General features: G+C 43.3%; 1 protein-coding gene across 3 annotated transcripts; it reads left to right on the top strand.

Moving 5' to 3' along the window:
* Positions 1–23,137: 23,137 nt before the first annotated feature.
* On the top strand, positions 23,138–132,443 carry LOC144683859 (stAR-related lipid transfer protein 13-like). 3 transcript variants are annotated; one of them, XM_078547369.1, is made up of 14 exons: positions 23,138–23,533; positions 80,694–80,765; positions 84,013–84,094; positions 89,066–89,129; positions 91,923–93,250; positions 103,460–103,633; positions 106,082–106,241; positions 108,050–108,248; positions 111,539–111,749; positions 113,589–113,703; positions 114,867–115,088; positions 117,058–117,275; positions 125,978–126,154; positions 127,852–132,443. In XM_078547369.1, the coding sequence occupies exons 1-14, from the start codon at positions 23,431–23,433 to the stop codon at positions 127,967–127,969; spliced, it is 3,243 nt and encodes a 1,080-aa protein (XP_078403495.1). In that variant the 5' UTR covers positions 23,138–23,430; the 3' UTR covers positions 127,970–132,443. The 3 variants fall into 3 exon arrangements, with proteins under 3 accessions (XP_078403495.1, XP_078403494.1, XP_078403496.1); XM_078547368.1 differs by having other exon boundaries at positions 108,047–108,248; XM_078547370.1 differs by lacking the exon at positions 23,138–23,533 and adding an exon at positions 62,723–62,825 and having other exon boundaries at positions 108,047–108,248.
* The last annotated feature ends 11,736 nt before the right edge of the window (positions 132,444–144,179 follow it).

Here is a 144,179-nt window from a genome sequence, read left to right as displayed (position 1 = left end):
TCAGCAGGCCAGGCTGCATCTGTGGAGAGAGAAACGGAGTCAACGTTTCAGATCCACAATCTGCACTTGTTCTGATGAAGTGTCATCGACCTCTGTTTCTCTCTGCACAGACGCTACCAGACTTACTGAGCATTTCTAACACTTCCCGTTTCTATTGGAGCTAAAATAACCCCTTTTGTCAGCCCCCCAAAAAAGCAATCTGACTCCTTGTGAGCCTCTCATTCCTCTTCAGCAAGAAACCCCGCAGCAGCTGCCTGAGATCTGGTTTGGCACAACATTAAACATGAATCTCAAAAAAAAAATTAAGGCATGAGGATAACATAACAATATAAAAGCAATAAATTGATCATTTAAAAAAATGAATAATTAATATAAATGACCTCCAAAAGTGCCGAACAGAAAAGCTAACGAATAAAACATTTTTTGCCTTTTCATTAAGAAGCAGAGCTAGGGACAGTTAAGCCCCAAGTCCTGGTCACCAGGGAAGGGGGAGGGGACTGGGTCTGATTTGGGTTTCACTAACATCGACCTTGCATTCACCACTGGTGGCACATACTCCGAGCTGGCCTCGGTGGAATTCTTATGAAAGTGGGGCCGGAAGCAGGTTGTCCTAGAGCCTGGGTTTTCCTCCTCGCCTGGCCCAATGGGCAGATAGGTTTTTGGGGACAGAGGAAGAGGAGGTGGGGGAATGGGGTGGGGGAGGGTGTGTATGCTTCCCCGCACCAAGCAGTGTGTGTGTGTTGGTATGTGTATCTGGATCACTCTCTCACACACACTCCCTCTCATTCACACTCTCTCATGCACGCACACTCAGTCACTCACTGCTACTCTCTCTCTCTCTCTCTATCTCTCTCGCTCACACATAGGGCAGAATTTTTCCCCCGTTGGAGGGGGGGAGGGTGGTTCAGGAGCGGGCATGTGCAGGCGCACCTCCAATTGGCGCCCCCAATTGGGGCCGCGCCGCCATTTTACGTGGGCAGGCCAATTAAGGCTAAGCGCTGCCTCAGCGAGATCGACGCCAAATTCAAAAATGTTACAAATAGAAAAATAAAATTTCCCTGACATGTCCCCTCATATGACACTTTTATTAAATTTTTAAAAACCTACATGAAACCTCATCCCACCCGTGGATGAGGTTTCATTCTTTTTCTGAAGCCCACCACGGCTCCGGGCCTGCCCGCCAACCTTAAGGTTGGATGGGCAGGTCCTTTAACTAGTGCAATTATTTTTTAAATGGCCTCAATTGGCCATTGACAGGTCGGCGGGTGCACAGCTGATCCAGCTGTACCCCCGCCGACCTAAAAATTGAAATGAGGCGGGGTGACGTCAGAAGTTTCGCTCGACATCATCCTGCGTCATTTTACGCATTGGCGAGCGGGTCCCGCCCCCGCACACCAACCGGGAAATCCTGCCCATAATCTCTCTCGCCCACACTCATTCTCTCTCTCTTCCACACTCATTCTCTCTCTCTTCCACACTCATTCTCTCTCTCGCACACACTCATTCTCTCTCTCGCACACACTCATTCTCTCTCTCGCACACACTCATTCTCTCTCTCGCACACACTCATTCTCTCTCTCTCGCACACACTCATTCTCTCTCTCGCACACAGTCTCTCTTGCTCACACCCACACTCATTCTCTCTCGCCCACACTCATTCTCTCTCACACACACACTCACTCACTCACTCACTTGCTCACTCTCACACACATACTCACTCTCACTCTTACTCATTCTTCGAAGTTTTAGTGAAAAAAATCCAAACTTCCCAAGGTTCTCTTCCTCGCTTTGCTTTCTCATCCTTCATAATATCTTGGTGAATCTACAATACCCCTTTCCAATTATTTTTACATCCTTTCTATTTAAGGATGTTCAAAACTACCCAGGCTATGTCCTGCTACGGTCTTTCACAACTGGCACTTACTCATCCCCGCGTCCGGGAGGTTTGGAAATTTTCTCGTTGAGGTGGTGTTCAGGATGGATGTGAGGATGGCAAGATGCACTTCCTCTCGGCCCTGACTAACACTCCAGCTGCTCTGGGTCTCAGTGTCGCTGGAACTGCCGCTCCTTCTGGCCTCCCCGGCCCGCTCGGGCCATCTTTACGCTTGCAGTCCTTTAGTGGGCTGGCGCCTGCGTGGGAGGGTAAGAACACGGCCAAGGTTAGACTACATCACCCAGAGTGCAACCTGGCTGTGAAAAAATGGCTGCATTACCTCAGGCTTTCGCACCAATAACCACTTCTTCTACAAAGCTTTGTCCTAGAGCGGAATGCCACCATGTACTTGTCTACACAGGCAGGTGGCCACTTGAGAGATGGGATGATGCTGCCTGAGCCTGGGTCCTCTGATGGCTCAAGCCCCAGTGATTAGCACTGTGTGCACCCTCCTCTCCTGGGCCCTGATGCTTGGGACCTCAGGAGAAGGCCGAGATGGACCATCCATTTGATACTTTTGGCTGAAGATGGTTGTAAATGCTTCAGCAATCAAGAATAAAATACTTCACATGCTAGAAATTGTATATGAAAATTGAAAATGCTGTAAATGGCGGCATCTGTGGAGAGAAACAGGGGGTGGAATTTAATGCCCTCCCCCAGTTTAATGTCCACCACCGGGTTTGGTGGTGAGGGAAATTTAATTGGGTGGGAGGGTGCTGGGTGGGGACCCACCTTCCCACTTCTACTGCAATTAAATCTGGGGCAGGAAGGCCCGTGGACAGCCTTCCTGCCCTGCTGCCAATTGAGGCCCTTAAATGGGCAGTTAATACCCTCTTAAGGTTCTTATCCCGGTGAGAGAGAATGAGTGTGGGTGTGAGCAAGAGAGACTGTGTGCGAGAGAGAGAGAATGAGTGTGTGCGAGAGAGAGAGAATGAGTGTGTGCGAGAGAGAATTCATCCAGTGCTCATCGGGGATCTCACTATGTAGAAAGCCTGAAAAGCAAACCCTGTCAGGGTTGCTTGCTGCTTTCCGGGGGGGGGGGGATGGGAGGGGTCCCTCGTTAAAAGGTGCTCAGTGTCTGATGGAGGGACCAGCATCTGAAATGGGTGGGCCCACTTAGAGCACACCCTGTGCCCTTGCTGCTGACCCACCTTCCCTGCGACCCCCACCTCATGGCCCCCATCCTACCATCACTCACCTGTGGCCTGGGTCCCTTGGCGACTCTAGGCCTCTGGTGGGTGTATTGCTGGCAGTAGTCACAGCTCCTCCAGTGGTGTTGCCTGTTTTGATAGCTGCCAGCCGCTGATGGCATCTCTTGGGGGCGGTGGGGAGGGGGGCAGGATGTTCACCCCAGGGTCCTTGATCTCGGGGAAGGCCTGCTGAAGCCCAGTTAAGTGCCTGACAGGCACTTAATTCAGTGGGCTTTCCCTAAAGTAGGCCACACCAGGCTCTCACCGGCTCTCCACCTTCATTAAATACTGTCAGAGTTAACATTTCAGGTCCTGCTTCTCATTCCACAGATGCTGCAGGACCTTATGTATTTCCAGCATTATCTATTTTTATTGCAAATGATTCATTTGCATTGATGTGCTAGGTTCCCCCATCATTTAGGATGGCGATATTTGTGAATTCTCCCCTTCTGGTTAGTTGTTTAATTGTCCACCATCATTCATGACTTGACATGGCAGGGTTTTGATCTGATCCATTGGATGTGGGTTTGCTTAGCTCTGTCTATTGCATGCTGCTTTTGCTGTTTGGCACGCATGTAGTCCTGTCACCAGGTTTGCACCTCATTTTTAGGTGTGCTTGGTTGTGCTCCTGGCAAGTTTTCCTGAACTTCTCGATGAAGCAGGGTTGATCCCTGGCTTAATGGTAATGGTACAATGGGGATACACAGGGTCTTGACGTTACAGGTTGTGGTTGAATATAATTTTACTGCTGCTGATGGCCCACAGTGCCTCATGGAAATCCAGTTTTGAATTGCTAGACCTGCTCATAAGATCCCAAGAAATAGGAGCAGGAGTAGGCCATTCAATAAGATCATGGCTGATCTGATTGTGACCTTAACTCGAATTTCCCACCTGTCCCCCATAACCTTTGACTCCCTGGTTGATCAAAAATCTGTCTAACTCAGCCTTGAATATGTTCAATAACCCAACCTCCACTGCTCTATGGAAGAGAATTCCAAAGATGAATGACCCTCTGAGAGAAGAAAATCCTCCTTATCTTTGTCTTAAAAGGGAAACCCCTTATTTTTAAACTGTGCCCTCTAGTTCTAGAGTCCCCCACGAGGAGAAACATCTTCTCAGTTGTTCTGAATCCATCCCATTTAGCACTGTGGTAGGGCCACACAACATGATGGATGGTACAGAAACAAAAATAGTTGGAAAAACTCAGCAGGTCAAACAGCATCTGTGGAGAGGAAGACAGAGTTAACGTTTCGAGTCCGTATGACTCTTTATCAGAACTGAAGAGAAATAGAAATGAAGTGAAATACAAGCTGTTTAAGGGGGATGGGACAGGTGGAGCTGGATAGAGGGCCAGTGATAGTTGGAGGCAAAGGAGAGATTGCCAAAAATGTCAGACAAAAGGGCAAAGGGGTGTTGACAGTGGTGATATTAGCTAAAGGATATGTTAATGGTGACATTATGGGTAGAAAACAGGATGAGCAAGTGACAGATGGCCCTAGTGGAGGTGGGGTGGGGGGAAGGGATTGAAATAGGCTAAAAGGTGGAGATAAAACGATGGATGGAAATAAATTTAAAAATAATAATAGAAATAGGTGGGAAAAGAAAAATATATTTAAAAAAATATATAATAATTATTAGAAAAAAGGGGATCGGAAAGGGGGTGGGGATGGAGGAGAGAGTTCGTGATCGGAAGTTGTTGAACTCAATGTTAAGTCCGGAAGGTTGTACAGTGCCTAATCGGAAGATGGGGTGCTGTTCCTCCAGTTTGCGTTGAGCTTCACTGAAACATTGCAGCAAGCCAAGGATGGACATGTGGGCATGAGAGCAGGGTGGAGTGTTGAAATGCCAAATGACAGGGAGGTCTGGGCCGTGCTTGCGGACAGACCGAAGGTGTTCCGCAGAATGGACACCCAGTCTGCGTTTGGTCTCTCCAATGTAGAGGAGATCGCAATGGGAGCAGCGAATGCAGTAGACTAAATTGAGGGAAGTGCAAATGAAGTGCTGCTTCACTTGAAAGGAGTGTTTGGGCCCTTGGACAGTGAGGAGGGGGGAAGTAAAGGGGCAGGTGTTGCACCTTCTATGGTTGCATGGGAAGGTGCCGTGGGAGGGGGTTGAGCTGTAGGGGGTGATGGGGGAGTGGACCAGGGTGTCCCAGAGGGAACGGTCCCTATGGAATGCCAAAAGGGGGTGAAGGGAAGATATGATTGGTGGTGGCATCATGCTGGAGTTGGAGGAAATGGCGGAGGATGATCCTTTGAATGCGGAGGCTGGTGGGGTGATAAGTGAGGACAAGGGGGACCCTATCATGGTTCTGGGGGGGAGAGGAAGGTGTGAGGGTGGATGTGCAGGAGATGGGCTGGACACAGGGGTTGAGGGCCCTGTCAACCACCGTGGGTGGAAAACCTCGGTTAAGGAAGAAGGAAGACATGTCAGAAGAACTGCTTTGGAAAGTGGCATCATCAGAACAGATGCAACGGAGGCGAAGGAACTGAGAGAATGGGATGGAGTCCTTACAGGAAGCAGGGTGTGAGGTGTAGGGGGATTGGACGTCCATGGTGAAGAGGAGGCGGTTGGGGCCAGGGAACTGGAAATTGTTGATATGATGTAGGGCGTCAGAGGAATCACGGATGTAGGTGGCAAGAGACTGGACAAGGGGAGAGAGAATGGAGTCGAGATAGCAAGAAATTAGTTCTGTGGGGCAGGAACAGGCTGACACGATCGGTCTGCTGGGACAGTCCTATTTGTGGATTTTGGGTAGGAGGTAGAAGCGGGCCATCCGAGGTTGGGAGACTATGAGGTTGGAAGCTATGGAGGGAAGATCTCCAGAGGAGATGAGGTCAGTGACAGTCCTAGAAACAAAGGCTTGATGTTCAGTGGTGGGGTCATGGTCCAGGGAGAGGTAGGAGGAAGTGACTGCGAGCTGGTGCTCAGCCTCTGTGAGGTAGAGGTCAGTGCACCAGACAACAACAGCACCACCCTTGTCAGCAGGTTTGATGACAAAGTCAGGGTTGGACCTGAGAGAACAGAGTGTGGCAAGTTCAGAAAGAGACAGGCTAGAGTGGGTGAGAGGAGCAGAGAAATTGAGACGACTGATGTCACGCCGACAGTTCTGAATGAAAAGATCAAGAGCAGTTAAGAATCCAGAGGGAGGGGTCCAGGTGGGGTGAAAATATTGGAGGTGGGTAAAAGGATTCATTGAACGGGGGGAGGACTCCTGCCCAAAGAAGGTGCACGGAGACGAAGATAGCGGAAGAAGAGTTCAGCATCGTGCCGAGCCCGGATGGATGGTATCCTCAGCGTGAAGATTAGGTCTCCACAAGGACTGTGTCACTTCTACCAATACTGTCATGGACAGATACATCTGTGACAGGTAAATTGCTGAGCGAAAGGTCAACTACATGTTTCCCTCTTGTTGGGCCCCTCACCACCGGCAGCAGGCCCAGTTTGGCAGATACTTCCTTCAGGACTCAGTCAGATCGGTCAGTAATGCTGCTACCAAACCACTCTTAGTGATGAACATTGAAGTCACCAACCCAAAGTACATTCTGTGCTCCTGCTACCCTCAGTACTTCTTCCAAATGGTGTTCAACATGGAGGCGGTGGGAGTGTTGTAGATGGTAATTAGCAGGGGGTTTCCTTGCCAATGTTTGACCTGATGCCATGGGATTCATGGGGTCCGGAGTCAATGTTGTGGACATCTAGGGCAACTCCCTCCTCACTGTACACCACTGTGCTGCCACCTCTGCTAGGTCTGACCTGCCATACCCAGGGATGGAGATGACACGTCTGAGTCATTGGCTGTAAGGTAAGATTCGGTGACTACCACTATATCAGGCTGGCTGCGGGGCAGCTCTCCCAATTTTGGCACAAGCCCCCAGATGTTAGTAATGAGGACTTTGCAGAGTCAACAGAGCTGTGTATGCCATTGTCGTTTCCGGTGCCAGGTCGGTGCCAGGTGGTCCATCAGTTTTTATTCCGAAAAATGTGAAAATGAAGCGTAGACATCGGCATAGAACTGTTGGATTGAATGGCCTGTTTCTGTGCTGTAAAACTTCATGAACTTTACATAATCCTCTCCCTTCTTAGGGAATTTAACCTGTACATGGCAAACATTTGCATTGCATAAGGACAGCTATAGTTGGATTTTCATCAGCTATATTGACCAGCCATAGCAAAATGAAACAGAGAAGCCCGCTGCTCAACTTCCGCCCAGTAAGCACGACCAGAAAGCTTTCTCCCCCCCACTGGTGCTAGCAGAGAACTCAGCTTCTTGGTCAATGATCACCCTTTCACACCTAAATGACAGCTGGGAAGACTATGGGTTTAGGAAAACTGGCTGATTTCCCCACTTCCTGCTTGAATTACTGACAACCACACTTTCAGATGATGGGAGTACATTGGTGGGACAGTAACAGTATGCCTCTTAATTTCCCATTGGAGGGAGAGGGTCTATTAATGGACTCCTCTCCCTCACTGCCACACCCTTTTGGATGTTGCTGTTCTTTCTGACACTGTGGTGAATGTTCCACTGCAGTGTTTTGCTCACTCAGCATGGTGGTGAGGCTCTTGGTATCTCTCCCTATATAGTAAATAAGCTACAACCCAGGAAGCTGGGTCAGGGTCATAGTGGGGTTGGAGTAGTGAGTAGAACACACCGTGGAAGAAAATCCAGCCATTAGCATTATATATCTACTGTCTGCATCTTTGAAGTGCCAGAAGAATTGGCCTGAGTTCCCATGCTCCTTCCGAAATGGTTCCACTGAAGTTATTCAAATAGTTAAAAGGAATGAAAAAGAAAGGAACAGCAGGAAATTAAATCAAAGCCTATTTCTCTCTTACTGCAGTGTGTTGGAATAGGATGGAAAAGATATGTTGAGAAATGGCAAGACAAGACAGGAAATGACAGACAGAGTTTGGGAAACTACAGGAACCTAACATAATATGAGAATACTATAGCAAGAATCTAAAGTTGACTGGTATAATGGGCATTCCCACAGATACAAACCAACAAAAGGCATAGTGCATTACATCTTAATTTACATAAACTAAATGCATACTCATTGACAAATAATAAAATATCAACATGACTGTGAGCCCACAATATATCTTTGCCTAAAAGTGCAACAAGCTTGCTCTGTTGGATTATTCTTAGGAGAGTAACCATATTATTTCATAAAACATATGTTACTTCAGCTGGGAATCCCATCAATAACAGAAATTCACCTAGCATCAAACACATCGGGAGACTTCATCAGGAACAGAGGTGAAGTCGAGGTGTTGGAGGGAGTGCCCAAATCCCCAAACAACTCATCTACCCAACACTTCAAGCACCACCTGCATGTGGCAGAGTTTGTAGATCATGCATTGGACTTATCATCAGTTATTTCAGAACCCATTGAATCAGAGTGGAAACAGGTCATCCTTGATCCCGAGGAACTGCCTAAGAAGAAGGACCGTATTATTTCACAAAACATATATTACTTCAGCTGCGAATCCCATCAATAACAGGAATTCAACTGACAGAGACAGTATAATCCTATAGAATTTAACTGAATCGGAGTGGAAACAGGTCATCCTTGATCCCGAGGAACTGCCTAAGAAGAAGGACCGTATTATTTCACAAAACATATATTACTTCAGCTGCGAATCCCATCAATAACAGGAATTCAACTGACTGATCAACATAGTCCTGTAGAATTTAACTGAAGCAAAATGCAACTTTAAAGTACAACAAAATAATGAGCCATTGTCTTGCGACCACACCTGAGATTTCAGCAACTTGCTGTAATTTGTTTTTTTAAACTTTTCGATAATCTTCTCGCATGCTAAAGAAATAAATGATGATTATCCATGTAATCCTCCTTCAGAATGCTACATAAGTACTAGGTTGGAGTCTGCTTTTGTTCAGTATTGACTTTTATTGTGCTGATTGATGTCCCTGGTGTCAAGTAGGATTTCTCTGTCTTACATTTCCTGTTTGCAACTCTCCCTCTCTACCAATGACTTAACCAGACAAGACAACCAAGAACACTTGGCTGGTGATGTAATAAATTGTAAAATTGAACCCAAATCTCACAAAATGACGTCAGCTCTACAACACAAGGGCGGCAATTTTCTGGCCCCGTTGGCGTCAGGCGTCATGGCAGGTGGGAGGGGACAATATGGCGAGAAGGCCAAAAATTGGTTTCACACCATCTTGAAACCTGTTTGCAATCATCCACTCCACCCATCAATGGCAGGCTGCCTTTCCTGCCGCCGCACGTTGGGAACCTAATTTCAATAGTTTAGCATCTCATTATAAGCTCTGCTCGCTGGAATCATCCCCCCCCAATGCTGGATCATCCAGGCAAACGCCGACTTTGCTCGGGACTTCGAGGTTTGTTTGCCTATCTTGCTTTGGGAGCACTCATGGTCATCAGCGCCAGGCTTTGTAGGCAGCACCACATCACTTGTAGGGGGGGTTCACGGGCAGGTCACTACCTACCAAACCAACTGTAAGGTGGGGGTGGCTTTTCAATGGTTGTAGGGCTAGGGTTTTCTGGGGGAAGGGGGAGAAGTGGCCTCAGGCAAGGGAAGAGGCTGCAGGGCGAGGCTGTACTGGGAAATGACGGTATCCCAGGGTGTGTGTGGGGCCACATGTTGATCTGTGCAATTGGCATCAAGGTGACGAGGGGTAAGGAGGCAGTCTCCAGAGGAGATGAGGTCTGATGGAGATGTGAGGGTGTGTGTGAAAGAGTGAGTGGTTATGTCTCTTGAGCTGGTAATGAGTGAGATACCAGTGTATGTGTGATGGCCTTTTGAGTGTGAGAGTTTAGAGTGATGAGGTAGTTGCCTAACCCTGGCGACACGGATGAGATCATTCATCCTCTTTTTGCACTGGATGACCAATCTCTTCTGTGCAGCATTGGCACTGATCACCACTGCCACTGCCTCTCAAGCCGGAGTGGTAAGATTGCTGGAGCTCCTATGGCCAGAGTAGGAGGGGGGGAGTGATCTGTGCTAACAGCAGGTAATGGGTTTTAAACTTGGGTTTTCTTGTGGTGGTGCACTTACCAGTGAGCCAATTTGGGTGTGTCATCCATGGTCTGTCATTTAAAGAGTAATATTCCCTTCTACCAATGCATAACATCAGTTATTGTCTCTCAAGAAATTAAACATATGTTTTAGCAGAAGGCAAGTGCTCTTCTCCATGGACTTCACACAGATTTGTCTACATAACAACAGTCACTGCATTTCAAAGTAATTCAATTAGTATGAAGTGGTGCTTTGAGATTTTTCTGAAGGACCTGCTAAGGTGCTAAATGAAAGTAAATCTTCTGATGATGTGATAACATCGATATGCTAATGATTTTAGAATACCAATGTATTCGCAAACAGAAGTTACACGTAAATCACAATGAATAGAAAACCAGAATTGGGGCACTACTCCAACTTAGTTCTTCCTGCTATCTCAAACCCATGGAACTCTTTCCATGTGGAGTAAATATCTGGCTGGGGAGATGAATTAAGTTTAAAAAGTGTTCACCGTGATGCTATTATTTAAACTATAGGGTTTTCTTTTTAGGGCTATGAATGAATATAGGAGAAGTGCCCTTCATTTCCTGGGTTTATCTTGTGGCTTCTATTACGCTGCTCTTCCTGCTACAATTTATAGCTTTTCAAAATCCAGCCATTAATAAACACTGCTTCTTTAATCACCTTATTTTCGCTTTCATCCTTTTAACTTTGATCATGACTTACTCTTTACAATGAAAAACACATCCACCAAACCAATGATTCCCTCCCTGGCTTGACATGGTTAAATCCAGAGTTACCCCCCAGCAAAAAATGTGAAAAACACAGCATTCTAATAATGTGTGGTCTGTCTGGAGGCTGGAAGGAAGGAGACAGGAATGATAAGTATTGCAGGAAGTGTGTGCAGTTTCATGTAACAATCCTTTCATTTGTGGCCCCTGGAAATCTCAATGATGGCTTATGGATGCTACCTGACTTCAGACTGCTGGGAAATAACTTGCAATTTTGTGACATGAACCCCGCAGTTAACCAATGAATAAGGTCACTGAGTGGATGGAGTTCAGTAGCCATGAGTGAAATGCTATCTTCTTGCCAGAGCTATCAAGAATCCCTCGTGCTCTGTTTACTTAGTTGATGCTTACTAGGGAGTTAAATTGAACAAAATCAACGCCCAGATTTGAGAAAAAAGTCAATTTGTGCAGGCTTCCACTGAACAGCCCAATGCAGTGAAGTCCCAGTTATCTTATACCCTAAAATATGATCTTAGTGTATAACACAAAGACCCCAATTTTAATTCCTTCACCCTGCATGGCAGAAATCGGGCAGAGAGACAGTTATGGACAGCGGCTTACTCCTGTGATCCTACTGCCTTTCTTATGGGCCCAAAATTAATCTGTTCTTTTGAGCAGGCGAGCAGTACACCTGCAAGAAGGTAAAGTGGTCCTGCTTTAAATATGACAATTGGGGACTGATGTTGCCATTGTGGCCCTAATGGCAACTTTAGTCCATGGCTTGAACAGAGGGTTAAGGGAAGGTTTTTCCATCAGGCAAAACCTCTCAGGAGATGACTCCTGGGCAAAAAGAGGTCTAGAAAAGTGAGTTTAAAACTTTAAAAAAAATCTTCTTTGTGAGCCATGAGGGGTCCTCCAGGCCTAACAAGGAAACCTTGAGTCTCCCTTGCGTTGGGTTTCTCCGCCTCTCCCGATTGCCGTCTATCACCTACCTGACTGACAGGGAACTTCCCCGTGCAGCCCTGGCAGTGGCCTCCTGCCAGCCAAATTCCCACTCCCGCCTGCCTGTCAGGTTTGAATGGAAGCCCAGCTAAAGTCATGGAAATGAGCTCCAGCCATCTCCATGGTTTCTTGGTGCCTGCCTACTTGAAGGCTCATGTGCACCATTCATATCTCTCCTCCCCCATTAAAATTGGGGCGATATTGTCTCTGATTAGTATTTAGGAACATAGAAATTTCCAGATGAGAAAAAGACTGAGATCTTGGTAGTTACTTGATACAACAATAATAGAGTTGCTGACTAATCATAGCAATGGATTTCTATCAATTAATCTACAACACACCTCGAAATGAGGCAATGAAAACTTCAGTGGTGGAAAGCTGTAGGAACCAGAGATCCAAAGTCACCTGTTCCTCTAAGTCTTGCTACATTTACCATTGTCATTCTTCACACTACTCATACACTGTATCCCAAAATACTATTTTCTGAAGGAAATTTATCTAATTAGCATTCGAATGAATCAATACTGTCTGATTCTGCCATCTTCTATCACTATCAAGGGTTTCTCTTCCTGCCCAGTTGCCTCTGGTGTCCCCCAAGGATCTATCGTTGTCCCTTCTCCTATTTTTCAACTATTTCCTGCCATTCGGCGACATCATCTGAAAAGATAACATCAGTTTCTGCATGTACATTGGCAACACCAGCTCTGTCTTACTACAGCTCTCTTGACTCTTTCACTATCTCTCAATTATCAGATTTTCTGACATCCAGTACTGGATGGATAGAAATTTTCCCCAATTCAACATTGGAAAGACTGAAACTATTGTTTTCAGTCCCCACCACAAACTCCATTCCCTCACCACTAATTCCATCTGTCTGAGGCTGAACCAGACAGTGTGCAACCTCGGTGTCATATTTGACCCTGAGATGAGCTTTCAACCAGATATCTGTGCCATCACTAAGACCACCTATTTCCACCTCTGCAATATCACTTGTCTCCACCCCTGCCTCAACTCTTCTGTTGCTGCTGAAACCTTAACCCTTGCCTATGTTACCTCCAGACTTGGCTGTTCTAATGCACTCCTGACTGGCCCTCTGTAAACTTCAGGCCATCCAAAACTCTGCTGCCTGTGTCCTAACTTGCACCAAGTGCAGGTCACCCATGACCCTTGAGCTCACTGACCTGCACTGGTTCCCAGTTAAACAAGTCCTCAATTTTTAAAATTCTCATCCTTGTTTTCAAATCCATTCATATACTGGCCCTTCTCTATCTGTGTAATCTCTTCCAGCCCTACAACCTTCCAGGGTATTGGCACATTTCTAATTCTGACTCCTTGAGCATCTCTGGGCCTGAATTTTACACTTGTTGGGCACGTGCAATCGGCAGGCCTGGGAGCGGATGGGAAATGGGCCCCCGACCGCAATCGGCTCCCAACCACGATTTCACGTTGGCTGGCCAATTAACAGCCAGCCGGCATGACGCATGCACTGAGAAAGGCTCAGCACTGCTGATGGGGGTGGGAAGAGGGCAGACGCCGATGTCATCACAGGTGCTGGTGAGCGCTTCCAGTGAGCTCCCTGAAGGCAGACAACTGCCCCAGGGAGCTGCAGACCTCCACAGAATAAATGAAACAGCAAAAATGCTGCAAAATATGTCCATGCAGCGCAATCAAGCACCTGAAAGCATACCTCATTAAAAAAGACCCTCCCCAGATATCTCTTTTTATTTTATTTCCCCATGGAGATGTCACCTGCCCTGGATCGAGGTTCCAGTAAAAATGTAAAGGCCGCCTGGCTGATTGGCACATGTGCCAACTGTAAAAGTGGATGGGTCATGAAAAATCGCTTTCAAATGCCTGCAATGTGAGAGCCACATTGACTATTAAATTATCATTGCTTATTACTCCTTCATGATGCAATATTACAGACCAAACAAAATCACATATTATACTGAAAAATAAAAACACGTGTACAATTAAAAAAATACAGCATTTAAAAAATAATAACCGGATAAAAATATAAGGAATTAAAAATGCACCTATGCAAAATACTTTTTAAAAGCTGCATAATGCAAAGCTTACTTAAGTTGCAATATTCTACATTGCTAAATTCCTGCATTTGGTTAATTAAATAACTTTCATATTTTCAAACTTACTTTATTTTAAAAGAAAAATGTAACTTTCTACTTAAGTTACCTCCTGCCTGCCACCAATTCTGCACCCTGATCCTCCTGCTTCTGAACCTCCTGCTCCCCGAACCTCCTGCTTCTGAACCTCCTGCACCCTGATCCTCCTGCTTCTGAACCTCCTGCTCCCTGATCCTTCTGCTCCCTGATCCTCCTGCTTCCTGAAACTCCTGCTCCCTGATCCTCCTTGTCACTGCAGACCCTCCTCCTCCGCAACCCTCAGCATTGTGGTCTCTCCCCCTCCCCGGCCTTCGAGGTGTTGCCTCTTCCCCCTATCTGACCCATCCTCTCGCAGAACCTCCCACTACCTGACTCACCCTTTTGCCACTTCCCTCTCCTGGACCTGGGTTCCCATTCAAGATCCCACTGCAACTGGGAGGTCGGGGAGCAGCGAGAGACTGTTGCAAAGTGGCACCAAGCCAGTCACATGGGAAAAGATGTTAAAACAAATATCACGATGCTCAATGAGGTTACAGGAAAAGGAGGGTTGGGGAGCTGCACTTATTGAGGATGGGAGCCGCCACTGGCTCGGGGCCTTGCAACAAAGAACACTGATCCAGTTCCTTTAGAATCCTAAAAACAGCAATTATCTCACCACTCAATCACTTCCTTTCCAGTGAGCAAATTACACAATTGTAATTATAATCTAATCGCTCAATTCCCTCAACCATTCTGCTTGCAGTCTTCTGTTTTCTTTCAATAGCGGCAATATTCTTTTTGTAATATTGTAATCAGAAATGTGCAGAATATTTGAAATGTACTTGCTCCAGCTGACATCTGTGTTTCTGAATAGGGAGGGGAAAACAATCCCAGCTTCAAAGTGCATAAAAATGGACACACTGGGCTGAATTTTACACTCCCCACCCACGGGTTTGATAGTGGTGGGGAGCAGGGATGTGGACATGTAAAATCCAGTCGGTGGACTTCCCATTGCCTACCAGCCCGACCCAAGCTGCTTGCCTGCTCCTCTTTGGGTCTATTGAGACTCTTAAGTGGTCAATTAATCGCCATTTAAGGGCCTCAATCTGCTGCGGGGGTCCCATGCCATGTGGAAGCCCAGCAGTGTTAGCTTCACTGGCTGGTTGGTGTTGGGCAAAGGAGGAGGAACTATTTTGCAGGGCCCCTGGACTTATTGGAGGCACCCCCCCGCCCCCACCAAGGTAAAACCCCCTTTAACTCACCTCATTGGCCTCTAGAAACTGGTTCCCAGCCCTCTCGCCCGGATCCCCAACCGTGGACTTAACTGCGCTCCTTGATGTGGTAGGACTGCCTGTAGCCCCAGCCATGGCCACCTGATTATCTGGACGGTCTCTAAGGCAGAACTTCCTCCTGAGAATGGGAGCCGAGATCACACCTTAAAGCAATTAACACTGCTCCTGGAGTTAAATTTCTGTGGCGCAGCCATTGGGATCATGGGCAGGCTCCCCGTCGACTTTTTAGCCTGGAGCAGGGGGGTGGGGACCACAGCGCCCCATAAAATCCAGCCCCACATGAAGACAGGTGAAGACTAGAGGCTTGTTCTGAGTGTTCTTCATGGTTGAATAGCCTCCTGGCATTCACTGCAAGGCTCATGCAGGAAGACCGGACACTTGAATCAGGGACCATTAGGCTGCCAGCTTCAATAAAACAAAACTGCATCAACAGTCAACACCTTCAGGGTGAAAACAGCTAAGAAATTAACCAAAAACACCACACTAATGAGAAAATATTGCAGTCTTGGACACTCATATTGTTATTGTTCATGAGTTGCTGGCTCCATATATATAGTGTGCTGGAACCTAAACAGTACACAATTGGCAAAAGAACCAAAGGCAACATAAGGAATAACCTTTACAAGTGGCAAGTGTTTATAATCTGGAAAGGGCGGTGGAGGCAGATTCAATCATGGCTTTCTAAAGGGAATTAGTAAATGAAGAAAAAACATTTGCTGGGTTGAAAGACAGGATGAGTGTGACTAGCTGGATTGTTTTTTTGCAGAGAACTGGCATGGGCTTGATGGGCTGAATGGTCTCTTTTTGTGCTGTAAGCATTCCAAGTGATCCAGAAGCAGCGCAGGCTTGTGGAACATCTGCACCAGTTGTGTGCTATGCTCGTTAAAGTCTCAATTTTGAGGTAAATGGTGCAAGTCGAGAGCCCAACACTTCAGTGGCTCAGTGTTGATAAAAATTGCTCACTGTAAGGAAGGCCTCTTCCCTTCAGAGGCCCTTGGTTTGAAAGCTATATGATCCATTTTGGTGTACCGGTTTGCAAGTCACTGTTTCTCAGTTTTATGGTGCTGTTGGGGAAAGAAAGGCAGTAAAACTCCTTGTAGTGTTCTGGATAGCTTCTTAAAGATGCACTGCAGCTGCAAAAAATGCCTGTTTATCCAATGAATTAATATGCTTACTTGTGAGGATCTATGGGTACCAAGATGAACATTCTCTTATTTTGTAGGAGCAAGTGGAGACAATCAGAGGAGCCATGATAAATATCTAAAGAAGCACCGATAGGACTCATTAACACCCCATCAGCTGTGTGTACAATGCCAGCCTTTCATATCTTGAAATGTGCTAAAATGCTTGCATTTTCTTTTATTCTTTCATGGGATTTGAGCATCGCTGGCTAGGCTAGCATTTATCGCCCATCCCTAATTGCTCTTGAGAAGATGGTGGTGAGCTGCCTTCTTGAACTGCTGCAGTCCATGTGGTGTAGGTACACCCACAGTGTTGTTAGGGTGGGAGTTCCAGGATTTTGACCCAGTGATAGTGAAGGAACAGTGATACTGTTCCAAGTCAGGATGGTACGTGGCTTGAAGGGAAACTTGCAGGCGGTGGTGTTCCCATGCACCTGCTACCCTTGTGGTTCTAGGTGGTAGAGATTGTGGGTTTGGAAGGTGCTGCCTAAGGAGCCTTGGTGAGTTGCTGCAGTGCATCTTGTAGATGGTACACACTGCTGCTACTGTGCTTTGGTGGTAGAGGGAGTGGGTGCAGATGGTAGTGGATGGGGTGCCAATCAAGGGGGCTGGTTTATCTTGGATGGTGTTGAGCTTCCTGAGTGTTGTTGGAGCTGCACTCATCCAGACAAGTGGAGAGTATTCCATCACACTCCCCAGCTTGTGCCTTGTAGATGGTGAACAGGCTTTGGGGGGTCAGGAGGTGAGTTACTTGCTGCAGAATTCCCAGCCTCTGTGCCTTTGTAGCCACAATATTTATATGCTTCTCCAGTTCAATTTCTGGCCAATGGTAACCCCCAGGATGCTGATAGTGGGGGATTCAGTGATGGTAATGCCATTGAATGTCAAGCGAGATGTTTAAATTCTCTGTTACATACGAACAAACATACAAGCATATGAATTAGGAGCAGGAGTAGGCCACTCGGCCCTTTGAGCCTGCTCCGCCATTGAATAAGATCATGGCCGATCTGACTGTAACCTCCCACCTACCCACAAAAACCTTTCCCCCCTTGCTTATCAAGAACCTATCTATCTTTGCCTTGAAAACATTCAAAGACTCTGCCTTTTGAGGGAGGGAGTTCCAAAGACTCACTGCCCTCTTAGAGAAAAAAAATTCTTCTCATCTCTGTCTTAAATGGGCGACCTCTCATATTTAAACTGTGACCCCTAGTTCTAGATTCACCCACAAGAGGAAACATCCTCTCCACATCTACCCTGTCAAGACCCTTCAGGATCTTTTTTGTTTCAATCAAGTCACCCCTTACTCTTCTAAACTCCAGCGAATACAAGTCTAACCTATCCAATTTTTCCTCACAAGTCAACCTGCCCATTCCTGGTATTAGTTTAGTAAACCACCTCTGAACTGCTTATAATGCATTCACATCCTTTCTTAAGTAAGGAGAGCAATTCTGTACACAGTACTGCAGGTGTGGTCTCACCAATGCCCTGTATAACTGAAGGATAACTCCCTACTTTTATATTCAATTCCCCTCGCAATAAACAATAACATTCTATTAGTTTTCCTAATTACTTGCTATACCTGCATATTAGCCTTTTGTGATTTATGCACTAGGATACCCACATCCCTCTGAATCTCAGAGCTCTACAATCTCTCACTATTTAGATAATATGCTTCTTTTTTTATTCTTCCTGCCAAAATGGACAATTATCACACTTTCATCTCTGAATGTTGCTTGCTACTTATCAGCCCAAGCCTGTGTGTTGCATATGGGTACAGACTGCTTCAGTATCTGAGGAGTCGTGAATGGTGCTGAACATTATGCAAACATCCCCACTTCTGACCTTATGATGGAGAGAAGGTCATTGAAGATGTTTGGGCCTAGGACACTATCCTGAGGAACTCCTGCAGCGATGACCTGGGATTGAGATGATTGACCTTGAACAACTGTAACCATCTTTCTTCATGCTAGGAATGACAAACTGGAGATTAAGAGATTTGGAGATTAAGATTCCTGAAGAAGGCCAGAAGATGAATTATTCATATTCCTGCAACTTCCTCACTTTAGTTGTGGCTATTTCTTTAACTAGTAGCTACAAGCAGTCTGTGGAAGTATTGTATTGTTGGAGGTGCTATCCTGTGCATCATATAATACAGTGAGGCCCCATCTGGTGGTTAAAGGTTCTACAGTGCAAGTTAAGAGTATTAGGAAACTCTGGTGTCCTGGCGAGGATTTTTTTAAGGGTGAACTAATGTACTATATGTTTCCTATTTAAAGCTTCCAGGCCCATTTAAGATCTGTGGCTTCTCCCCGGAATCTTGGTGCCCTCCTCAGTCAGGTTCCTTACAATTGGCAAGACTATTTATGACTTGAGTCACAGGGTCATGACTGTCCATTCAGCATCTGTGGTTTTAATATCTCATTGGCTGATTGGCTGTCCTTTAATCCTGATAAAGATCTTTCAACTAAAAGAAAACTTGTTTAATTAAATTATTAACTGAAAAGAAGAGGAATAATGTAACAGCTTCAGGAACTCTAAATTCCTTAGTTTTGACAGAAACAGGAGGAACGATTTGAAGGGAACAGCTCAAAAACACCTTGTTAATCTTAAGTGTTCACTGAGAAAAGGAGAACAAACATGTTTACCTCAAGTACAGGAAGTGTCTGGTTCTAACCTTGTACAAAACACTCCAGAGAGCAATTGAGCTGGTCTGACATGGAAGTTTGAGTTCCTTCAATTTAATTATAGTACCTATCACATGCTGACTTAATCCTTTACATGATATTGCTGAACCACTTACTAATTATTGTGAACAATTTGAAGAGAGAGTAAATGCATCAGGTGCTGTAGGATTGATTAATACAAAATAGTTTTATCCTTGGTCTGAGCTAATTTAGTTGATCTCACTTGGGGCATAACAATTGTCCAAAGCACCTGTGGACGAAAGAGAGGAAAAGCAGCCAGTATTCCCACATTAATGCTAGAAAGGGGCATGTATCTCAACGTTGGGTGAGGGCAGAATTGGGCTCAATTATAATGGCCTCCATTGGCAACTAGGCTGCCAACAGTCACTGCCAAAATTGCCACAAGAAGAAAAGTCTTCTAAGTGAGATTGGAGGGCTGGCAGAGTTCTTATTGAATCAGTTCCCTAAGGAATGGAGAGGCTAAATAAACTGCTTTCAATACAGAAATTCAAAAGGGCCCAGTTGACCAATATGACTGTTAAATATTGGGAAGGAGGTAAATGCAGATTGCAAGTGTAAGATTTCTCTTCAAGTATTGCTGGAATTCATACCATTTTCTCACACCTCAGTTGAGACTAGTTTGACTGCTTTGCTTCCTGTTAGCCGTCAACACACTGGAAATGATACAGTTTTTAGGAAGAAATGCTGCATTTTTTAATTAGTTAGTGAAATCAAACCTGGGCCATTAACTTTGGCAAATGGAGTGAAGACTAAACAAAACACTAAATGTAAAGAACAATGGGGACTTCACCTACTGAGTGAGAGTGAACTAGTTCATCCAGTGCACTGTTTAGCTTTTCAGAGGACTTTTCCTTTGTGCTTTTATTGACCTTTGCAAGGATTGGCTTGTGTTTCTGTCAAAACTAAGGACTTTAGAATTTCTGAAGCTGTTACATTATTCCTCTTCTTTTCAGTTAATAATTTAATTAAACAAGTTTTCTTTTAGTTGAAAGATCTTTATCAGGATTAAAGGACAGCCAATCAGCCAATGAGATATTAAAATTGCAGATGCTGAGTGGACAGTCATGACCCTGTGACTCGAGTCATAAAGAGCTTGTTGAAGCATGTTCCGAATTGAAACTTGAAAATTTACAAAACATTTTTGAAATTTTCCTCTCTGGCAAGCTGCACTTATAACCATGCCTTGTGTTTGTGCACTTGCCATCAATATCACTGTGAATCTGGCCAACAGGCAGTATAATTCAGGTAAGATGGAAGTCCATTTCTTGTTGAAGTAATGACTTAATGTGTTGCTGCCTGAGCGAGCAGGAGTCTGCTTAGAAAGAAAGGAAGAAGGCCTCCTTTTGATGAAAGCCACTGAAAGCCAATGGCTTCATTAGCACTGTTAAAGGGCTGGTCGGAACTCAGTGGCTTCACATCTTGTGCTTTATTTGGAGACCTGATTGGCAATTGATGAGAATATGCCAATGCATAAACAATCAGTTGAGCCAGTGCTGGGATTTAAACTTGTGAACCTCTGTTGTGGATTGTCAAAGGGCCCCAAAAGAGAATGTTGTAACACTGATTTCTGCTTCCAGGAGCCTCTCTTATGACAATGAAAGAAGCTTGGAAGAGATTGCTAAAAGAACCTTTCAATTGCAGAAAGTTTGAAGGCCCATATGCTGGGCAAAATATAACAGAAATAATGTAGAAGGCAGGAGGATGGCATTAAATGAATTGCTCATTCAGAGAGTTGGTGCCGATACAATTGGCTGAATGGTCTTCTGCACTATAAAAATTTTCCGATTCTATGATTCTAGTGGTGTAAACTCAATGCATTCACCTTTTGTCACGGAAGCTACCCAGCTGCAGTGCCATTAGTAACTGATGTAACTTATCTAGCTTTCCCATATGCATTTAAGGGGAAGTTAGATAAGTGCATGAGGGAGAAAGCAGTAGAAGGATATGCTGATAGAATTAGATAAAAAGGGGTGGGAGGAGGTTTGGGCAGTGCAAAAATGTTGGCATAGGCCATTTGGGCCAAGTGATCTGTTTCTGTCCTGTTGACTCATTACTTAGAATTAGTTATATTTGTTCCTTTGAAATGGTGAAATACCCTGATGCAGATTTATGAGCCATGTTAGTGCCAATGGATCAGTAGGCTATGCATCATTGGTGTGATATTGAAGACAGAAAGTCTAATAGGTCTCATTCCTGATTTGTCTGGAGCTACAGCATCTCTGTTGGAACAGTAAGGAAGTGTCAGCTGGAGTACTTGATTGCAATCTATTCCAGTGAGTTCTATTGGAGGGAGTTGAGGTAATGGTGGTGAGGGAGGCAAATCGAGCAAATTAACTTTCAAACACAAGCTTTTGTTTATGAAAAAAATACTGGACAGTTTTGTAGAGAGAGGAATCATATGTCACCTTCATGACAATGGCATTCTGTGCAAGTGACATGATGAAGAGTTTGGTGCATCATTGAAATAATGTTTGAAAACACATGAATCAATTATTTATCAAATATTTTTTCTTGGTGAATATATGCATTAATAATTCCATAAATGAATGCATCACATAGTGCAATACTGAAGCATATGGATAAGGTTCAATCTCTATTGTCTGCTAAATTAGCCAATCAAATCCAGGGGTTCAGTAAATATGTTACAGATTGGTTAGTGGGCTGAAGAGGAGTAAAAATCAGTCCGTGTTTGGATTGCTATCAACTGGAGGGTTTAGTGAACACAGAATGGGTTCATGTGTGATTTTTTTTCATATGATTGAATAACCTGCCATTATTTACTATTTAGATGCAATTATGAAGATTGGGTCAGCTTTTTGGTGACTAAGGAAGTACTCCTTAGAAATTCAATAGGGGAAGGAAGAAAACTGTATTCAAAAAAATATTATTTGATGGCATGTGGGCATTGCTGGCTAGGCCAGCATTTGTTGCCCATCCCTAATTGCCCTTGAGAAGGTGATGGTAATCCACCTTCTTGAACCATTGCAGTCTATGTGGTGCAGGTATACTCACAGTGCTGTTAGGGAGGGATACAAAATTAAAAAACCTAATATAGTATGTTCACTCCAGATTACTGTCAGACACTGGGTTCTTTGAATTTGAGATAAAAGCCCAGAGTACAAACATTAGTGATATATAAAATGTAGTAAAATGTCAATCTTAACACAGGCAATATGGCAAACACATGATTTGAAAGTTGCCACATATCTGATTTGATGTAGGCTTTGGATGTTACTTGAGATTAGGGCACAGTCCAATAATGGTTAATGAAATTGAATTAAAATTGACTCTGTGGCCCTGGGTTAGAGGGGGAACAATGAATTAAGACTTTCATTTTTAATTGCTACTCAATAATTATTGCTAGACTTTGTGGATGTCAGAATTGAACTCGCTGTGATGTTCCCCCCATGGTGGAATATCCTAATGACGACCACTATCTAGGCCCCCACGTGAAGAATGGTCACTTGGTTGAGACATTGCAGCGCTGGTGACACTTGGGGAACCCATAAAACAGAATTGTTTGGAGGAAAGTGAGGGATAATACCACAATTTAATTTAAAATTTAATTTAATTTTGGCTCATGCCAAAATAAGCAGTGAGCATGGGGTGAGTAACCCCTCATTCTGCCCAGTGATTGGTCCTATGCAGAGTATTAAGCATCGATGGATTTCTATCCCAAAGGAATCGGCATCTTCAGGAAAGTAGGAGGAAAATATTTTAAAAGACTCACTGTGGAAAGAAATTTAAATAGTGAAATAGGGCAAGAGTGGGTGTGAGAATAATGGGAGAGCAGTTTCAAAGAGCCGGCATAGACGCCATAGGTCGAACGGCTTCCTTTCTGTGCTATACGATTCTATTGGATGGATGATAACGTTGGGACAGATGGGTACAGTAATTCGTTTTGGTAATCCCCCCCCCCTCCCCCTCTCCCTCTCCCCGGCCCGCTCAGGGGTGTGTAGGAGGCTAAGGCTGATAAATAATCCATGATCTCATTTGTGACTGACTTCAAACCTGTGGCTTTGCTGCAAACTTCCCGCAGCTGTAGGGGGAAAAAAACCCGTTTGTGCCAATAAGAGTGAAGTGAGCAGGACGGAGTGAGTAGACCACAGTGACTCAGCCCCTCCCCGCCAACCCACCTCGTGATTGAGAGAAATCCTCGCTCTGTGCCCAGGGCTCCTGGGCTCGGAGGATGCCAAGCGCTGCCCTTGGCAGGGGATTCGCACGTACACCAGGCACACGTCCCACTCGCAGCCGACTCGGAGGCTGTGATCTCGGCGACGATGGATGGTTGCGAGCCGCCGACTGTCCCCAAGAGGTCACGGAGCTTCCACTTTAAGAGCTTCAGGACATTCCTCAATAAAATGAGCGACCGACGGGCAATAGGTGAGAACAGATATATTTCTTCCTAAAACTTGTTTTTGTTATAAAACGAACCGATTGGGTATATGTAACACAGGCAATTATATATAATATACACAATAGCAAGTCTCAGGGAATTATGTATTGGATAGGAGTCTATGTGTGAATTTTTAGGTGTTTCTGAGTGCCTTTTTCTGGGTGGAACATTATGTTGTATGTGGAGAGTTATATATAAATAAGGCACATCCGATGCTTTAGTCCCACGTCCTCAGGCAAACCCCACGAATTTCTACATTTACTATATACAATGCTGCTCGAATATTGTAATCTTGCACAAATAGTTCTGTCGGCAGTGAACAGCCAGCTTCTGTACGTACCTGACAACATCACTGTATAAAACATTATACTGTGATATTAGCAACAAATCTCTTTATGTGATGGTAAATCAGTGCCAAGTTTGCCATATGGTGGTGGCACATGATTATTTCCCAACACATACCCCATCTTTCCGTTCATGCTTTTTAAAGTATTTTTAAAAAAAAATCAAATTTGTAAACTAGAATGATCTTAAGTGAAACTGAGTGGCTTTGTAAAAATGAGCGTGATTTGAAATGTACCCTCTGAGTGCCAGTACAAGCAGAGATTTCTCACAATGAAAGTTCAATCAGTTATATCTTCATTTTCACTGATCACTTATTATTGTCCAGCATTGACAAAATGGAGAGTGCCACTGAACTGAAAACTGCTTGCATGATGTTCACTGCGGATATTATAAAAATAATAAAATATTTGAAACATTTTGAATGTTCTCAAACGAATTTTCTGTTGGGCTGACTGGCCTCACATAGGGCAGCACCTTGACTGTCGCATTTGGATTAGGCAGTCCTATAGGGAGGGGAAAATCAAACACAGTGGATCATCATCTGGTGACCCCTCAGAGATTTGTAATGATGTTGCGTACCTCATGGACATCCGATGACGTGGACATTCTATGTTGAATAGTCTACCTACACTATATCTATACTTACATGTGAATAATTGCAAGCATTGGGTATCTGAACCACATCTTTTATTTCTGTATTAATGCCACATATTACGTTAGAGAATCATTGAATCATTACGGCACAGGAGGCCATTCAACTCATCAAGTCCATGCCAGCAGTAAATTTGATCATTTAAGAATTAATGTGGTGTCAGTTTTCACATTAGATGACATTAGGACACATTCCAAATGTCTGGTGAGTTAATGTACATGTGGAACAAGATATAGTTTTTTTTCAATGGGTCAGACAGGACATTAACATTATCTGATTTTCTGAGAATAACACAATGAATATTGCTGAAAAGAGAGACATGTTGCTGAAGCTTTTCATCTTTCATGCATCAGGATAAATGCAAGAATGCCAAATTTCAAATGATCAAAGCAATTTATACTCCAGGAGAAAAATGTGCTGATTTGTTGGGAAGTTGATTCTGATTGGTCAAGGCATTGCCATGGAGAAAGCAGCAAGGAACTGTAGGCTCCCCATGCTGCCGGGTAATTCAAAATAGGCCTCTGGGTCACAAAGTTGTGTGTTCAAGCTCCACATCAGAGACCTGAGCACAAAATCAAGGCTGACACTAGTGCAGAGCTGAAGGATTGCTGCATTGTAGGAAGTGCTGTCTTACAGATGATACGTTAAACTGAGATCTCTCTGCTTTCTAAAGTGAATGTAAAAAATTCCCATGACACTATTTCAAAGAAGAGTAGTGGAGTATCCCTAGTGTCCTGGCCAATATTTATCCCTCAATCAATATAATGAAAACAGATTACTTTACTGTTGGAGAAGTTTGCGGTGTCAAATTGGCTGCTGCATTTCCTACATTACAGCAGTGACTATACTTCAATGGCTCTAAAGTGCTTTGGGATGTTCCAAGGTTGTGAAAGGTGCTGCATAAATGCAAGTCTTTGATGATCAGGTTCACTTTGAAACATAAATACTGAAGGGGGGAAGGGGTGGTGAGGTGCAAGAGGTACTGTTTCGAGAGATACAGGCCTGGATATTCTCCCCTTCCCATCTACAAATGAATGGTCAAGTGTTGAGTGTGGGCAGAGAGTGGATTAGTCTACACTGAGTCTCTGGCCAAACATTGATTTGTTGAATTTTACTGGCTTCTGGGAAGAGCGCTACTATTTCCCAAGATTTACCAGAAATAAAGCAGAGAAGATGCAAATGAATGGTAGGATATTGTTGTGACTTCATTTCATGCTATTTCTCACTATCCCACTCCATACTTCTTTACAGAACATCCTAATGTGGAAAAACCAGACCAAATCTCAGAATTTAGATTTCAATGGAAGATGTTAGTGACAAACTTAAATGTTTATATTAGTGAGGTTATTGACCTATCTCAAGAAGAGGATTTACCTGGGGAGATATTTTATTGCTCCTGATATTTAAGCACTTTATCTTATGCTTCATTAATACTAAACTAAGACCGAAAACTGTGCATTCAGGGTGGAAAGTTTTTAAATTAGTTTCCACTGCCTCATTAAGAGAATGCTTCTTTGAATTGTCAGAAAGCATGATATTATCTTTGGGCATTTCTCTTTATATGGCATCTGTCATCATAATGAGGAGGAGCAATAGGGCCAGAGAAGATTCTGACAATATCAGAGGGGATTGAGGAGGGTAAAGTGTTATCTAGCCTGTATAGAGCACAGAACTCTTGGCCTCCAGCTGTATGAGAACAATGCTGAGGAGATTCAAATGCTCAAAGCTGTGCTTCAAGAATTATGCAGATCTGAAGCTATCGTCCAGGAATTCTATTGTTTTTTCCATGACAATGAAATTTTACATAACAGGATCCTTCCTGTCCAATGCAGGATATCTCTGCAACATTGCAGTCTGTGGTCCACCATTGCAATTGGCAGGTGACTGATACACAGTTCATCTCAATCTCCATGGATGCTGTTATCACTGTACGGTAAAATACTTTTTCAAAGAAGTAGGATTTCAAAAATGGAAGACAGTGTGGACAGCACACATGGCTATCAAATCACAAATAAAAGATACATTGACTTACATCAATAGGAAGGAATACCAGTCTCTAAATATACAGCTAGTTTGTAACCACAGGTAAATGATCCTGTGTGTCAACATGAGGCACTCTGGCAGTTACAGTGATGTATTTATGTTGAGTCAGCCCTCTGTGCTGGTTCTTTTTCCCAATCAAAAGAAGATCAACAGATGGCTTCAGAGTGATAAGGAGCATCCTCTGCAAACCTGGTTCGGAATTTTTTGCAGTAACACTGAAGGCACAATTCCCATCTGGATTAAGTCTGATGGTGCTGCACAGTATACTCCAGCATTAGTATCAATGATAGGTATTGCCTTCTGTATCTGGTATCCAGCTGGATGAGGTGCATAATCTATTGCAGGAAAGGGAGGAAAATGGGGCAGTAGATTTTTTTTTGAACATAATGAGAACAATCCAAAGGATTTTCCAGTGCTTGTCCCAAGAAATGTTAGAAGTACTCTTTTAAAAGTGCAATTTCATGAAAATAAGTATTGAATATTCATGGATATATTCACACCCCAATATCAGTACTTGACTCCATGTCTCTATAACATTGAAAGGTCAACTTTTTTGTGGAATTTCCTGGCAAAACATCATCATCCTTTCTCAGAATACTCAATGTTGTTAAGAAGTTGAAGTGGAAAAATTATTTCCTGAATTCCCCAGTCTGCACTATGCTACTTCCCCTTTCTGCCTCCAGATGGCTCAAAAACATTCACTGTCAACTTCTTGTAGTTGTCACTTGAGTGACTGAAATGGACAGGATGACCAGCTGTTCTTTGTGCATCTGAGCCTTATGGGACTGAAGTGGATGATTGATGTATTTGGGAGCCTCTGTCTTGAGAAGGACAAATTGCTGGTTCCAACTCCAAATCAGACAAGGGGTGCAACTGGATCATGCTGTTGCCACATAGCATCAGGAAACTTTACAGTGACTTGATGGAATTTGAATTTTTGGCAGGCTACTAATGGTTAAATTCTCCAGTGGGGGTGTGATTGCCAGAAGGCAGACTGAGTAGCCTGAATTGAGAAACCTTCACCAATATTCTTTGTAATGTGAGCACCCAAGGCCTCCATGATATCAGTGTGAGCTGCATTGCTGGAAGCAGACATTGTCCCAGGGGCCTTCTTCATGGGGCAACCTCTGCAGATCTTTGAGCTGTCACCCTTGCCAGGGATTAAGGACATAGCATATCAGTCAGATTCTCTGTGATTGCATATGGATTCAATGCTCTCGAAGTATTCTTAGAACATCCCCATTTCCCCATACTGGAAGAAAGCCCTTGGATGTAGCAGCTGAAGATAGTTTGACTTAGGACACTGTTTTGAGGAACTCCAGCAGCAATGCACCTGGGCTGAGATGATGATTGGTGCGCAACAACCACAACCACTGTTCCTTATGCCAGCTATGCCACCAGCCAATGGAGAGTTTTCCCTCTGATTTCCATTGACTTCAATTTTACTAGGGCTCCTCGTTGTCACACCTGGTCAAATGCTACCTTGATGTTAAGGGCAGTCACTCTCACTTCTGCCCATTCAGCTCTTTTCTCCATGTTTCAACAAAGATTGTAATGAGGTCTAGAGCCGAATAGTCCTAGCGGAACCCTAATTGAGCAGATTATTGCTGGATACCTCTTGATAACACTGTCAAAGACACCTTCCATCACTCTGCTGATGATTGGGAGTAGGCTGATGGGGTGGTAATTGGCCGGATTGGAATTGTCCTGCATTTTGTGGACCAACCTTTTCAACCTCTTTGTCTCCAACTCTGTTCAATGGATTTCTTATGATGATAAGTCCCTTCACCTCTTTGGGTCAACTTCTCAAAATTCCTATGGACTAATTTTGCATTATTTGGTGACTTCTCCTGCAACACAAATATAGCCTAAGTTATAAGGTACTCTCATTCATCTCATCGGAATTTGAAAGATACCCATTGACTATATATAAACTTCAAGCCTGTGATCGTGACACTCATAGGGCCCAGAATGGTAGTTTAAAGTGTGAAAGTGTGTTGGATGCTGGTGGCTATGCATTATCCAGCTAGGATGAATCTTGGTGTTTTATTACTGGCAGCACATGTAACACTGACACTGTGCCAAGAAGCCAATGTACAAGAGCTGTTTGGACTACCTTTTTAATGAGATGGGTCATGCATCTACTTTGCCCATTCTAGGTAAGCGATTACTTTTTGGTACTGAATTGTTGATTTCGGTTGTGGAGGTGACACACTGCTTCTCCTTCCAACATGTCCTCACTGTGTCTCTTGCCCTATGTGCCAAAAAACTGTACCTGCCTTTTCCTCATTGCTTGTTTGTTAAGTTAGTGAGGTTCATTGCTCTATTCTCTGCAGGTTTTACCATCACTTTTCACCTGCTGTCCCTTCTGTAAGCTATCAAAGGCCTATAAAACTTGTAGCAACATCTGAGTCCCCACTGCCACTGAGGGAGCCTTCTAGTATTTATATCGTAGCACCGAACCTGGGAGATGTGCCAAAGCCAGTGATGTGATCAATTACATGCACAAACGTTGTACTTCCACTGGTGGAATAGGGAATTGAGAAATTGAAGTCATAGTGCTTATGTGACTGCAAAACCGAACAAAATTGAATTCATTGCTACAAATATGCTTTTCTCAAGTTTTATATCATGGGTGCATTTTGACTCCGAAGTGGGTTTCTGGTGAGTTGATTTTCCATCTAGTAGAGGCAACAGGAGTTCGGTGATTTTAATTGCCAGCCATTCCTAATTCTCCTGGTCCCACAAAGGAAAGGTTTATAGTTATCAATAAGGCCTCTTCTGTCTTTGCACCAGCTGCAAATCTGCATTCCCTAGCGGGAAAGCCACTTTCTCTTTGAAACCTTGGTTAAAGTTGCATTGTGGTATTGATATAATAGGACCCCAGTTTTCATAAATTTATGAGGTCTCATCTGCTTCAGGCATGTGGCTCATCTGCCTGCAAAAAATCTGCATGTTAAAATGGTCCAGATCTGAATGGGTAAGCAGCCTTTTTTTTAGCTCCCAACTGTCAAGTAGGTTGAAAATTGACTTCTAATGCAGTCCATTATAACACTTCGTTATACCCGCCACCTTATTGCAGAATCCAGTTAAAGCACCTTTGTTACACCCATCCTCATTGTAAATCTGTCACTTATAACACTCTCTCCATTATGTACTCCACCCTTATTATTTGCCTGTCAGTTGTAATATTTTGTTAAATCTACACTCATAGGCTTATGACTTATGACTCATTCTATTGTTGTCATTATAAGACTCTCGGTTTTTGCATTTGTACCTCACTCTTTCTATCAGGCTGTTGGTTCTGCCAATTTTTGTCATATAATACCCTCAATATAATACTCTTCAGTTACATGGTACCCACCATATAAGGCTGCCTGTTGTGACGCTCTCCATGATACTCTCCAAAACCTCCTACAAGTCCCCCTTTATAACAGTTTCACCATTATAAAGTTATTAGGCATTGGCTGTTTTTTCGGGTTCTGCTAATGTTCACTTACCAGATCTGATCAAATAGATGAGTGATTTTTTTTTGTGATTGTTAAAAGTGTTGATCCTAAACCCAGATCCTAAAGGTGAAAGGTCAGCATTGTAAGGTCACTGACTGGACCATCTAGTCCCATAGTAAAATGTTATAGAAACAGCTTGCTTTCTATCCATTCTTCTCTGTTTACGGCTTTCTGTTCCATTTTTGATTAGGTATGGAAAAATTTGGGAATTTTCTTTTTTGCACAGAATATATTTTAATGGCTCCTTCTGATGACCTCATCTGTGGTGACAGCAGTAACTGAGATGTGGGGCAGAATTTTAGCTCACTCAAAACCATAAATTTACGCATAGTTAAATTCAGGTCCCTAGAGTCACACTAAAATGCACAAATCTGAAGCAATTGCAGGCCTAAAACAGACTAGTGACTGTTTCATAATTCACTGTGGACTGTGCTATATCCCGTGTGAAAGTATGTTTCCTATTATGATGCATGACGAGCACCACACCTGTTTTTCAGCATCCAGTCTTTTATATATTCACACACGAAAGACTTAACTAAAATCGTAGACTTCAAAGGCTGGATATTCGCTACTGAGATGAGTACCTTGAGTCAGGGAAATTTCCCACCTTGGTGGACCTCTCTCGGGAAAAAGTGCCCCCAATGTGTGATGTTTGCTCGGGGAAGCAGGTGCCGAGTGCCGAGATGGGCTGTTTAAAAGCCCACCTCCATTCTCTGGGACTTCACTCCAATTGTTTTGTTAAATATTAGGCCCCCTAGCCCTCACCCCTCCACTCCCCCACTAACTTCCCATACCATTCCCATGCCCTCCATGCCAACTCATGCTCCACACCCATCCCCCATGGCCCTTGTAGCCTCCATGCCAACTCATAACAGTGACCCATCCCCATGCCCTCTTATAGCTCCATGCCAACTTAACGCCAACCCATGCCCCCCACACACCATCCTTTGTCCTTGGACCCACCATGACAACTCATCCAGTATCCACCATGGGCTGACGTCAGCAGCCAAGTTGAGATGAAATAAAATTAAGATCTCAATATCTATTACAGCTTTTACTACAATAAAAAAACTCCTATTCATGAAAGTGCATTAAAAACTTTAAAAGTCCCTCAAGTGTTTAATCTCGTATTAAAACAAACAGGCTTGTATTCATGTTCCTAAACCAAAGACAGCTAATCATTTAAAAACCTCTTTTGAGTTTTCAATCAAGCTGTGAATTTACAACTCTTCTGGGATAAATGTAAGTTGTGGAAAGCAGTCAACCATTAATAAGATACAATTATAGTCCTTGGGATAATGTCAACAAACAACTATTGTAACCGCTAGACCAGGTTTTTCAATTCTCATTAACACAGGCAGGCTGTTTTTTATTTTTAAAGGAGTGGGGATTTAAATAACTTGACAACTGGACAGTTCTACATATTTTATCTGCCCTTCATGAGCATTTATGTCTCTTCCATGAATTCCTGACTTCCACCTTGTGCAATGAAGCCCTTGCTACAGTGAAAATGGGATCATCTTGAACTCAGCGCTAAGTTCAAATTACCCTGCTGAGTTTAGTTTTCCCTCATGTGTAAATCATGTCTGCCCCCAATCCCCTCCTGGCAAAAATGGGACTTGTCAGAGATGGGGATGGGACTTCCAGCTCTGGGTTCTGTGTTCCATTTTTAAAGGGCCACGGAGTTTCCACGAATTCACAAAAATCCAGCCCCAAGTTTCTGTGATGGTTCAGCTAGTAAATATACCTAGGGCAAAACTTTACAGTCCCCCAAAGGCAGATTTGCAGGCTGCGGGGGTCTGTAAAATTCCCTGGGTGGCCTTCCTGCCTGTGAGAGGGGGAAGGGGGAGGGAGGCAAAGCCAGGCAGGTTAACTTGCTTAGCCCTCAGGTTGGAAGGTGGCGAACCTCCCTCGAGGGCCCACTTTCCACATCAAGCGCCCCCTCAAGATCTGCCCTCCCTGGTGTGCCCTCCTCCCCAGCCTCTCCATTAAGATCCCCACCCCTTCTGAGCCTCACCTCCCCTTCCCACTGTGAGACCCCTTGCACTTACCTGGTCCTGAACTCTGGGATTTAGACTCTGTAGTCCCAGATGTGGCCACTGCTCCAGGTGGCACTGTTGTGATTACAGAATGGCTGGCCATTCAAATTGACTGCAGCTCTCTGAGACGAGACATCCGCCCAAATGAGGGGCTGAAGTCTCGCATCAGCCAGTTAATGCTTCATGGAGTGCTGAGACTGGAAACCCCACCACCTGTTAAATTCTGCCCCTAGTGTGACACTGATTAATTATGAACAGGGAAGGTTCCAAATTTGAGATCCTAATTTGTGCTGAGTTGCATGGTTGCAGAATGATACAGTTGGCCTCAGTGCCCTTTGGTGAGGGATAGAAAGAAAAAGTAGCTGTGCTCCCTGCTCTTAATCAGTCTCCAGTACTTCCGTTTAAAAGCACATGTATGCAGGAGTCATGTTTTCCACTATAGGGCTTGCTGTAATTCTACCCAGATATAATTCCTGCTGATGCTCACTGGTAAGAATGACCATTTCGCTGAACTAGCATAGAGCTGTTACGCCCAGTTGAAATATATCCCAGCAAGAGCCAGGATCTTTAAGAGAAAATTGAGAAAAAGTGCAGAGCCAGTTCTTTATTTTCTCTCTCCCTCACCACGAGTTGTTCTTCCCCTTTTAAGTAGAAAACAATGTGAGCGATTTAGTCCCTGGTCAGTTCCCTTTTAACGTTTAGTTTCAGTTCTTTTAGCTACGTTTGGTGTTTTGGTTTCAGTAATCTGATATAACTGCCAGGCCACACTCTGTCCAATGGTTTCAGTCAAAGCCTTACTCAAATCAAACATTAACCTTTCACACTGTGGATGTTTTTTATCTCTCACTTGATCTGGAAGGGTAAGTAGTAAATAGAGATTAGAAAACACACACAGCTATCTTGAAAGAAAGTGGATAGATGTTGATCTGCATTTCTTAGACTCTTTAAATAATGCACTGCTATGGTGGGGAAATTTTTGGACATGCTCAGTTCTCCTGAAGTAGCCTGCTGCCAAAACTCTCCTGCAACACTGACGTGTTAGTCTTTTGGGGTTAGTGTCAGGACAGCAAGGATACTTCTTTCAAAAACTTTTCATCATGATATGTCACACAATTAAAAAGACTCCAACCCTTCCTTCCCTCCTTGTCTCTTTATCCTTTATCTTATTACATCTGTAATTTCAGCCTTTTGATCCCATTGACCATCTCATTCAGCACCTTCCCTCCATTTTCAAGCTCAGTGAGACTATCCTCACTTGGTTTTGTTTTTATCTACTGTATTCAATTGTAACCATAGGATCTCCAGGAATGGCTTCTCTTCCTGTCCTATAACATAAACTCTGGAGTTTCCCAAAGATATATCTTTGGCTCCCTCCTGTTCCTCAACTACATGCACCCCTTGGCAACACCATCCGTAGATATGGGGTCAGCTTTCACATGTATGCCAACAACATCCTGCTTTACCTTTCTCAAACCCTTCACTTCCTGCCAGCTGTCTGACTACTTGCCTGTCCTGGATGACACGAAGATAGGTAGGAAAGTAGGTTGTGAAGAGGATGTAAGGTGCCTACAAAGTGACATTGATAGGTGCTGAGTGGGCAAAGATTTGGCAAATAGAGCATAAAAATTGTCCATTTTCGCCGGAAGAATAAAACAGAAGCATATTATTATCTAAATGGTGAGAGGTTGCAGAGCTCTGAGAAACGGAGGGATCTGGGTGCCTTAGTGCATGCATCACAAAAAGGCTAGTATAAAGGTACAGCTAGTAACTAGGAAAGCTAATAGAATGTGACAGTTGATTGTGAGGGGAATTGATCCCAAAAGTTGGGAGAATATGCTTCAGTCATACAAAGCATTGGTGAGACTGCATCTGGAGTACTGTATATAGTACTGGTCTCTATTTAAGGAAGGATGTAAATTCATTAGAAGCAGCTCAGAGAATGTTTACTAGACTATTAGCTGGAGTGGGCGGGTTGTCTTATGAGGACAGGCTGGACAGGTTAGGCTTGTATCCACTGGAGTTTAGAAGAGTAAGAGGTGACTTGATTGAAACCTTTTAGATCCTGAGGGGCCTTGACGGGGTGGATGTACAGAGGATGTTTCCTCTTGTGGGGGAATCTAAAACTAGGGGTCACTGTTTAAAAATAAGGAGTCGTTCATTTAAGACAGAGATGAGGGGAAATTTTTTTTCTCAGATGGTCTTGAGTCTTTGGAACTCTCTTTCTCAAAAGGCAGAGAAGCAGAGTTTTTGAACATTTTTAAGGCAGAGCTAGATAGGTTCTTGATAAACAAGGGGGTAGGTGGGAATGTGGAGTTGAGGTTACAATCAGATGAGCCATGATCTTATTGAATAGCGGAGCAGGCTCGAGGGGCTGAGTGGTCTACTCCTGCTCCTAATTTGTATGTTTGTATGAGCCACAGTTTATTCTTGGGATGACTGAAGTTATCATCTTTGGTTTTGAAGAAGAGTCTTATTGGACTTGAAACTTTAACTCTGTTTCTCTCTCCACAGATGCTGCCAGACTGGCCGAGTTTTTCCAGCACTTTCTGTTTTTGTTTTTGATCTCCAGCAATCGTAGTATTTTGCTTTTAATATCATCTTTGGACACAACTTCTGTGCCTTTACCATTGAATCTATTCCCCTAACTAGCCACAGTTTTAGGTTAGGGCAGACTGTTTCACACTAAGATTAGCTCCCAACTCTATATTCCCTCCATTACAAACATAATGTATACTTCTACTGATGCAACACAGCTTGCATCAGCTCCTGCCTTAGCCCATCTGCTGTTGAATCCTTTTCCAAGCCTTTGCCTCTTCCATACTAAGCTATTCCAACGTTCTCCTGATCAGCATCCCATCCTTCAGGTCTGTTATCTTCGACTCAACCTCTTTCAACTAAGTTGATGCTGATGGAATGGGAGGGCCAATGTGCAATTGGTTAAAAAATTGGCTTAAGGACAGAAAGTAGCAAGTCATGGTAGAGGGTTGTTTTTCAGACTGGAGGTGGTAGACAGTAGTGTTACCCAAGGGACAGTGCTGGGATCACTATTTTTTGGCTATAAAAATAAATGACTTGGATCTTGGATATGGAGTAAAATTTCAAAATTTGCTGATGATACCAAATTTGGAGGAGTGACAGTGAGGATGATAAGAATTGTCAGCAACAGGCCATAGATAGGCTAGCAGAATGGGCAAACAATTGGCAGATGAAATCTAATACAGAGAAGCTTGAGAGGATGCATTTTGGCAGAAGGGATAGAGAGAGGTAATATAGACTTAATGACATAATTCTAAAAAGTGCACAAGAACAGAGGGACCTGGGGATGCATATGCATCAATCTTTGAAGGTGGCAGGACATATTGAGAGTGGTTAGCACAGCATATGGGATCTTGGGCTTCATAAATAGAAGCATTCAGTACAAAAGCAGGGAAGTTATGCTGAACCTTTATAATGCTCTGGTTAGGCTCCAGCTAGAGTATTGCATTCAGTTCTGGTCACTGCACTTCAGAACCATATGCAGATCCTTAAGAGGGTGAAGAAGAGATTTACCAGAATGGTTCCAGGAATGGGTGATTTTTAGTTACAAAGTTAGGTTGAAATAACTGACTCATTCCTGGGATGAGGGGCTTATCTTATGAAGAAAGGTTGAACAGGTTGAGCGTATACCCATTGGAGTTTAGAAGAATGAACGGTTATCTTACTGAAACATCTAAGATCCCGAGGGGACTTGATAGGGTGGATACCAGGAGGATGTTTCCTCTTGTGAGGGACACTAGAACTAGGAGACACAATTTAAGAATAAGAGGTCTCCTTTTTAAGACAAAGATTAGGACAAATGTTTTCTCTCAGACGGTGGTTATTCTGTGGAATTATTTTCCCCAGAAAGCAGTGGAGGCTGGTCATTACATCTATTCAAGGCTGTGTTGGATAGATTTTTGACAAACGAGGGAGTCAAGGGTTATGAGGATAAGACAGGAGAGTGAAGTTGAGACTGCAATCAGGTTAGCCATAATTTTCTTGAATGGTGGAGCAGACTCGAAGGGCCAAATGGCCTAATCCTGCTCCTATGCCCTATGTTGTTCTGCTTGGAGCCAAGGAGATTGAGGGGAGATTTGATAGAAGTGTACAAGATTACGATAGACTTAGATAAGGTAGACAAGGAAAAACTCTTCCTATTAGCTGATAGTACAAGGACTAGGGGGACACGCATTTAAGATTCTGGGCAAGAGAAGCAGGGGGAATGTGAGGAAGAGCTTTTTTACACAGTGAGTGGTCATGACCTGGAACTCATTGCCCATGAGGGTGGTGGATGCAAAAACAATCAATGATTTCAAAAGGAAATTGAATGGGCATTTGAAGGGAATATGCTTGCTTGGCTATAGGGACTGAGTGAAGGAGTGGGACTGACTGGATTGCTCCATGGGGAGCCGGGATGGACTCAATGGGAAGAAGGGTCTCTTTCTGTGCCATAAGTGACTCTATGACTCATTCTGTCTCCTGCCAAATCCTACTCATCCATAATTCCTTTCTTTTTGACCAGCATTTAGCTCCTTATCTTACAATGTATCCAGTTTAAAATTCTCATCCTCATGCTTAAATCCCTTCATGGTCTCATCCTACCCCAGCTCTATAATTTCCTCTAACCCTAGTTCTTCTATTTCCTCCACCCTTTGCACCATCATTGGTGGCTGTTCCTTTAATTGCCTAGGCTTCAATCTCTGCAATTTCCTCCCTAAACCCATCTGCATTGCCACCTCCCTCTCTGCTTTGAGGCCTTCCTTTAAAATCCACTCCTTTGACCAAGCATCTGGTCACTGACCAAGCATTTGGCCGAAGGACAATTACATTTTTGGGCTATTACCCTCTCCCCAACACCTTTTTAAAAATTATTGTTCTTTCACAGGATATGGGCATCGTTGGCAAGGCCAGCATTTATAGCCAGCCTTAATTGCCCTTGAGGTGGTTGTGGTGAGCTGCCTTCTTGAATCGCTGCAGCCCATGTGGTGTAGGTACACCCACAGTGCTGATAGGGGTGGGGTGAGGGAGTTTTTTGACTCAATGTGCATTTTCATCAGATTATGCCTTTGTGAAGTGCTTTGCGACTTTATGTTAGCGATGATATATAAATGCATGTTGTTTCTGATCTTTTCTATCAATTTTCTGTGATCATTTCTTCACCGTACTTTCCTTGCTTGTTACTCCTAAATTGAAAATCCTGCATTGCATAGTTACTTTATGACAATCAAGACTCTTCCTACTTAAATTTATTCCTTTCCAGGACCCCAACATTTTGAACTTTGCTTCCTTTCCCCCACAGCGTATGGGATTTTAAAACCCAAGCCTGATATGACTTAAATTCTCATTCCTGATTTACCTCATTGTCTCTGCTACTCTTTTTGATGAGGTCTGCACTGTGGGCTGGCCTTCACTTTGGTCTCTCGACAAAAAAAAATAACTTCCACAAGTCTAATCACTTGTCTTTCTATGTACAGTACTAGCAGGGTAAAGAAACTTGCATTGTTACCAGATTGATGCAACTTTCCTCCATTTTAAAGGCACTGCCTTGGTTTTCTGATCGTAATCAAATAGTAATCTAGTCATTTTTGATGTCTGTATTACAATTGGAAAAATTAGACCTTTTATTGTTTCGGAATGTAATTTTTGGGAGCAATGGAGATAAAGTGCACACACCATCTTTATTAAAAAAAAATGTATTCAAAGTCTTCAGTTTTGCCCTGTTTTGGGAACTTCAAAAGGACAATTACATTTTTGGGCTATTAACTATTGGGGGAAAAAGGACATGGGAAAGAATGTCTGAGCCAAATTTTTTTAAAGAGCTTAATAAGAAACTGAAGAAGTAGCCCCTCACCCTACTACCAATTAGATGTTAACTAGGGCATCACTGTGATGCCCTAGATTCTTACTCTTTGGAAGTTTTGCACTACAGGGTAAGGGATGTACCAGGGAATGGAACACTTTCCCTTTCGGACAGTGGGATGCACTGTTAACTAACTCACCTGTCAGGAAACAATTGGAATTTGGTTTTGCATTCTACATAATTTCACTCTCCAGTGAACTCAATGGAGAGAACTATTGGGTGGGATTTGAATCTGGCATTCCATCCAATCCTGTAGTTTCTTGCCTGGTTAGTTAAACTAAAATTGCTCCCCTAGAGTCAGCAAGAAACACAGAACATGTTTAGCATGGAGTGTATGCAGAGTAAAGCTCCTTCTATACTCTGCCATCAAGCACTTTGTCAGACTAGGTGCCATTTAGAGGCTCCACTGTGCCAGTTGTTCCTTAGAAAAGCATCCCATTCTGCAAGGTAGCTGTATACTTCGGGACTATGGCAACTTGGAATGCATTGAGACTGCCCAACATCCATTTTCCATTATATTCTTTGATCTAGCAGAGAGGGAAAACTTCCTGTCTGGTCTGGATTCAAGGTCCCAGAAAGGATAAGAAATAGCCCAACTCATCCTCCAGTTTTCACTGAATAAGTTGTAAATTTATAGGTGATTGGATCCAATGGGCCTTTTTAAAAATTCCATTCTTTATTCTGTTTAGTATGTACTAATTCCAGCCTTAATAAATAACCACTGCTGCCCAATTGCACCCTCAAGTGGCTGGAGGTGACTTTTGGTAGGTGCTGAGAGTTTGATTCCTAAACATCCAGTTCTTTAGAATAACTTGATAAATAGAGATGCTTCCTTATGGGTTGCTTAATTGCAAGAAGTAGCTTAATTTTGTGAACCTTTGACCAACGTTTCATGAAAAATGTTAAAATATCAAAAATAGGTTAACCTAAGAAGGTTGTCGTGCACAATAGTCGGTAGATGAGCATGTCACAGACAAGTATGTTCCTGCTCTGGGTGTATTTCATTACTTGCAATGAAACACTTGACTTGAGGTTATTCTGTTGGAAAATGTACTGCAATGTAAGCTATAAAATACATTGCACTTGAGGTGGGCCTAGGGAAGGTAGAGGTGAAGTTGGTCTCCTCTGAAGAAGTCATACGGACTTGAAATGTTAACTCTGTTACTCTCTCCACAGATGCTGCTAGACCTGCTGAGTTTTTCCAGCATTTTCTGTTTTTATTTCAGATTTCCAGCATCTGCAGTATTTTGCTTTTATTTTGGTCTCCTCTTTGTTTTTCTTAAGACTATATGGATGCTTCTGTCACCCTGACCTGCTTATACACACAAGCGCGTGCGCGCGCACACACACACACACAATAAGCACAACTGACAACCTTAAGAAAATAGACATTTTAATGTAAATTTTGTGTTCACCAATGTGATATTTGGGTGTGTGAACAGGATCTGTTCTGTTTGAGCATCCATTGTCAACATCACGCACATTGAGGTACAACATGGGCTAGGGTTGCTTCTTTTCGAAGAATATGCCTCAGCCTCTATTTCTGAACAGCACCTACTATTCCATCATGTCGATTTCCAGCACCAGTCATTCTGGTGCCTGCTTGAGTGAGGTATCAAATTAAGAATAGGTTTGCACTGTGAGCCCGTGCCTGCTGTTGGAAATTTGTTGAGAATGTCCAAACTCATTTCACATGGAATTTTTAAGGCCAAAAGAAAATTGAATGGCTGTGATGAGGAGGGGAGGGATTCCCATAAGATACTTACAAAAAAATTTCCTTCCCTATCTGAGAATGAGGGAGGCTTTAAACCTAGAGTGCTACAGCTGTCTGCTTTAGTTGAGGACCATAGCCGTGCTAAATTTAACCTGACTCATAGTCAAATTTGATTTGAATTGTGATTTTTTTTGTCCAATTATTCTCCTTTTCCTGAAGATGTTGACCCTTATTAGGTTACCGGCCAGCCTCCTGCACCTCAACCAAGTGGGCAGTTTTTCATATGTGAGTGTAGATGGACTATCCAAATTTAGGAAACATCACAGCTGAGCCCAATTCTATTCACAAGCAAGATCCACACGCGCACCCTCCAGTAGGGATAGCAACTGGGAGCAATAAGCCTGGCTAATTTTCAATATATTAGTGCAGATGAGCAAGTAGTACTCATGCTGATACAGCTGTGCTCTGACTTTGACCATAAATTGAATTTAGGACATTCTTAATATATTAATACTACACTGGGTGGTCTCTGAGCAATCGGGTAAGTATTCAGTTTTAACGTGAATCAATATCAAATGAGTAGGAGAGGGGAAAGTACGTTGCATGTTTTCTTTTTGAGTCAATCACAGAACAGAACCCTTCCTCTCTCTTGCTCCATCAAATTGGCATGTCCTTTACTCTGTGCTAGGGCTGTGCCCAACAATGAGGCTCTCAGACTGAAGGAATGAGCAGGCGGTCGTCATCTTTGGCTTCGCACACTGTGGCCCCTGTTCCGGGATCCTGTCGATATTCAATTCACGGACTGTCTCTTTCCAATTTCCTGTGAGAAGTTTAGCTCATGAGTGGGCTCTTTGATTCCAATTTCTTTGCAGTCAAAAGGTCGCCAGAAGAGAATGCTATTTACGCCTGCATGAAAGAGAGACAGCAATATATTTTAAAAAGAACTATTTGACCAATGTTCACTGTTTCACAATAACTAGCTTGCAATCTGTGATGTCATTACTTGTTTATTGAAAGTATTTACAATAAGCCACTAATTTGAATGAAATAAATTAATCTGGCAGCGTGGGTGAAGGATTTTGGCTCATTTCCTATCTGATATTAATTGTATGATCTATTACTCTAAGGCCCTTTGAGTCATTGCAAGGTCTACCATATGGTTAAAAAATGAGCCTGTTCCTCCATTTTGCCAGCAATTTTTTTGCCTTGATTCTCCCCAGTGCTAAAATTCTTGTCATTCAGCTGCTTGAGTGCTGTCATTGTTCTTTGATAGAAATTGCTGCTAATTATGTTATTGAGAAAGGTTTCTACCATACAGATGAGTAGTTGACCAATTACTGTACAGACTAGTAGTTGACCTATTGTAAACTGTGGTGTCGTTGCAAGGCACAAGGGAATGAATGTCTCTTTTGATAAAATTTGAAATTACACATTTGCATCATTTTTGTGTAAATATATATATATATATAAAATATCTCCATATTGAAGAGTTGTCAAAGGATTAACCTTTTGAAAATAATGTTTTTATTGTCCATGACAGTGAAAGTGATTATATTTTACTATTACAGTGTTTTAGAATGACAGGCAATGAAATTGCTTTTTATTTAAAACCATTTTATTGTCTCCATTTAAAAAAAATTAATTGACGGGATGTGGGTGTTGCTGTCTAGGCCAGCATTTATTGCCCATCCCTAATTGCCCTTGAAAAGGTGGTGGTGAGCTGCCTTCTTGAACTGCTGCAGTGCACATGGTGTAGGTACACCCACAGTGCTGTCAGCCTCTGACTTGCTCTTGTAGCCACAGTATTTATATAGCTAGTCCAGTTCAGTTTCTGGTCAATGGTAACTCCCAAAATGTTGATAGTGGGGGATTCAGTGATGGTAATGCCTTTGAATGTCACGGCGCGATGGTTAGATCCTCTCTTGTTGGAGATGGCCGTTGCCTGGCACTTGTGCGGTGCGAATGTCACTTGCCACTTGTCACCCAAGCCTGGATATTGTCCAGTTCTTGCTGCATTTAGACATGGACTGCTTCAGTATTTGATGAGTCACAAATGGTAGTGAACATTGTGCAATCTTCAGCAAACATGCCCGCTTCTGACCTTATGATGGAAGGAAGGTCATTGATGAGGCAGTTAAAAATGGTTAGGCCGAGGACACTACCCTGGGGAACTCCTGAAGTGATGTCCTGGAACTGAAATTATTGACCTCCAACAACCACAACCATCTTCCTTTGTGCTAGATATGATTCCAACCAGCAGAGAGTTTTCCCCCCGTTTCCTATTGACTCCAGTTTTGCTAGGGTTTGTTGATGCCACACTCGGTCAAATGCTGCCTTGATGTCAAGAGCAGTCACTCTCACCTCACCTCGGGAGTTCAGCTCTTTTGTCCATGTTTGACCCAACGCTGTAATGAGGTCAGAAGCTGAGTGACCCTGGCAGAACCCAAATTGAGCGTCAGTGAGCAGGTTATTATTAAACAAATGCCACTTGACAGCACTGTTGATGACCTCTTCCATTACTTTAGTGATGATCGAGAGTAGGCTGATGGGGTGGTAATTGGCCGGGTTGGATTTTTCCTTTTGTGTATAGGACATACCTGGGTAATTTCCTACATTGCTATATAGGTGGCAGTGTTTTAGCTGTACTGAACAGCTTGGCTAGGGGCATGGCAAGTTCTGAACCACAAGTCTTAAGTACTATTGCCGGAATATTGTCAGGGCCGATAGCCTATGCAGCATCCAGTGCCTTCAGTCATTTCTTGATATCACGTGGAGTGAATTAAATTGGCTGAATACTGGCATCTGTGATGCTGGGGACCTCCAGAGGAGGCTGAGATGGATCATCCAATTGGCATTTCTGGCCGAAGATTATAGCAAATGCTTCAGCCTTATCTTTTACAGTGATGTGCTGGGCTCCTCCATCATTGAAGATGGGGGGATATACATGGGACCGCCTCCTTCAGTGAGTTGTTTAATTGTCTACCACCATTCACAGCTAGATGTGGCAGGACTGCAGAGCTTAGATCTGATTCGTCGGTTGTGGAATCACTTTGCTCTATCTATCACTCTCTGCTTATGCTATTTGGCGTGCAAGTAGTCCTGTGTTATAGCTTCACCGGGTTGACACCTGATTTTTAGGTATGCCTGGTGCTGCTCCTGGCATGCCCTCCTGCACTCCTAATTGAACCAGGATTGATCCCCTGGCTTGATGGTAATGGTAGAGCGGGGGATATGCCAGGCCATAAGGTTACAGATTGTGGTTGTGTACAATTCTCAGGTGCCCAAGGCACCTCATGGATGCCCAGTCTTGATTTGCTACATCTGTTTGAAATCTATCCCATTTAGCATGGTGGTAGTGCCACACAACACGATGGAGGGTATCCTCAATGTGAAGGTGGGACTTCGTGTCCACAATGACCGCGGTGGTCACCCCTACTGACGCTGTCATGGACAGATGCATCTGCGGCAGGCAGGTTGGTAAGGATGAGGTCAAGCATGTTTTACCGTTGTGTTGGTTCCCTCACCACCTGCCGCAGACCCAGTCTAGCAGTTATGTCGTTTAGGACTCGGCCAGCTCGTTCAGTAGTGAGCCACCCTTGGTGATGGACATTGAAGTCCCCCACCCAGAGTACATTCTGTGCCCTTGCCACCCTCAGTGCTTCCTCCAAGTGGTGTTCAATCTGGAGGAGCACTGATTTATCAGCTGAGGTGGGTGGGGGTGGTGGTGGTTTGGGGGTGGTGCGTGGTAATCAGCAGGAGGTTTCCTGGCCCATGTTTGACCTGATGCCATGAGACTTCATGGGGGCTGGAGTCGATGTTGAGGACTCCCAAGGCAACTCCCTCCTGAATGTATACCATTGAGCCGCCACCTCATCTGGGTCTGTCCTACCGGTGTGGCAGGACATACCCTGGGATGGTGATGTTGGTGTCTGGGATATGATCTGTAAGGTATGATTCTGTGAGTAAGACTATGTAAGACTGTTGCTTGACTATTCTCTGAGACAGCTCTCCCAATTTTGGTACAAGCTCCCAGTTGTTAGTAAGGATCACTTTGCAGGGTCAACAGGGCTGGGTTTGCTGTTGTTGTTTCCAGTACCTAGGTCGATGCTGGGTGGTGTCCAGTTTCTTTCCTTTTTATTGACTTTTTAGCAGTTTGATACAACTGAGCGGCTTGCTAGGCCATTTCAGAGGGCAGTTATTGCAGATCTGGAGTCACACGTAGGCCAGACCAAGTGAGGACAGCAGATTTCCTTCCCTAAAGGACACCAGTGAACCAGATTTTTTTAATATGACAATCAATGGTCATCATTAAACATTTTAATTCTTTTGAATTCAAAAGGACCAGATGTTGTGGTGAGATTCGAATCCAGGTCCCTGGAGCATTACCCTGGGTCCCTGGATTATCAGTCCAGTGACAATACCACTATGCCACCACATATTATGCTTTCAGTTTGTGAATTCTCTTTTCCTTCTCTTATCCATTCTGCTGGTACAGTTGCCAGCTCCCTCAAAGAGAAATCTGTCAATTTTATGACTTGCTTTTCTCATTGCTATTCTCAGTGATCCGGCATAGAATTTCCTTTCATAGCGTCATTCAGTTTAGCCAACCTCAAGATTTCTTACAGCCATGTTTGTTGGACTCTGCGTTATGCATGTCAATGAGACTTCTGGTTTTGATTGTATTCCTTTTATCATTATTGAGGTGTTTTCTTATAAGTCTACTTATTTATTTGCTGTATTTTCAATTTCTCTTATACCCTAGCCCATTTTTCCTCCTCCTTGGATATTTGCTTGTGTTTACCAAACCCCTGTTGCTCTATTTCCATTGTATGGCTACATTCTAAATCTGTGTGAAGCGCTGCTAACTCTTAAGATATCTTGAAGTTTTAACTTTTGGACCTACTCAAGGAGATGCAAAAGGGGACTTGAAGTGAAAAAAGAAATGAACATATCTATCAGAAGTTGCCAGTATTGAGAGATAATAATTCACTGACAAAATGAAGAATAGCTGCCAGATATATTTTGACTGGCGTCAAGATTACTTATCAGCCATATGGAATGCTGACATGGCCTCAAAGTAATTTTTATTGAATTCAAAAGGCTTTCTTGTTTAGATTTTGCTGAGAGACGACTTTTATGATTGGAAATTATTGCCCAACGGATGAGGTGGTGCTAGGCTCTAAGGTAGGAAACTGGAGGAAGTGGGAACACTTTAAAGTTCAAGTTAACATTACACAATCATGCCAGTTTTACTATCCAGAGTAAAAGAGTTTTTAGAAAATATATTTTAATTAAAAGACAAAATACTGGTTAATCAAACTTTGAATTGTAGTTTGCATGTATTTTTCATTTTGCATTGATCGTTTTTGGTATGTATTTAGGGTTTTTACTGCTCTAGATGCATTACCATTAGTATTCACAAATACTGTATGCTGACTGCAATTTTTTGGAAAACTCAGCAGACATTGGGGTTAATTACTTGTCTGGGACAGTGTTTCCTTTGTATTGAACTCCCAGTGTTTTTATTTATTTTTATTTACTCTCTCTCTAAGGGTTGATTTCTGAGCTTAGAGCATGGACTGGGATTGCGAGTGGCCTTAGGATGTGTTACCGCCCTTTAGCAACTGCAGATTGTGTATTTATAGATTGGTTTTTGTTTCAAACTGTACAAAGTTTTTAGTTTATGTTGTATTGTTAAATTTCCATTGAAGTTGGTTTCATGGCAATGTTGGCTGGTGCAGCCCTGTAAATTACATGATTTACACCGACTATATTACTTATGTTATGATAACTTTGACATTTTAAAAAAAAATGCTTATCAAAGCAAGAGTGTTCAACACCAACAAAGACTCCAGGTCAAGTGCAGGATGGGTTGGGTTCAATGTAAAGTTCTCCCTACACTGTCCCCTTGAACATTGACTGCTCTTGTGATGAGTTACATGTGGAGGGTTCTTTTACACTACCATGCCAATGTTCCTAAATCCAAGGCTAAAGATACACCCTTTCACACAGCACCAGTGTGATATTTCAATTTCTCACACCAGTCATTACTATCCAAGATTTCCAGGTTAGTATTAATCAATGCAAAATAATGTGTTCTGTGATCTTATACCCATCCAGGAACTGGGTAAAATTGAACCAAAAAATATTTCATTTGAGTTAGCAGAGAGGAATAAGCCTGTCTCCATTAAATTCCACTACTGAGTCTGAACAATTCCTTCCCCTGCCATTTGCTCTAGGGGGACAGAAATCTGCAGCGCAGCATGGCCCGCCCGGTCACCACCAATTCAATCCAACGCTAATTAATAACACTAACTAATCACTATACCAGCATCTGGCCAGTCTCAGCCGAGCCTAGCCTTGGCTCATAATCAGTGCCCTTTCCTCCAGCTCTGCAGCCCGAAGTGGTATTGCCTCCCCTGGTTGGAGCACTGGTCATGTGGTCTGTAGGCCGTTATGATATTTCTGTCATGTGGCCTCTGCTGATGCCGAGTCAGGCTTTTCCATGGCTGGGGGATCAGGTTCCTGGCATAGGGAAGGTCAGATGGTGTCTGAATGAGGGCTGTGATTGGCTGGCAGCTGGTCCCTGACATTGGGAGGATCAGGTGGTAACCAAACACAAGCTGTGATTGGCTAGCAGTCAGTCTTGGCCATCTGGAGGGTCAGGTGGCACCCGAGCACAGGCTGTGACTGGCTGGCAGCCAGTCCTTGCTGCCACTGCTGAGAGCTGTCATGCTCCCAGAATGCTTTGCTTGGCCATTGGGAGATTAAGGCTGATTCCGGGGGACTCCCGGCCATTCCAGGTGGGTTGACAACCCTAATAGTATGGTACGGTGACAGTGGACGCCAGATTGTCGCAGAGTCAGGCAGTTGGATTGAGAAGTTTCGCCCCATTTCTGACAGATCCCATTTTTGCTGACAAGTTAAGGGGGTGGGGTGTGAATCACACAAGCAGAAAACCTGAACTCAGCAAGACTATTTAAAGTCAGTGTTGAGTTCAAAGAGACCCTATTTTTTTGCTATTCCAAGGGCCTTGACCTGCAGCATGGGAGTTAAAAATTTATGAAGTAGATGTAAATGCTCTTGAAAGGTAGATAAGATCTAAGTGTCATGATCTGAAATTATTTAAATCATCATTGCTTTAAAAGTGAAAAGAAAAGCTCAGGTTGAAGCTGTTAGAGTTACAAAAAACTCTAGAGTTACCCCAGATGGTGGACTGCTTTGAATGACAGACCATCTTGATGTAGTTTAGAAAAAGCCATTGCCATCTGTTCCTGCAGTTGCAATAGAATTCACTGCTGATGTTTCCCAAGAGCTGTTATTACAGCTGAGGTTATTAGGAATGCTTAGCTGAGTTTCAAAAGCTCCAAAAGCACGGTCTCAGTGGCAGGGGCTGAGTTCACACTTTGATTGACAGTTTAAAGAGGCTATTCAGGGGATTTATGGTCTTTGATGTGTTACTGAATAGAAGTTTGTTTTCGTATCACACCGAACACTTGAGAGGATTAAAAATTTTTGAATGGGTTTCATGAATGAGAATTTTTTTTCTGTATCAAGTATATATGAACTTTAGATAGTAAAAAGTTTCATTTTTTTTCATCTCCATGTGGCTACTTAGGTCTGCCCATGGTGGATACTGAGTGGGTGGCAATGGAAGTGGCTTGGTGGCATGGAGGGGGCATTGGGTGTGAGTGTGGGGGCTGAGGACTATACGGCCTAACTGCTTTGAATACAACTAGGAAAAGGTCCTAAAAAACCGAGGTGAGGCTTCTAATCAGCCTGCCTTGGCAATAGCCCACTCCATGGCCAACTATGAGCTGCTTCTGGGGTTAGCGGGCTGACTTAATACTTTGGAGCAAAAATTTAGTGTAACCGGGTCCTTTTAACTGAGGTGTGTCCTGACTCTGTACCCACACCAGTGGTGAACATCCAGCCCTGGATCTCCTAAAGGGTTTGATATCTATAGGAATAGATTTGTTTAAGCCCTGGATGTTTAGTGGTGACAGTTGGTTTCCAGATTCTATCAGAGCTTTCTGGTAGAAAGTCTAATCTGTTTCCCTCTCATTATGGATGCTGAGAGATAACAAAATGGCAGAGCCCATTTCTAGCTATCTTCTCCCCTTGAAGTTCCCTGATACAAATTGTGGGTCCATGCCCAGTTGGCTGATTGGAAGGAGTGGCAGTTGGGGGATAACAGTTGTCCTGAATGCAGCTGGACTAGAAATACTGAGAGCGAAATTCGGTTTTGTTGTTGGCACAAAACAAGCAATAGCAGATTGTTTATCTGATTTTTTCCTTCCATTGACTGATGAAGTTGAATCTATCCCCCTCGCTTTCTCTGTTCTTGATCTACATTAGAAACATTGGAGTGCTGATTCCAAAATAGTACATGTCCAGAAATGTCTGCATGATTCTTTGACTGGAAATGAATGATTGCTTGATAGTAAGGGATTTAATATGCCTTATTCAATTTTTTGGAAATATGTAGGCGATGGCTATTTTCTTCCAATTCTTGATTGGACAAAGACTATCCTGAGACAGGATACAATTACACACCTAGAAATATAATGGCAGATTATCGGCAGGATTTTGCTCACCCCCAATGGGTGAGCACCGAGGTGGGTGGAGATGAAAATTTGGGCAGCCAGCAGCTAGTTTGCCGGCACCATCCCGCCTCCAGGCCATTTCCCCAGAGGTGGGATGAAGGGCAGCAGGGCTATCCACCTGCAAGCGGTGGGTAGCCAATTAAGGGGGTTAAGTGGCCACTTAAGGCTTTGTCAGAGACCAACTGGCATTTTCCACTTAGTCTCCAGACCCCCTGAGGCCTCAGGTATTAGGCCATTTGCCAATTTCCACAATGGTGACCTGGCTGCTGAGGAGATTTTTAATTAAAAGGTTCAAAATGCTGGAGAGAGAGCACCTCAAAATGGAGGTATCCATTATCTCTGTTACCTGAACTGCAGGTTTCACCTTCTCAAGTGCTTGGGGGCCTCCCATTGGACCTCCATCATTGAGAGCCCACCCACTGTCCCTAATTGGCCAATTTGAGGAAAATCACTGCTGGGTGACTGTTCCCCACACATTGCTGGTTTATGACCCCCATTTGACCACGACATTGAGGTCACCGCCCAAAAGTCCAAATCCTTACTGAGATGTTTAAATGGTGAATCTCTTTCCAGGGACAGAATATGGGCACCATATTGTTTTTAATTTGCTTTATATATCTGTGGCTGCTGTACTGTGAACCTACATAACATTAACTTTTCCAGAATGCAAGAGAAAATAATTTTAAGCACATGGGTCAATGTAATAAAATCATCTCCTGGAGTGTGCAGTGGTGTCCTGTTGGATGAAGCTAAATTACCTGCAGAAATCATACTATAAGTGGCTTATTGTATCAATAAATTTCTGTGATTGCTTTACTGGAAAAAGAACCAAAAGAGAGATGAGAATTTATTTTATTCCTAGGGAGTTGTTGTGTTCTGGAACGGAATTGGATAATTATTTGAAAAGAGACACATTTGCAGAGCAAGGGGTAAAGTGTAGGGGAGCAGGATTAGCTGGATGATTCTTTCAAAGAGCCAGCACAGACATGATGGGCCAAATAACCACCTTCTCTGCTGTAAGATTCTATAATTCTAAGTCACATTTATAATTTATTTGGGGGCAGTGAGAGTTCTTTCCTCTTTAAGGGGAGTTATCCCTAAAATCTCACAGCTATTAATTTATGGATGAAATTTTCTGTGTGTATTTGAATCTGTATTGTCAGTGCAGAAGCAATAGAATAAGATTAGGTGGAAGTTGAACTGTCTTAACTGGGTGCTATGCAAGTATGAGTTCTGAAAACTAGATTACTTCCCTTCAACCACCCAGTTTGTATGATCTCATGGAATTCAGCTTAGCCTCAACCATAGCCAATTCTGCAATAGTACAGGTTGCTGTTTATACACTAAGATTAGGGTTACTCACCTGTAACTGAATTCAACATAGTAAAGTCTACCTTCTCTCCAATTATGCAGAATGGCCATTCAGTCAGCAGAGTAAGGATTATTTACTGTGTAATGGGAATGTTATTGAGCAAGGTAACGGTTGTTCATTGCGTAACTGTACAAAGCTGTTGTTCAGAATGACGGCTGGCCACTAACTGTTCACAGTTGTTGCTAAAAGGATGATTGGCCTTGTGGCTACATGGCATTATTCAATATTTATTCAGCAGGGTAAGGGTTCATGTGAATTTGTACTGGGCGTTATTAGAAAGGGAATCTTTTCATTAAAGTTCCTTTTGGAGTTTGTTGCATATTAACCTAACTCTTTCAAACTGCAATGTTTCTTATTTTCAAATGATAACCTCTCTGCTAATCCCTGCATTCCATTAGTAATTAATAAGTTATGTATTCCAACTAAAAATGGGAGTCATTGAACTCAGTTGGGTGCCCAGTGTAACTAGTGATCTTGTATTAAACTGGGGAAAAAAAGTTCATCCTCATTAGTCAGATCATAAGCTTCTAATAGTACATACAGCTTTGTCCAGACGTCTTTGATATGTACAGTGCTGTCTAGACTGTTAGTTCTCCTGACTCATATTGTACTGTTCCAATACTTGTATTCAGTGTATGCTTGAATTAAATTGTTGAGCTAGTTCATGAATTGGAATTATTGGTATAAACCCAGTGGGTGTCAGGTACTCCAGTTATAAAAACTAGTAACCGTCAATTCACTGCTTTTCAGAATCTGCAACTGGAAATAAAACACAGTCCAGATTTCCATTTCAACCACTTACCCCAGAATTTTCGAGATTTTGTCAGAGTTGCTTGTGCGGTTAGCAAAGTGGATTGAAACCATTTTTGTTGTGGAAATAGATCATACTTCATCCACAAAATGTATGCATGAGTATAAGTTGACTTGAACATCCTCTGTAATCTAGGAGAGAGCCAAATGACTTGGGTAATCCCTTTCACATTTAGTCTTTCCATTATTTCTCTACCTTCCCTTTACTCCCCTCCCTCCCCTCTGTCATAGCCATAACAACACCGAAGGAGGCTATTTGACCCAGCAAGTCCATGCTGACTTTCTGTTGAGCAATCCACTCAATCCCATTCCCTCACTTTTTCCCTGTAGCTCTGTAAGCTTATTTTCCTCAAGTGCCTATCCAGTTTAGTTTTGAAATCATTGATTGTTTCCACTTCCACCACCCTCATAAATAGATAGTTCCAGGTCATTATCACTGCATACAATTCCTCTCATTCCCCCTGCATCTTTTGCCCAAAACCTTAAATCTGTGACATTAGTCCTTGTACCATCGCCTAATAGCTTTTTACTCTTTCAGTTTCTCCCTTTTTAATTGGGGTCATCACAATGCTGGTTGATCACCCTTCTCCAACTCCTCTGGTCAGTCACCCATCCCGCAGTGTCTCACCACCATATCTTTCCATCTGATCTTAGGCCTTCGTCTTCTCCTTCTTCCTGGCAGTCCCATCTCCACCACCTGCCTCATCACATTGCCCCTCTCTCTCTCTGCAGCAGATGACCATGCCATTCCAATCTCTTCTCAGCTACTTGCTTTGATGCTCCCACAATCTTCACTGACCCCCTGATGTGCTGGTTTCTGATTTTAGTCCTTTCTCTTTACTCCACACATCTATCTCAGCATCTGCACCTTATTAGTACCCTGTCGTGCCCAAATTTTTGCACTCTATAACAAGGCCGGTCTCATAACTGTCTTGGAGATTCTTCCTTTCAGTTTTGGCAATACTTTTCTATCGCACGACACTCTACTGCACTTCTTCCAATTGCTCCAACCAGAGCTAATCCATTGCTTAATTTCAATTTCCATATTTCCATCTTCTGCCACCACTGACCCCAGGTACTTGAAACTTCTCACTTTCTCCAAGTCGTGATCCATAATCTTTACACCTTCACTTTGACCCTCTTCCCTAGGCTCAAACTGACAGTCCATAAATTGTGTCTTTGGTCTACTGATCTTCATATCCCTGTCTTCCAGTGCATTTCTCTAGTTGTCTAGATACTCGGTCATATTCTCGTCATCCCAACTATATAGGTCAGTGACATATGCAAATATCACTGACCATGGCACTTTCTGTCTCACTTGCTCAGTTAGAGCATCCACGAAAATCAAAAAGAGGAAGGGGCTCAGTGCCAATCCTTGTGCAATCCAATTTTGGTTTCAAAACACAGCTTTTCACTCTTGTTTGGCACTCCTGTACATGTCCTGTAATAGTCGTACGTACTTCTTAGGGACTCCATGAATTCTTGCAAATTCCAGACTTCCTCCCTGGGCACCCGGTCATAAGCCTTCTCTAGATTGATGAATACAACCTTCATGCTTTTCTTTGGCAACCTTATCTAAACCTGCCTTGTACACATCCTTATCTAAACCTGTCTTGTATGCATCTATCAAATATCCTCTCAATCTCCATTACTCTAAAGAGAACAACCCTAGTTTCTTCAACCTAACCTAGCAGCTAAAATCCCTCATACCTGGAACCATTCTAGTAAACTTCCTCTGCATTGTCTCAAGGACCCTCACATCCTTCTGAAAGTGTGGTGACCAGAACGGGAGGCAATACTCTAGTTGTGGCCTTTTCTATTTCTTCTCCTTCCTGTTTTTTTTTACTTTCTCCTTTTTAGCTCTGTGTTGAGACACTGCACAGCTGAAGTAGCTCAGACAGCCACTGAATGTGAACCTTGAAAGGAACCTGGAGGAAAAAAAGAAAGGAGTAAAAAGATTAGTGAAGACAGATATAGGTCCCTTACAGTCTGAAACAGGTGAATTTATAATAGAGAACAAGGAAATGGCAGAGCAATTAAACAGCTACTTTAGTTCTGTCTTCACAGAGGAAGACATAAATTACTCCCCAGAAGTATTACGGAACCAAGAGTTTAGTGAGAAGGAGGAATTGAAGGAAATTAATATTACTAAAACAATAGTGCTGGAGAAATTAATGGGACTGAAAGCAGGGTACTAAAGGAGGTGGCCATGGACACAGTGGATTCTGTAGACTCTGGAACAGTCCTGGCAGATTGGAGGGTGACAAATGTAACCCTAATATTTAAAAAAGGAGGGAGGAAACAGCGAATTACATGCTGGTTAGCCTAACATGAGTAGTAGGGAAAATGCTAGAGTCTATTGTAAAGGATGTGATAACAGGACACATAGAAAAAAATCATTGGGATTAGAAAAAGTCAGTATAGGTTTATGAAAGGGAAATCATGTTTGACAAACCTACTGGAGTTCTTTGAGGACATAACGAGCGGAATAGATAAGGGAGAACCATTGGATGTGGTGTATTTGGATTTTCAGAAAGCTTTTGATAAAGTCCTACATAAGAGGTTAGTGTGTAAAATTAAAGCACATGGGATTGGGGGTAATATATTGGCATAGATTGAGAATTGGTTAGCAGACAGGAAACAGAAAGTAGGAATAAACAGGTCGTTTTCGGAGTGGCAGGCAGTGACTAGTGGGGTACCGCAGGGCTCCCTGCTTGGGCCCCAGCCTTTCACAATATATACCAATGATTTGGATGAGGGAACCAAATTAAATATTTCCAAGTTTGCTGATGACAGGAAACTTGGCGGGAATGTGAGTGGCAAGGAGGGTGTTAAGAGGCTTCAGGTTGAGTGAGTGGGCAAATACAGTATAACGTGGATAAGTGTGAAGTTATCCACTTCGGTAGGAAAAACAGAATGGAAGAGTATTATTTAAATGGTGATAGATTGGGAAGTGTTGATGTACAAAGGGACCTGGGTGTCCTTGTACACCGATCACTGAAAGCAAGCATGCAGGTGCAGCAAGCAGTTAAGAAGGCAAATGGTATGTTGGCCTTCATTGTGAGAGGACTTGAGTATAGGAGCAAGGATGTCTTACTGCAGTTGTATAGGGCCTTGATGAGACCACACCTGGAGTGTTGCGTGCAGTTTTAGTCTCCTTATCTAAGAAAGGATATACTTGCCATAGAGGGAGTGCAGCAAAATTTCACCAGACTGATTCCTGGAATGGCAGGATTGTTGTATGAGGAGAGATTGGGCCGACTAGGCCTGTATTCACTGGCGTTTAGAAGAATGAGAGGGGATCTCATTGAAACGTATAAAATTCTGACAGGGCTGGGCAGGCTAGATGGAGAGATGATGTTTCCTCTGGCCGGGGGATTTAGAGCTAGGGGTCACAGGATATGGGGTAGGCCATTTAGGTCCGAGATTAGGAGAAATTTCTTCACTCGGAGGATGGTGAACCTGTGGAATTCTCTACCACAGAAGGCTGTGGAGGCCAAGTTAGTGAATATATTTAAAAAGGATTTAGATAGATTTCTGGACTTTAAAGGCATCAAGGGCTATGGGGAGGGAGTATGGTGCTGAAATAGAGGAACAGCCATGATCATATTGAATGGCGGAGCAGGCTTGAAGGGCCTAATGACCTACTCCTGTGCCTATTTTCTATGTTTCTAGGAGAAAGATTGGACAAGGCCACTAAAACATTAAGTGTGAAGGATCCAGCAGGGACCTTGACAGTAACAAATTTATGTAGCCCTGGCTGAACTTTTCAGGTCAGAAATAGCCAACGGACTCACATCACTTTGTGGAGGAAAGGGACTTGCTTTGGCAGACACAAATTGCAATTCAGTTGAAAGAACTCCACAAGCCCCGGCCTCCCCAAAATTCAAGTTACTTATTTATTCTTAATGTGCATTCGTCATATTTGTAAACTTTGCATTGCAACTTACAACAGCATGAGATTGAACCTGGGTCACTCTGGCTTATATGGGAATGACCCAGAACGGTGAATTGCATTGCAATAACTCTGTGATAATTTGACCCCATGATAGAGCAGCCCTGTTGAATGACATATTGCATGCACATACAAGCAGAACTAAAATATTCAAAATCAATTTCACACCTCTGATAAGATCTTGTTCCCTTTGCTGCCCATGCATTCTGTAGTAAGGCTGCTGATTGTGAGTAAACACCGTACACACTAGGTTTTCTCCATTTCTACACAATCACTGTTGGTCCTTCTCTCTTTTCTGTTCAGGAGGTATTTTATATGCCGTGATAAAATTTGTGACTTATGTCCTGTACCACACACTATCAGCCATTGTCAATTGGGTAAAATTCCATTTTCATTACATAAGGAGTAATCTGGAGGAGCAGATTCTCCACCTATTATAAAATCCACCCAATTATCATTCCATTGATCAGATAGAATGGTTGAAGTGACATTGTGGGGTCTGTGTGATCTTTGATCTACTGTCTAGCCAGTGTTGTTTCTCTGCTAAAAAAGTAATTGGGTTCAAAATAAATTCAATGCAGTCTTCAAGTGCTTGGAATACAATTAATGCATTGAAATGCCGTGATATTATGTAGGCAATCGCATCAAAAGAGTAATTCCAAGCTGCTGCACATAACTAAAGAGTTAAATTCTGATTATGCTTTGAAAAGGCCCTTCTTCCCAGGACTGTTTCCTATTTACAAAGCTTTATCTGCAGTACACACTTCCAGGGACCCATGATTCACAGAACAGTTAACTTGAACATAATTGCCAAAAATATTCTGATCAGTTTCCTCCTCTACCCCCTACCCACCCTCGTCCTGGCCTACTGAGGGAACAAGGAAGGAAGCTGCCTGGGAAGGCTTGTCCGTTCTGGTAGAATATCAAGATTTTTTTTCTCCTACTTTTTATTTTTTAAAAGGACAGTTTTGCATTCCATTGGTTACTGTCGCAGTCCCTGTCGGATCCCCTTCATATTTAATACGTTAGAGGCCTTGTCCACCCTTTCTTCTCCTCCAGTTCAGTTTCCGGCCAGTGGTAACCCCACCATCAACATCCGTCCGTTAATGGGTTACCATTAACCAGAAACTGAACTGGAATGACCATGTAAATACTGTGGCTTCAAGAGCAGGTCAGAGGCTAGGAATCTTGTGGCGAGTAACTCACCTTCTGACTCCCCAAAGCCTGTCCATCATCTACAAGGCACAAGTCAGGAGTGTGATGGAATACTCTCTACTTGCCTGGATGAGTGCAGCTCCCACAACACTCATTGCTGTGCGCAAAGCAACACTCTTGATTGGCACCCGATCCACAAATATTCACTTCCTCCACCACCAACACACAGTAGCAGCAGTGTGTACCATCTACAAGATGCACTGCAGGAACTCACCAAGGCTCCTTAGACAGCAACTTCCAAACCCATGACCACTACCATCTAGAAGGACAAGGACAGCAGATGGATGGGAAAAACACGCTATTCCTTCACTGTTGCTGGGTCAAAATCCCAGAACTCTCTCCCTAACAGCACTGTGGGTGTACCTACACCACATGGACTGCAGCGGTACAAAAAGGCAGCTCACCACCATCTTCTCAAGGGCAATTAAGGGTGGGCAATAAATGTTAGCCTAGCAAGCAACGCCCACATCCCATGAATGAATTTAAAAAAAAATTACCTCCTTTCATAAGGAGTTTTCCATCTGTTTCAGTTCTTTGAATAGTATGTTCCATTTGGAAACATCTAACTTTTTGTACACTGATGTCTAAATATCAATACAAATGTCACACGGACATGACTGTTTTGGTAGCTCACATAAACGTTCAAGATTCTGTGGTATTTTTCAAAGATGTGTGGGGAATTCTGTTGATGTGCTGAACAATATTCTTCCCTCAAATAACCTAATTGAAAACAGATTACCATAGCCAGTGGATGCATTCGTGATTATCTTTCAAAATTCTATAGATTCTGGAAAGGTTCCTGCAGATTGGAAAGTAGCAAATGTAGCCCCAATATTTAAGAAGGGATGGGGAGAGAAAACTGAGAACTATAGACCTGTTAGTTTGACGTCAGTAGTAGGGAAAATGGTAGAATCTATCATAAGGTATATGATAACTAGATACTTGGGAAATAATATGATTGGGCAGAGTCAACATGGATTTATGAAAGGGAAGTCATGTTTCTCAAACCTGTTAGAGATTTTGAGGATATCTTGTAGCATCGATGAAGGAGAACCAGTGGAGGTGATGTATTTGGATTTTCAGAAGTCTTTTGATAAAGTCCTACAAAAGAAGTTAGTAAACAAAATTAGAGCACATGGGATTGTGGGTAATATATACTGGTATGGATTGAGAATTGGTTAACACAGACATAAAACAGAGTAGGAATAAATGGGTCATTCTCAGGATGGTAAGCTGTTACTAATGGGGTAGCACAAGGATCGGTGCTGGGGCCACAGCTGTTCACAATCTATATAAATGATTTGGACGCTGATGACACAAAACTAGGTGGAAATGTAAATTGTGAGGAGGATACAAGGAGGCTTCAAGAGTATTTGGACAGGCCAAGGGAATGGGCAAGAACATTGTAGCTATTATATAATGGGAAGAAGTGTGAAGTTATCCACTAGTAGAAAAAAACAGCAAGGCAGGATATTTCTTAGATGGTAAGATGTTAGGAAGTGTTGATGTCCAAAGGAGCCTGGGTGTCCTTGTTCATGAGTCACTAAAAGTTAGCATGCAAGTGCAACAAGCAATTAGGAAGTCAAATGGTACGTTGGCCTTCATCGCAAGGAGATTTGAATACAGGAGTAAAGATGTCTTGCTGCAATTGTACAGCGTCTTGTTGAGGCCGCACCTGGAGTATTGTGTACAGTTTTGGTCTCCTTATCTAAGGAAGGGTATGCTTGCCATAGAGGGAGTGCAACGGAGGTTCACCACACTAATCCCTGGGATGGCAGGATTGTCTTATGAGGAGAGATTGAGGAAAGTAGGCCTGTATTCTCTAGAGTTTTGAAGAACAAGAGGTGATCTCATCAAAGCTTACAAAATTCTTACAGGGTGTGATAGGGTAGATGTAGGATGTTTCCCCTGGCTGGTGAGTTTAGAACTAGGGGACACAGTCTCAGAATAAGGGGCAGGCCATTTAGGACGAAGACGAGGAGGGTTCTTCACTCAGAGGGTGGTGAATCCTTGGAATTCTCTACCCCAGAGGGTTGTGGAAGCTCAATCATTGAGCATATTCAAGTCAAAAATCAATAGATTTCTGGATGCTCCCCAGAGCATCCATTACCTTGGATCTATGAAATACTAGTCCAGTGACAATACCACTATGCCACTGCCTCCGGGGAAGACCCACCCTACCATGATGCCACCACAGAGAAGAGAATCCAGCCCAAAGTGATAGCAGGATCAGAATTAACTGTAATGCTCTCATTAACCCATAATTAACCCATTGACACTCATCGACTAGGCTCGCACATGAAAAATTACCACTTTGCTGAGGTTTTGGAGGGTAAACGCTAATAATTGAATCAGGGCCCAACTGGAGTCAACCTCCTGTTAGAGGAGGGGTTGATAAAAGGCAATTAAATGTGTTTCTTAGATAGAAAAGATTGAGATGGGAGGGTGGGGTGGAGTTGATCTTCCAGAATGAAGGTTTGTTGGGTCTATTTGTCTTTTTTCCTGTTCCTAAAAATTCCTCTGTTCTTACATGTGTGCAGAGCGGCTGCTGCCTATCTAAATTTAAACTCTAGGTCACTGCTTGCTTTGGGCTGGGTTTCAGCTCTGGCGCCAGGATGGCCCAAGTAATTAGAAACAAGCTGTATGAAAAAAGACTCAATGACTACGTTGTCGTAAAAACTTTTTTTTCCTCCCGCTCCCCACGAGTGAGGTCATTCCCTAAGCTTTGGGGAAGAAACAAAACAAACCTCTTGATTAAATGGAGCAGCTGGTGGGTCTCACTTCTTGAGGAATGAATACTGAGTTTCATTAAGGCATCTGGATGGAATTCTTGGTGGAGCTTCTATGGGATACAGCCTGTGGAGTGCCTACAATTCCAAGGATTGTTCAAAGGGCTCAGAGATGCTACTTAAAAGTTACTTTACATACTAATGTTGAAATTTTTGAAAAGAATTGCTAGTTCAGTCAGTTCTCACTTGTAAATGTGTGTGCATTTGGATTTTGTTACAGTGGTGTAAAATGATAGAAGGTACTTGTTTATTGTTTAATAATTTATTTGTATCTAGCCCAGTTAGGGAATAGATGATGGCCCAGAATTTGCTGCCACACTAATAGCTAGTTTAATGGGTGTGTCATTATTAATGTGCAAATTGTGCAGCAACTTGTGGTGACAAAGAGATACTTTGTGAATTGTGAATCACCACAAATTGCTGGACGAAATGAACTGCTCTGCCGTTAGCCGTACTAAAATAGCATATCAATTCTCTTTTATTCTTTTTCATGGGATGTGGGTGTTGCTGGCAAGGCATTTGTTGCCTATCCATAATTGTGACAACTGAGTGGCTTGCAAGGCCATTTCGGAGGGCAGTTAAGAATCAACCACATTCCTCTGGCTCTGGAGTCACATGTAGGTCAGACCTGGTAAGGGCAGTAGGTACCCTTCCCTAAAGGGCATTAGTGAATGAGATGGGTTTTTATGACAATCAGTGATAATTTCATGGTCACTATTATGGAGATTAGCTTTCAATTCCAGATTTTTTATTAATATAATTTAAGTTCCACCAGCTGCCATAGTGGGATTTGAACCTATGTTGCCTAAGCATTAGTGGGGGCCCCTGGCCTACCAGTCCAGGGTAAAGTTCTCTCTGTATTATTCCCAAAAAAGCATCTGGACTTGCCCTCAAAAGAATGCCCCAATTGCACAAAATAGTCATTTCCATTTCTACACCATTCTTGTGGTTGCTTGTGTGAAATTGGACATTTTATACCAGTCAGTGCCCAATTATTGTCAGTTTTATACTGTGGACATGTGCTTAATAGAAATTGGACTGAGATTGTCCTAAAGTCTTTTGATATAGAACCTTTACCGCTGACAAGTGGTCAGTGTGAAATGGCTTGCTAACTACTGATTAACACACCCTATCTGAATTATTCATTGTAATGCCAAACTTTAGAACAGTTTAGAGTTAGATTAGATCAGACATATTAGATTAATGTTTGCATGTAATCCTATTAGGAATGGATTGAAGCTGTACACATTTCTAACCTCTGACCTTTCACTCAAATAAGCCGGGCCTCTGTTCAGTTTTGTGATGCCTGTTCTGTAGAACGCTAATGATTGAGCTAATTAGATGATTTTCACCTAAAACACACTTTCCATCAGGTACCACTGGAGAGAAATTAGATATGGACAACACTGGCAGACCTTTTTCCACCTAATCCAGGACAGTGTGGCCAATTGTAGTGCCTGAACTACTGCCATAATTGAGATCAGCTAACTCTGCACTATTTGCAGATCAAACCTAGGACTTTATCTGCATCCTACAGCAGCAGATACTTGGGAATGTTTGAAAATCTCCAGTGTAATCGAGGCTGACAGAAGCCTTACAATCAGCTACAGCTTTCCTCTTGTGGCTTGCAGCATTCCTATGCACACTGATGCCTGGAAGTCACTTCTGCCGTCGTACTGCTTTTGTCCCATTGTTCTTGTGTGTCATTTCTCTACTGAGGAAGCTGTTGGAGTACATAAGGCTCACAGAATCACTGAATTTTTACAGCGCAGAAGGAAGCCATTAGGCCTATCATGTCCACACTGGCTCACTGAGCAATTTATCTAATGCCATTTCCCCCGTCTTTTCCCCATAATCCTGCACAATTCTTCCTTTTCAGATGACAGTCTAATTCCCTTTGGAATATCTTGACTGAACTGCCTCCATCACATTCTAAGGCAGTGCATTCCAGAGCCCAAACACTTGGGACAGAATTTTTAGCTTGGCATGCAGGCACACACCCGACCAGCTTGAGTGTAAAGTAGCGCGTGATGACGTCGGGCGAGCAAGCGTCCTGACGTCATCCTGCGCTCGCGCGATATTTCGGTTAGCGGGCGCGCGTGAAAGTTGGAAGTGCGCCTGCCGACAATTAAGAGGGCAATTAAGCCCATTAAAGTTCCAGTTGACTCTGATTTTTCGTGGTCTGTCCAAGCTTACGGTTGGTGGACGGGCAAATCTGCCAGGTGGACTTTGCATTTTTGATGAAACCTCATCCAAGGGTGGGATGAGGTTTCCGTTATTAAATTTTAAAAAAAGTATGGACAGAATCTTCATCATGTATATGTTCAGGTGACTGATTCTAATGCGTGGACATTTTTTTTTGGAGTTTGAAATCTTTCTTTCTTGCTTTTAAATTCTTCAGCTCCCTGAGGCAGCTGTCTGCTTTCAGGGAGCTTTCATTCCGCGCTCCCCTGAGCGTGTGCTTAAGTCATCACCTTCCTCCTCCTGCCCCCACCCCGGCAACGCTGACCATTTCAGCGCGCTTTTCACATTGGCTGGGGCGGCAGAACGTTACCCGGTCGCTCCTGGGCCCGCTGACTGCGCCCGCATGCCCTTGCCGTGTGAAAAGCTTTCCCTCATGTCTCTTTTGCTTCTTTTGCTAATTACTTTATAAACCTGTGTCCTCTTGTTCTCAATCCTTTCACAGATTGGAACAGTTGCTCCCTATCCACTCTGTCCAGACCCCTCATGATTTTGAATACCTTTATCAAATCTCCTCTCAGTCTTCTCTTCAAGGAAAACAGTTCCAACTTCTCCTATCTATCTTCATAACTGAAGTTCCTGATTCCTGGAACGATCCTCGTGAATCTTTCCTGCACTCCAAAGTGTTCACATCCTTCCTAAAGAGCAACACCCAAAACTGGACACAATAGTCCAGCTAAGACCAAATTAGTGTCTTATACAAGTTCAGCGTAACCTCCTTGCTTTTGTACCCTATTAATAGAGCCCAGGATACTGTATTATTTATTAACCGCTCTCTCAACCTGTCCTGCCACCATCAATGACTTATGCGCACATACGCCCAGGTCCCGCTGCCCCTTTCAGAGTTGTACCCCCTATTTTATACTGTCTATCCTTGTTCTTCCAACCAAAACGAGTCACTTCACATTTCTCCACATTGAATGTCATCTGCCACTTGTCTGCCCATTTGAATATTCTCCTCACAGTTCATGATGCTTCCAAGTTTCGTATTAGCTGCAAATTTTGAAATTGTTCCCTGTACACCAAAGCTTATGTCCTGAATATATATCAGGAAGAGCAAGGGATCCCAACACTGACCCGCTGGGGAACTCCACTACTAACCTTCCTCCTGCCTGAAAAACATCCATTAACCACTACATTCTCTCTCCTGTCACACAATTTCATATCCATGTTGCCACTTTCCCTTTCATTCCATGAGCTATAACTTTTCTCACAAGTCTGTTGTGTGGCACTGTAACAAATGCCTTTTGGAAGCCCATGTACATCAATCAACATCATTATCCTCATCAACCCTCTCTGTTGCCTCTTCAAAAAACTCCAACAAGTTAGTTAAACACAATTTTCCCTTAAAAAAAATCCCTGCAGGCTTCCCTTAATTAATCCACCAGAGTTGTGGGGCCATTGAATGCCCTGTCAGAATAAAAGTGGCACAAACAGAGTCCATAGTTGCTTTTAAAGGGAAATGGATAAATATTTGGAAAAATAATTCATTTGGAAAAGGGCTGGGGAAAAACCGGTCTTTTGGCATAGACGTGATGAAATAGGCAGCCTCCCCTGCGCTGCAAAACTCCATCATTTTATCATTCAATAAAGCAGAAAACAACAGGAATGGATGGGAAAGTTAATTGAATTTCTTTTCGTAAAGGAGGGATGACAAAAACCTTCAACTCAACTTGAATCATTTAGATCTTCAAATTCCCACCCCATCTCGAAAAGAAAAACGTTATCAAATGAAAGTGAACTCCACTGAAGCAGAATTTGAGATGCAAGGTCTCGAAGCATTTCCTTACCCTCCCCTCTTGTTGGTACTGGCCTGGGGCACTTGCTGAGACATTTTCTGTGTATTGATGTCAGCTGGGCTACTGGGGAGAATGGACTTGGCTCGGTCTGGGTGTGTGAGAAAGATTTAAGCTGCTGTAGGTCACTCCCACTGCTGTTACTGAATCCATTGGCATTCCCTGAAGTCGCTTTTCTCTCCATGTCATGGAATTTTTCAGAGTGCTTATCTAACGGGATTAAAAAGATCGGAGCCAAGAGGGGGTTCTGACTCGCTTATACTCAGGGCTGTTCCTCGATGAACTTGCATAGTGGGATGATTTTGACGAGCTACGGTAAGTCCGATCTGAGTTCACTCCGGAGCTGTTCTTTAAAAGATTTTACCAGGATTAAGAGTCGGCAAACAGAATAAGAGCAAAATCTTCCTCATTTAAGTGGCGGAAACTTCACTCGCTTCATGATTTGACACCATCGTCAATATAGAAAACAGTGTAGCTGCGTGACCCGGGGGTGGGGGGGTACACGTGTCAATAATTCAAATGGATAACATGTGCAATGTCTTCATGCAGTAAATTCCTGTCACCTTTTGAATGGGATTTGGTTTAAATTACTTGTGTTGGTGGCAGGTGGGATTTGAATGTTGCGGCACAGATATGCAGCTATCCCTCCCGCCCTTACACACCGACCTGAACCTGGCCTTTCCAGCAGGGTCAACTGGTGGGTAACCAGAAGTGGAAATCCTATCTAGACCAGAGTACTGAGGCCAATGATAGTGTCCCTCACCGAGTAGCTGGCTCAGCGCGGACATGGACCGTGTTTATCAGCATTTGGATTGTGCGCTGTTCGACTGGGTGGAGCATCACCTCACTCAGCCACCGAGCGAGCTGCATACTTCTTAATGAATTATGATGCCTGCGCTGAGACATTTGACAGGCAAACAATTAAAGGAACAAAACGCACATTGTTCTGGATGTGGCTAAACAGATCTTTGTGACAACTTCTGAAGATCCGGCGGTAATGGTTATAAATAGGAATCTACACCGGCAGGCAGACTGCGGTTTACAAAATTACTCTATCAAGCCATCCCCTTCAGATGCTGAAATAAAAATAGGAAAGGTTGGAAATATGGAGCAGACCTGTCTGCTCTTGAAATCTGAAATAAAAACACACAATGCTGGACATGCTGACATCATGTCAGCATCGTGGCAGCATCTGTGGAGAGAGAGAAACGGTTAATGTTTCAGAGTGATGTCCTCTCGGAAATATCTTTGTCTTCCACTCATTGGTCCCCTTTGTAAGGAGGAAGGGTGGAGGGAGGTAGTGGTAGTGAGCAAAAATACAAAGTCACTTAAATTTTCAGGTACCAAGGCATGAGAGTTGGGCCTTGGCCCTCACATGTGCCAATGATATGGCTGGCATGCATCCTACGCCTCAGTCTTTGAAGAGCCACCTGGCTTGTGTAAGGGTGACATCGACAAGACTTCAATGTATGGAGAATATCAGGTCTTTCAGCTTTATGGTGGCAGTATACTCATAGATCTTAAAAATGTCATCTTTTTGTTGCAGGAAATGCCTTGGGTATCTGGCATGCAATTAAAAATCTGATGTGGAATTTCCTTTAAGTTGGCAATCTCAATAGTACACAACTAATAAATGACTCATGTTGGTTTAATGCCCATGATTTGGGCTGAGCAGTCACAACATAGGGGGGAAACAATTAAAAAAGAAAAGAGGGAGGAGCAGAAATTAGAACAGTACTATATTTGATGTTGAAACTAGGAGCAGTTGCAAGGATGTTAAATGTTAATCTCAGCAGTATTGAGAATTAAACCAGCTGTCTGAACAGGATGTGTTATATTTGATGTAAAGGGCCAATAATTCAGTAGGTTGGTATGAAGGAGTTGTGATGCTCTGTAAAGCAGCTAACATAGTAGAGAAAAACCCTGGTCTTTGGTGATATATCCTGCTTGCTCTTAAAGGGATGGAATGCTTCCTGAAATCTCTTAATAGTCTGTATAAATTGAAACTTTCTGCACAGTGCATCATTGATTGAAGCTTCACACTTTGTTTCTCATACCTCTGGAATTCTCTCCCAAGACAGATTACCCTGGAATTTATTGACTAGTACACAGAATTTTAATGGGGATATTAAATAATATCTGAATGCAATGCAAAAGGTGATTACAGGGATAGATGTAGACTAAATTAATGAAGTTGTCTACAGGCTTCAGTGATCCCTGTGCTGCTGAGACTGATGAAGCATGTTGCTTGGAAGCAAGAATTCAATAATGCAGAGAAGGGTAGATAAATATTCTATAGTTTTGCTTAAGGATCTTTTGGGGAATCATGGAGTATTTATGCGGAACTTTCACACAGAAAGTTAAGTGGATGGGGTGAAATCCATGATTGGTTGCACATAATCTGTGGAAAAAGTGGGACTGGTGAGCTGGGTCACCATTATTTCTATTTTTTCTTCTGTTTTATTTGTTTGTTGAACTAAGTTTGCTGGACTGTGCCTTAAGTTTTGGGTAATCTAAATTGTTGGTCCAAAATACAATTTACCCTGGGTTATTCTGTGTTCACAGCGGCTTCCAGGGTCAGATTTGATGGGCGCTGATCCTTGTTATAGTGCACTCTGGCTGCAGATATTCTACTGAAGTACAAATCCCAGTTTTGTTCATAGCCTGAACCTCCCTCTCAGGGCTCTTATCAATTCTACAACATTCTCATATTTAGCAGGTGTGGGAGACTGTGTGAGGTTGCCGTCTCCCTTCCTCCTGCTGCTGGCTATGTATGCATGAGCTGATATTCCCAGCATTAGAGAAACAAACTAACTCTTTGGTGATAGTGAAAGGGGTCCATTAAAATGAAAGATAGTATAATTTTCATAGAGGCCTTTTACTATCCACGTGGATTCTGGGATATCCCTATCTCCATAAGCATTTTCTTGATTTCCCTTAGTCTCCAAGAAGAATAATCAATTCCATAGCTGGGTGAGTGTGGGGAGAAACATAAAGTGAATAGAAGGAGAATAAGTATTGAATGACAAGGATAAGAAAGAGGAAAGAAGAATGCATTAAAATATCAGATGCAATTATGTTTTGGTGTCATGTGACATCCTGTATATGTATCTTATGATTGAAAATGTCAGCCTACTATTTGTCCATTGTTGGGAGCTCAGTGTTGTATGTAACTATTATCTAATACATGTATGTGGACCACTGTTGCCGTTTATAGCACAGCAGTAATTTTATTTATTCTAAAGAATTTTGGGGATACAGTTCCAATAGGAATCCAATAATTGTTCTCAGAATCACAGAATCACACAGTGCAGAAGAGGCCCTTCGGCTCATTGAGTCTGCACCGACAAGTGAGAAACACCTGACCTACCTACCGAATCCCATTTACCAGCACTTGGCCCATAGCCTTGAATGTTGTGACGTGCCAAGTGCTCATCCAGGTACTTTTTAAAGGATGTGAGGCAACCCGCCTCCACCACTCTCACAGGCAGCGCATTCCAGACTGTCATCACCCTCTAGGTAAAAAAGTTTTTCCTCACATCCCCCGTAAACCTCCTGCCCCTCACCTTGAACTTGTGTCCCCTCGTGACAGACCCTTCGACTAAGGGGAACAGCTGCTCCCTATCCACCCTGTCCATGCCCCACATAATCTTGTACACCTCGATCAGGTCACCCCTCAGTCTTCTCTGCTCCAACAAAACAACCCAAGTCTATCCAACCTCTCTTCATAACTTAAATGTTTCACCCCAGGCAACATCCTGGTGAATCTCCTCTGCATCCCCTCCAGTGCAATCACATCCTTCCTACAATGTGGCGACCAGAACTGCACACAGTACTCCAGCTGTGGCCTCACCAAGATTCTATACAACTCTAACATGACCTCCCTACTTTTGTAATCTATGCCTCGATTGATAAAGGCAAGTGTCCCATATGCCTTTTTCACCACCCCACTAACATGCCCATCCACCTTCAGAGATCTGTGGACATATACGCCAATGTCCCTTTGTTCCTCAGAACTTCCTAGTGTCGTGCCGTTCATTGAATACTTCCTTGTCAAATTATTCCTACCAAAATGTATCACCTCTCACTTTTCAGGGTTAAATTCCATCTGCCACTTATCTGTCCATTTGACCATCCGCAAACTTACTAATCCTACCCCCCACATAGTCATCTATGTCATTTATATAAATGACGAATAATAGGGAATAATAACCAGCACAGATCCTTGTGATATGCCACGGGACATTGGCTTCCAGTCACTAAAGCAACCTTCTGTCATCACCCTCTGTCTCCTACAACTAAGCCAATTTTGAATCCACCTTATCAAATTACCCTGTATCCCATGTGCATTTGCCTTCTTTATAAGTCTCCCATGTGGGACCTCGTCAAAGGCTTTGCTGAAATCATTTTCTCATTCTAGCTGCCACAGATGGAACAACTTTTACTGTAATTGTGTGCTAGGAAAGAGGCTAGAAAAGAGTAACCTGAAGGATTTCAGAATAGGAAACTGATAATAGTAAAGATTTGCAAGCCTATTGCTGTACTAGGGCCAAAACTTGTTCCCTGCTGTTGTGGAATGTTGGGATTTCACAACCTGGAAGTATATTAAATAGCAATGTGGTGTCCTCAGCTGCCTCCAACCATCCTTTGATAAAGGTTTACATCCTTTCATAATCTTTAAAAAAAAACATGTGTGGCTTCCTTTCCCACGACATCTGTTTCTTGAATGTTTGACTTGAAGTGGGGGAGGCAGGAAACCAGCTCCTACTCCTGCTTTTGTAACACAAAAAAACCCTTAAAATATAGGTGGCCATTGTTCGCTCATAACGAGTTAATTTAAGCCTGTTCCTGCTTAAGTGCATTGACTGTGTTCATTGTTTTGATACTATTTGTTTTCTCTACATCATTTCCAAAGGCCCTTGCAGTGGCACCCCGATACCTCACCAGCTAGTGATTCTTTATTTGCGAGCATGAAGAACAAGGACTAGATATTTTAATTCATGTTCTGTTTTCCAATCCGTGTTACTAACACCAGTATTAAAATTATCACTGACTGGAAAATCTGGGCTGAGTTTCAGCAGAATGTTGGATTGCAACAAGCAGCATAGCTAAACCCAATTATGTCCTCACCCAACATTCATTCATGTATAATTCAGCACTGAATGATGATCAGGCATAGCTTTGCCCCCGCACCCACCCACCCCTCCCCACCTTAACCTAGGATGCATATATCAAGGACATTGTCCCTATGGTTGCCCTATTGACGTTAGCTAACTTAGGACAAACTAGGCATTAAATTTGGGACTTTCCTGGCTTGTATGGCTCAGTACCTCTTCTGGAAACATATTTACTAATTGAACTACATACCTTTCTGATAATGTTTATTTCCTGGGGATGGGTAATGATGGACTGTGTTCCAGACTGTTGTGAAGTTCCACCCTTCCATTGTATTCAGTGGGGCCTTTCCATCGGTAAGCTGCTAGACTGGGTCTGCAGCAGGTGGTGAGGAAACCAACAAGAGGGGAAAACATACTTGACCTCATCCTCACCAACCTGCATGCTGCAGATGCATCTGTCCATTACAGTATTGGTAGGATTGACCACTGCACATTCGTTGTGGAGACAAAGTCCTGCCTTCACATTGAGGATACCCTCCATCATGTTGTCTGGCACTACCACCATGCTAAATGGGATAGATTTCAAACAGATCTAGGAACTCCAGACTGGGCATCCATGAGGCACCGTGGGCCATCAGCAGCAGCAAAATTGTACTCAACCACAATCTGTAACCTCATGGCCTGGTATATCCCCACTCCAAACCATTACCATCAAGCCAGGGGATCAACCCTGGTTCAATGAAGAGTGCAGGAGCGCAAGCCAGGAGCAGCACCAGGCATACCTAAAAATGAGGTGTCAACCTGGTGAAACTGTAACACAGGACTACTTGTGTGCCAAACAGGATAAGCAGAAAGTGATAGACAGACAGAGCTAAGTGATCCCACAACCAAGGGATCAGATCTAAGCTCTGCAGTCCAGCCACATCCAGTCATGAACGGTGGTGGACAACTAAACAACTCACTGGAGGATAAGGTTCCACAAATATCCCCATCCACAATGATTGGGGAACCCAACACATTAGTGCAAAAGATAAGGCTGAAGCATTTGCTACAATCTTTAGCCAGAAGTGCTGAGTGGATGATCCATCTCGACCTCCTTTGGAGGTCCCCAGCATCACAGATGCCAGTCTTCAGCTAATTTGATTCACTCCATGTGATATCAAGAAATGGCTGAAGGAACTGGATAGTGCAAAAGCTATGGGCCCTGACAATATTCCAGCAATAGTACTGAAGACTTGTGCTCCAGAACTTGCTGCGCTCCTAGCCAAGCTGTTCCAGTACAGCTACAACACTGGCATCTACCTGGCTATGTGGAAAATTGCCAGGTATGTCCTGTACACAAAAAGCAGGACAAATCCAATCCAGCCAATTACCACCCCATCAGTCTACTCTCGATCATCAGTAATGGAAGGGGCCATCAACAGTGCTATCAAGCAGCACTTGCTTAGCAATAACCTGCTCACTGATGCCCAGTTTGGGTCCTGCCAGAGCCACTCAGCTTCTGACCTAATTACCGCCTTTGTTCAAACATGGACAAAAGAGCTGAACTCCCGAGGTGAGGTGAGTGTGACTGCCCTTGACATCAAGGCTGCATTTGACCGAGTATGGCATCAAGGAGCCTGAGCAAAACTGAAGTCAATGGGAATTGGGGAGAAACTCTCTGCTGGTTGGATTCATACCTAGCACAAAGGAAAATGGTTGCAGCTGTTGGAGGTCAGTCATCTCAGCTCCAGGGCATCACTGCAGGAGTTCCTCAGGGTAGTTCCACGGCCCAACTATCTTCAGCTGCTTCATCAATGACCTTCCTTCCATCATGAGGTCAGAAGTGGGGATGTTCGTTGATGATTGCACAATGTATAACCATCGCCCCTTGACGTTCAATGGCATTACCATCACTAAATCCCCCACTATCAACATCCTGGGGTTACCACTGACCAGAAACTGAACTGGACTAGACATATAAATACTGTGGTTACAAGAACATTTCAGAGACTAGGAATCCTGTGACGAGTAACTCACCTGACTCCCCAAATCCTGTCCACCATCTACAAGTCAGGAGTTTGATGGAATACTCCCCATTTGCCTGGACAAGTGCAGCTCCCACAACACTCAAGAAGCTTGACAACGTCGAGGACAAAGCACCACATCCACAGACATTCACTCCCTCCACCACTGACGCACAGTAGCAGCAGTGTGTACCATCTACAAGATGTACTGCAGGAACTCACCAAGGCTCCTTAGACAGCACCTTCCAAACCCATGACCACAAGCATCTAGAAGGACAAGGGCAGCAGATAGATGGGAACACCACCACCTGGAAGTTCCCCTCCAAGCTACTCACCATCCTGACTTGGAAATATATTGCTATTCCTTCACCGTCACTTGGTCAAAATCCTGGAACTCCCTTCCTAACAACACCTGGACAGCAGCGGTTCAGGAAGGCAGCTCACCACGACCTTCTCAAGGGCAACTAGGGATGTCAATAAATGCTGGCCCAGCCAGCGAAGCCCACAACCCATGAATGAATAAAAATTTTAAAAAAACCAGCACAGTTATAGGGGACACTACCAATGTTAACTGATCCACAGTGATTGCCTGCATCCAAAAGGTCATTGATGTCATATTTGCCAAGGCTGCTGCACAGCTCATCAGCTTTAGAATAGCCTCCTGGCAGCAGCAGGACAGTAAGACATTGGTTCATTTCTCCAGTGTGCAGGAAGTTGTAGATGGCATCTAGGTGACCCTTTGTGGATGTCATCTGCAACTCAGTCTATGTGCATTCAAATCATTTTCAACCATTCAGCAAGACACCCCTGTTTAATCTTCTTTAGGCTACCATGGTGCCTCTATTTTAATGCTGATAACTACCAGCAGTGCTTCACCCGGATAAGCATAACTTGATGTAGCTATTTGGCGCCAAAGGATACCTCAAGAAACCTGCAAGTATGTCTGCCACACTTGTCCATGCTTCTACTCGAATTCCCATCAAGCCCACAATTGCTTCAGGTGCTTGGATCATTCTGGAGAGGCTCTCCAATCCAATCCAGATAGAGTCTTAATGACAGTGGCTATGTGCTCCACGCTGCGCAGTTTCTCCCTCCTAAAGGCCTTATGTTGTGGAAACCCTCATGTAGGAAGGTGCACCAGTTGTGCTAGACCACACCAGCAGCAGCACAATGCAGAGCTGAAGGATTATCTGTTACAGATTGCAAGACATAGATAATTAGTGAAACCTTCTCCGGTGACTAAAACTTTTAAATTCCAGACAGATGAATTTTATGGATGGGTCCTAAAATGGTCACAGGTGGCACTTTTCAACGTCAAAATGAGGCCTGTACTTGTTTTTAAAAAAAGGCCCTGATAAATTTAACAGTGGCATAGGTTCACGTGCAAATCAGGCATGGACCTTGATATTACCAAATTTGACATTAGCCCTTTTACGAACATTAAGCCGTACAATGATTTTAAGTCTCTTCCTTGGTGTCTACGTATTATGCCTGTTATTGGTTATATGAAGAAAGCAGCACACTTGCTTCTGCATTTGTTGGAACCCCATCCAGATAGGAGTTCTAGGGAATTGTAATTTTTACATCATTTTTGCCTAGCCGAAGTTGAGTGTACTTGTGCAGTGAGAAGGGGAAGGGAATTGGATGAATGACTGCATTCTTGGCTGAGATGAGGTAAGCTGTTAGTTTTTCCAAATTCCACACATAAAGCAATGAATCCCCTTTCCACAAAATCCTTTCCAAGAGAAACCTGGGTTTCCTTTTTAAAAAAAATGCCATCTGGCTGATGCCATTTATTGATATTAACTGCAGCCCTAGTAGTATGAATGCTTAAACTAATGGGAAAATATACTATTCTGGGCTCCTTCAAATCTGCAGATCCGGTTATCCATCTCCTCAGAAATGTACCATGGCTAGAGAATATTTCAGGATGACTTACTAACTCATCCACTTGGTGATGTTTTCTCACCTGATTGCACATTTCAATGGGTTGCAGGGGTGAAATGGGAAAGGACTTGCAAATACTGAGAATGATATTGGTCTGGAGCTTGGGGTTGAGGTACAACTGCTATAAGAAATTTAAGTTAGATGATGGGATGGATGAGTTGGAGAGAAATGTGACCCCGGTATAAGTACATTGTACAAGCCAGAGCTGTAACAAAGCAGTTGTTTTAGTGTTATTTAGCATGTTAACCCACTTAAATTAAATAGGTTATTACCCAGCCTAAAATAAGGCTGTCAGAATGTTTCCTTTAAATAATGCCTTAAGCATCTTCATCAAAATGGACAATTTCATTTAGAACGAGGATAAGTCCACAAGGGGTTAATATATCCCTTTATAGGCTATTGGCAATGAATGGGTCATTGGATGGAAGGGCTGGGTTACTGTTCTCTAAGATGTGATATTGGATGTTGACATCAAGTTCCAGTTCAGCACATGGTTCACTGCACCTGAAAACATATAGCCAGAACTATGAGTTTTGTGCTTTACGGCTTCTATTAGTATATTATTTAGAAATTTAAGCAAGAACACAGTGATGCTCCTTGCTTCTTCTTGTCCTGTTAGGTGAGGTAGTAATGCCTAAAATATTATGAATTTCCTTGCATATTCCCCCCAACCTCCCTCACTGCCCCCCCATCACCCCCTCCAAATCTGGATGTGGTACTTTCTTATAATAGATTTTTCAGATAGTTCAAATGAATGAAAGCCAGGCCATTAGTGCCTGTTTGTCAGGCTGTGTGTTTTATCACCTCTCAATCTATCAACACAAGTTAACACTGCATTCTAACCTCATTTCCTCTTCCCCCCATGTCTTCATTGTGTTGTAATCTTGTTGCCCAGGAGGACATGGGCTCAAATCTCATCATGGTAGCTGGTGGGATTTAAATTCAATTAATAAAAAAATATGGAATTGAAAGCTAGTCTCAGTAATCGATTGTCGTAAAAACCCATCTGGTTCACTGCCCTTTAGGGTTGGAAATCTGCCATCCTTATCTGATCTGGCTCTCATGTGACCCCAGACCCACAACAATGTGGTTGACTCTTGATTGCCCTCTGAAATGACCTAGCAAGCCACTCAGTTCAAGGACACTTGGGGATGGGGAAACAGATGCTGGCCTTGCCAGCAACACCCACATCCCATCAAAGAATAAAAAAACTCCTCCTTTTTTCTCTCCATCTCAAATAAAATCCCGCTCACAGCAGTCTGCCTGTTCAGTTAGTTGATAGACATCTGAAACCTGTTTGCTTCTGAAACTCATAGTAAACAGGAAACCCACGGAGATTATAGGCAGTGAGGCTGAAGTCAGGGAGAATTCACTTCTTTTCTTGCAAAGCAAACTGAAGGACTTCAAAGTTAGCTAAATAAGTTATACTTGACAGTCACCTTAAGGTTATGGGTGGCACGTGCAAATGGAAAAAAAACACCTTTAGCTTCAAAAACTGTGTTTAACTTCTGTAATGCAAACCAAAAAGGCATCCTGTGCAGTGCACTGTTGGTCTGTACAGCAGCCTGTGTAGTGTTCTAAATTAAACAAAACTAACTGAACAGGCAGACTGCTGTGAGTGGGATTTTATTTGAGATGGAGAGCAAAAAGGAGGAGTTTTTTTATTCTTTGATGGGATGTGGGTGTTGCTGGCAAGGCCAGCATCTGTTTCCCCATCCCCAAGTGTCCTTGAACTGAGTGGCTTGCTAGGTCATTTCAGAGGGCAATCAAGAGTCAACCACATTGTTGTGGGTCTGGGGTCACATGAGAGCCAGATCAGATAAGGATGGCAGATTTCCAACCCTAAAGGGCAGTGAACCAGATGGGTTTTTACGACAATCGATTACTGAGACTAGCTTTCAATTCCATATTTTTTTATTAATTGAATTTAAATCCCACCAGCTACCATGATGAGATTTGAGCCCATGTCCTCCTGGGCAACAAGATTACAACACAATGAAGACATGGGGGGAAGAGGAAATGAGGTTAGAATGCAGTGTTAACTTGTGTTGATAGATTGAGAGGTGATAAAACACACAGCCTGACAAACAGGCACTAATGGCCTGGCTTTCATTCATTTGAACTATCTGAAAAATCTATTATAAGAAAGTACTACATCCAGATTTGGAGGGGGTGATGGGGGGGCAGTGAGGGAGGTTGGGGGGAATATGCAAGGAAATTCATAATATTTTAGGCATTACTACCTCACCTAACAGGACAAGAAGAAGCAAGGAGCATCACTGTGTTCTTGCTTAAATTTCTAAATAATATACTAATAGAAGCCGTAAAGCACAAAACTCATAGTTCTGGCTATATGTTTTCAGGTGCAGTGAACCATGTGCTGAACTGGAACTTGATGTCAACATCCAATATCACATCTTAGAGAACAGTAACCCAGCCCTTCCATCCAATGACCCATTCATTGCCAATAGCCTATAAAGGGATATATTAACCCCTTGTGGACTTATCCTCGTTCTAAATGAAATTGTCCATTTTGATGAAGATGCTTAAGGCATTATTTAAAGGAAACATTCTGACAGCCTTATTTTAAGCTGGGTAATAACCTATTTAATTTAAGTGGGTTAACATGCTAAATAACACTAAAACAACTGCTTTGTTACAGCTCTGGCTTGTACAATGTACTTATACCGGGGTCTTATTTCTCTCCAACTCACCCATTCCATCATCTAACTTAAATTTCTTACAGCAGTTGTACCTCAACCCCAAGCTCCAGACCAATACCAATATCTGCTGGCCTGGCAGTAGTTTTAGAGAGAGAAACAGAGTTAACGGGCTGAATTTTACACTCCCCCGCTGGCAGGTTTGAAGGTGAGGGGGTGGGGCAAGTAAAATCTAACAGGCAGCCAACTTACCCACCCCTGCCTCCACCACAGTTTTACCAGTGGTGGTATCAGGTGGCCCACTCACTGGTGACCCAGTTGAGACCCTTAAGCGGACAATTAATGCCCATGTAAGTGCCTCATCCACCGCTGCCAGGATTTCACCAGCAGTGGGAGAGACCCAGGCCAGGTGGTCAGCTCAGCAGGTAGCGGTTAGGGGTATCCCTTCTCAATAGGCCCCTTCAGTCCGTCAGAGGCTCCCCACCCCCACAAACGAAGTGTTACTCTCCCCAGGTTCCCCTCCTTCTATCGCCTCTCGAACCTTGATCCCCCACTGTGGTCTGGCAGGGTCCAGCAAGATTCCCAAACACAAAGTTGCAATCCAATCCAGCTTGCCTCCTCAAGTTCCAAGTGCAGTACTGGCAGAGGCCACCACCCCTGCTGGCACTGCCTATACAGGAAAGCTGCTGGCCTCTGATTGGCTGTCAGCTCTCTTGAAGCAGGACTTCTACCCGTGAGGGACAGGAAATCCCACCTCCAGCCTATTATTGGCATTTGGCCTTTGGATGGAGGTGGGGCAGCCATTCTTTTGGCTCCTCATTCCGTAGCACCCCCCACGCCACCCCGACTTGTTATCGGGGGGTGGAGACCACGACATCCCGTAAGGTCCAGCCCAACGTTTCAGGTTGATGGTCTTCCATCAGGACTGAAAGGAAATAGAAAGCAGTGAAGATGAACAGGATAGAAGAGACTAATGGAAATCCTTTCAGAGAGAAGAGCAGAACTTCATCAAGCTGGGCATTCCTGGAAAATAAGTGGCAATGGATTAAACATTAATACAAAAGCAAAGTATTGCAGATGCTGGAAATCTGAAATAAAAACAGAAAATGCTGGAATTACTGTAGAGGGAGAAACAGAGTTAAGGAACTCGATTTTATTTTTCTCGGCAGGGTGAGGGAAGTGGAACAGAAACTGAATGATCCACTCTTTCCAGTCCCCACCATCTCTGCTAGTCCAGTCAAGCATCGGATGGCCAATTATTGGCCATCTGGCAGGAAGGAGGCCAATCAAAGGAGCAAAGTGCAGCTCTGCACCCAATTGGCACTGTAGGCTGGGACATCAGGCAGCAGAGGGGTAATGCCGCGAGCAGGCAATCGGTCACAGCTAGAATTGTAATGGCTCTCAGAATCATTATTTATTTGGTATTGAAGGCTGAAAAAAGATTTAAAAATGACTTTTTAAAAAAAAACGTATAGATGCTGTCATCTTCTCCAGCAAATTTTGCTGGTACATTCAATCATGGTCTTGGTGACAGGCCTTTGCTTCCACCCTTGTACTGCCTCGTCATAGCTTCTGTAAATCACACTCAAACCTTTTCATGTCCGATAACTGAAAATGCAGTGGGCAATGAAAAATTGCCAATGATTGCTTAAAGCGGGTGGGGTTGTGGGCGCAAATGTGGGGCTGGGGGAGGGGGAGGGGTGGCGAGGGTACAATATGCCTGATTTGCAAACGTAAAATCCAACCCAAGATTAAAGATCAATGACCTAAATTTTGTAAATGTTTGGCTTACATTATACTGGTAGCAGCTGTTCAACATGAGAGAACTTTGCCAGTGTTATGACTGCATATTTACATGCCTTTATTTCAGCCTTAAATGAGCTGAAGCCATTGATCCATTTTTAGGGGTATACTGTGTAGTTTGGATCATCTATGAAGTAAGTACTGGTTCGATATGTTGCACTTTATAGTCTGAGCTCAGTCTGGCACAGTGGAAGTGGTTTTATCTAATGGATCAATTTGTGACATTAGTTGAGGGTGGGTTTAAGGTGGGTAAGGTTATCCTTACCTCTCTGTCATAGTGATGGATCAAACAACTCTCTGAGACTTGAGCGAAAACAAGTTAATTGCAAGTACCTAAATTCATGGTGGTTTGATTCTGTTTCCATCTTAAATATTGGACATGCACTGAGCATAGGCCCTTGAGATATTGATGTTCTCAATGCTTTTAGGGCACATAGAGAAAGATTGGTTAAAAAAGCTTTAATATGTAATGCTCAATCTTCTTACCACATATACACATACTTCGAACAGATTTCGAACAGATCGAGCAACTCAAGACTGGGCACCCATGAGGCGCTGTGGGCCATCAGCAGCAGCAGAATTGTACTCAAACACAATCTGTAACCTCATGGCCCAGCATATCCCACACTCTACCATTACCATCAAGCCAGGGGATCAACCCTGGTTCAATGAAGAATGCAGAAGGGCATGCCAGGAGCAGCACCAGGCACACCTAAAAATGAGGTGTCAACCTGGTGATGCTATAAAACAGGATTACTTACGTGCCAAACAGCATAAGCAGAAAGTGATAGACAGAGTTAAGCGATCCCACTTCCAACAGATCAGATCTAAGTTCTGCAGTCCTGCTACACCCAGTCGCGAATGGTGGTGGACAATTAAACAACCCACTGGAGGAGGTGGTTCCAGAAATATCCCCATCCTCAATGATGGAGGAGCCCAGCACATCAGTGCAAAAGATAAGGCTGAAGCATTCGCAACACTCTTCAGCCAGAAGTGCCGAGTGGATGACCCATCTCGGCCTCCTCTGGAGATCCCCAGCATCACAGATGTCAGTCTTCAGTCAATTCGATTCACTCCATGTGATATCAAGAAATGGCTGAAGGCACTGGATACTGCAAGGGCTGTGGACCCTGACAACATTCTGGCAATAGTACTGAAGACTTGTGCTCCAGAACTTGCCGCGCCCCCTAGCCAATCTGTTCCAGTACAGCTACAACACTGGCATCTACCCGGCTATGTGGAAAATTGCCAGGTCTGTCCTGTACACAAAATGCAGGACAAATCCAACCCGGCGAATTACCACTCCATCAGCCTACTCTCCATCATCAGTAAAGTAATGGAAGGGGTCATCAACAGTGCTATCAAGCGGCACTTGCTTAGCAATAACCTGCTCACTTATGCCCAGTTTGGGTTCCGCCAGGGCCACTCAGCTTCTGACAGTACAGCCTTTGTTCAAACATGGACAAAAGAGCTGAACTCCGGAGGTGAGGTGAGAGTGACTGTCCTTAACATCAAGGCAGCATTTGACTGAGTGTGGCATCAAGGAGCCCTAGTAAAACTGGAGTCAATGGGAATCAAGGGGAAAACTGTTCGCTGGTTGGGGTTATACCTAGCACAAAGGAAAATGGTCGTGGTTGTTGGAGGTCAGTCATTTCAGCTCCAGGACATCACTGCAGGAGTTCCTCAGGGTAGTGTCCTATGCCCAACCATCTTCAGCTGCTCCATCAATGACCTTCCTTCCATCATGAGGTCAGAAGTGGGGATGTTTGCTGATGATTGCACAATGTTCAGCACCATTTGCGACTCCTCAGACACTGAAGCAGTCCATGTCCAAATGCAGCAAGACCTGGACAATATCCAGGCTTGGGCTGAAAAGTGGCAAGCAACATTCGTGCCACACAAGTGTCAGGCAATGGCCATCTCCAACAAGAGAGAATCCAACCATCATCCCTTGATGTTCAATGGCATTACCATCAATGAATCCTCCTCCCCCACTATCGACATCCTGGGGGTTACCATTGACCAGAAACTGAACTGGACTAGCCATATAAAAACTGTGGCTACAAGAACAGGTCCGAGGCTAGGAATCGTGTGACGAATGACTCGCCTTCTGACTCCCAAAGCCTGTCCACCATCTACAAGGCACAAGTCAGGAGTGTGATGGAATACTCCCCACTTGCCTGGATGAGTGGAGCTCCAACAACACTGAAGAAGCTGGGCACCGTCCAGGACAAAGCAGTCTGCTTGATTGGCACCACAGGCTTTGGGGAGTCAGGAGGCGAGTTACTCATTGCACGATTCTTAGCCTCTGACCTGCTCTTGTAGCCACAGTATTTATACAGCTAGTCCAGTTCAGTTTCTGGTCAATGGTAACATCCAGAATGTTGATAGTGGGGGATTCAGTGATGGTAATGCCATTGAACATCAAGGGGCGATGGTTGGATTCTCTCTTGTTGGAGATGGTCATTGCCTGACACTTGTGTGGTGCGAATGTTACCTGCCACTTGCCACAAACATTCACTCCCTCTACCACCGACGCACAGTAATAGCAGTGTGTACCATCTGCAAGATGCACTGCAGGAATTCACCAAGGCTCCTTCGGTAGCACCTTCCAAACGCACGACCACTACCATCTAGAAGGATAAGGGCAGCAGATAGATGGGAACACCATTACCTGGAAGCTGCCCTCCAAGTCACTCACCATCCTGACTTGGAAATATATCGCCGTTCCTTCACTGTCGCTGGGTCAAAATCCTGGAACTACCTTCCTAACAGCGCTGTGGGTGTACCTACATCACATGGGCTGCAGCGGTTCAAGAAGGCAGCTCACCACCACCTTCTCAAGGGCAACTAGGAATGGGCAATAAATGCTGGCCCAGCCAGCGAAGCCCACATCCCGTGAATGAATGAATAAAAAAAAAACACATACTTTTCACAAATGAACTCTTGTGAACATGAAGTGAGTGAATACAAAATATGTCAGAGAAAAGAGAATTAATATGATGAAACATTTCAAAGAAATGCAACCAAGGAAAAGAAGCTTCTTCAGTGATGCAGTGCATGTATGCAAGGAAGAGCTGAGCTGCATGTTACAGAAGACCTTGTGTTGGATTCCTACTCTGACCTTAACCAGGGTGGTATTTAAGCTATACTATTCGCTTCTCTGTCCTTGGTCTAGGGAGGGGAGATCGATCATAAATCATCAAAATTCAGTGAATCTTGCTGGGAAGTGAGGATTTATGACTGTCCTTCGATGGTTGAATACTCAACTGACACTACTTAGACTAATGCTGGAGAATGCCTGCTGTATTTGTAACTATATCTAGTATCAGTCAGCACCTTCAGGAGAGGAGAAACTGACAAAATGTTAAAAATGTCCACACACCACTGTCCAGGCTATGTCATCTGCCTGTACAGCATTGTCTCGATTGTGGTACCTGTACCTGGTTTGCTTCTGTGCATACAACATTCTCCATACTGGAGTGTCTCTGCCTCTTACCATTGTGCAGATACTAATTTCACTAACCGTTTCAGTGTTGTCAAATTCGTAGACATTGAGAAGACAGTTCTATTTATCGTGCATGTTCGCAATGTTGAAACTTATAGTAATCATTAGATTTCTTACCTCACTGGATAAGGATGATGCACAATAGCCAAAGCTTTATTCTGCTCTAACTGGTGCTCTGCCTGATCCTTTGAGAACTTGATGGGATTATGTAAAGGGAGCTCCAGCTGATGCTGGACAGAAAGGGCTCTGTTCCCCAGAAATGAAATTGCTTACTTTGAGAAGAACCGTTTTTTTTTTCCGCAAGGTGGAGAGCAAGGCAAGAGACCATCAATATTGAAAAGAGGAGAGAAAATAAGATAAATAAGAAAATAATGACTAAATGAGTCCAGGTTTTGTTTTTAAAAATGCGTAGATTATCCAAACAGAATAAATTTGAGAGGCAATTCTTCAGGTCCTGGGAAAGAAGGCATTAGAGTGAGAAGTAATACATGATTTCAACATTTTGTAAGAGGAAGAAGACATTTTGGAGGAAAGCAAAAAAAGCAATGATTGGAAGACTGACCACAATCATGTCAATCCCTCCTTAATAATATATAAGGAGGTTATAACTATCCAAAAAGATTGAACAGCTTGGGGCTCTTTTGTAGAAAAGATAAGGCTTAGAGGTGATTAGTTAGGAATCTTTAAAATGAAGAAGAGGATTTGAAAGGGTCGACATAAAGAAGATGATTCCACTTGGAGGGGATTCAAAAATCACTGGCCATAAACATAAGATAGTCACTAATAAATCGAAAAGGGAATTCCAGGGAGACCCTCTGCACCCAAAGAGTGTTGAGAGTATGGAATATACAATGACAAGGAATCAAATAGCATAGACGCATTTAAGGGGAATATAGATAAGCATATGATGGAAACAAATAGAAAACTCTGCTGTTGGGTTATGTGAAGGAAGGTGGTAGGTGGCTCATGTAGAGCATATAAGTCAGCATAGACAGAGGGCCAAATGACCTTTTTCTGTGCTGCAGGCCTCTTGTAACTTGATGTAAAAGCTATTGTTCTTTTGTTTTGCTGTTTTCGCATTATTAAGAGCAACTTGCAACTTTGTGGCTAAGCAATTTACTGAACTTTTGTCATTTTTATAGAACTGGAGGCTAAGGACGTGTGCAATTGGCTGCGGGCAGCAGGATTTCCTCAGTATGCACAGCTCTATGAAGGTGGGTGTGGCCTTTGTGCCTTATTTATTTATTGGTTTAATTTCTTTTTTGAAAAGAATGTGGGAGGAGAGGCCAATCAGGAAACTCTGGCTGTAGGACTCTGAGAAATTTGTTTTAAATCTGCCATGTGCAGATACAATTTGGGATGCAGACTTGATTTTGTTTTGCCCCTAAATTAGTTGTAAACAAGATCTTTCTCTTTGGCAGTCTTTCTTTTATTTTTCCCCAAGAGAAATTTCCTCAAGATGAACACAAGTAAAGTATTTATTTGAATTTTGTTCACAAGGCCTTCAGGTAATTGTGGATGAGGAAGATGATTTAACCCCTCTTACTTTTTCCATCCAAACACTTGCTAACACAATTCCCCCTGGCCCTCATCCACTGCTCCTTTTAGCAGCGATTCGAAGATTTTTGCCTCCATTTGGAACATTATCCCACATGTTGATTTACACTGTTTGTGAAGAAGAGTTTCCTGATAATCCCTAAAGTTACATTTTACTAGTTTGAACAGTGTCCTTTTGTTCTGTTTCACAATTTAATTTAGAATAATATTCTGGCTTAACCTTTTATATACTGTTAACAATCTTGGATAACTTTTATAGGAACAGCTCTTAGACACCTTCTTCCTATGCTGAAAATCCCATGTTTCTCCATTCTCATACTGGACTTCTAATGGAATTGGAGTAGCATTTTGGGAATTTCCTCAAGATTGACCACTCGAACTTTGGAATCTGCAAAAACCCTAGAAAGCTGTGCAAACGGGGTTTCTGATTTTCCGCTGAAGTTATGGCAACTGATTGGGAAGTCCGCTGCATTAGCCTTCATATGGATTTTTGTGAAAAGCATGTTGTAAATCTAGGTACACGTTGTAGGGTTTCCTACAGTCCACTTTGGTTACTTCCTATAACAAGTTGAGGATACTTGTTGGGCAGGATCTTTCTCTTCCGAATCCATCTTGACTTCTATTTTGGCATTTTGCCAGCCTTACTGCTACTTCCGCAATGTCAATCATGACCCAAACCTTATTTGCTGTAATAAAAACAGAAAATGCTGGAAAAATTCAGCAGACCTCGCAGCATCTGTGGAGATAAAAAAACAGACTTAACGTTTCGAATCCATGTGACTCCTCTTAGCTTCATTTCTCTCTCCACAGATGCTGCCAGACCTGGGGAGTTTTTCCAGCGTTTTCTGTTTTTATTTCAGATTTCCAGCATTCTGCAGCATTTTGCTTTTATCTTATTTGCTGTAACCTGACTGAAACCTGGAAGCTAAGCACCTTTCACTGAACTCTGCAGCCATCTGTTCCCAGTGCCAAAGGGGATGTTGCCAGAAAGTCTTTGTGCACCCAGGGGAGGAGCCAGAACTTCCTCCTTCTGTTTACCACCCAGACTAAGGTCTCCTGGGTGGCACTGGAGGACCTTGGGGCAGCTCTGATCTGCAGTTCTTGCAATCACTATTCTCTGTAACAATTGTGTACCTCCTCTTTAAGAGGCACAGCCTGCATCTCTTAAGTGGCTTTTGAGACACTTGATTTCCTGTTCCCACCACTCACTGCACCCCCCCCCCCGCCCCCACCAAACTACCTGCACTCCCCAAAAAGGTGTGTCCCATTGTATTAAGATCACAGTACTAGTATCACTTGGGCACAGGGGCCACCTGAACAGGCCCATCTGCCCCATGTTCTCATTTTTGGAATTTATAACTTGTCAGTAAAACTGTCTGAGTTTACAGAAGTTTAATTTTTACATCTACTTTCACTTTAAATGTTTATTATCCACTGCAATGGAGCTTCCTGTTTTAAAGTTCTGTACAAAACCTCCCTAAATGAATACCTTGTATATTCAATTAAAGTAAAACTTTTAAGTGCCAATAAAAGTTTGACCATAACTTTAAATGACCCTGGGAGGGTCGGTAGGGAACAATTACTGGAAGTAGAGCATATTGGGCAGTGATCTTCAGCCAAATCACCTCTTCATTAATTAATTTTCACCTTCAGGCTAACAGCTTGAGCTTCGCTGAAAGCATATATTACTGCTTCCTTTGGGAAAATTGATCGCATCCCAGAAAAATCTCAAACTTTGCCTGGCGTTGTTGTGATTCCTGTGAATAAATTTCCTCTTTGAACTGACTTGGAGTCACTGTAGGGAGCACTGAAAGCTCTGAAATTATGTTTTGTTTACATTGGCCTTTGGTTTTCCTCATTTCCCATCATTCCCTGCCATACAGAATGATCTTATATTGTTTATAGTTCTGCTCTGATGCTGTACCTTAGAATTCTGATACTATTCCCTCAGCTCATCGACCTTAGCTGAGCCTACACCTGCAATGCACCGTGCCTTTAGTCACCATAGCACTAAAAGAGGCTGGTTTAGGTGGTTTCAGTGTTACCAGTGCAGTCATGATTTTCTCTTTTATTTACCACTTTTATATCATCTTAGAATTTGAATGATAGTTCTATAACTGACTGATCCCACAATATGCAGCTCTGTGCAACCAACTGACTGACATTAGCTCTGTCATATAAACAGAAATGCTGGAGATACTCAACAGGTCAGGCAGCATCTGTGGAGAGAAACTGAGTTAACGTTTCTGTTTCTCTCCACAGATGCTGCCCGACCTTCTGAGTATTCACATCATTTTCTGTTTTTGTTTTAGATTTGCAGTGTCTGCAGTACTTTGCTTGACTCACTTCATCATAACAGTACTCTGTCGCGTGTTCTTCAATGTTTCTGTAACCTGTAACATTCATTCGGGGTAATTTCATGACTTTGCATCACACTTAGCAGAAATGAATATTGGATCTTTAGGTGTAGGTGTGGATGATTTTCTGACCATTTATTTATGCAGTTGGAAGATCATGCATAGCCTCCGTGTCTAGATTTTCAATATTGCCTCCCAATATAAGACATTCTCTTGTGGGGGTGCAAATTTGGAAAATTGTCACCATTATCTGGGTTTAAATATGAAAGACGGCCACTTAGACGAGCTGCCGGAAGGTTTCTGGTGATGATGGAACTGTATCCTGGTGTGGTTCAGCACTTGAAGAAAGGGCAAAATAAAGGCAAAAAATTCTGGACACATTCAGCAGATCAGGTAGAAATTGTGAAGGAAAGACAAAGGTTGGGTTAATGTTTCAGATCTGCGATCTTTCATTAGAATCTGGAGATAAAAGTTGGTATGAGAAAAAATATGATTAATTTTCAGCGATACACAGATATATTAATTTGTTTGTTTTCTTGCGTTATAGACTCCCAGTTCCCTATCGACATTGCAGCTGTCAAGAAGGATCACTATTTTCTCGACAATGATTCTGTGAAATCTCTATGCAGGTAGCTTTTTTTTTATTGATCCTTTTTAATTTTGTCCCCACCCCTTTCCCTCAAGGTGCTAACTCTTGCTTTGGTATGTTTCCAGGAGTGTAGTTAATTGGGGACAGTCATGTTCAGATTTGACTAATTGCCAATCATGAGCTGGCTTGGCTGGATTACAGGGAAATAATATCCAGATCATTCAGAGCCAGTAATGCCTGTTTGACTCAGGACAGCAATAGCGAAGAAAAGTCATATTGGATTCAAGAAGTTAGCTGTCTCTCCTTCCACAGATGCCGCCAGACCTGCTGAGTTTTTCCAGCACTTTCTGTTTTTAGAGTAACTTGTCTGGGTCAATAAGTGAATATCGGAATTGACATCAGTAACTGAGCACCTAGAGCTATGCACAGATTGCTCTTGGGGCATTGTTATGAGACCTTCTGCTGCAGATAGCTCTAGAGCTCCCATATGTCTCAGGGTGGGTGAAGCTTTGCAAAGTCAACTGTCACATTAACATACCAGTGTGGTAGATGATTTCTCCATCTGCAGCAGATGGTCCCCAGAGTACTTGATGCGCTCTTCTTTAAAAACTGAGAGACTTGATCCATGGGCCCTTCAGCTGCAGGGTGTTATCTCCTGGTCCTCTGGTCATCAATGCCTTCACCCTTAGGATCCAACCCCCCCAGGTGCTCCTGCTCAATTGAGCACAATGGATCACCTAATGCACTCCCATCTGGTGTAGATGTGCTTAGAACAGGTAATTAGGAGTTTATAGAGTGAGTATGCTGCAAATTGTTGGCTAGGCCAGGTAAAGTGGGTCTGGTTTTTCTTCCTTTTCTGATGCATCTAGAGGAGGAAATGAGGAAGTTAGGTTAGACTTGGTTGAGGAACAGTGTTCACATGTGACTTTCAGCTCTAATGATGTGGTGGGATGGATTTCACAATATAATTTGCTGACAGCTTATGTACAAAGCAAAACGTAATCAGGAACTTGTAATTTGCAGCTGCTCTAGCACTTCCCAATTTCTACCCTTGTGTATGACCTCCTTCCTCAGTATCAGCAGAGCTTCCTCCTCATTGGAGAAGGGAGGGCAGAAATTTGTTCTCTTTCTGGTATTATGGCTTGTCTTCCACATCACAAGAACGAGAAAAGCGAGAATGACCTTTGATCATCATGAGATGGCAGTAATCCTCAGCTGTTGTCCAACTCCTGTCATAGCTGCATTGAGGTATATCCGCCATGTAGTTAAATTCTGACTGACACCTTTAGTAGGATGATTTTAACATAAGGCTTTGAATAAAGGAGCACTTCCAGGTGAAAGTTAGAGCATGGTGCTGCCTCCAGTGTATTGAGGGGAAGCACTTCAACAAAATGGTGGGTGCAGATCACTAATTCTTATTCCAAGTATGCTCTAGAAAGATGTGTCTAACTCCTCTTACATTGCCTGTCCTGGTCAGGTCATTAAATTATTTCATGCACTGAGTTGTTGGGGTGGTTGACTGCCCTGGCCATTTCCTGCTGCTGAATTGCTCTCCTGTGAGTCATTGATGTTACATTACCAAACCTTGCTTCTACCCTTTGTCTAAGTTCATGCAAAAGGACTTCTATAACTTTCATTGGTGAATCTAAAGTCCAAGGGCCCTCCTCCAAACTCAAATACTCTTGAAATGATTGTGTCTTCAAAATTGTATTTATATTTTCCTGGCAGAGTTGTGCCAATGATCAGCCCTATGGGGCTGTGCCAGCGAAAATCACAAGCTCCTGACTGATTTTAATTTTCTGGGCTCGGGCTCGTTTGCATTTGTTTAGTGGGCTCCTCGTGGTATACTCATTGCCCTAGTATGGGGCTGCAATTAAAACAAAAAAGATTTTTTTTTTGAATAATGAGTAGGTGCCTGTAACCAATCCTTTGTGGCTTTTGCCCAATTAAAATCACTTGCATCAGATCATAATATCATTGGTCTCGGTTTACATGCATTGGTGAGGCACCTGCTTGTCTTCAGCCGAGACTCAGCCACTTATTTGAAGTGCTAAGTTGAAATGATGGTCAGTTGGAATGGGGTGGTATACTGACTCAATCATTGACTGGGTTTCTCGCATCATTAACTGAGCCAACCCAATTTTTCTTCCATTTATTTAACGGAATGAGTACCAGGCAGGCTCTTGTTTGACATGTGATGCTCCCAGCCTAACTTTTGCTTCTACACCCATTCCAGATAATAATTAATGCCCAGGCAGTAAAGACTAGAATCTACCCCTGTCTCTACAACATGAATCACCCTGTCCATATAGTCCTTAGATTGTAATTCCTATATTGTAACAGAAGTAAACATTGTGCACGTCATTGATGATGCTTTTAGTTTCCATGGGATAATTTACAATTTTTATTCATCTGGTATCTCTTAGTTGTTGCTTGTGTGTCCAGAAGACTACATTTTGAACTTTAACTAAACATAACTCACTTCCTGCAATGTGCTGTGGTATTTTGTCATGTGAGGCATTTTCTGTGGTGCTGTTGCAGTCAGCAAGAGCTTCATGTTAATTATTTCAAAACCAAGTATCATCCACTTTTTATAGTGATCTCGTGTTTCAAAGTTTATTCAAGGCTAGTCTCAACCCCATCCTTTCCAAGTCTGATTGACTCAAAAAGGAAAAAAACTGATTAATGGTCACCAGTGCTTGTGTGTGACTCTGTTGAGAAGTAATCTGTTCTTCGCCTATCTTCCCCTTGAGATTTTGGAAATATCTGTTAGGTGCAGGAGCACTTAAACTTGTGTTTCAAAGAGTTGATATAGCCATCAGTACTGTGATGAATTGGAGATCATCCTTCTCATCATTTGATAAAACCCTAGGGTTAACTCTGTGCTCTTGACTGGCAGCTTCACCAGTCAGGAGCGCATATGGAATGTTGGTGTGTGCTTTAGGCAATTTGCTGGCCGTTTTAATGGTCAGAAAATCATGTGCAGTATGTGCTCCATTTTCTGTTATTTTCTAATGGTTCTCTGCCAGAAGTGTGAAGTGATAAATGATTCTTCATGGGGTCAATATTTTGATGGGGCTCACTCTAGCAGTGGAGCAAAATTCTCACCTACCCAAAGCAAAGGCCACATGCTGTGCCTCAGATCCCTGAGCTGGGGTCATTTACATGGGCACAGTGTGCTACCTGCATTTGTAAGGTGCACCTACTTCTGTGGTGCCCAATCCAGACCACTGAGGAATTTTGGAGTGGCCAAATTCTATCCTCTGATGGGAAGGCCCAGACAAAGATATTGGTTTTGCCTTTGTAAGTTCTGAGGCCTTTCCAATGAACGCAGTGGGGCTCCTCCCAGCTCTTAGCTGCTGATAGTTCCACTGATGCTTTATAAGGGCATATTGGATGGAATTCCTGAGTTTGCCAGGGAACTTCTCCAGAGACCCTCCTTTACTATGGGAGGGAGGTGGATGGCAAAATTACTGAGGATGTAATTTGTGAGGTGAAGTCCCAGTAGAACCAATTCCATCCAGAACTGTAGCTTCTGTCAGGCGATCTGCTACACTGCACACTCTGGCACCAGATCAGAATGTTGGTGGTGTTTGAACTACTCACTGAGCGAGGTGCAATCTTTGAGGCAAGCAGCTGAGTTTTAGCTGTGGACCCTGCAACAATGCAATTATGATAAATGATCTACTTCTGAAATGTTAACTTGTCCCTTCTCTCCACAAATACTGCCTCGTAAACTGTGTTCCCAGCACTTTCTGTATTTGACACCTTTAAACAGAAAGTAGCACATTGCTTATCATGCCTTCCAGGTTTGCCATTATCAGTTCTCCAGAATTTTAAAATTATTTGTAGTCGGTTGTTAAGAGACGCGTCAACCAATATGATCCTGAGTTAACCCTAGGGTTTTATATCCTGAAGTCCGAGGATTTTTCACAACTCTTGAGAGAAGTGTTTTTGGGCTTTTTTTGGTGCATTTGCTGAGATTTCTCATCCGTCTATCACCAGTATCAAATTAAATAAAATAATGTTTGGGGGGAAGTTGAGATGAGGTGGGGAGGAGGAGAACAATAAATGAGTAAATAATGAGAAAGAGTAATTTTTAGGGAGATTTAGTTTTAATATGAGACCAACTAATGTAAATAAAGGTCAGGGTTGGGAGTATCAAAAGCGGGGCAGCCTGTGCAGGCACATAAGAATATGGTTGGCTGGGGATAGAGATGGAAACTGTAAGAGAAACAGTCCTTAGTAAAGTTTGTATTCTGTTTCTGAGAACATAGAGATGTTCAGGATATTCAGCCCCCCTAAGCAAAGTTAAAATCAACATTTGATTTCTACTTTCCAGTGGGGTTTTCCCCAGTAAATGTGTCATTCACTTTATCCACCAGAAATTAAATTTTGAAAGTAAACTTGACAGACTCCTGCAATATTGAGGAAAGAATATTCATAGTATTAGAGAATACGGACGGTTGAAGGGGTAAACGCGATGCCTAGTTTCATGCTGTGTGATGCAGGGAGAAAAGGTACTAAGTTTGATCCTTCGTCTGTGCAGAGTTATCTGATCTCAGGAGTGCCAGAATTGCTCCTTGGCTAGACAGGGACCAGCACACCTCCAGTTCATGTTTCTGATCAGCAAGTCATGATGGGAAGTGAATGCCAGGTATAGTCAGTAGGTTTTAGCTGTGATGGACCTTAAGAGTGATCCATCAATAAAGATTGGGGATTTGAACAAGGTACTGGGGGGCACCCTATACCTGTGGAATTGTACAACAGCGTATGTCAACACCATCAGGAGAGAAGGGAAGAAATTTAAGTGGGGGAGTATGGGAAGTATCATGCAGGAGATGCCTGAGTGTTACAGGAGTGAGGCTGCTGAATGACATCACATCTTTATCCTGCAAAAAAGTCCCAATTTAAAGAGGTTTCGCAGCTGAGATCTTACTGTGAGTTACTTCTGTAAATCAGTCATGTGGATAAAACATCGTAGCTTTAATTTGATTTTGTTTCTCCTCAGGCGGCTGATGATCTTGAATAAATATGCCTCTATAAAGCTTGATGTCAACACTAACAGGAAGTTGGTAAGCACCCTTGGAGAATTGTATTTATTTCTAGCAACTACTTTCCTACAGTGCTTTTACGGTCAAAGGCTTAGCTACCAGTTCCAAAGCTGTTTTAGCACATGAGGAAACATCTTTTTCTTCATTGTTTTGGCATGATTTGGAATAGCTGCATTGGCTAATATTTTTTTTAAAAAAGGATAGTTTTGACAATCAAACTGATGGGAACAGAGTCTAGTGTGATGTAGCTATGTCCAAGATAGAATCTGTAGCGGAATTAGTCATAAGAGCTTAGAGATCAACTGTTCTGTTCTATGGGTACACACAATCCTGATCTACCCCCTGGGCCTAGTACTAGTATAAGAGGCTCCCTGCTCCACCTCCTGAGTTCTGTACCAGTACAGAGAGTTGCTGTTCCATCATTAATTCTGTACCAGGATAAAGGTGCCCCCGCCCCCACCCCCACCCCTGCATCTGGATTTTGTACCAATACAGACACACTGACCTGGATTTTCATCCTTGAGGCGGGTAGTGGGAGTCGGAAAATTCCTGGCTCAGTCCGCCTGCCTTGGGAGAAATTGTCCGCAAAGGTGCGTTCTACATTGTCAAGGGCCGGGTGTGGGCTGGAGTGAGACCAGCCAACCTTGGAAGAAGTTTGGAAGCAGCCACAGGCTGCTGTGTGTGGAGGCAGGCTGTTGAGGCCCGCTTTGGTGCAGTGGAACTTCGTCCCAATTAAAATAAGAACACAAAGGCCCTCCAGCCTTCGCCCCTCACACCCTCTCACCCCCTCACACTCCCCATGCCTCATGCCACTTCATGCCCCCACCCACCTATGGCCCCTCATGTCATCTATGCCAAGCTCTGCCATTCCATCAGCCTCCCATGACCCTCATTACACCCTCAAACCTCATTATGTATGTTTGGCTGAGAGCCCAGACAACCATTAGAATACTAAAACACCCGCTGCGGAGGGAAAACATTGTTTGATTGACAGCTCAGGCTCTCTGATCTCTGCTGTCAATTTCATAATGTTTGTTTCCATGAGTTAAATGGTTTCAAGGGTTTGTTTTTTGTTATTTATACTTTAGAAGGTCTGGTTGACACTTTTATTAGCTTGTGGTGAAATAACTTTTTGTCAGCCAAGGAGAAAGTTTTGAATGAATTACTTTTTTTCCAAAGTTTTTTTAATCACACATACCACTAAACACTATATGGTTCATTGGTTCTAGGTAGTGTATAGTGGATCAGTGGTCATGGATAGGGGGCATGAGGGGCCATTGAAGTGGGTGGAAGGGCAGAGCTTAGTATAGAGGGCAAAAGAAGGAGCTATTGAACTTAGCTTTTAAAAAGTCCTCTCATGCAGATAAGGGCTCATGACTCCTCTGAGGGCCTGTGAACCACGACTCTTTATAACTTGGCCTGACTCCATGAAAATTGCAGAGGAGTAGGAGATATCGACCCCTGCAATGGAGCTGGTCAGGTCGAGAGTGCCGGATGCAGGCTTTTAACAGGAATTAGCCTGCACACTTTTAAAGGCACTCCTGAAATTAAAAAGCCAGGGCATGGGGTTGGGAATCCCTGAATTGGGACAAGGCCACCATTTTAAAGGGCTCCCGAATCATTCCGATTTGGTGAAAATCCAGATCACACTGTCCACCTGCAGATCATAAAGAATTCCTCCATCCAGAGTATTACATGGTACAGAAATTCCCTGTTCAACGCTAGCTTTGACATGTAGTGTAATTGTCAACTGTGTAGCCTAATGTATGCTTTTTGCCACTGGTGGAGGACCTGAAAGTGGGATAAGATATTTGGAAGGCTTGCTGTTAGTTTTATTGTCCCTCTTCTGCAGCCTTAATCAAATCTTCCTTTAGCTTGCTGGGATGCTTTCAACATTAGCACGCAGCATCCTAAGAGCTCTCTAGGTGCCTCAGTAGCCTGCTTTAACAGTGAGTTGATAAGAAGATGGCACTGCTGTGCCAGGCAGTGGGTTGAGACACAGGAAAACCTCATAGGGGTGTGAAGTGTAATGACATGAAAATAGGAGGAAGGTGTTGTTTTAACTGAGGCTTCTCTTTATTCATGGTGTAATGGTAGTCTGGGGGAGGGGGAATTCTGCTCTCTGGTTTGAAAAGTTTTTTTGGCAGCTCAGGAAAGGGGGAGGTGAATGACTTTAGCAGCTGTATTGAGGGCTTGTGGTTGTTTCCTACATGTGGCTCCAAGTAAGCAATATTGAAAAAAGAGGTGGGGTGCAGAATAGCAAAGTAATGAATATAACCGCCATCACTAACTTCAAATGAGTAACAATATTCTGCAACACCTATATTACCAAAAAAAAGCCATTTTTAATTCTGAGAAAAAAATAACATTTATTTAGTCCTTATGACCTCAGGATGTCCTAAAGAGTTTCATAGCCAATGAAGTACAAAAAAATTAAAAACAGCAGATTTTCTGTACTGTACTAGTCTGTCCCTTAAGCCAGTTAGCATAAAATGGAACTCTGGGATCATTGGTGCCAGATTTTTCAGGGAGTACTTTACACCTGTTACTATTAGAGGAAATCTGTGTGCAAAGGCCTCTAATATTCATATGAAGGTAAGTTACATCGCTGCTCTCTCCAAGAAGAGTCAGGTACAGATACCAGAAAAGCTATAAGAGACGATTGTGTGCAGTGTTGTTCAAGAGCAAAGGAATAGCATTCACTTTTCATGTGGTATTTGGGAGCAGGGAAGAACACAATCAGTGGCAGTGTTTTCAGTTGTCCTTTTCTCATGATGCAACCCTCTTGTAACCATGGTGCCATTATTATTCCAGGGTGACGATTCTGAAGAAGACGACCTCTGTGCTATCAGTGATCGCTGGGCATTCCAGCGAGAGAGCAAAAGATGGTCTCGGCTGACAACCGTTGACTTCCTGTCGAACCGTACTGAGATCCTAAACTCAACAATGAAGGAGTCGGCCAGTCGTGAGAGTGTGCTCTCTGACCTCAGTGATCCCGAGGCCAGTTCTGTGCGGAGCAGCAGCAGTGCTGGGAGCGTCCAAGAGGTGTTGGTAGCTCAATGTTCAGGTGGTCAGCTGGAATCAAAGGAAAATCCAAGGACTGTCATGATGGTTCATCCCCAAGCTGCGAGAAAGACTGATAGCTGCTCAAGTGACAACTTTGTTTCCACTGGAACACAAACAACTCCAGACTTCCTGGAGAACCCCAGAAAACACAGGACCAAGAGCTTTCTGAGACGAATTGAGTCCCTTCGATTTAGAACTCTTCGGGGTAAAGGCAAAACTGTTTCAAAGAGCAAAGAGCCAAGAAGTGTCAGGACAGTTTCACAACAGCTGTGTGAACCTTTACAGAATAAGAGTCCTCTGAAAACTGAGAATGAGAGCCCAAAGGGATTAACGAAGGATATAACTCAATCTGGTGTTGCATCTCTTGCTGACTCTGGATACAGAGAACATTCTAAAGTCTTCAACTCTAGAAGTAGCCACAGCACAATACATTGTGGATTGTACTTGGAGGACTATGAAATGGGGCTTATGGCCTCCAACCATAATAGAAGAGCTGAACCTTTTTTGCATGAAGACTACGTTGTCCGTGTCCCCACAAACCACAAAGTAGGGACCTTCCCCAAAGCCCTCTCAATAGAAAGCCTGTGTCCGGGTACGGATGACCATCTGGTAAACTGGAGATCAGAAAATCTGTCCCTTGGAATGTCCACCTGCAGTAGCATCAACAATTTTCAATTTGCATTTCAGGGACAAAGGGGTTCATGTAGTTCCACGGGGAGCAAGCAGAGTATTTATGACAATGTGCCTGAGACTCATGCATACGATGACATGCTCGGGCGCGAGGACGTCTTTAAACAACTAGATGATGTTTTGAAGCATGTCAATGGATTACAGCAGTCAGTAGGCCTCTGGTCAAAAATGATAGGCACAGAATTTAATGACACAGAGTCTGATTCTACTGGAGAGACGGTTTTTCCTTTGCCAGGTCTGAATTTTGAAGACCGTTCCATGTCTGATGCGGGGACCTCTGCAAGTGATTTTGACAGTACTGGGAATTCACTAATTGAAACTGAAGAGATAGAGATGAGGGAACGAAGAGATTCTGGAGTAGGGGCTTCACTAACCAGACCAAACAGGTTAGTGACTTGTGACCTTCTGTTGGGAAATAGTCACAGACATCAATAAAACACCATTTTTCAGGCTGTCTTAATTACTTTGCTCAGTGAATTGTGGAACTGAGTTCTAAAGGTTAGGGGAGTTCCAGCTTGAGTACAGGTTTGTCCTGAATTAGGTAATCTCAGCCAGGGTGACAGTAGGTACTCTACAGTCTGTTACAATGACATTGGCCTAGGCTTCCTATTTCTGATCTCTATCCATTGTAATTGTTACGGGCAAGAGGGGGTTAATTTAAACATTCCCTGATTATTCTCTTCTCACCACCCGTCTGTAAACAGAAAGGCGTTTTTTTGCCACCCCCCCCCCACCCCCCGACTTTGTAAGCGGTGGTGTATTTCCCAACCCATTAGTTTTGGTGTGATCCAAGTTTTATTAATAACCCCATAGCGAACTCGAGATAAGGTGAACTCAGAGGGGTAATTTATTCCCACACACTCAATATGCGAAAGGCGGGGGTGTCACTATGTAGTCCCCTGTGCATTCCTACAATAAATGAGGGATAGAGAAAGAAAGATTTACAGGGCAAAGGCCACAGGGCAAATAATTATTGTTTCACATGAGTCCAGAATCAAAGTCCTAGGGTGTATTCCTTCACAGAGGTTGAAAACTTATGCTAGATAATTCATTTTTCCAGGAGAGATGACTTCTATGATGAGATAGGTATGCAGTGATTAATTAGCCTTGTAGGCGATGGTACAGAAGTTCCAGTAGAAACAGTGTAGATGGGGGCCAGGCATTCAAACCTGGACAGAGCCCTTTTTCTGTGCTGCTGCTTGGTAGGTGGAAGATGGCAGACTGATCTGCAGTACAGCAAGACAGTATAACTGTTCTTCCAGCTGGTTGGGGGGGATGTGGGTCATGCCATATGATTCCCACCTCTCCACTTTGATTTTGACAAAGGTGTATATTCCTTTGACTGGCTTACTGAGATTGTTGATGTTTCAACAATTAAGAATTTGAAAGGAAGGTTGCAGGGCTTCTTTGCCCTAGCAGATGACTTGGCTCCAGTTGGCCAGGCTTGGCTTATGAAATGGAGATGGCCTTTGTATAATTCCCTTTGAATTTGCTCTCTGCAGTCCACAAGTCTTGCTTGTAATCATATGTGTGAACGTTGGATAAGGAGAGGATGAAGAAAGCTATGATGTAACCCTTAGTCAGGCAACCACCAGATATCCACTGTTTAAGTTCCCGCATGAAGAATGGTTATTTGAGTGAGGTACTGCCCTTGCAATTTCACATCATCCATGCCCAGAGGACCTTAATGTAATTGTATGTCCTCTACCATTCATTGCCTGGGCTGAAATTAGATATCTCCAGACAGATAAAGGATCCAAACTATTGGTCAGCTACTGAAAAACACCAGGGGCAGGATTTTCCCTTTGTTGGGTGGGCATGGTGGGTGGACCCGGGAACGGCACCGAAAGGGCCCGCCGCCCGTGATTGGGCCCCGACCGCGATTTCACGCTGGCTGCCCAATTAACGGCCAGCCAGCATGAAAGGTGTGCTGAAATGCTCAGTGCTGCCGAGGTGGGGGCGGGAGGAGCGTGTGCACTAAAGTCTACGCATACATGGGGGAGCGTACACTGAAAGCTCTCTGAAGACATAGAGCTTCCTCAGGGAGCTGAAGAATTTCACAATTAAAAATAAAGACTTTAAAAATAAGGGGAACATGTCCCCACATGTGTCTCAGTCACATGAACAGGGACATATTAAAAATGATGTGTAAAATTTTTTATTTTTTTGTTAAATTACTGTTGGAGACCTCATCCCCACCTGTAGATGAGGTTTCCTAAAAAATGCAAAGACTGCCTGGCCTGTTCGCCCACCCGCCACCCATAAGGTTGGATGGGCAGCGAAAAATAGGATTGAATTAATTGATAAGTAGCCTCAATAGGCCTCCTAATTTTCAGCAGGCTTGCTGCTGACTCTTGCCCGCGCCTGCCGACTGAAATATCGTGCGAGCGTGTGATGACGTCAGGACGCTCGCCCGATGTCATCACACACTGTTTTACTCCCAATTGGGTCAAGTGCGCGTCTGCCCGTGGCACGCAAAATTCTGCCTCGGGGTGTGTTTAACAAACCCTCCCCCTTTCTGGGGAAGGGGCAATTTCAGAAGGGGTGGATATCGTACTTATTATCGTATTGTACACGGTGTGCGCAGTGATATATGTGCTTAGGTTTTTAATTTACTGCCTGAGTAATACACAATGTCAGGGCAGTGTTTGGAAAGGAATACCTGTTGGTGAGTTTTGCAGGACAAAACCTGCCAAAGTTTGCTTTCTTCAAAATGTAAAGATGGAAATCTGCCTTGTGACATCATGTTTTATATCATATACCAAGTGTAACCAAAACAGTTCCCAGTGCAGATGACTGGAGATTGCTATGCTATTTGATAACTTGCTATTTCATTCCTCAGGTAAGACGTTAGACTGAGGTTTGTGGTTCAAGTGACTATTAAAGGGCCCATATTTGCAGGGAGTTCTGGCCAACATTCCCAATTCATGAAAACCATCAAAAGTGAATTAACTGGATGTTCATTTTAGTTTTGTTTGTGATATATTGTTTTGTGCAAAATGGCTGCTGCATTTGCCTCCATAACAGTAGTCACTTTACTTCAAAGTAATTTCATTTTTGAAGCAATTTGAAAGGTGTTTGAATGAGATGTTTTACGATGTGAATGCAAAACTTACTTCTTGTATCTAATTTTCACATTTGTTTTGAATATTTATGCAGCTGTCTGTAATTGCTCCATTTAATTGCAGTAAGTCAGCAGATGTTTTAGCGAAGGCTTGCTCCTGGCCTGTGCTGAATTGGCTGGTTTGAGTTAAAGCAGCAGTTATGGTACAGCATCTGGCCGCATCTTTCTTGGGCTGGAAGTGGGCGGGGTGGGGAATTGGGAATGAGGAAATCAGCTGGGATTCCCATTTATGGTCACTACCTGTTGGAAGTTGCATGTTAGTGGACAATGAGTGAGGGCAAGATTTAAACTTTACTGTAATGTCCCCATGGCCAAATGTCCTGCCAACATGCTCAATATAGACTCTCAAATCAAGAATGTGGTTTCTGAATGACAATCAGTGCCTTCAGGAGAACCAGGAGTTAATTGAGAGAAAAAATAGTTAGAACTGAACTGCAACATTCCACTGAAATAAAACAAGCTATTTCATAGTTTGTATATTATCAATCGGCTCTCCTCTGCTTGGGTTTCAAAAGTTCATTGGTGCCTTTTGAATAAGACATTGTTTTGCCATAGATTTCTATCTCTGCCTCATCTTCACAAAGGGTTTCCTGTGATGAGAGACTAGCCAGTCCTGTCCAGTGTGTTTATCCAAGAGACTGAATTAAACTGAGCACATCAGTGTCCCACAGAGTACCTCCTGTATTTATCAGTGCCCTGTGATCACAAGATGTTATGGAACGTCTTAACATAAAAAATACGAGCAGGAGAAGGCCATTCTGTCCTTCAGCCTACTCCACTGTTCAATGAATTAATGGCTGATCTCCTACCTCAACTCCACGTTCCCACACTAGCCCCATAACCCCTTGTTTCTCTTAGTATCTAAAAAATTATTAATCTCTGTTATGTTCTACGGTTGGGTCGCTTTGCTTGTGAACACAGTTGCACGCCTATCTAATAACTGGTGAGTTGGCAACAATATAGTGCAGATGTAGAGTCCAATATAAGATGAAGTACATGCTGTTTATTTACACAGATAACAGAGCACTAACATGATGTGTGCGTCTCCAACCAGACCCTACTCTAAATTACACTTAACATTGTAACCTGCGCTACACAGCAATTGGGTCATACAGTCACATGTCAATCTGCTCACATTCTCTTAAAGGTGTATTGCACCTCAGATTAGCACTTCCCTCTCTCTTTACTTGAAAGTACAATTTACAATCTTTACAACATATCAACTATTTGCATAAATGAACTATTTACAAATTCAGTCTCTCAGGAGACTACTTCAAACGTTTCGACTGTCATAGTTCTATGACTTCGGATGGTTTATCTGAGGCCTTTCAGGAGTTATCTGTCCACTAGGCTCTCCAATAGGAACGTGTAAGTTTGTCTCTTCGAATCTCACGCTCAACAGGTTCTACAGGTACTTCCAAAGCAAGGGGAGTTCCTTCTACCTGTGGTGTAGACTCCAACAGGAATGTTTGGCACATCCTTTCTTGTAGATTTGTTTCCCTTTTCCTGAGGTGATTTACATGATCTGACCTTCGACTGATATGTGGTAGGACAGGAGTCCTGTCACTGCACTGACTTCACCATTAGCCATTTGGGCCCATCCCCAAAGTTCTTTGCAAAAACTGTGTCTCCAACAGTGAAGCTTATTTCACAACTGTGGTAATCGTGTCCATTTTTATGGACATTCTGACTTCTCTCTACCCTCCCATCTAAATTCGACCTTCTAAGACTCAAACATGTCCTGAGACGTCTTTTCATTAATAACTCTGGGGGGGGGCAATACCGGTGGTCATTTGTGGAGTAGTCCTATAGCTGAGCAGGAGATGTGATAATCCAGTTACAATGGAGTCTCCATCCAGTTTTTTCATTCCAGACTTGAAGGTCTGGACTGCCTACTTGGCCAAACCATTGGATGCCGGGTGGTATGGCAAGGTCTTAACATGTGTAATGCCACTGAGACTTGTAAATTTCTGAAACTCTCCGTTGGTGAATGCCGTTCCATTATCAGACACTCTTATCTCTGGTAAACCGTATATCGCAAAATTATGATGCAATCTGTCTATGATGGCGGCAGATGTGGGTGACCTCACCTTATATACATCCATCCACTTGGAGTGAGTGTCTATAAGCAAGAGGAACATTGTGCCCAAAAAAGACCCCACAATATGGAGGCAGACCCATGGCCTTCCTGGACATTCCCAGGGATGCAGTGCAGCAGAAGGAGGCAATTTCTGTACCTGTTGGCACTGCGTGCAGCTGTTGACTAAGTTTTCGATTTCTGTATCAATCCCTGGCCACCATAAGTAGTTGCACACCAACATTTTCATTCTAGAGATGCTGGGGTGAGCACTATGCAATTCAGTTAATAATGGTTGTCTTCCTCTTGGAGGCACAATGTCTCTCGCTCCCTACAGCAAGATGCCATCCTGGCAGGTGAGCTCATATCCCCTATTAAAATAGGGCTTCATTTCATTCGACTTTGGTTCATTAGACCATCCCTGATGTGAGACAAGACTGGATCGTGGTCTGTCCATTCTCTGATTTGTTCAGCATTTACTGGTGACGAGTCCAGAAAGTTTAATCACAAGACAAGTTCTTGAGGAATTGGGACGTTCACATTGCTGTCTTTTAGAGGTAATTGGCTCAGTGCTTTGGCATTTGCAATCTGGCTTCCCGGCCAGTGGATGAAAGCATATTCATAAGCAGCTAGAATCAGTGCTCACTTTTGGATGCATGCAGAGGCAATTGGAGTTATTGCCTTGCCTTCCACAAACAAACCTAGTAGTAGCTTGTGATCGGAAGTGGCGACCATGGATGTATTGGTGGAACTTCTGAACACCAAATACAATGGATAAACCTTCTTTATCTATCTGTAAGTATCTTCGTTTTGCAACACTGTGTGTTCTTGAGATGTACCCAATGGGTTGTTCAGAGCCATCCGCCATCCGATGGGAGAGTACTGCCCCTACTCCGTAAGGTGATGCATCGCAGGTTAAAATGAATTCTTTCTTTGGGCCGAAATGTACCAATGGGGCCGATGAATGTAGCAGCTGCTTTACTGTCATAAAAGCCTGTTGTTGTGGAGTTTGCCAAGTCCACCTGTGGTTTATCTTGAGTAACCTGTATGATGGAGCCAGTACTGTTGACAAATTTGGGAGAAAACGACCATAGTAGTTAATCATTCCCAAGAAGGAATTGAGTTCTGTGACATTTCTCGGGGCTGGCGCCTCACGAATAGCTCTCACCTTGTCTTCTACTGGGTGAAGGCCCTGCAAATCGACCCTATGACCCAGGTAAATCACTTCTTTTGCTTGGAAGATATGTTTCTCCCTTTTCAAACGTATTCCAGCTTGTGAGAAATGCTTCAATACCTCTTCCATGTTAGCCAGGTGTTCTTCATCAGTTTGTCCTGTTACTAGGACATCATCGAGATAAACCACAACATGGGGCAAACCTTGAAGTATATTTTCCATAGTCCGTTGGAAAATGGCACAAGCTGATGAGACTCTGAAGGGTATCATGGTATATTGGTATAACCCCCTATGTGTGTTGGTGGTCACAAAATCCTGAGAGGCCTTTTCTAGCTTGACTTGCTGGTAAGTGTGGCTCATGTCGAGTTTCATATATGCGGTTCCCCCTGTCAGCTTGGAGTACAATTCATCAATTTTCAGTATAGGATGCCTGTCAAGTCTGGCCACTTTGTTAACGGTCAACTTGTAGTCCTCGCATATTCGCACACTCTGGTCAGGCTTTAGTACTGGAACTATGGACGCTGCCCATTTGGAAAATTTTACAGGTTGTAAGACTCCCAACCTTTCCAGCCTGTCCAATTCAACATCAACTTTTTCTCATAATGCATAGGGGACTGGCTCGCCTTCAAGTATCTGGGGGTCTACTTGGGATCCATATGGATTTTAGCTTGCAGCTCCTGAATCTTCCCAAGCTTTTCCCTGAACATAGAAGCATATTTCTGTAATAAGCCTTGCAGATCTTTAATTCTGAGTCAAAAAATCTTAGTCCACTCCAACTTTATTTCCTTAAGCCAGTTCTGACCAAGAAGAGTTAGACCCTCTCCTGCTACCACTATCAGGGGTCCATTAGGAGACTATCTTCAGAAGGGTCATATGGACTCGAAACGTCAACTCTGTTTCTCTCTCCACAGATGCTGTCAGACCTGCTGAGTTTTCCAGCATTTTCTGTTTCTGGCTTTCAAACTGTACTGGAACCTTGCATATACCTCTTACTCATATGTCTTCACCAGTATACATCTTTAATTTAGCATCTGAATTTTCCAGATTTAATGAGTGGCCTCCTCCGTTCATATGTTCCCCTATAACTGTCGTGGATGCCCTTGTGTTCACCTCCATTCAGGTGGATTTTCCGTTGACTTCCCCTTTCACGTAAATTGGCTGTTTTACCCATTTTTATGTTGTGTGGTGAGTAAATGTCTGACTCTGTTTCTTCTGGTTCCTCTATTATGTGGCTTTCATGATTTCTGCATTTTAAAAAAATTTTTTGTCTCAATCTGTCTACAATATTGCATAATGTGCCCATTGCAATGGCAGTAAAAACACTCGGTTCTTTTAATTGTCATTCGCTTGCAGGCTGTCTGGTTCCATTTCTGTTGTTATTATTGTGGGTTTTCTCTGTTAAACCATTGCTTTTTGCTGGTCTGTTAATGGTGGCTGTTTCCTGCCTTTCCGTGGAGCCCAGCGTTTCCGCACTATTTCTAACCAGTGCCTCCCTCCGGATGCGAAGAACGGCGCCATTTTGTTCTCCCTTGATTGCTTCTGAACCCCTGACTGTGCTCTCCATTGCAAGCACCAACTCCAGCGCCTTGCTGAAGTCTAAATTTGTTTCTGACAACAATCTTTTTTGAATGGTGTCTTCGTTAATCCCACACACTAATCGGTCTCTTAACATGTCAACAATCGACGTCCTGAACTCTCGGCTCTTTCAATTGTTTTAAGGCGGCTACATAGCAAGCGACTGTCTCTCCAGGAGCGCACCACCTCAAATTAAATTTAAAATGCGCGTTGCTATCGAGGGTTTCAGCTGAAAATGGCTTTTCACAAGATTTACCAACTCATCAAAGCTCTTGGAATCTGGGGCATTGGGTGCCATTAGACTATGAATTAGGCCGTATGTTTTGCTGCCACATGTCGATAAGAAGATTGCCCGACTTTCCTCCTCTTCCAATATGTCATCGGCCAAAAAGATGTGACCAGTCATCGATGGTCTGATCAAACGTTTCGATGAGGCCAAATTGTGCCATACTGGAGGGAGATAACTTTGACGACTATGGTGAGGGCTGTACTTACAATCGGCCTGCAAGGCCCGGCTGATGCACTTCAGCTGAGTTTTAGTGGCTTTCCTTGGTGCTGTCGACTGGTTGTGTTTTGCTTCGTCGCCAGTTGTTATGTTCTATAGTTGGGTCATTTTGCTCGCGAACGCAGTTGCATGCCTATCTAATGGCTGGTGAGTTGGTAACAATATACTGCAGATGCAGAGACCAATATAAGATGAAGCACATGTTGTTTCTTTACACAGATAGCAGAGCACTAACATGATGTATGCTTCTCCAACCAGACCCTACTCTAAACTACCCTTTACATTGTAACCCGCGCCACAAGCAACTGAGTCATACAGTCACATGATCAATCTGCTCACATTCTCTCAAAGTTGTATTGCACCTCAGATTACCACAATCTCTGACTTGAATATACTTAACTGAGCACCCACAGCCAATGAATTCTAAAGATTCACTGCCTTTTGCATGGAGAAATTTCTATACATCTCAGTCCTAAATGACCAACCCTTATCCTGAGATTGTGATACCAGGTTCTAGATTCCCCAGCCAGGAGAAACATCCTCCCAGCATCAACCCTGTCAAGTCCCTTAAGAATTTTGTGTTTAGGGAATATAGGCCTATCTACTCAATCTCTCCACATCTCAGGAATCAGCCTAGTGAACCTTTGTTGCGTTCCCTCTAAGGTAAGTATATCCTTCCTTAAGGGACTAAAGCTGTACACAGTGCTCCAGGTGTGGTCTCCTGGCCCTAAAGCCCTAAAAATTGCAGTAAGATTTATTTTATCTTATATTCTTAACCCCTTTGTAATAAAGGCTAACATATTGTTTGCTTTCCTAACTGGCTGCGGTATCTGCATGCTAACTTTGCAATCATGTACAAGGATGCCTCATTAGTTTCCATCTGCCACCTCCTGCTCACTCACTTAACCTGTTTATACCTTTTGCCACCTTTGTATCCCCCTCACAGCATACTTTCCAACCTTGCTTTGTATTGTCAGCAAACTTGGATAATTACTCTTGGTCTCTTCATTTACGTCACTGATATAGATTGTAAATAGCTGAGGCCCAAGCACTAATGTTTACAATAGCCCACTAGTTACACCTGTATAGAGTGTAGAGTGAACAAAGTGAAAACTGCATAATTATTGAAACATAGCCTTTTTTTAACTTGTATCTCTTTTTCTAGCTATTAAATGGGTGCATGTCACTTTGAAGCAACTCTTTTAGTTTCTCTTTCCTCTGTCCCCCAACCCTTGGTCAGTTTTATCGTGCAGCTGCCGCACGAGAGACTGACCCGAGGTGAAGTTACTCTCTGGTTATTCAATCCTCCCTGAGGAAGGCAGTTTACCTTCAATTATGCCTCAGCCAGTTTCCCAACAGCTGTGGGCACTTCACTACCTGTGGAATTACAGGTGTGAACCCCATCATAATATATAACTTTGTTGCACCAGGTTTATAAAGAATCACTTAGAACAAAATTAAGTATAGGGCCAACTTTCCTGTAAAGACAATGAGGACCTGAATTTACGTGGGGTTTTCCAGAAAAGTCTTGGCTGGGAGCGTGGCAGACGGGTCATGAATTAGGCTGGGACTTAGGTGAGCCAGATCTGGCCAGCCCTGTGAGTATCTGTGGGTCTTTGGCCAAGACCCCTGAGTAACTTATTCAGCTCATTTAAATACTATTGTACTTGAGCATAATGATAAAATATTTAAATTAAGCACAATAGAATGGGATTGTACAAGTGAAGAAAGAGGCACAATAAAAAAATGTAATGTTGAAATAAACAGGTTTGAACATATTGTAATCATGGACAAAGCCTGAAAAAAAAAGAGATCCCTTTGCAAGGGAACTGAAAGACCTTCTGGAAATCTGTCTTCTGGTTGGGTTGCTGCCAGAAACTGATCAGCTGACTAGTGTGACAAAACCTGCAACCTCTGCTTTGATGAGTATCTGTAATGGCCCAGATGCCCACCCGGAACATTTACGTTAGGGAGCTTTCTTCTGTCCCAGCATACGCAGGGCAGAAGTTCCCAGTGGGTGCCTTGTGAGACATTTGCTGACATGCTGTCCCTGCTGAGTTTGGCCTCGAGTATCTTGTATGGTGTTGGCAGCCTTGGTATTTGGTTTCCTTTAGTTAATAATTACATTTTCTTTCACCAGGAAGCTGCGCTGGCACAGTTTCCAGAACTCTCACCGTCCAAGCCTGACCTCTGCTTCGTTGGAAATCAATAGACAGTCGGCAGCTCAGCTCAACCTTTTGCAGCGATTCTCCTTACTGCGCCTGACTGCCATCATGGAAAGATACGCTGTCCGCAGCAAACAGGGCTGGAACTGGTCAGTACCTAACATTTCTGTGGGGCGGCCAGGGAACTCACTCACTTTTCTCATTTGCTGTATCTGTCTTGCTTTGAAAACAAACTGCAGAATTTGAACATGGGCCCCAAGGCCAGCAGAGTAATTGCAGTGTTTATCTCACCACGGCTCATACTGCGTGGCAGAGTTAGACCTATAACTAATTCTGATTAGACATGAAATATATGACATCCAAAGAAAGCCTGGAGAGTGACATGCAGAACTTCCCATACAGGGCAATATTAATAGTCTGTAACAAAATGCAATATGCAGAAAATTGCATGCAAAGCAATAGATACCTAGAGTGAGTTACAGGCTGGAATCTAATTGAGGGATTAAAATGGTTTATATATAGAAAACAAATATCCAGTAGTGACTTGTAGATGGGAATCTAATTGAGGAAATTGGATAACTAATTGGTTCCTGATGATAATCTCTGATGATATGTTATAAGGGCCATCTGAACCCTAAGACATGCCCCATCCATGAATTGCAAATAGTATGCTTTCAAAATTGTATTCAGAGATATCACAAACACACAGTTCTCACAGCAAAGTGATCAGGTGAAGGAGTTCTGGATTATATTTTTCAATTCTACTTCATCAATTGTAGAACTTTCACCATCACCCCTGGTCAGATCAACTCCTTCAATGCAATACAGGAATCAAACCTGAAATCTTTGTGGTTGATTCAGTCCTACTTTGAGTGGGACAACCCACTTGAGCCAGCGGAAGATCCTGATTGTTTTGTTGCTCTCTTTATTTTGGATCTCTCATGCTCCGGTCAAGAGGTCAGGTGGAAAATAAACTTCCAGACTTTTTCCTCTAAGGATGTGAATCCAGCCTCCAGGAAATGTATGGGAGAGGTGTAGGGTTGACCCTCCCTCTGATAGGATCTGGACCTATGTTTCATTACTCCATGATGCAACCCGTATTTGGTGAAATTTGAACTTGTGGCCTCAGAGTTGAAGGAAAATCAGATTATTTATGTTAGTAACTTGCCAAAACATTCCCTTCCTTGTGCATTTGATAATTGAAATCTGTACGGTGGTTTCAGGAGCTGGCCATGCACTCAGTGTCATTAGACTGCGTCCTGGTGATCGAGAGGATTCATTCTTAATGTTTCCTTGAAGATAAAAAGCATCCGATTGGATATGAGCCCTGCTATTGTCTCTTCATGCTTACTGTAACCAGACAGAGAATGCACAATAACAGGAATCCACAGGACTTGGAGCTGGTCCAACCCTGGCCTTTGACTCTCAGAACGTTGCAGATGGTTTCCTTCTTGCATCTGTGGGGAATGGATGTAGGTTATGTCATATCACAGCAGTGAGAGAGGGAGGAAATGTGGAAAATGAGCTTGGTAGTGGGGTTGGGGGGCGCTATGGTTGAATTGTTTAAAAACTCACAAAGGGTGGAAACAGATTGAAATTTTTTGTGTAAAAGCAAACCGAGAGAGGTGCACGGCAAAGCAAGGTAAACAATCTGTGAGAAGGGAAGGAATTTGGAAAGCAAACCTAGAACTGGAGGGCAGGATACAGAAGTCAAAAGCCTAAAGCAAAATTTAGGGTCTGAAATTCAACTTTGGTGGAACTGGAAAATGGATGATAACGAATCAAGTCTACGTCTCCCCCCATTTTTCTTTTCTCTTGAAGTCTGGGAAGAAAAATTGGGCAAAATGGATAGAACTAAATCTTCACCTGCAGTAGGTACAGAACCAGTGTTCAGATGTTCATGAAGTGGGATGGGATGTTCACAGCCTCCCACTTCAATTCCCTCTAGTTGCAGACACCCGGATGCAAGTAGCTGGTGTTGAGCAATACACTGGGAGTCTCAGAATCATGCTTGTGTCCAGCTGTAGCCGCTAGAAGACGGCAAAGGGAGGTGGAGTATTTTTGTTTCAGCACCCATTAGGTTGTAGGGCCTTAGGGTCTCACGGGCCTGCTGTTGTGCTCCACTTTCCCACTTCCACTTGCAGACATAAATCTTCGCTCTGTGTGTTGATGGTGCAACTGGGTCTTATATTCTTAACCCCTTTGTAATAAAGGCTAATATGTTGTTTGCTTTCCTAACTGGAAACTAGAACGCTAGACTGCAACAAATTTGGCCGCAACTCCGCCTCAACGGGTGTCTATCCTTTGCCTGTCCAGAGTCAGGAGATTTGAACCCAATATATTTGGAGCTTAGGAGGAATGAGTAATAAACTTTGAGAAAATAAAACTATGCAAGAAAGGTTGTGTTGGAGGGAGATGGGCCAAAGGATAAAGTTCATCTTTTAGATCACAAGGATAAGAGGAAAAAAATAAAAAGAACAAGTCTTTAAGGTATTTTGTCAGTAATTAGGGTTACTGTAATTTTATTTATCTAAATTTTGTCACCAATCCACAGGATTTGGTGCCTTATTAATTCTTGTGCACTCTCTCCCCCACAGGGGTGTTCCTAAGTTCATGAAAAGGAGCAAGGAACCAGATTACAGGAGCAAATATGTGTTTGGTGTACCTCCAATTGTAAATGTCAAGAGGTCAGGACAGCCTCTACCTCAAAGCATCCAACAGGCCATGCGCTACCTACGCAGCCAGTGCATGGGCCAGGTACGTTTGAATGTGCTCTGAATCTGAACTAGCTGCAAATCTGAACTAGCTGTAATGTTCCCAAGAAGGATTCTCTTTGGACATCATTAACAGCAGGCGTTATTCAGAACAGGACACCACAAGACTCAACAAGATTTTCATGCTGGGATCCCTGACCCATAGAAGGTCTGTGAAGAGATCCTAATTAAAAACAGAAAATGCTGGAAAAACTCAGCAGGTCTGGCAGTACCTTCTGGAGAGAGAAACAGAGTTAACATTTTGAGTCCAATATGACTTGTGTTTGGAGCTGGAGAGAGGTGATGGGTTTTATGCTGTGTTTTTCCAGCATTTTCGGTTTTTATTTCAGATTTCCAGCATCTGCAGTATCTTGCTTTTGTGTTGCTGGTCTTTCAGGTCATCAGATGCCCTCTGGGTTTTTCTTCATTTGTCAAGTTATTAGCATGTTATTTCTTGCACTGTATGCTTATTGACAATCATTTCCTGGTATCATCGCAGTGTTGTTGTAGATAGTTGACACTGTCCTTTGCAACATAGAACACAAGAATCTTGAGTGTTTCAGTCTGGTGGGATCCCCCAGAGAATCTCAATATTCCTGGAGGGTTGGCAAGGTTATGTCAATGACTGTGGGGAGTTCTGGGAAGTATGTTAATAGCTACAGGTGTTGCCTCACAGAAACATTCGATAACCACTGATATCCTTGCATTGCTGGCACCTTTGTTTGACTCTAGGCCAGACAGGTGGTGAAAATTTCTTAGTGGAATTGTACAATGGTGCAACATGTTGCTGTTCCAACGTGTGGTATGTTTGGAGGGGTTGGGCATAGCTTTACAGGTATGAATTCCCACTCAATGAGTTGACAGTCTCCATTGTGCTACTCTAGGTAAGCCATGCACTAAGTTTGGAAGAAGGAAAGAAAAGAGTAGGAAATAAAGTCATCACTAGGCTAGACTTGTATATCTCCAATTGGCTGAACCATGAATGATCCAGACAGAAGTCTGGACAAAGGTCATTCATGCGCTTCTTACTGGACCCCAGCTAGTGAATGACTTTCAAAGGCCAGAAGAGGAGCTGGGAGATTTACTTCAACAAAAGTAGGAGGATATAATTCCCTTTCCCCTAAAGAGCAGGCAATCTCCCACTGTTGGATGGACCAGTGTATTGAGTTATGTAACTTCAGTACTCACAGCAGCTGTAAAATCACAGAAGTGTCATTACAGAATGAGGCTGACCATTAGTGCATCATGCTTATTGTGGTACCAACTTCCTGACTGGGCTTTTATCCAAACCCATTTCCCCAAGACATTCCCTCACAGTTAAAAAGGAACAGCTAGCAGGAAGCCATTAAAGCAATGGCTAAGATAGAATAAACTAATTACCTCCTACACTCTACTGTATCTTTCAAAGTCATTTCTCCCCCACTACTTGCAACTTTACACCAGGACTCTAAATTAACCTGTACTCTCTAGGTACCTTACACATAGGTGCAGTCACTGAAGAGGTTGAAGCAGATGTGCCCAAATCCCTGCTCTTTGCTATGGGGTCTGTCCTTTTATTCCCTGTGACAAATCCTGAAATTGACTCTGATATCCTGCCTAACTCATACATGGCTGGCCTCTGCAATCTTGCAGCATGTCCTTTCTGTTACAATGACTGGACGTCCACAGCCTCTTTAGAATCGAGTACTGATCTGTGGTGGATACTGATCAGCTGCCTGTGTTGTATATTTAGAAAATCTCCCACTGAAAAGTGATTTGAGTTGCTTGGAGTAGAAAGATGAGCACATATTTCTATTTTTATTTTATAAGCAGGTTGGCATCTTCAGGAAGTCGGGGGTGAAATCACGGATCCAGGCTCTGAGGCAGATGAATGAAAACAATCCTGACAATGTTAACTACCACGGTCAGTCAGCATTTGATGTAGCCGACATGTTAAAGCAGTATTTCCGGGACCTTCCAGAACCCATCTTCACCAGCAAATTGACAGAAACTTTTCTACAGATCTATCAATGTGAGTGAAATATAGAAAATACATTTTCTTTCCCTTCCTTCTTATTATGAGTTATAATGTCATAAATTCTAGCCTTAAGTTCTGAATATCTTAAACTTAGTGAGATGTTCTCTTTGTAACTAGGCTGAGCCTTGTTACCCCATTTATCAAGGTGAGGGTTATCATTCTGCACAGGAAGCTGCAGAGTATAACTCCCTTTACTCTGAAGCAACAATATGCCTATTGTGCCAACGTGAGATTTCCCTTTCCAACACCTGCTACTCTATGAAAGAAATTGTCGACTTAGTGCCAATTTTTGCAGTGGGGCCATGCCCACAAGGATCTGGATTGAGATTATTGCACACTCAATTCATGTAGATCACATATATCCAACAAACAAGAGAATTCCATTCTCTATCAGTTCAGCTGGCTACCCTTTCATGGCCCAGAGATGATATGTGTCAGCCTTGGTGCAGTTGTTAGCACACTCACTTCTGAGTCACAGGAGTTCAAGTCCCAATTGGGCACTGAGGAATTCTGCAGTGCCAGAGATGGTATATTTCAGATGATACATTAAACCAAGGCCATTAAACTGTGTCCTGGCCAATATTTAATCCTCAATCAATATCAAAAAATAGATTATCTGGTCATTATTGGATTGCTGTTTGTTGGAACTTGGTGTGTGCAAATTTGCCTAATTTCCTACATTGCAAAAGGAACTGCACTTAGTACTTACTTGGCTCTAAAGCCCTTTGGGACATGAAAGGTGCTATAATAATGATCTAATTGGGCATAGTCTACATGGATTTATAAATGGGAAACCATGTTTGATGAACCTGTTGGAGTTTTTTGAGGATGTTACTAACAGAATTGATAAAGGTGGACGTAGCGTACTTGGATTTTCAGAAGGCTTTCGATAAAGTCTCCCAAAGGAGGTTGGTTAGCAAAATTAAAGCACGTGGGAAAGGAGGTAATATACTGGCATGGATTAAGGATTGGTTAACAGGCAGAAAACAGAGAGTAGAAATAAATGGGTCATTCTCAGGTTGGCAGGCTGTGACTAATGGGGTACCTCAAGGATCAGTACTTGTACCCCAGCTGTTCACAATATATATCAATGATTTTGATGTGGGGACCAAATGTAATATTTCCAAGTTTGTGGATGACACAAAGCTAGGTGGGAATGTGTGTTGTGAGGAAGATGCAAAGCAGCTTCAAGGGGATTTGGACAGATTTAGTGAGTGGGCAGGAACATGGCAGACGGGAAATAATATGGAAAAATGTGAGGTTTCCCACTTTGGTAGGAAAAGCAGATGTGCAGAGTATTTCTTAAATGATGAGAGATTAGAAAGTGTAGATGTACAAAGGGACTAAGAGCTAACATGCAGGTGCAGCAAGCAATTAGGAAGGCTAATGGTATATTAGCCTTTATCGCAAGAGGATTTGAGTACAGGAGTAGTGAAGTCTTCCTTCAATTATATAGAACCTTGGTTAGACCGCACCTGGAGTACTGTGTGCAGTTTTCGTCCCCTTACCTTAGGAAGGATATTATTGCCATACAGGGAGTACAGCAAAGGTTCACCAGACTTCATCTCAGATGATGGAACTGTCTTATGAAGAGGGACTGGGGAAATGGCCTGTGTTCTTTAGAGTTTCGAAGAATGAAAGGTGATCTCAATGAAACCTACAAAATACTTAAAGGGGTAGACAGGGTAGATACAGGTAAGATGTTTCTCCTGGCTGGGGAGTCTAGAACCAGGGGACACAATTTCAAAGTAAAGGGGAAGCCACTTAGGACTGAGATGAGGAGAGATTTCTTTAGTCAGAGGGTTGTGAATCTTTGGAATTCCCTACCTCAGAAGGCTGTGGAAGCTCAGTCATTGAGTATGTTTAAAGCAGAGATTGACAGATTTCTAAATACCAATGACATAAAGGGATATGGGGATAATGTGGGGAAAAGGCTTTGAAGTGGATGATCAGTCATGATCGTATTGAATGGTGGAGTGGGCTGAATGGCCTTCTCCTGCACCTATGTTCCTATATAAATGCAAATTTGTCTTTTTTTGTAATGCCAGTGTATAATTCACTAAGCTACCCAATTCCCTGAAGTTGAGCTTGTTTATGATGCTGAGACCAAAGAACCTGTGACTCTCAAAGTTCACAGATTAGCTCTTCAACCAGATTTTCCACCACTATGATCTGAACAATACTTGTTTTGAGATTCTCTGAGCCTCAGGAGTTTCACATTTAATGTGATTTTCACAATTATTCTGATGATATCTGAAGCAGTCAGATTTTTTTGTTTATTCATCGGATATGGTGTCGCTGGCAAGGTTAGTATTCATTATTCATCCCTAGTTGCCCTTGAAGATAGTGGGGAGCAGCCGCCTTAAACCACTGCAGTCTGTGCAGTGAAGGTGCTCTCACAGCTCTATTAGGTAGGGAGTTCCAGGTTTTTGACCCAATGATGACAAAGAAACGTTCTAAGTTAGGATAGCATATGACTTATAGGGGAGCTAGGAGGTAGTGATGTTCTCATGAGCCTGTAGCCCTTGAACTTGGTAATAGAGATCATGGGTTTGGGAAGTACCGTCGAAGAAACCTTGGCAAGTTGCTACAGTGCATCTTGTAGTTACTGGACTACTGATCCGGAGACATGGACTACTGATCCGGAGACATGGACTACTGATCCGGAGACATGGACTACTGATCCGGAGACATGGACTACTGATCCGGAGACATGGACTACTGATCCGGAGACATGGACTACTGATCCGGAGACATGGACTACTGATCCGGAGACATGGACTACTGATCCGGAGACATGGGTTCAAATCCTATTATGACAGCTGGGGAATTTAAATTCAGTTATTGAAGTAAATCTAAATTAAATAAATAACAAGTATCAGTATTTGGTGATCGTGAAACTACTGGATTGTTGTAAAAATCCATCTGGTTCTCTAATGTCCTTTAGGGGAAGAAATCTTCCACCCCTACCTGGCATGATCTATATGTGACTCCAGATTTATAGCAATGTGGATGACTCATAACCGGCCTCTGAAATGGCTTACTAAGTTACTTAGTTGTATTTCAAGGGCAGTTATGGGTGGACAATAAATTCTGGCCTTGTCAGCGACACCCTCATCCCATGAATAAATATAAAATGAATGTTATGACTATGTCCCATACTTGAAGGTACTGTTTTTGTAATTAAGTCTGCAGTGGGGTTTTGGTTTGGTAGAATTTCTTGAATGTTAAAGTGGTAAGAATGTAAAGTTCCATGTGTGTGAATCCTTCTTTTTGTGTCTCAGATGTGCCAAAGGATCAACGACTCCAAGCCCTTCAGGCTGCCATTGTGTTGATGCCAGATGAGAATCGTGAGGTACTTCAGTCGCTGTTGTACTTCTTGAGTGACATTGCATCAGTACAGCAGAACCAAATGACTGCTGGAAACCTGGCTGTCTGCCTTGCACCATCTCTGTTCCATCTGAATGTGCCAAAAAAAGAATCCTCCTCGCCAAGGTGAGCTCTGCGGTTCACAGGAACTCTGTTGTTGATAGTTTTCTTTGGGGGTGGAGGAAAGACAGACTTGCCAATGACCTGACGATGGCATCAGATATCACTGTTTTTCTTTTTTTATTAAGAAAGCTTGGCGCTAGGTCAAAGCCCACCCTACGATGCATTACCAGGGTTCAAAGAGACGAATGAAAATGAAGTAATTTGAAATATAGTAATTAGCTGACAACACACTAGGGCTTTAGAAGCTGGTAGAATTTAAGAGGAAAAGAAGAAAGGTGGAAGTAAAGAGTTTCACAGTTTAAAGATTTTGGGACAGTCAATAGGAGATGGTGTGGTAAGTAAGTCTTGAGTAAGTAATAAGTAAGTAAGTCAAGTAAGTCTTGATTTGCTTACCCTCCTTCCTCCTTTCATTCAAAGAACATGTTGGACAGTGTGTTTGGTTAAAGGATGATACAGTAGTTATAATTTCAATAATGGTATCTACATATTGGCCAAGTAGCTGGCTGGAAACCGTGAGGAATAGTTAACAATATGTTTGGACTGAAATTCCTATCTTCACCATTTCTTGTAGAAAAAATAGATAGGAGCAAAAGGTGGTATTCAAAATTAGTGGGACAATAATTTTGGGTTTTAAAACCAGATCCTTGAAATAAAAAGGGCATCAATTTACACCCAGTTATCTTTCAGAGGGAGGAAATCTTAATTTTCCTTGTCTGGGCTGAATTTAAATCACCCTCCCAATTTAGTTCCAATTTCACCTGATAAAAAAGAAACAGGATGATGTGGAGAAGTCGGAAGGGAGGAAAAAGATTGAAAAAAGTCAGACCAAAAAGAGGAGAACGTAAACAGATTTCTGGGTACAAGCCAAAGGATCATCATTGGACCATTGCAGATTAACCTAAAAACTAACTTCCCTCCCATCCCTTATGCTGGCATCTGTCCATATTGTGAGACGATGGACTGTGCCCAGGATGTATGTCTCTTCTGTATTGGACATTGTCTGTAGTGACTGTGGAGGTTGATTCGTGAGTGGCAGTCCCTTCCGCAGCTGGCACAGATGAATAGCATTGTCCCCAGGTCAGCTGATGCTTTTTCCTTCCAACAGGCCCACATTTCCACCGTCTGGTCATTTTGGCTTCTGCTTTTTCCAAGCTCTTCTTGGCTGCTTGCCTCCAGGCACTCCGCTCAGCAGCGAGGACTTCCCATGCATCCACTCCAGTCTCAGTCAAACTGAAGTCTCGCTTGCAGATATCCTTGCAGACGTGGGCAGCCTGTTGGTCCCATGCCGATTGCAACCTCGTCATACAGCATGTCTTTGAGGATGCAGCTTTCATCCATTCCTAGTCAGTGGAGTTGCTGCTAAGAGCAAACATGCTGGAGATCCCTGCACGATGATGTACTTTCATTTTCGGCGCTCTGTCTTGCCAGAAGATGCCCAATATTCATCTGAGGCAGTGGAGGTGGAAACTGTTCAGCCACTTTTCTTAATAAGGATGCCTCAAAAGGATGTCTTCCTACTGATTTAGAAAACAATAAGCAACACCACAGCATTAGCATTTTGGAATGCTAAGAGGCAAAAAATGACATCTGCACCACTGTAGAGCTAAAAACTTCATCAAAGAGAGCCAACCTTCATCTCCATTGCAAAACTGATATGAATACTGATGAAATGTGGAAGATTTGTGTTGTAGCTCAATATTATATCTGTCCAGCTGATTAATGTGGTACCACATGTCAACAGTTTGCATCATAGTAACAGTGATGTCTACTTATGTGCTTGCATGTGTTACGTAACTCTGCCTGGGTTTTTTGATGTCACATTTTACCTGGCTTTATTTGCAGGATGATGCGAAGGAGGGGTGTACTGAGCAAGCCTGATCAGAGGGACCTCAATGAGAACCTGGCAGCAACTGAGGGACTGGGTCACATGATTGCAGAGTGCAAGAAACTTTTCCAGGTACTATCAAGTGGGGAGATGGTGGTGTAGTGGTAATGTCATTGAACTAGTAATCCTGAAGCCAGGCTATTGCTTTGGGGACAGGGGTTCTAATCCCTGGCAGCTGGTGGAACTTAAATTCAATTAATAAAAACTGGAGTATAAAGTTTGTCTCAGTAATGGAGGCCATGATACTATCATCGATTGTTATAAAAACCCATCTAGTTCACTAATGTCTTTTAGGGAAGGAAATCTGCTGACCTTACCTCATCTGGCCTACATGTGACTCCAGACCCACAGCAATGTGGTTGACTCTTAACTGCCCTATAAAATGGCCTAGCAGGTCACTCAGTTCAAGGGCAATTAGGGATTGGTAACATTTGCTGGCCTTGCCAGTGATGCCCAAATCCCATGAAAGATTAAGTAATAAAAAGAAAAATTTGAGGCTCATACTTTGGTATTTTTCAACAGCACCTGGCTATTATGAGTAAAGGAGGGTGATGAAAAGGTTAAAATTGCAATGTGTGATATTAGTATTGAATGTGTCAGTGCAATTACATGGCCTGGGTAAGGCCTTTTATGAGCAGCACCCCTTGCCTGCACTGTTCCAACAGGTTCACCTGCTGCCTGTCCTGGTTCCTTAAGCTCCTGTTGGTGCTGTTCCTCTTCCTCCAATGGTTCTTCCATCCTAAGGAGTGAAGCAAAAGCATCATTCATGACAAACAGTGAGTGCTTGATGAAGGGGGGAAGAATCCCTTTAATGAGGGTTGATGAGGGGAAAGAATCAGGAAGAAGGAAATGCGAAGCTCAGAGCTGTCTTTCAGGTCAGGTTGCATTGGAATTTAGGCCCTGATATGGTTACCTGTTACTCTGTGAGCTCACTTGCTATCTGTAAAATAAAACAGTTTAAAGAGTTGTAACGCACTAATTGTTTCAGCTGCCTTTGTAAAGATTGAAGAAGTGTATGTGGTGGTTTATGTGTAGGTATTTGTGTGTGAGAGACACAATTCCCTGATAAGAAACAGAATTATGCTATCGTATAGTTAGATATTGGACAGTATGGGCACACTCCTGAATATAAGACACTTGGAGGACTTACAAGAGAGATCAGCACCGCTGTAGCTGAGAAAATACCGAGAGTGGATCTGAAATTTGAAAGTTTTGCATAATTCTTTTTTTGCCAGATTCCGCATGATATAATGGTGCAGTCCCGAAACTCCTATATTGCAGCTGATGCTCATCCTCTGCCCATGGAAGACTTCAGGAGACATCATGAAGGCAGGGTTAAGGACTATATGAACTACATGGAGGGCACTATCCAGGACCTGCTAAGGGAGGCCGGTGAGAAATTTAAAGGCTGGACCAGCACTGTAGGACCCGTGAACACAGAACTTTCTTACAAGAAGGTATTAGATGAACTTTCACAAGTTGAGGCTCTTGAAATGAATTGTCATATTACAAATGGCCATTGAATCCTTCTTCAAGGTTAAGCTTCTGGCCAAATTTTGTTTGTCAAATGGTTCCTCTATTCAGACTGGAGTGGACAATCTGCAAACGAACAAAGTAGACCATTCATATACACTTGAATCATGGCATCATAATATACACACATACATATGCATGTGTAACTTTATTTTGCATGTTTACCATCTGTAGTACTGTTCTGAGAATACAAGCACACTAAATTTACTGAATGTTGCAGCCCTAAAACCGTTCCTTGCTTTCAGAATAAAAATTGCACGCTACTGTTAATTTAATGTGTAATTTATGGTTTTGTCCAATCTCTACAATTTGGAACTAAGTGCTAGGATTGCAAACTTTTCTCTGTTCTTCTCCCCTCTGGTCTCCCTATGCCAAGCTTAATTGAGAAGATGTGCAAGTAGCTCCTGGGCCTTCATCAATGCCACTCCAAACTGGCTGAGATATACCTGGGTCATCCACATTGCATTAATCTCTAATTTTCCCTTCCTGCAGAGGATACCAACTTCCCTGTGCCACTAATTAGAATACTATGCTTCTACTGCAGTAAAATATGGCACCAGCTGTTTTAATCATCTAGATCTTGTTAACCTTCAGTCTATTTTTTTATTCAATTTAACCCATTCTGTTCTGAAGAGCAAAACTCATACTGGAGTACAATTGCTTAGGTGCCAAAAGCATTCAGATGCTTCACCAGATTATGAGTGTCAGCGCCTTTTCAGGGGCAATAAGGAATGGGCAGTAAATGCTAACTTTGCCAGCGATGCTCATATCCCTCCAACAAATAAAAATGTAAGGCATTCAGTTGGGGGGAGGGTCACAGTTGTACTCAATTTTTGTCTCTCTCAACATTACGTTCACCAACTTCAGTAGTAAACCTGGATTATTTTTTTCCTTCTTGCTCACAGGGGCTACTCTGACAGTTATGTCAGCTGTCCCGATGGCTAAATATTGAGCAGCTTTTTTAACTCCTGGTCATAAGGATTTGTAATTGCTGGATTTTTGGGGGAAGATTCTGATGACTATACAACTGTCTCAACCAACAACAGAACTTTGGGACAAGTGATTAATATAGAAACTCGTAGAAAAAAGGAAATCACTAAAAGCTTCAGTCTGTTTAACAGATAATAATGTGTTCGGTATTTGTTATTTACTGGATAATTCTATTTTATAAATGAGTATTTAAACCACTTCCAGTTTTTTTTTATATACATCTTGGCAATCTGTCTGGCCAGACATTGACCTCAGCAACTGTTTTATTTAGGATGTGTAACTCCAGATAAAATCATGGACTATACCAAAACAAAATGGTTTACAGATATTGTCTACATAAGAAACCAGAATTTTCTCTGCCACTATTGATAATTAGGCTGGAAAAGGATTGTCGGTGTTACTTCAACCAAGCAGAACTATCCCATCGGTATCATAGGTTAAAATATTCCACTGAATCATTATGTGATTGTGACTGGAATGGTTAAGGATGAGAATCATTGGTAACATAGTTGCTTGTGGTTGTGCTTGCCTGTTTTCAGACACCGCAACAAATTTAGCAATTGGCAAAGCTATGTGGTTGATGTCTTCCATCTGGAGTTGTCTTGTACTAGTGCATTAGAGAAAAGTTTTCACTATTGCATGAGCTGGTGCAATGGAGAGTCAGCTAAGTATTAATAGAGCGGGAAAGTTCCATAAACCCTGGAATTAGGCTTGGGAATGGGGTTGAACATTAGTTCCCAAATAGAAATGATCCAGAAAATTTGGCAGATGTTATTTTCTGCAAGGATATTTTATGAAATTCCCTATTTTTCTATAACCTCTGATGAGATGGTTCTGACAACAGAGAAAAGATCTTAGTGCAACACCCGTAACACTTGTTTTTGTTCTTCTCTGTACTGGTAGGTTGGTGACGGACATCCCATTCGTTTATGGAAAGTGACAACTGAGGTAGAAGTGCCCCCAAACGCTGTGTTAAATCGTCTGCTAAGAGAACGCCACCTCTGGGATGATGATGTGTTGATGGGAAATGTTGTGGAAAATTTGGATAAAAATATGGAAATCTGCCATTATGTTCTGGACAGCATGGCACCGCATCCTAGGCGAGACTTTGTTGTCCTGAGGTAAGATCAGTTACTGGGTCAGCAACAGTGCACGATAACGTGCCCATGCCAGTAGCGTTGTATTATAATTCATTACTTCTACTGATTTCTGATCGACCATGTTGAGGAACCTTGAGGAAACCCCTCCATCTGAACATTATATATCAAATAATTAAATATAATTTTAACTGTAACATCATGTACAAAAAGCTGAAGCAACTATAGTAGTTGGTGTTTCTTTCCCAGCATATATGTAAGATCTACGTCACAGGAAATGGTTGAGTAAACTGTTGAAATGTTTTAGGTTCACTGGTTATTTTTGTGGGAATGAAGAGTTTGCAATGAGTTCAGTAGCCAGAAAGGGCAGTTTGTACATCTTTGCAGATATTTAATTTTGAATGAGAGTAATTAGAATTGGCGCCCGAGGCCAAACATGCTATGCAAATGATTTCCTCTGCTCAGTATTTTCTTATCGAGCACGTGATTTTAATGGACCGTGTGACCAGAGAAAATCTTCACAAGCATGTTTATGATGTCACTAACACACAGCAACGAGAGGCCTTGGCCCCCACTGAATATAAATCAATATGTCCCTAACAGTGCAGCGGCTGCCTGAAAGATTTTCTATGAACACCAGATTGAGTGTTCAAATAATCACTCAAAAGCAATTGTTTTAAATGGTCTTGAATAATGTTAGTTTGAATGAGCCTTTAACTTTACAGCTTAATTTGCTCATAGAGAACACAAGATTAAACTGTAACTGCTTCAGGTTTTACATAGGACTCCAGTTATCAGCTACAACACTTCCTTTCCATAGCATCAGTGGTGGTTCTAAGGTTTTTAAATCACACTTCAGTTAAGCTGCCACTCTTTAGCCTTCTAAATTCAAGGTATTATAAACCATGGGCAGAATCGTAGGGTCCCCCACCGGCGGGTTTGCAGGTGGATAGGCCTGTAAAATTTCCAGGGCGGCAAGCCCGCCACCCTCCTGCCTCCACGACCTATCCGCAATTTTACTTGGGGCAGGCGAGGCCTAAGCGGGCCTACTAGCCCTCACCCCAGTTGAGGCCTTTACGTGGACAATTAAGAGCCACCTAAGGGCCGCTGCTGACCGAGCTTCAATTTTGAGGCTGGTGGCAGGAGTTTGAAGAGGTGGGAAGGTGTGGCGGGGGAACCTGGCACGTTAGTCAGCTCAAGTCTTGAGTGGAAAGAGGGAATGCCTCCATCAAGGGCCCTCTAATCTCCACATGAGGCCTCCTCTCGCCATGGTCTGCCCCCTGTGGGTGCTCCCTCCACTCCTGGCATCTCCATCAAAACCCCCAATTCTCTGGCCTTACCTCTTTTTGGGTGGTGGGGTGGGAAACACCACCATTTGAAAATCTAGGATATGCATAATGCTGCTAAAACTGGCAGGATCAGGAATCAATTCTGGTTCAATGGATTGTTGAGGTCTACATCAGTGGATTTTGCTACTCAACAGAGTCAGGAAAATATTTCTGATGTTTGAAACCATCTGTTCCTTTACACTGCTGCACATATTCATCTCCAGCTGTGACCATTTCTTGTCGCCTTTCCAAGTGGTTAGCTTCCAAGTGCAGATAAAAATACTGGGCTGGATTTTTTGCATCCCCACTGGCAGAGTCTTGTAAAATCCAGCACATAGCCTTCCTACCACCTACCTGCCCGCTCCCAACCTATATAAAATTTTACAGGGGCCACTGGAGGCATGGGGCAGCCTGTCTGTCCTTGAGCCTATTAAGGCTCTTAAGTGGTCAACTAATGGCCACGTAAGGGCCTCATCCCACTCCTCCTGCTATTTTACCCACAGCAGGAGGAGATCTATACCAAGTGGGTGGCCTGGCAGCTTTAGCTATGCAGGCGTCGATAAAGGGCAACCTAATCCTGCCGCGATCCCCCTCACCTTGGTGTCTGGCTCCAGTGAAAATCTCCATTGGGGATTGCCTGTATTCCCAGTAGTGGCCACCGTTCCCACCTGGTGCTGCTGGGACTATAGCGCTGCCAGCCATCTGATTGGTCAGCAGGTCTTTGAGGTGGGACTTCTTGTTGTTGAGTGGAAATCCTGCCTTCAACCAAATGACAGAAGGGCAGCTGTTCTTCCTGTGGGCGGCCTCCCCACCGACTTTTTATCCGAGGGGGCAGGGGACCACAGTGGCCAATAAAATCCAGCCCACTGTGTTATGATCTGAATGGGTGGTGGGACAAGATTCAACAGTAAATTTAAAACAGGGATCAGGTTCTTTTTTAAGTGGAAAAAATTGCAGGACTGTGGGAAATAGCAGCTGAGTGGGACTAATTGGAGAACTCTTTCAAAGCTGGCACATACATGATGGTCTGAATGGCCTCTTTCAATAATTTATGATTCTATCATAGGAGCCTATCTAAACATTTTAAACATGTTTGACCATAGACATTTGCTGGGCTCAATGCCAAGTTAGTTGGGTGGGCTGGAACCTCAAATTATTGGCCTCTGGCCCACTCTGACTATATTTGGATCTCACGTACAATTCAATTGCTGATCACAATTCTTTTAAAATGTAAAACTGCTTGTGCCTCCAACCCTACCTGACAGTAATATTTTCAGAAGTAATTTTACCTCTGCTCCTGCTCTCGACTTTCCTTTTGGTCTTCTTTCGGCCTCAGGTTCCTGCCCCCAGACCCCTCCCACCCACCCACACCCCGCCGAAAAAAACGGATTGGCCCATGTCCCTCTCATTCTTTCACCCCAGCCTCCAGCTTCATGCTTGGCTCTGATTTCACCCTGCTGTTCACTCTTCAGCCCCAATTCTGTCACAAAAATTAGAGTTCAAGCATCAATGCTAAAAATAGCCACTTCATCTCCTGCTGTCTCCTTTCCTGAGTGCTGTGACTCCATTTTGGACCCACTTCAACCTCAAAAATATACCATTTCGATTCCTTATCCTACTCCACAACATTTCAACACCTAGCTTTCATCCCTACTCTCGTCCCTCAAATCCTCTGATATTTCTGCTGTGCTCCCTCCCCACTCCCCCCGCCAATCTCCTTTTCTTAGATAAAAGCAAAAAACTGCGGATGCTGGAAATCCACAACAAAAATAAAAATACCTGGAAAAACTCAGCAGGTCTGGCAGCATCTGCGGAGAGGAACACAGTTAACGTTTCGAGTCCATATGACTCTTCAACAGAACTAAGTAAAAATAGAAAAGAGGTGAAATATAAGCTGGTTTAGTTGTGGGGGAGGGTGGTGGGGTGATAAGTGAGGACAAGGGGGACCCTATCATGTTTCTGGGAGGGAGAGGAAGGTGTGAGGGCGGATGCGCGGGAGATGGGCCGGACACGGTTGAGGGCCCTGTCAACCACCGTGGGTGGAAAACCTCGGTTAAGGAAGAAGGAAGACATGTCAGAGGAACTGTTTTTGAAAGTGGCATCATCAGAACAGATGCGACGGAGGCGAAGGAACTGAGAGAATGGGATGGAGTCCTTACAGGAAGCGGGGTATGAGGAGCTGTAGTCGAGGTAGCTGTGGGAGTCGGTAGGCTTGTAATGGATATTGGTGGACAGTCTATCACCAGAAATTGAGACAGAAAGGTCAGGGAAGGGAAGGGAAGTGTCAGAGATGGACCATGTGAAAATGATGGAGGGGTGGAAATTGGAAGCAAAGTTAATAAATTTTTCCAGGTCCAGATGAGAGCATGAAGCAGCACCGAAGCAATCATCGATGTACCGGAGAAAGAGTTGTGGAAGGGGGCCGGAGTAGAACTGGAACAAGGAATGTTCCACATACCCCATAAAGAGACAGGCATAACTGGGGCCCATGTGGGTACCCATAGCCACACCTTTTATTTGGAGGAAGTGAGAGGAGTTTAAGGAGAAATTGTTCAGTGTGAGAACAAGTTCAGCCAGACGGAGGAGAGTAGTGGTGGATGAGGATTGTTCAGGCCTCTGTTCGAGGAAGAAGCGGAGAGCCATCAGACCATCCTGGTGGGGGATGGAGGTGTAGAGGGATTGGACGTCCATGGTGGAGAGGAGGCGGTTGGGGCCAGGGAACTGGAAATTGTTGATATGATGCAGGGTATCAGAGGAATCACGGATGTAGGTGGGAAGGGACTGGACAAGGGGAGAGAGAATGGAGTCAAGATAGCAGGAAATGAGTTCAGTGGGGCAGGAACAGGCTGACACGATCGGTCTGCCGGGACAGTCCTGTTTGTGGATTTTGGGTAGGAGATAGAAGCGGGCCATCCGAGGTTGGGAGACTTTCAGGTTGGAAGCTGTGGAAGGAAGATCTCCAGAGGAGATGAGGTCAGTAACAGTCCTGGAAACAATGGCTTGATGTTCAGTGGTGGGGTCATGGTCCAGGGTAAGGTAGGAGGAAGTGTCTGTGAGTTGATGCTCAGCCTCTGCGAGGTAGAGGTCAGTACGCCAGACAACAACAGCACCACCCTTGTCAGCAGGTTTGATGACAATGTCAGGGTTAGACCCGAGAGAACGGAGTGCAGCAAGTTCAGAGAGAGACAGGTTAGAGTGGGTGAGAGGAGCAGAGAAATTGAGACGGCTAATGTCACGCCGACAGTTCTCAATGGAAAGATCAAGAGAAGGTAAGAATCCAGAGGGAGGGGTCCAGGTGGAGGGAGAATATTGGAGGCGGGTAAAAGGATCCGTTGAACGGGGAGAGGACCCCTGCTCAAAGGAGTGAGCAGGGAGACGAAGGCGGCAGAACTCCTTTTCTTAGCTGATACTTCCTTTTGTGCTGTATTTTCGACCATTCCTGCCCCAGTGCCAGTATTGTTGTCTTGCTTCCTGACCCTCTTTCCTGGGTTTATCTTTTATTTTCTATTTTAGTTCTCATTGTGCCATTTGCTCTCTTCTGATTCCCAGGCATGATCTTTAAACCCAAGGTATTTCAGTTTCCTTTTCTTCCTGATCCTGTTACTTTTATTAAGTCCCTAACTGCATTTTGGATTAATGCACATCTGTAATGTAATGTATCTTTATTCTTTCTTCTTTTTAAAACACACTATTACACCACTTTTCTCCTTTCTTGCTATACTTGTTCCCAGATGTCTATTTCCAGTGATCTCTATACTTCTCAATAATAAATGCCACATCTCATTCACTCCTGTTTGTACTTTCTGAAATACCTTTCTTACTGATTCTGAAGGACCATTCTGCAGACTTTGTTGTTTCTATATGAGAGTATTTTGGATTGCTGAGTATGTCACATTATAAAAGAGAATACCCAAATAAGACCATAAGACATAGGAGCAGAAATTAGGCCATTTGGCCCATCGAGTCTGCTCCGCCATTCAATCATGGCTGATAAGTTTCTCAACCCCATTCTCCCGCCTTCTCCCCGTAACCTTTGATCCCCTTACCAATCAAGAACCTATCTATCTCGGTCTTAAATACACTCAATGACCTGGCCTCCACAGCCTTCTGTGGCAATGAATTCCATAGATTCACCACTCTCTGGCTAAAGAAGTTTCTCCTCATCTCTGTTCTAAAAGGTCTTCCCTTTACTCTGAGGCTGTGCCCTTGGGTCCTAGTCTCTCCTACTAATGGAAACATCTTCCCCACGTCCACTCTATCCAGGCCTTTCAGTATTCTGTAAGTTTCAATCAGATCCCCCCTCATCCTTCTAAACTCCATCCAGTATAGACCCAGAGTCCTCAAACGTTCCTCATATGTTAAGCCTTTCATTCCTGGGATCGTTCTTGTGAACCTCCTCTGGACCTCTCTCCAGGGCCAGAACATCCTTCCTGAGATACGGGACCCAAAATTGCTCACAATATTCTAAATTTGGTCTGACCAGAGCCTTATAAAGCCTCAGCAGCACATCCCTGCTTTTATATTCTCTCGAAAGTCCTCTCGAAATAAATTCCAACATTGCATTTGCCTTCCTAACAACCGACTCAACCTGCAAGTTAACCTTAAGAGAATCCTGGACTAGGACTCCCAAGTCCCTTTGCACTCCAGATTTCTGAACTCTCTCCCCATTTAAAAAATAGTCTATGCCTCTATTTTCCTTATCAAAGTGCATGACCTCACACTTCCCCACGCTGTATTCCATCTGCCACTTCTTTGCCCATTCTCCTAACCTGTCCAAAGCCTTCTGCAGCCTCCCCGCCTCCTCAATACTACCTGTCCATCCACCTATCTTTGTATCATCTGAAAACTTAGCCAGGATGCCCTTAGTTCCTTCATCTAGATCATTAATGTATAAAGTGAAAAGTTGTAGTCCCAACACTGACCCCTGTGGAACTCCACTAGTCACTGGCCGCCATCCTGAGAAGGACCCCCTTATCCCCATTCTCTGCCTCCTGCTAGACAGCCAATCTTCTATCCATGCTAGTACCTTGCCTCTAACACCATGGGTTCTTATTTTACTGAGCAGCCTCCTGTGCGGCACCTTGCCAAAGGCCTTCTGGAAGTCCAAGTAGATAACATCCATTGACTCTCCTTTGTCTAACCTACTCGTTAACTCCTCAAAGAATTCTAACAGATTTTTCAGGCATGACCTCCCCTTGATGAAACCATGCTGACTTTGCCCTATTTTACCATGCACTTCCAAGTATTCTGAAATCTCATCCTTAATAATGGACTCTAAAATCTTACCAACAACTGAGGTCAGGCTAATTGGCCTGTAATTTCCCGTCTTTTGCCTCACTCCCTTCTGAAACAGGGGGGTTACATTAGCGATTTTCCAGTCCTCTGGGACCCTCTCTGACTCAGTGATTCCTGAAAGATCACCACTGACGCCTCCACTATCTCTTCAGCTATCTCCTTCAGAACTCTGGGGTGTAATCCATCTGGTCCAGGTGATTTTATCCACCTTCAGACCTTTCAGTTTTCCTAGCACCTTCTCCTTAGTAATGGCCACCATACTCATCTCTGCCCCCCCGACTCTCTTGAACTTTGGGGATGTTACTCGTGTCTTCCACCGTGAAGACTGACGCAAAGTACCTATTCAGTTCCTCCGCCATTTCTTTGTTCCCCACTACTACTTCTCCAGCGTCATTTTCCAGCGGCCCAATGTCCACTTTTGCCTCTCTCTTACCCTTTATATATCTAAAAAAACTCTTGCAATCTTCTTTTATATTACTGGCTAGTTTACCCTCATATTTAATCTTCTCCCTCCTTATTTCTTTTTTAGTTGTCCTCTGTTGTTCTTTGTAGGCTTCCCAATACCCTGGTTTCCCACTGCTCTTCGTCGCATTGTATGCTTTCTCTTTAGCTTTTATGCTGTCCTTGACTTCCCTTGTCAGCCATGGTTGCCTCGTCCTCCCTTTAATATGCTTCTTCTTCCTAGGGATGAATTTTTGCTGTGTCTCCCAAATTACTCCCAGAAACTCCTGCCATTGCTGTTCCACTGTCTTTCCTGCTAGGCTCATCTCCCAGTCAATTCTGGCCAGCTCCTCCCAAATGTCCTGACAGTGATTGGAATATCAGGCAGACTTAATTTATTAACATTCACTCCTTTCTGGCTGCGTCTCCGGGCAATTCAATATGTTCAGTGGAGGAACATGAAAATCTGCCCCTTGTATCTCTCATTTATCCAATGGATATCTACTAGTGCTGAAGAAGTTATCCAGTTACTAAATAAACTGAATGTATATTCTGAGACATTGCAGTCCTCTCTAAATTGATTTCCTGCCTGCAATAGCAAATTGAAGTGTATGTGCATTTTGCCAATACTTATTCCAACTGGTGTTGACTCAGTCCACACACACTCAGGGTGCAAGCGCAATGTGCCTCACTCTTGCTTATCTAATGATTTCTACCTGTCAGTACATATTGGGCTAAATAATATGGGAGGTGGGGCGGATGACACGCTGACCACTCTCACGACCTTGGAAACCCATGTTGTTGCGGAGCCAACGCACTCCACACCAACTTGCCCTGCGGCCATAAAGCGCTGTGGGGTGGACTAATGAGGGCCGAGTGGGACTTGGGGCAGAAGTCTCGCCCTCCATCAGTCCCAGCAGCGCCAGGAAGAGATCCATGGCCATTGCTTGGACTACCGGAGAAGAAAGGACCCCAAGGCCTTGGATCCCCGGCGCAGCTAAGTTCAGTGTCTTGGGCTGGGAAGATTTGGGTAGGTTAGAGAGAGGGGTAGTGGGGAGGGAGGGTTGGATTTAAGGAAGGGAGCAGATAGGAAGGAAGTGGGGGGTTCAACATAAGGGGTCTGACCTGCAAGCAGCAAAGGGTAGCCCCCAAAGAGCAACCCCCGCCTTCCTTCCCGTCCTTTGAACAGCTAAGATGGAGATGAAAAATCAGGCTGCCCACTCCTGCCCTGCTGCCCATACCAAACGTTTTATGGCATGAGCAGCGTATTATTGGGGTCATTTGGTTTGATAACGAGCCTAATTGACCCTTGATAGTTCATTTAAATATGGCAGCAGGGCTGCCAATTTTGACGCCTGCCTGCCCCCCTGTATTATGGGGGTGAGCTCAGGGATGGGTGGGAAGGTGCTGGGATAGGTGCCCACCCCACATTTTATGTGCCCCCTTCCCACAGGAAGCACACCCACTGCGAGGACGTAACATTCAGCCCATTGTTTGGTGCCATGTACAAATTTATGCTAAGCACCAAACTTAATTTGTATAGTCCCTTTAACATCAACAAGCACAGTATACTTTGTGCCTTTAGTCTGTGCTGAGTTTTTAAGGTTGAAAGTCCAGTGCCCAATTCACTGTATCAATGTAATTGTTTTGCTTCTGATCTAGGACATGGCGGACTGATTTGCTGAAGGAATCGTGCATTCTGGTGGCAGTTTCTGTTGAACATGAGTCCGTGCACCTGGAAGGAGGTGTGAGAGCCGTCGTCCTGAACTCGCAATACCTGGTTGAGGCTTGTGGCTCAGGTCGGTCCCGACTCACATACATCTCCAGGACTGACCTGAGGTATGTGTTTCATGTCTTTCACTCTTGCTCTCACCCCCCACCCACCGACTCTGTGATTAAAGTGTGATTCTGCATGAATCACAGGAATGTGAGCAGAAAGGGAGAGAGAGCTGGCCTGATGACTGGGGTAATGCTCAGGCACTGGGGTCACCCTTCAGTCAGATCCAAGTACATCAGTTGGCTAAGTCTTTCAGGAGTTCTCATCTAGGTTACTAGACAGGGTGAAAGATGCCCCCTCTATAACAGCTATTGTGATAATTGAAAACCTCAAAGTCTAGTCTTGAATTAAATAATGAAACGTGTTTTTTTTTTTTAAAAACTTTTCTCTTTGGATTTTGTGCTCATTAGGATGCTGGATGTTAGTGTTGGAAAATGGAGCAAGCTGGAATGGCATCAAACATTTCCCAGTCAAATGTAGCCTAAATCAGGTGCCAAATAAAGCGGCTTCTTCTCTGATCCGACAATGTGTCTCAATCTCAGAAGAAGAGCCCTTTGGCTCCAATGTAATATATTTTTTTCTCACTTGAGACAGCTGAGACTCATTTCATGTTAGACCTTTAATGACATCAAATAGGACTCGAGCTCAGAGTACAAAGACTAGCCCACTGTGTCACCTTGTGCCCAAGAATAAAATACAGAGCAATTGTGTAAATCCATAGATTTAGTAGAAGTTGGTGAATAGTTGGATTCTTAAAAGTGCCAAGAACTGTAAAGACTCCTACTGAAAAGGTTCTTAGAATGTCCAGTGTACACCCCTTGGATTATGTAACATGTTCTGTGATTGCCATTCAGATCCCTCCTGTGAATAGTATTTTTGAGTTGAATTTTTGCTGGGGTTCTCCTTATTGTTCAATATCACTGCAGCAGAATATCTGTGGAAACCCTGGGGGGAATGGTGTAAGTAGTATTCATTCCGCTTCTCTGAGGTTTCTACGGATCCTGCAGTTACAGCAGACAATTGGGAGAAGCCCTGCAGAAATACAGCCACTTTATTTCTAAGTAAGAGTATTAAATTCCATTTTAAACCTTTTTCTGCATGATTGTGTGCCATCCTCTGTAGACATTGACTTGATTCTATTGGGAAGAGGGTTAAATCAATAACAACCCACCCTATCCTTCCAAGCTTCCCCCTTCCTGGCCTCCATTTGATGTCTTTCCCCACCTTTTGTGTACATGACAGGGAAATCCAAGAATATATCTTATATATCTTTTTCTACTAAAGAGTGGTTAGTTACAAACTAATCTACATGGCATTTCTTTCAAAGCAGCTCTATTCCCAAGTTCTGATCTTCATATAAAGCATTCCCTGACAGCTGGGCTTCTTGTAGGCAAGATGCTCCTAAATAAATCTTGGATTATTTAAAGCGCACTGTGTTTTACAAAAAGGGAGGTTAATGGGAATTGTATCATATAATAGAAATATTAATGGAGTAGAATATTACTTCTAAGCAAGTAAGGTAAGTAGAACCTGAAGACAAATCGAAATTAGTGCACACCAATTTTAAAACCAATATTGGGATGGTCCTTCACTCAAACCTTTTAGAATAATCTGCTGATTGGAGTAGCAGTGGCAGAAACATTAGAGATGTTTGAAATGAAGCTGAGCATTACAATCGGAGAGTTAGGGTACTGATGGGATGAATAGTTTTGTCGTCTTGTTGACTTTTCTCGTGTTTCTATTTCTTTTTTTATCTTAGGGGCCGGACTCCAGAATGGTACAACAAGGTCTCCGGCTACCTATGTGCAGTAGAGGTTGCTAGGATACGGGACTCCTTTCTGCCATCAAACCCACGGGGACTAGAGACCAAAATCTGAAATGAGTTGACACTGCAAGCAGGAAAAAGATGTCTTATATGAGTGTGCCCTGTGGCAACCATCATTAAATGATAATCAGTCTTCTAACTACCCCAGCCAAACAAGATACATCACAAGATAGGTTCAGATGAAGAAGGCTCTTCAGCCCATTTGGTATTATACTTACAGTATACCACCCTTTTTGTCTTCCTCTAATATATCCAAATGTTCCTTTTAATGTATCCAGTACCCTGGCTGCAACCATCCTTTCTATAAAGAAATCCTTCCCGACATCTGGCTCATAGAACGACCTTTAAGTGATCGTTATATAATCTTATATTGATAGATTTTACCAGTAAGGTAGTGATGGGTTGGGTGAGATGCCTAAAGTAAATTGTTCCTCTGTCCAGTGGTTTTAATTTTATTGCCTGTTTATGTGGCTTTAATCCTTTAACTGCTGTAATATTCTTGCACCCATGCAAATGTGACAAAGAAAGAGACTATCTTAGTTTGTGCTCAAGTTGTTAAAACTTTACTGATCTGACTGTAAATCTGTTCGAGGCGATATTCCCAGCAATATATTCAACTAGTAGAAAAGATAAATGCATGGAAATGCTTTGGAATTCGGGGTGAAGGCCCTTAAACAATGGAATAAGGAAATATGAGAGGGGTATGGAATGTAAACTTCCAGACAAGTGTTTACTGTGTATGGGGAAGTGCTGGGGGCTGTTGATGGGAGTGTGTGGGAATTGATGGCTGACCTGAAATGGAATGATGTGTTTGGAAAGTTGAGAGTGGGCTGATACTGACTGACCAGCTAATAGGTGCTTTCTGTGGCAAGAGACCTTGTGAGGTTATTCTGTTTAACCGTATGCTCGTATAAGATTCTGTACACATTTCTGTGGAGTACTGCATTAACTTATTATGTTGCACATCCAAGATGTATAGGGTATCAAGATATAGTCCTCTGTGTACTTGTACATATAGAGCATGTATGTAGATTTTTGTACATATTCTGTTTCCTTTTACCTGTTCTCTCTGCACATTGCCTGTACAATACAGAGGCAGGCAAAAGATACCCTATAAACCTGGCCATAGTGATTCTGAAACCAAATGCAATGGGATCTCCAATGGTGTTTTTCCCCTTTCTCTCTTTGAATCAATGCCTGGTGTCTGCAGAGCCCTTAACCCTGCTGCATCATAGTGAGGAAACCTTGTGTTGTGGGAGAATTGATGTTGTGTACATCCAGCTTGGACACTGTTTTGAGGGATTTTATGGATTTAATCCTGATAAAAACTCAAATAATGGTAAAAATACTAGAAACATTCCATGCATGTACAACAAAACTTTGACTTATCGCTGACAGATAAATTTATGTCTTTAATTAGAGATGGCTAGATTCACAGAACGTGATCTGCAAAAGAACATGAGAAATTTGCTGAGAGAAAACGCCGCTGGGCCAATCAAGCTCCCTTCTACTGGGGTCCATGTGTGATGTCTCATCCCAGCCATTTTGTGCTTTCCTAAATTAACCTTTACCTCCCTCCCCTGAAAATAAAATCAAGCTGCGTGTTAATATCTCAATAATACCCTCATGCCTCCTTTTCATCAGACATTAACCAAGCTCACTCTTTCAAAGGCATCACTTAAGCCCAAATCAATTACCTTCTCTGAGAGTCTCTTCCACATGGCAATAATCCTGTAGGTAGAAATGCTTTGTCTAACCTCTAACCTTATTTGGAGCTTGTGAATTTTGGATATGTCCTTTGAAGCTTTGCACATCGACCAAGTTAAATAGCTTAAGCTATTATTGAATTATTAATAATTATTGAAGCCTTTAATTATTTTGAAATGGTATATGAGCCCCCTTGGCCTTTTTTCTCCAGTGAAAATAAATTTAGTTACTTGAACCTTTCTTTGGAACTCAGTCTCCTAAGGCTACAAAACACCCTGGTCACAGGATGGCAATACAGGTTTCTGTGGCTGGTTAACTGAATTCTGTTGCATCAAATTTCCGCCCCCATTACTGAAATTGGGGAATCCTTCTGTGGAGAAACATTGATCAAAGGTCACTGTGGAGCTGTGTGTCCAGGGGAGGGGGGCTCCCACCACACAGAGCATGTACCTAGGATGTCAGCCTCCTGGAGTCACCAGGAATTGAAGACTGATCTCTGGAACATTGTTGCAAGCAACCCAAAAAGAAAGTAACTAAACAAAATTTAAAAAAAATATTTTCTTTGAACACTTTCATTTATTAGTAACAAAAGCATTGGAGCTGGGAATAGCGGGGAGGTTGTTTCACTAACAATCAATATGAATTCAACTGGGTAACAGAGTTTGTTTCCTTTCCAATTGGCCAAAGGTGGTCTGTGCGGCTGGAGTATAGTCCAATATTGGGACTGTGGGAGGTAGTTTGAGGTAGGAGGTCATGTGATGAAACCTCCAGGAACATATCCAACCAGAGTTGACAACTCTAGATCTGCCCCATTTTTTGCAGCAGTGGAATATCTGATGTTGACTCATACACTGGATGTCTTCCATTACTGGAGAGCATAGATGGAACTTTTGTTCTGATTTCACCCAACTTTAGTTCTCTGCTTTGAATTTGCTATTTTAATTATCTTAGTTTTATTTTGTTTTAACCAGTCTGAATAGGCCATCCCACCCTGCACCTTTAATGGGAAGGCACTTCATGTGTCCCATGGAGTTGGGTTTAGCAGTCTCACAGTCCCAATATAAACTTTTAGTGTTATTTTCCTTGATTTTAACCCTAAGATATGTCAGTTTTTCTATTACTTTTGTTTTTCTTGAGTCATATTAATACCATACAAGGGGAAGAGGTAGATGTATCTGACTGATAGGATTGGATTTCTAATCCCACAGCATGTGAATATCATTGGTTATTTTTACCACTGGCTACCCTGGTTACAATCCTCGATTTTTATTTCATAAAAATACAATTTGATTGATAGATTTAAATAATCCCACTATGGAGTACTTTCCTTTGATTTGTTTTAAATGCTGCAGTTTAAAACACACAGAAAAACTTTAAACTGCAAATAAGTCAACACATTTAATTATAAATCATCCATTGGTTCATGTTAGAGTTTTATTCACCATTTTCTGTTGCATTAGTTTGATGCATTTTCAGATAATTAAATGCATTGCACTGGGATTACTTGGTGCTTTGATTTCAGACTAATATTGCTGCTGGAAAGTGTGTACTAAAAGAGGTAAGATGCCATAATTTGTGAAAGCATTATATGTATGTATAAAATGTGTGGTGCGTAGCTCAGTGCTGCTTGCGATTACCTGTTGCTATGGTTTAGAGTAGTCACTTGGCCTTGGCAACACCTATTAGTCTTATTAAAAACTAATGAAATATCCAGTCTGTGGCAGGGTGGAGTGATAATTTGGTTGTAATGCCAACATTTAGCACTCACTACTAATTGTTACATTAGTCTATTCAGTTTATCTTTAATGTTACAAACATATTGCTGCAGATTAGCCAGTAGCAATGAATTTTCTTGATCTTTAAATTCTATTGGCTTTGGTATCTATGACTGAGATTTATATCTCTGTATTATGTAGCTCACTTCTTTTTGCCTGGAGGGACCTAATTTCAGAATCACTGGGGCCTCGTGAACAAGAACAGGTCTTGCTGCAGGAGGCAGGTGAAAAGAAGCTTTACCTTAGCTAGCAGGTGACCTGTCTGAAGCAGCAAAAGCCAGACCTTCTATTAGAAAACCTCATTTAATAGATCATTACAATACTACCTTTTTAAAGGCTACAAGAGATTTTTCATTCTAGAATTTGGATAGACTCTTGCATTTGAATGTTACTGAACTACATGTGAAACAGCTTCATGTTTCAATTTTTAAATAAGAAAGGAAAACTAAACTCCACCGCCCCTCCCCCCCAAAATCTTCAATGAAACTGTTTTATCTTTTGCATTGCCGCCATTCCACATTTAATCTTTACATTTCTTCCACGTACCCATGGCTATGAAATTTTTATTTGGCTGATCACAAGAATAAAGTTGGTGCCAGATATGAGATTGGATCATCGCCTTTAAAGATAAATACTTCACAGAGCATTTGAAATGTCTGGTCATTGCGTAAAGAGCATAAACTTAAAATTCTATGACAGGAAACACAACAGTATAGATTGTGGATGGATAATGGATTTCTGTCATCTTTGATTTTATCACTGTGTCCTTCCTATTGCTATAGTAACAACTTCAGCCGATCTAAAATTGTTAGCATAAGACTTCCTGCTTGGCTACGAACCTGCAAAGTATCATGTGTTCTTTCAGTGAGTTGGCAGCTACAAGTTATAATTGCACTCTATCCCTTAGGTTCTCTCATCATTGGGAAGATTTATTTTTAATTCAGTCCATTCTAGTTGTCCTGATTTCATCCATTGAATCACAACCAAAACCCCATTCCTTTCTTCTGGCTGTTGGGGCTAAGGACATGCTTCTCACTGCAGGTGCATGAACTGAAAGTGGAAAAAAATAATCTACCCTTTAAAGATCAACTTTTGATTTCGATGTGGTTTAGTTCTGTTGCAAATGAGTATGTTATTTTTAAGCTGGATATGGTAAATCACTAAGGGTAGAAGAGAAATGACTAGTGACCCAGCTTTGTTGTGTCAGAAGACTTGGATGATGCTTTTATAGCAATTCCTAAATTCTTTCACTCTTGTGCTGCGTCTGTGAGCCAGTGGATGACCAAACATGCCTCGAGATAGATAGGGTTGAAATTTTGAGTACAATGAAGATAAATTAATCTGGATTGAAAGGTAGATGAAGCTCAGCACTTTAGGAGGATGAGGTGAACTACTGAAAGGTGGCTGGAAGAGGCAGGATGTAGGAAGGGAGAAAAATAACAAAACAATACATCACAATATGATGTATAAAAGATCTACAACCCATGTGCATTAGAGAGTAACCAGTACAATTACTATTTTTTCTCTTCATGAATAGAAGTGATGCATGGAAAATTCACTAGTGAGCCCCTTGGTAGTGTCTGGACTGCACCTCAAAATATATACTTTCATCCTTTAATCAAATGTGAAGGAGTATAACAATGGTTTGCAAACTGCTAGAATCGTTGAAATGTCAAGCCAAGAAAAGCAATTATAAAGGATATATGATATTGGATAAATTGTTAAATATTCTGGAGTTCTGACTGATTTACATTTGGGAATCAGAAAGTACTTATATAGATCTTTTCTTCAGGAGATGGAATGGCTGGGACAGATAGTTCATGACAAGAGGTTTTATAAGGTTTGCAAAAGCATTGGTCTTAATGGCAGAATGAACTTTTCTAAGTTTCTGATTCCTTGTATTCCAACCTCCCTTCTGTGACCTCTGAAGTCACCAATTGTTTCTTGTGTGGTGAAGAAGAAACACGAAGAGCATTGTGTGCAGGGATATTGGAAAGTATGTTATTTCACTTACATTTTAGGGCTAACTATACAGAATTGTGCTCTAGACAGAGAACCTCACCCGCCAGGAGAGTATATTTGGAAAAAAAGTGCGCTTTGCATGATTTTCCATCCATTACAATTAATGGTTGGAAAGATGTGGAAAGTGTACCCACAATTTGTTTAGCTCCATTATTATTATTACAATATTGTATTCTCATGAAGGGGAGAAGAAACAGACATGAAGAATGCATTTGTGCAACACGAGTTCTTGTATGTTATATTAATAGATGTTACCTGTGCTCTCTGTATTGAGGAGAAATGTGTGTAATTGAATGTTCATGGATTGGAAGACCAGTAGGGACCTATAATGGCACAGATTCTATTTAATATTAAGAGTATTTTGATCTCAGGTATTTTAACTTGTATGAGGTTTTTGCCAATTGTACATATTGTATTCCTGCGAAATTGTGTCCAATGAGAAACATTTGTATGGGATTTTTTAAAGTATTATGTCTTGTATTAAAAATTATATTTTTTCCTTGACAATCTGCTCAAAAATGTACAGGTCATTTTAATAAAAATTACTTCAGGTTCAAAATGTCTCTGAAATCTTTCTTAATTTAAATGAGGTTCCTGGCATTTCAATAACTTGGCAAATTTATCAGTCTGTTCTGCATTGATTTCAGTAATTTCAGTTGGGTGGAGCTAGGGGCACCATGATTAAACTCTGGAACTCTCAAAGGGAAAGAAATCAGCAGCTGCCTAGAACTATTTCTCTTCCCTGCATCATTTACTGTGTTAAATTTAAGACACCTCACAGCCTATTGCTCTAATTCGTTCCTTCCAGAATCCCTAAACTGTGCAATTTTCCACCTCCTCCAGCGTTGATAATTTTGGTGCGCTGACGAATGGGAATAGTTTTGCATTTTCACCCATTTTACACTTTTGCAAAGCCTGAATTATCTGCAACCTTTCCTACTACAACGCACAGGCTTTAAAACTCTGTGATTGAATTCACAATGATATTACTTCTTTCTGTCCTGCACTGAGGGCTTTGGCCCCATGATCTCAGTTCCACAATGAAAATAAAACCCAGTCTGCATAGAACAGTCAATTAACATTAAAGTTGAAAAAAAATGTTTGTATATGCATTGGAGTTCCCCTGAAAAATTGTGGAGGCCTGGTTGTACTAGGTCTCTTCTCTTTCAGGGGTTTCCAGGTAACCTTATCAGAGGGGGAGCTTCTACCTGTCCCTTACAAGTGAAATGATGGCACACGGGCAAAGCCAGGTGCGGGCACTCTCTATTTCAGGAACTCCCACTGCTTTAGCTGAGTAAAGAATCCAGAGTTTCAGTGGACAATATTGTACCCAGTGAGGGTCTTCACAAGAGCAGGTGTGAGCCCCCATTGATGGTGTTCCAGTGAGATCAGAACTTGAAACTTTTACAGATTTGCTCCCTTACCTGGGGATGAAGAGGACCATGACTGTGGTTGGGGGAGATACCTGGAAAATCTCTGAGTTCAGCTTTAAGGACACCATGTACGCCCAAATAGATGGTGTTGCCATAGGTTCTCCTTTAGGCCTATCCCTTGCTAACATTTTCATCGGTTTCCATGAGAAACGTGTTTTCTATGTAATGACTCCTAACCTCCTACCTGTAGGGGATGGCGGTGTGTGTCAGCTTCACCTCTGACTTCTGAGCGGTCCGAATCACTCCCACTCCCTGGGTTCTAGACCTTGGACTTATTTGGGGGTTGTGACAAAGTGCAGCAGACAACTGGTTTTGGTGCAAGAAAAAAACTGGGTTTATTGAAGTCACAAATGAACTTATAACATTAGGATTACACTGAGATTATACAGACTTACAAAATACACTTAGTTAAAAATGGGGAACACACGGCATAACAAGGGAAAATCACGCTACTAATCCCCTTACCCTTGTCCCACCCCCAAAACCTAACGAAATTGAACTAGGAGAGGTCAGGGATCATGCTCACCAACCCAGGGTTCCTTGACAGTTCGAAATCCAGCCAGGTAATCCGGTTGAAGTTTTGGGGTACGCTCTTTGTGTCCTCTGGGGCCTGCTGTCCTCATGTGATCCAGGTCTGTGGAATCTGCGAAGGTTCTTCAGTTGGGTGAAGGGCGCGGTTGCGGGTGGTCGATCTTCGTGGAGGGCTGCGGTTGCGGCCTTGTTGTCTTCGGTTGAGCCTGCCACCCCATGCCCCTCGCCGTGATGTTGCCTGCGGGCCAGCAAACCTCCAGATCTCCTTCCTCCGCTTGGCTCAGCTCCCTGCTTAAACTTTGCTTCCACCGCTCCAAAAACTGCTCACCCTTCAGATCTGCCCATTCTCCTTCGTAACTGCTGGCCCAGTTATACTGTTTTTCGTATTTCTTATCTCAATCCAAATCAAGGTTAGTTCTTTGTCTGATTTTGATGGGCTTCCCTAGGTGATTGTTGTCTCGTTTTTAATGGGCTCGCATGATGTTTATCGTTGTCTTCCTGTCCCTGTAATAGTCTTGAACTGAAAGCCATTGTATATGTGGAGTATTGATGGTTTCGCATAATTGCATTGAATTGATGCCTTCCTGCCTTAGTAGTTAGTAGCGATTATTTATACAAGATTTTGATGGGCTTTAGTTTCATGTAAGATGATGTTTTTCTCTGGGTTGATTGTTTTAAAGGGAAGAATGAGTATTCTGTCTCCTCTTGTTGTCTGGTTTCGGGCAACAATGCACACTGCACTCAACAAACCCGGGCATGTCCAGTCCCAGGCCTTCATGGGCCTAGCCTCCTGTCTGCAGGGTTCTACACTTAACTCAGCAGTCGGGTCCTCTGCCATAAAAGTCCAAAAGTCATATCCTTGTTGATGATATAAAAAATGTGGGAATTTTGAGAACCCTTCATACCCTCTGCATATTTCCGATACATCGATGCTACGTTTGCTATGTTTGAATCTGCAGCTGCATGTAAGAGTTCCCTTACCTTAATGCGCTCCATCCCTTGTCAAATTCACCTTTGTAATGGAACAATCTAACGAGTTCCCTTTACTTTACGTGCTAGTTGAGAAATCCATTAATGGGTTCTCAACTGCTGCCTACCGCAAGCCTCCCTTCACTGGTCAATATACACATTGGGATTCCTACAGTTACAGCTTCCTTATCAACAACCTCATAAATAGGGCCCAAATCATTTGCTCACCTTGATGCCAAAATAGGGCACAGCAAAGCTATCCTGCAGGATAATGAATATATGTAGGTCAGACTGCTGTTCAGATCAGATAGTGTGCATCATGCCTAAGGCATGAAAAGTGCTGGTCTACCTCAAACTACTCTGGAAGGGTAAATTACCTCAAAAATTTGAGCAACGGGTTAAGTTAGCTGTTTCAGACTGCTATTATACAGTGGTAGTGTAAGTGGTGTTTTCCACTAACAGAATGCTGTTGTCAAGCCACAAAGATGACCTTTCTACCACACAAATGAGTGATGTGGTATATGAATTTCTGTGCCAGTGCAATACCAGGTATGTTGGCCATAAATACCAATGACTGGTGGATCATATCAAACAGCATGTCCCTTCAGTTGTTCACAATAGGCAGATTACTGACCATACTCAACCACCCCTTGCTTGCAAAACTCAAAACATGGGCCTGAATCTTCTGGTCATCGTCCGGGAGTGGGCCCCGCTCGCCGACATGTAAAATGATGTACAGTGACATCGGGCATGCATCCCGACGTCACTGCACGTCATTCCGCTCTTCAGTTTGGCGGGCGCGCACCGGTGTCAGCTGCGTGCCCACCGAACTGTCAAAGGCCTATTAAGGCCGTTAATAATCCAATTAAACTGGTTGTTTGGGCTGCCCGTCCAACCTTAAGGTTGGCGGGCAGGCAAAGAGCCCAGGCAGCCTTTACATTTATCATGAAACCTCATCCACGGGCGGGTGAGGTTTCATGAAGGCTTTAAAAATTGAATAAAAATTTTTAATAAAATTCATTGACATGTCCCAGCTCGTGTGATGCTGTCACATGAGGGGACATGTCTGAGTAATTTTTTTCTTTAGTTTGATTATGAAATTTTAAAATAATCTCCCTTAGGCAGCTCTTTGCCTCAGGGAGATTTCTGCACTCTTTCGCACGCAGGCCCCGACTCTCCCTCCTCCTCCCGCCCACACAGGTGCACGTCATGCCATGTAAAATGGCGGTGCGCACCCGATCGCTGGGGGACGATCAGCTGCGCACCTGCTCCCGCTCAGCACCCCCCCCCGGGCAGGGAGCAAATTCTCCCCATGATTTCTAACTTTAGATCCAATTCTGCGATTGGACAGCATTTGCTGAACAATGCTGAGTACGCTAAAATTACACTAACAACCAATTTAAGATTATTGGCTGGGCTTGCAATGTAGCTCACTTACACATGCTAGAAGCTAATATGTTCATACGCAGGGACCTGTACTGTGCAGGCAAAAGGAATATGTTCAGGCATTGCATCTTTTTTGAATAAACAAGAGCATGAGGAACAATAACTCCCTGGTGCTTTCACCGTGGCAATGTCTCGACCAATCAGAGCCAACCTGGCAACCAATCAGCACCCCTTTTTGCATGCAGTATAAATTGTTCCCTTTGAAATCTGGCATTCTTGTGCCTGTTCTGATGAGCACAAGATGAAAAGCTTCAACAGCCTGTCTCATTTTTCAGCAGTGGCCATAGTTTGGTGGATTGTGGAACTGGTGGGAAAATCAAGCTGAAATGGATAAACTATGCGGTATTGACTCTCACAGGTCACACAAAGCTTTCATTGATGAGTGGCCCATCTATATTAACATAATCAAACATAGATAACTGCTATTTTCAGCAATATGATTTCTCATTTTCCCCAAGCTTCCTGGAAGTTCATTTGTTGTAATTCATCTTCTGCAGAAGATTAAGTAAACAGATAAGAATGTTTATTAAGAGGAAAAAGAAATTAAGCTCAACAAATCCACTCCTTTTTGATATATCAAGTCCAACATATACTCTCACCACAACCCTATTCTGCAGAAACATATCTATTTGTCTCTTGAACCCATATTTACTCTCCGTTTTAATGCTCCTGCCTAATGGCATATTCCTCAAGTCTATTTCCACCCGACTGTCCTTTTCATTCATGATTTTCAACTTGCATCACTGAGTATCTGAGCCTTGGTGATAGTTCCTTCATAATCTTAAAAACTTCAATCAGGTTGCCTACGGTCTCTTCTTTTCCAAAGGAAGTAATTCTAACTTGATAAACTTTGTAATGACCCAGAATTCTGACACTTGCTCATCTTTATCTTGTCTTAAAGAACCAAAGACCTAAGCCGACAGTACTGGACACTGCCAAATATGGGTGCAATTGTAGCCTTTTCAGGATAATAAGATCTGTGAGAACAACAATACATTGATGAGATATATACATAGAGGGCTGGGTTTAGTCTTATTGCTGCAGCACCCACCGGTGAGCCCAGAGGTTATTGGGAATCTGGTGTGGGAAAGATGCAGCCACCTGAATCCCACCCCATGACAGCAACTCATGAATACGGGTGATTCGGGCTTGCCACTGGACCATGTGACGGGGGTGACTCTGACATCGGGAGACCCATGTCTGAGGGCTCAGTTAGAAGAAATCTCCATCTCCATAAAAAGTTCAATCTGTGTCATCAAAGGGACCAGCTTTGTTTGGATATGTCACAATCCACCCAGCGCATCAGCCCACAGCTCAGCGTCAGTCGTTTAGGAATGCAGAGAGATTCCATTTCCAGGTGATGGTCACAAAAGGCCATCACCAATGACCAAGGTTGGCTGGACAGAGGTCGCTGTAGAGGTGAGTGGCCGTGGATTCCATCCGACTGATTGGTCCAGTACCAAAAAAAGGATGAATGACCTCCTCTGCGTTGCAAGGGTGAGTTTGAATATCATACTGTCAAGAAGTGGATGAAAGGTAGAGGCACTGAATAGTTAAAGACTAAGATGGGTATTGAAGTGTAATGTGTTCCCCATCACCAACTTCCATAGTGGCATCGGCTGCATGTGTGTGCATCACTGGAATCTGCATCTTTCTTTGCACCTTACCCTTTGCACATTTCCTAAGAGCATGAGGATTGGAAGGACAACTGGGCAACCTGATCTCATGGGGCCAGGGGATATCCAACATTAAGGGCTTCTCCTCAGCATTATTGGAAACCTCACTTTTTCTCCCCTTATGCTTGCACGACAGAAGGGTCCGCAACACCAAGGAGTGATCCAAGATCATCTGGAAATTTGACTACTGACCGAGGCAGAGCTGGAAGCCCTGGAGCTGGTAGGCGAGCAAGACAGTCAGTCCATATCTGTCACTGGGTTTGGATTGGCGGACATGGAGAGTGAGGAATAATTGTGTTTAACCATAATCTCTGGCTAATGTGGCAGCCTGCTGCAGGCATGGATAGTAGTGTCCCTTAAAATCATCACTCCTGTAATTGTTTTTATGCCTCAACTGCTGCAGAGAGTTGTGACCAGCCCCCATGTGTTCCGCCTGAAACCTCCTCTGAGGGTGACAGTCTGGATGTCTCACTGAGGGCGTATCGTCACATCTGTCCCCTGCACCCAGCACCTGCTCAGATACACATACCTCAGTGGAGAGGCCCGGAGTCACAATTAGCTCTGCACAATCAGGCAGATACAGATGAAAGAGGCTGTGACATGCAGTCAGAGGAGTGTTGGAGGTAGTCCCCTGCTGCACTCAAGGTTGATGAAGGAGCCCAAAGGTGCGGACGCAGAGAATCACGTGGGAGGCTGAGTGTCAGAGCCCCGGCAGCAGGAAAATGGCCTTTGATGAGGACAACACTCAACCTATTGGAGTTGCAGAGGCAAACGGGGGAGAAGCTGGTACAGCTGCCTGAGGCTTTGAGCAGATCTGAGCAGGTGATGGGAGAGTCCAATCTCTGCCATGTCTCAGGTAGGAGAATGCATTGCTTGTTCCATGGAGAGAGGGGTGACTATCATGGAGAGGCACACAGTGGATGACTGGTGTCAGTGTTTCCCTGCAGACCATCGCTGGCACCATGAGCTTGCTGCAGCAGGGGGCCTGTGTGAAGTTATCGGTGCCCCTGGACACCGAGGTTCACCTCAGCCAACATGAAGCAGGGCGGTGCCATGTTGCACTGAATGGCCAGGGGAGATGCAGCCTGGCACAGGTAAGGGTTCAACTCGAGGAGTGTTGTCAGGAGCTTCACAGGCTGTGTGTCAGTGACTCAAGTTCCTCCAGCAGCGGTGGCTCCTGCACTGCTGCAGAGTTTATGGGCAGAATTTTGCTCTTGATGGGTGGACGGGCCTCACTGGCTCAGCAGCGGGCAGGCAGCCGATCGCCGCTGCCGAAACGGGCCCCACCGCCATTTTAAGTGGGTGGGCCGCCCGACGGGAAACACTATGCACTTCCTGTGCGGGGTTGGGCGGGGGGGGGCGGGGTGGGGGGAGAGGGGGGGGGGTGGGGTGGGGGGGGGGAGAGGGGTGGGGGGTGGAGTGGGGGGGGGGTGGGGTGGGGGGGGTGCGGGGTGGGGATTCCCCAACTGCCAGAGTGTGCTCTTTCACGCATGGCACATCTCCCTGAGGCAAAGTGCTGCCTCAGGGAGATCGCTGAAAGGCTGGGAAATATGAAAATTAGAACAATATAAAATTCATTAACATGTCCCCCTCATGTGAAAATGTCAAACGAGATGGGACACGTTAATGAAATAAACAAAAACTTTACTAAACGTTTTAAAAACCGCTGTCAAACCTCATCCCGACACTGGATGAAATTTGTAAAAAAATCACTTACCCGCCTGCCCGTTGGGCCCGTGCGCCGAGCCAAAGTTCGTACGGGCCCCTCAAAATCGTCGACGATTGGCAAGTTAAGCGCCTTAACAAGGCCTTTAATTAATGGCGGGCGCGCATCCCGCTGCATAGCGCGCCCGCCGACCGAAATATCGCGATGCCGTGCGCTGACGTCGGGACGCTTGCGCGACGTAAGCGTGCGACATTTTAAGCGCTGGCGTGCGGGCTCTGCCACTATATGCCCAGGCCCAGAGGATGCCTGCCAAAGTTATCAAAGGCCATGGGGCAGAGCCTGCAGCTTCCTCCATTCAATGGGAAGGTAACTGAAGGCATGGGAGCTCATGTCAGTTTCATTTAATCGGGGAGGCTGCATTAAATCCTGGCAAATTATGTTTAAATTGCATGCAAGTGGTTGATTTTGAAAACTTCTGAGGTTCCCGCCGATAACGAGTGAGTTTTCCGCTTGCTCGCCCTCCTGCTGCTGACATAATCGGGAGCCGTTTTCCAGCTGCCGGGATTCTGACACGCAGCCTCCCACCTGATTCTCCGAGTCCGCCTTTCATCTTGGGGCTGCACAAAATCCAGTCCATTCACCACTTGTTGCCCTGACAGCAGTCATTACAGTGATGGATCTCTGTTGCCACCTGATGTGGAGCATGGTAACTGCACCCGGCAATCAGTTAAAAAATTATGAACTGAATAGTTCATAAGATCATCACTATTTTGGATTGCTAATCTTGGAGGATGTTTCTAGTAAAAAGATCTTAGCAGATTCCTGAAACACAAAAAGAATCTCTGCATCGTGCAGAAGATCACCCAAAGGCATTTTCTGTCAGATTTTCTATTTTTATTCATCAACAGCAGTGGGAGTGAGAGCAGAGTGAGACCATAAAGCACTAGGGGCCTGAATTTTACCTTTGGCGGGTGCACCTGATCGGCGTGCCCAGGAGTGGTCGGGAAATGGACCGCTGTCTGTGATCAGCCCCCGACCGCGATTTCAGCTTGGCTGGCCAACTAATGGAAATTTCCAATTTTTATTTCAGATTTCCAACACCTGCAGTACTTTTCTCTTCATAGCAAAACAGATGGGCATTGGTCAGAGGAGGTATTGATCAAACTGTACAGTGTTTAGGTCAGACTTTACCTTGAATGCCACGCCCAGTTCCAATCACCAAGGAACAAGGTAGATAGATTCAAGTGTTGGAAGCAATGGAGAACAGACTGGAATGTTGACCTCCAGTGTCAGGGTCTGAGTTATGAGGAAAGATTAGATAGACTTGAACTTTTCAGCCTAGTCAGAAGGACCTCAGATGTAATCTTACAGCGTGTGGAAAATCACTAAGGGATTAGAAAAAATGAACCTAAAATATTACCTTAAATTAAATTGTGGGAGTAGAACAAGGAGGCCTAGACAAAAAAGTAATTTTAGGATTCATATAAGAACGTTCTTCATATAAAATGATTGTGGAAGAGTTCTAGATAGCATGTATATGCCTCTTCCTCTTTCTCTGCCCAGTTGTTTCTGTGGCTCCACATCACACACTCTTTCCTTGCCTGCAAAATTGGACTCTGTGGTTTTGGTGCTACAGGAGTCTGTAGGTGATAAACATGGTGGGCAATTCGCTTCTAACTACTCCCAGCCTGGACGCGGCCCACGTGTCGCTCCATGTTTGCAAGAGTGCTAGTGCAGGCGTGTCATGTAAGCAGAGTGGACAGATTGTGAAGTCATTCAGTGTCTATCGCTGATTTGACATCTGACCTGCCACTTCTGGAACTCGCAGTCCTGTCAACATCCTCTCTCAAACACTCATAGCTGAACATGTGCTCAGCTGCATGTGGAAACCCCCCTCCCTCCTCTTCCCAGTAAAGGCATCAGTACAAGACTTTTGGGTGAGGTACTTCTGACTTCCTTTAGCTGTTGCCAAGTTACTGGAACTACTGTATACTGCATTGTTAGAGAAGCTGCCACAAGTTGTTAGAGTCAGAAGGAAGTGGAGCTGAACTTCATCATGTGGACTATGGTTGCAGTGCATCTTGGGCTGGGGCATAACAGGCAGATATAGCACAGCAGCAGAGAGAGAAGCTGTAAGCAGAGGGAGCAGAAGTCAGTACCCACCTAGGGTATTCAGAGAACACGTCTCCTACCTCCGTCTGAGCCAGGGGCAGCATCTGAAGTGGTTACAGTTCACCAAGTGGTCCCTGAATTGTGCTACGTCCACCAACTGGAACTGCGGCAATAGAGCAGGGCAAGGACAGCACTGCCAGGGGCCATCAAGATCACTGTTGTTCTCAATTTCTATACCTCAGAATCCTTCCTGGCTCGACCCAGTGACATTGTCAACAGCTTCCAGGCCACCATGCATCATAGAAACATAGGGCAGAGTTTTCCCCCCATTGGGGGGGAAGTTCAGGAGTGTGCGCGCCTCTGATTAGCGCCCCTGACTGGGGGCGTGCCGCCATTTTATGTGGGCGGCCCACTAAGGCCCGCCCAGCGTGACGTCCGCAAGGAAGCGCTATGCGGTCCCTGTGCGGGCGGAGCGGGATTCCCTGAGCACGAAAGAGCGCACTAATCTCCCTGAGGCTAGGTGCTGCCTCAGGGAGATCGGCAGCACAATAAAAAATCTTAAAAACAGAAAAAAGAAAATTCCCTGACTTGTCCCCTCACGTGACACTGTCACATGAGTTGGGATGTGTCCAATACTTTTAAATACACTTTTATTACATTTTTAAAAATCTACATGAAACCTCATCCCGCCCGTGGATAAGGTTTCATGCTTTTTCCAATGCCCGCCAGGGCTCCCGGCCTGCCCGCCAACCTTAAGTTTGGATGGGCAGGTCCATTAATTACTTTAACTACTTTGTCAATGGCCTCAATTGGCCATTGACAGGACGGCGGGTGCACAGCTGATTCGGCTGAGGCCCCGCCAACATGAAAATTGAAATGAGGCGGGGTGACGGCGGGAGTTCTGCCTGATGTCATCCTGTGTCAT

The sequence above is a fragment of the Cetorhinus maximus genome, chromosome 8 (genome assembly GCF_964194155.1).
Source record: "Cetorhinus maximus chromosome 8, sCetMax3.hap1.1, whole genome shotgun sequence".
Lineage (NCBI taxonomy): Eukaryota > Metazoa > Chordata > Chondrichthyes > Lamniformes > Cetorhinidae > Cetorhinus > Cetorhinus maximus.
The sequence above is the reverse complement of the archived record's forward strand: the minus strand, read 5'-3'. Positions and strand labels throughout refer to the sequence as shown.

Excerpts from the sequence above, each read along its gene's own strand:
- LOC144683859 (XM_078547368.1), top strand. The coding sequence starts at position 23,431 with ATGGATGGTTGCGAGCCGCCGACTGTCCCCAAGAGGTCACGGAGCTTC. Across the intron at positions 89,130-91,922 it reads TCAACACTAACAGGAAGTTG|GGTGACGATTCTGAAGAAGA; the intron begins GTAAGCACCCTT and ends TTATTATTCCAG. Across the intron at positions 111,750-113,588 it reads AAAGAATCCTCCTCGCCAAG|GATGATGCGAAGGAGGGGTG; the intron begins GTGAGCTCTGCG and ends CTTTATTTGCAG.